This window comes from Haliotis cracherodii, unplaced genomic scaffold (genome assembly GCF_022045235.1).
Source record: "Haliotis cracherodii isolate W230 unplaced genomic scaffold, xgHalCrac1.p SCAF_16, whole genome shotgun sequence".
Taxonomy (NCBI): domain Eukaryota; kingdom Metazoa; phylum Mollusca; class Gastropoda; order Lepetellida; family Haliotidae; genus Haliotis; species Haliotis cracherodii.
Genome location: NW_027266271.1, coordinates 26637421 through 26781599, shown reverse-complemented (window position 1 = coordinate 26781599; position 144179 = coordinate 26637421). Strand labels below are relative to the sequence as shown.

Here is a 144179-nt window from a genome sequence, read left to right as displayed (position 1 = left end):
TTGTTACATTGTGAAGAAAATTTCTAACTTGTTATGTAAAATTGTTGCCCCATGTCCAGCTTTGATATGCTTGTTGCTCAGCATTAGCGCTAATTCTTTAACAATGTTGTTCAACACAAATAGCATTGAAGAATGTTCCGATATTTTTTTGTAGGTTTCTGAAGGAGGAGATGAAATGTATGAAAAAAGCGCTGTCTGGCTGTCCGGTATCAACAGGGGAGAGATATTACTCCTTTGTTGAGATGCTGATGCCGACTACATGTGACCACTTGACCCTCTATAGGATCCTGAAGGAACGACCAAAGGTGGACCTACCTACCACCTACATGAAGCCACAACCCAAAGGAACCACACCAGGCAAATAACAGTACACAAGCGTTGTGTGCACATATCTGTACATAATTATAATTGTCTCCCGCAATCGACTTTGTATATATATATATATATATATATATATATATATATATATATATATATATATATATATATATATATATATATATATATATATATAAACAACCAAACAAAATTTCCTTTCCAGTTTAAACATTTTTATTTTCACTTTTTAATGTACACATGATCCAATCCGTTATTAAAGACGATACAAAATATCATTGAGAAATAGATTAAACATTACATAGTCGATTCCTCATCCACTCATCGGAGTGCTTAGAAGGATGCACAAACGGTTACTGAGACCGATCATAACCTACCGACACCCCGTGTATCGGGTCCCAACACATGTTACACACACTGGCAACAATCAGTCTCACATTGTTACAATGGCATAGTACTACAAAACTGGCACATCTATAAGAAGGGGTGTTCCTTTTCTTGAGAGCGAGAAATACATACTTTGCAAATCTTCTTATAACATAGAGGTTGTAGCTATATACTTGTTTAAGTTTATCAAGAGTTGGACATATGTAATAATATTTAGGAAGTACATGTTCCCTCAAATTTGATCAGAATGGGCACTCGAGACAAAAGTGGAACTCAGCTTTTATAAAGGGCACAAAAGGGGCATAGGCGTTCTGGCCTTGGTTCTTTATAATGCCTACCTGCTTCTACCTATAAAGTATGACCAGAACAGATAAACATAACAAGTGTTGTTTGATAGATGGCTACATCAATGCAATTGGTCAGATGGTCATAATTAAAACTTTCTTTGACAGAGCAAAAGTATTCCAGCTGAGAATAACATTCTAGAATTTTATTCCATGTTTGTTGGCAGATATCTTTACATCTTTGCTTAAAACACAATTTATAACACATATTTCCAACACCCTACTGTAACCAAACTTTGCCAAAACCATATGTATACAGCAAAGATTTAACATTAGTAGCCCAACAGGCTATACCATTATCTGCCCTTCTATAATGAAGATATAGGAACTTTTCATGATAACATTAACCTCTTGTGACAATTACCTTAACCATAATTTTATAACTTTTATATAATGCAAAACCTATTGACGTTCTATTAACAATATCTCTTGCAATTATGTTAGGGGTGTTTCTCTTCAAGCTCAGAACAAGTTTACAGAAACGATCGTGTACATTTTCAGTATCGGGTGAAGGATGAAATCCCCAAACCTCTGCTCCATAATTTAATATTGGCAATACTTTTACATAAAAAATAAGAAAACAGAATTTTCCCAGTGTTGATTGTAGTATTCGAACTACTTTCCATGCATGGTGTACATGTTTTTTTTATCAAGATACCAAGAACTAGAGGATGATAACTGCACACCTAGATATTTATAACTAGGGACTGTGTCAATGACAGAATCTCCAATCCTAAACTTTTCATAAGATCTAAGTTTGCCTCCATTGCCTCCTGAATACAATCACTTTGCTTTTTTAATATTATTAGTCAATTACCGTATCACAATATAAAGAGTGTTGGTCAAGACGTTTTTGTAGGCCATTAGCTGTTACATCTAACAAGATTATGTCATCTGCAAACAATGAAATAAATAATTCCAATGAACTTAAAGTTACATACTCACTCATGATCTCCCTCACAATTAAAAAATTACACAGTATCATTGATGAAACATGAGAACAAAAAGGGCGACAGTTGGCATCCCTGTCTAACACCAGAGTAGCACTCGTGAACTGTGTATATCCGCCTTCTGGAGGAATACAGGACTTTACAGATCTACATATTTCAGAATTAATCTAAACATTCGCCCATTAATACCTCCTTTCCACAAATTAAAGAGTAAGCCATTCCTATACACAGTCTAACGCCCCTTTCAAAACTATAAAGGCACCATACATCCTGCCACGTTTTTAGACAGATATTTATCTGATAAAGTAATAGCAATAAAGATATTGTCGGCAGATTGGAAACCCTTTCTAAAACCCGCTTGCTCGTTAGTTATAAAATGTTTAAGAGCAGACCACTTTGTTAGTCTGTTACAAACGATTTTTGCAAACATTTTGCCTGCTACTTCTAAAAGTGTTATAGGTCTATAATTAGAGGGATCATTTGGGTTACCTTTCTTAAAGATAGGAAGTATAACGCCATAAGACCACTGATCTGGATAAGAGCCACTTGTGAATACTGCATGTAATAACATGTCCAGACTTTTTGGTGGGGCATTCTTAAAGAAATCCACAGGTATCACACTATAACCAGGAGCTTTAGCAAACTTCATATCTCAAAGGGCTCGTATTAATTCCTCTAAAGTAATTACAGGGTCTAGCTCACTTTCGGGAACAACTGTATTATCTATTAACTCATCACCAATGGAGTTACAAAAGTCATCTACAAATTTATCAATTTACAAAATCTGCACCTTCTCGGCTACTCAAAATGTTTAATCCAGTGATTAACATATATATATGTTTCAAAGGGGCACAAGTCCTTTTTGAGACTAAAGACCAAAATATCTTATTATTACTTATTCATAAAGAAGACACAAGTTTTCCTACCCAAACTGATGGATAATGCTGTGATTTAGTTACACAAATTTCTTTATAGTATTTCCATGCCGATGAATATAGCTGTCTATCCATTTTACGCACCACTTGCGTGCATCGGTATGTCATAATGAAGTGAATGGGAATACATCATTGGTCGCTTTCGGGACCTTTATGGAGTTGGAATTAAATAAGAGAGGTTAATGTTACTATTTAATCTATACAACTGGAAAAAAATTAAGCACTACGCCTTTCTTATATCCCGAACTTCAATATCTTTTGGAATTTGTTCGTAAACAATATCTTTTAGACCACAATCAGTTCATTATTTTGCTCCCTGGAAGTATTGCTATAGGGATTGATTGGTGACATGAAGTGTTTCAGTATTTTCTCACGGCAGACCCCTGAACTAAACCAATAATATTTTCTCTTGGAGACTAAACTCTGCATCCGTAACGAAATCAAGGTATAAGCACAATAATTACATGAATGTATACACGTGGCTTCAGGACCACCGAACACATATAAACCTGTGCGTATCAGTCTTCTACAGATTTCATCTTCAATCGCACATGTCTTTTCGCTCAACGGAATTTCACTTTCAACTGAATCGGCTTCTTCGGCACAAACACATCCAAGATCTTGAACTCCGTCAGCACATCCTATAAAAGAGAAATTAAAAATCATAACATTATTTACGTCAATTTAAGAAACGTTTTGAATTCTATAATGAGTAGATGATCACAGTTATTTTGCGTCGAAGTGCTTGTTTCATCCAGTTTGGTTACATCTGGGTGATGAGGATCTGCATGTCGTTGTGAAGAGTTGTGTCCCTTAGGCGTGCCAGAAACCAGTAATCGTTTCGAGGTTTGTCAGCACCATACCCGTGGGTTTAAAGTGGTAAAGATCTATGGCCGCCATCGTTTCTAGCTTTACTCCCTCATCAAGCTAAGCCCAGCTATAACCGAAAAACTGTTCAACGCAGCGTTAAACCCCCCTTTTCGTGTAAGATAAAACCTTGTATTGCAGAACAGTAAAGTTTTTTCCTATATTAACGATTCTAGTTAAAGTCCTCCAGTAACGGTTTAGTGGTTATACGATGCATGTGTTATAAGCTCATCACGTGTAATCCTACCGGGGTATCAGCCAGTCGGACAAAGTGGAGTTTCTTGAGCAGGTGCGCCAGTGCGACCTTGATCTCCACCAGGGCAAGCCTCATTCCCACACAATGACGTGGACCATGGCCGAACGGCAAATAATACATTGGGTTGATTTCCGATTTCTTCTCCCATCTGTAAATATACGTCAATCATATACTTTATGATGTTTTTGGGGTTTTTTTCCGTTTGAATTCCGATAAACAATGATACATTTCAGTGAACAATGCAAAACTCTGAATAATTGAAACATGTCATCTGGAGAGGATTATATACTGACCGGGTCAACTGGCGTTTTCGTTGGATAAATGAACAGGCAATTATCTTCGGCTTGATTACATAACTGATGTTACATCATGTACACACCTGAATGGGCAATATGACTGTTAACCCATTGATAATATCGTCATCTAGCGAGATGTGTCTTACAGTCCTAGAATCGTATTGACGGTAACTTTGATTAACTTATTGCCTCGCGATCGAAGGGAAGTTTGTTTTGACGAGTAGTGCATGTTTTGAATGCACTTTGCATTACTTTGAAAATCGTGAACAATAACCACTGCTACCATGGTCATACCAACCAACTTTTAACAAAATATAAACGAAGATATATACATGCAATATGTAGATATTATTGCTGCTTATGCGTTCCTGCAGAGCTAACAAAGGCGTAACCGGACCTTTCAGGTTTGAACTTCAAGGGTTCTGGGTAAATGTCAGGGTTCCTGTGCAGTTTGACAACGGGGATGTCGATGTAGACACCCTTTGGGAACGTCCATCCTTTGATCGTTGTTGTTTCAGACACGTATCGAGTTATACTGCAAAGAATATAAACAGTGATAGTGATAGTCCCGGAGAGCAAGGTTTGAGATGGAATACTGAGCATAGTAAAGGCAAGCATGGTTTGGGATCGAGTACTGAGCATAGTAAAGGCGAGCATGGTTTGAAATCGAGTACTGAGCATAGTACAGGCGAGCATGGTTTGAGATCGAGTACTGAGCATAGTAAAGGCTAGCATGGTTTGAGATCGAGTACTGAGCATAGTAAAAGCGAGCATGGTTTGAAATGGGGCACTGAACATAGTAAAGGCGAGCATGGTTTGAGATGGAACACTGAACATAGTAAAGGCGAGCATGGTTTGAGATGGGGCACTGAACATAATAAAGGCGAGCATGGTTTAAGATGGGGCACTGAACATAGTATAGGCGAGCATGGTTTGAGATGGAACACTGAACATAGTAAAGGCGAGCATGGTTTGAGATGGGGCACTGAACATAGTAAAGGCGAGCATGGTTTGAGATTAGGCACTGAACATAGTAAAGGCGAGCATGGTTTGAGATGGGGCACTGAACATAGTAAAGGCGAGCATGGTTTGAGATTAGGCACTGAACATAGTAAAGGCGAGCATGGTTTGGGATGGAACATTGAGCATAGTAAAGGCGAGCATGGTTTGGGATGGAACATTGAGCATAGTAAAGGCGAGCATGGTTTGAGATGGGGCACTGAACATAGTAAAGGCGAGCATGTAAAATTACTATTAACGTTTTTCACTCAGGATGGACCGAGCTTTCCCGAATGAAACTGTGTTTTACGTTGAAGCAAATTCGAACGGAAAAGCAGAGAATAACCTACTCCGGGACAATTGGGTACAACCTCAGCGTCTCTGTGACCACGAGATCCATGTACACCAATTCATGGATGCTGTCATAGTCCGGGTCTTTCTAAAAAATAAAGAGTAGGCATTGAAGTATCCATATATGCTGATGTATTGTACCATGACCTTTCTACATAACCAGAACCACGGTTGTATCAAACCATCTGTAACTAATGGCTATATTAAACTGTTACAGTTCATTTCATTCTTAATGTATCATAAGTTAATGACATTTAAGGAACGGCTGTATGAAAGTCAATCATCAATTCTAACGCCTTCACGTGCTTCTTTGCGTTCAACCATTACGTTTGTAGCCATATGACCATTGAATGATTGGTTAATAAACCCAACGTCATTAAAATATTGATACAGCTAAATCTAATGCCACAGCAGATTATAGAGGTTTGGTGCCACGTTAATGGATACATTTGATACAATCGTGTCAAGTCCTTTACCTTTCTATGTTTTCCTCTTGGAAATACTCAATATATGCAGTATGCGAAAGTCACTGATACTATGCCCAGTGACATTCGTGGGTTCGATTCCCTGATTCGCCCGGTCGAGTATAGTGGTAGGTTTTGACATATGAGATAGGTTTCTAAAACCGGCCGGATCAGCTGCAGCTAAAAATTTGAATATGGATGCCTTTAATTTTATTAAACTAAGACACCCTTCTTGTCACAAATACAAACGGAACAAGACCTTTACTAAGAACCGACCTCCACTATGGGCCGATACAAGAATTAGACTGAAGGTGCTGACTCTCAATAAAGAAATACGGTAATTTGCTTTGATGATCAGATAAGAGGATTTCCTTTCATGCGCTTCGTTATCTGTATCTATGACATATAAATAAAGCAACAAAACCCTTTCCATATCTAATGATACCAGGTGTTTGTGAAAAGGTGAGCGTATCCTGTCCCACTGGTGGCACCAGTCACAAACACATGCAAAGGCAAGTCAATTGTTCACCGGAAAAAAACACTGGAACACGTGGTACAAGTCAAAATAGGGAATTGCATCGGACATTTTTGTCACTGATGCGTCAAATTTGGAAATGTCCTCCACATGTCTACTATAAAAAAATTTGAAAGCTTTACTGAGGCCTTGAATGTTGTAACCTTGATCACACAACTCCTGAGCAAGCGTCGATGACGCTCTTTGAAATCTTGGTAGAAAGAGCATGCTCGATTATATCTCAAAAGTTGTGAAATGTAAACACCAAGGGCTGGAGCTGCAGGAATATTGCTCGACATAAAGGCAAAGTTGACCATTGGAAAGTTAAAGTCATCCCTCTTGTCATACAGTTTAGTGGAGAGTGTTTTGTCACTCTGAATCTCTATTCATATATCTTAATATGAAACAGATGAGGCGGTCTCACTGGTCTCCTTTATGTCTAGTACAGGTGGATAAATCAGTGGAAGTGAATTGGCTACTTGATTGTTATTGAACGATATCAGATCATCGATATACCTGAAGCTTAAGTTTAACTTCTTGATCAAATTACTTTTTTTTTACTTTGCCAATCCGAACAAGAATTCCAAGTCATATGCATAAAGAAACAGATCCACAAGAAGGGGAGCGTAATTGGTTTCCATGGGGATTCATATTTCTTGCCTAAATGTCTCACCCCCAAATATTAGCTAGATGTTATCAGCGAGGAAGTCCCTCATTTCACATAGTGTTTTCTCAGTAAACATCAGATGGCATTTGCTTTCATGTTTCACAAATTGTCCGAAATATCTGAATACAGATACGTAACTATATCTGTGTACACCACATTTTGTAACAAAAGTCCAATGGATCAAGTTTTCATGTGGGATAGTGGTGTACAAAGTTAAAAAATATGTTTTAACAGATATAACTGATACATGCACACCCTTCTTTCCGTAACCGTCACGGTATAATACCAAATTTACAAAACTTTAACATACCAAAACAATCTAAAAGTTAAATATGCTTCATGTTAAAAGTTACCAGATGATAACATAAAGGCAACAAATGATGACATAATACACATACATCCCCAAGGACTGAATCTATCTCTTCAGACAGCTTCTGCTGAATGTCGGGGTGAGTTGCCAGAACGTGTGCAAGGTACTGCAGGGTGTTCGCGGTAGTCCCATATCCAGCCAGAAAGAAGACGAATGCTTGGCCAACAACTTCATCTATTGACATTCCTTGAAAAGGTTAAAGAAAGAAAAGAAAAAAGTTGGGAAATATATTCTAAATACCATTCTGAACAGATACATCGTAAAGCTATTTAAAACATGCAGATTAACAATAAGCCAACGTATTTATTTCAAATACAAGGAGCACATTCAATCCATGGACCGAATCTATGTAAACAGGTATGCGTATGTCAGCGTTGTACAACAGAACCTCTTTGAAATGTAAAAATTGGTTTCGTTTTAGTTGTTTATTATCTTGGTCATATGTCATACGGTAATATCAAGCGACACATATGCCACTGGCTACCTAGAATATCGAGGCTAAACAATACATCCCAGCAAAGAAATCGGTAAATATAAGCAACAAAACATATTTCCATAATCCGTTGCAAACACATGCAAAGTAAAGTCAATTGTTCAACTGAAACATATGGAACATTCACGAGAACATATGGTACAAATCAAAATAGGGAATTGCTTCGGACACATTCTCAAATAATATGCTATTTATATTGCGCATACTTCCACACCACCCAGGGGCATGCGCAAAGCGTTATTCTTGTCAGTGATGCGTCAAAATTCGAATTGTACTGCGCATGCCTACCATGAAGTATTTAGAAATATTTACTAAGGCCTTGAATGGTGCAAGCCTGCTCAAAACAACGTTTGAGCAAGATGTCATATGACGCTTTTTGAGAAACAGTATACTCGATTGTACCTCAAATGTTAACATCAAGGCTGGAGTTGCTGGAATATTACTCAACATATAGGGAAAGTTGACTGTTGGAAGTTCATCCCTCTCGTCTTTTGTCACTCTGAATCTTTATGCATAGATATGAATATAAAATAGTTGAGACGGTTTCAGTGACCTCTTTTACTTCTAGTTCAGGTGGGTAAATCAATTGAAGGGAATAGGCTATTTGTCGGTTATTGAACGACATCAGATTATCGTTAAACTCCCTGACCACATGCCATTGTTTTGACTTGACCAATCCGAGGAGAATTTCCGATTCATATGTATAAAGAAACCGAATCAACAACAAGGGGAGCACGATTTGTGCCCGTAGGGATGCCTACGTCTTGCCTTAAATGTCTTACCCCCAAATTTCGCATTTATTGTTATCGATGGGGAGTGAGTGAGTTGGGTTTAACGCCGCTTTGAACAGTATTCGTGTCATATCACGAAAAGGCCGCAATGCAACGATATAATATGGTTACCACACAAAGTGACAAAATTCCCTATGGACGAAGGAACGACGTTTTTCTTTGAGTTGGTCATGTGGGATAGTGGTGTACAAAGTCGAAACATCAAATGTTACGACATAAGTATTTTTTGGTTCTTTATTGAGATAGCAAACATTTAAGCAAATCCTTTGAGTGTTTAAGAATCAACATGAATAAAACGAAAGTCCTTATTGATTGCATTAAGGATTATGGTTACTATTTGAGAAATAGATCAAAACGAATAGATATGTCTATACCTCCACACGTCTTTCACCTTCCACACACAGAGGTAACCTCGGCAAATCTACATCAGCTGGATTCCAGTATGGCGTATATCCTTTCTTTGGATTTAACAATTCATAAGTTGGATGAACCTGGAATCCGAACCAGCTATCAGGAAACTAACCCACTCCTGTATTGTACATAAACAATTTCTTACACAATTCAATGGACACCTGGTGCATTCATTATGCGAGATCATGGTTGTTAGTTATCTCTATTTACAACTAAATACTACACCTTAACATACTACATATATAAATTCGTCAAGGCCATGTACATACTCTTATGTGATTGGTCAGTGTTTCCTTCTTGCGTGACGTCATTCTCAGCGTTCAGCAGCAGCTGGAGGAAGTCTCCCCTACGCTGCAAGGGATGAGAAAGAAAAGTCAAGAACTGTGTTGCCGATTGTCAGTAACAGACGGAGGACGAGTGACCAATAAGTTAGGTGGACATACGGGCAATGTCAGACTACCATGGTACTGCCTCTGACAACAATTTAAGGCGAATCCGAACGTTATTTGCATACGGCAGTATCTTTATCTTCTGATAATCTACTAATATTACTGTAACCAGGGCCCCGTGCAACAAAGCGACCTTAGCGCTACGACTGCCGTGTAGCGAAGATGTTTCGTGAAAAATTGTGCACTTTGTCATAAAAGCTTGAAACTAAAATGAATGTAACGACATTCCAAATATTTTCAGATATGGGGCCACCTAAAAACATTCTATATGGCTGCCAAATGCAATATGGCCGCCACGGAGGAATGAAATTCTGGTATATCTCGTTTGAACATGACCCAATCTATTAATCTATAAAGAAAAATGAACACTTTGGAATGTATTTACCCGACACTAAATAATCATATTTTAGTTGACTATTTGTTGTGATTTAGGTAATCCTAAAGTGTGAAAAAAATAAAAAGAATATGCATTTCTTACTTTTTCGGCATATCTTTAAGACACATAGCATTAACGCCAATGTACCAATATTGTATACTCATTTGGTAAATAACAGAATATTTAAAGAACGAAATTTGTATTCATTGAAATATGCTTGTACATGGCTAATATTTTGGTTAGCTAGTGACAATTAAATGTGATCAAATTGCAAAGTGGTGCACTAATCCAATGTCTCACAACACAGTCACACATTGCTCTGCACCCCTTCTCAGACTTACAACTTACAACTTACCACCAGGCTAGATGATTATGTGTGCCTTACATCCAGTGAGCACCGGCTGAATATTATATTCACATCGGAGAATCGGAAGTTTCATGTCACCTACCTGTCGATCAGCATCCGGTTCTTCCCTCCTTTGTTTTATCATCTCCTTCACACAGTTCTCAAAAAACGTTTTGGCTGACCGCGGTATTGTTGAAAACCCTAGTTTCGTAACTAGTGGTTGCAAACAAGGGAAAAGCACTGAAATTGAGTGAATTTAAAACGTCAACGCCAGAGAATAGCCAGTCTCGATTATCCGTTAAAGGTAAAATAGCAGCGACAATTATATGAATTGATCACTATAATCATTGATGACACCAGGTGTTCGCAAAAATGTAAGCATGTCTTGTTTGGGAGTTGGAGTATAGACTCCTAAGAATAATATGTCAGTTTCATCAATGGTTTTCAGGTTTATATAAGAGGAAGGCCACACATTGCGCAGGTCGTAGACATTTATCCTTATGGTAACAGAGGATCATAATCAGGGCGAAGCCAAGATCAGAGGATACTGGTAATTAAGGGAAGCAATTCAGCACATCACCATAGAACACTGATGTTATAACAACTAAAAGACGCGTGGTTCATTTGTACAGTTAGTATACAATACCAGACAAGCTATAATGCTAGTACTTGAACATTCATTGGGATTTTCTTCTTAAATAAATTTAGCAATATACTTATTATCGAAACATTGAATATTGTGAAACTCACGTATGAGGAACAACACGGGGTTTCCGATAATATTTTTATCAAATAATTTCTTGACTTCTGTAATGAAATTGTTCTCAAAGTCATTTTGGGAGTCGGTGTCGATGCCAAAAGCAGTGTTGGCGATGGAGTCCATGGTAAAAGCACCAAAGTAACTGGAACAATAATATACACAAAGACATATGTGGTACTGAGGTGGTTGAAGTAGTAACCTTAAGACAACTGGCTGCGTGAAACCACTGGACAAGTTCACGAAAGTGGTATTATAATCATACACGTTGTACTGCAAAAGGTAGAGCCTTACACCTGTTTTGGTCCCATTACATTATGTCTCAGAAAATAAGCAAGATCCAGTGAACAATGTATGATTGCGTGTAAAACTGAGAACAAGGTTTAACCTCTGTATTATTCAGATATATGTGGATGTTTTGTTCAGTGTGTATAGGCCATCGGCCGATGTACATGTCAGTGCAAATATACATGATAAACTATCAATATGGGCGAACGGACAGCCTGACAATTGTATAATCGGAACAGTGCAAAGAACCTCAAAGTACCAAACAGTTATGGTCTCCATATCTGTCACTTCATGTTGAGCCCTTATGCTGCAGTAGTTTGCTGTGAACAAAATCAATTATGCTTCAGACTGTTGAAAAAAAATGAAATTGCCTGCCACAAAAACTACATTGTTACGAAGTGTTTTTCAAAAAAACATTCAAGTTCATATTTTTGAGTAACAAAACTATCTTCTTTTGTAGCTGTAGCTGAAAAATATCTAATCTTGAACTGAAAGGCTTGATGAAAAATCAAAATATTCCAAACAAGGCATAGTAATTATGTTATTCCGTAGATTCCACATACTGGATGCACATCAAATGTTATGATGATACACGCAGAAATGGCAGAGGAATGGGTAAAATGACATTTTCAACATGGCCGCCATAGCCACGTTTTTGATTGGATTGGTATTTTGTTAGCAACGTCTTAGAATGATCGATAGTATGTTTCAGCACCATTGAGATGTCGGTTAAGGACAGAAGGACGGACAACTGCTACGACATTTGGCCTTTGAATACCCCAGGTAGTCCAGTGTTATTGTATTTGAAGATGTCGACTTTCAGTCAGGTCAGCTAATACATGCCTGGTTTTCAGCCATTTGAACATGTCTGATATTTATCATACCAGTATTTCACATTTGACATTCACAGTGGGCCCTTGATATTATCCTACCTCCGTTTGCCGAGTGTAGCGAGATATCAGAAATGACATAATAAATGAGGTCCCATGCAGTTTTAACCGTCGTTAAACCTTAACATATGTTGAAAATTGTTCAAAATTCGCTGGGTTTTTTTTCTTCTAAATCCCATTTTTCACTGTAAACGTTAAATTGATTATGTTTTCTTCAAAATTCATTTGGTACTTTTACACTTTCTATATTAGACATAAAATATTTTTGCATATAAAAAGTTTGAAATAATAAATAGTTTTTCTTACTCAAGGTTTAGACACTTGACACTATGCAGACCATAAAGGCAATTGTAAACTACAGGGATAACCAGCCCAAAATATAGACTTTGGAGCTGCTGAAAACGACCCTTTATGATGCTGTCAGAAAGCCGAACGTCAATATTTGGCACCGTTAGTTATGTCGTTCCTCCTCCAGACAACCCGGTTTGAAAGATATACTTAATTTAAAACGAAAACACCCCGACAACCCCATCAGTATGTTCATGTTAACTGGTGGTTAGTTCGATGATGGATAACCAAAACTGGCGATTACCATATAACCTCCCTTTGTGAACGAAAGTCAGATTGTCACTTTTAAATTAGGACAAAAATAGATCTTTCTGCTTTAAACGTTCCTTAAGACGCTCGGATTAATGTCTTACTCTTCAACAACTACAATTTCTCCTTTCTCAGCAGCACCAGCAAAGTTCTCCGTTAGTTTTCCAGCACATGTGTTAAGTCCCTCACACATCTGAAACGAAATATATTTCGAACTATTAGTCCAAAGCAAAAGTACATAATATGACGCATACGACTCGAACAAACGTACACACAGTCAAATTGTGAGGATGAACTGTTAACACATGAAGACGTAGCTTCACACTTACCTGCTACAACACCACAATGGTTCAGACACAGATAGCGCAAGCTAAACGATTTCCAACTGATTTAGTTACAGATAAATCATATGAGCTAAGGCTAGTAACGAGGTTTGAATCTTCAGTCATTGAATAGAGAATAGCTGACACCCGTGATATATCTAAAATACTTTTCACATTGGCGTTAAACAAAGTAACCCAATTCTAAAATTTCTCAAAATAGCCACGAGCAGGTGTCTCAAAGAGATGGTAAAACCTGAGGTAAATTTTATGTTTCCACAAATACAGAATACTTACAAATGCTGCAATCATATGTATGTGCTTATTTACAAGGCCTCAAAAAACATAACTTTAATATGTAAGCTACATTAATTACTACATTAATTGTTTGATCAAAGAAGTTTGTAAAAGTGGGGGTTAGTAATTTAGGCGAGAAGCAGGCATACCCTTGGGCACCAGTTGTGCTCTCCTTCTTGCGGATCTGTTTCTTTGTGGATATAAACCGGATTTTCTGCTTGGATTGGCAAAGTCAAAAAAGTGTAATCTGGCTTAGACGTTTCACTTAAGCTTCAGGCGTATCTGATATCGTTCAATAACCATCAAACAGCCAATTATTTTCCACTGTACCTACCTGAACTAGAAATGAAGGAGAACAGTGAGACCGTTTCATCTGTTTTATATTTAGATCTATGCATACAGATTCAGAGGGAAAAACACTCTCCTCAAGACTGTATGACAAGAGGGATGACTTCAACTTTCAAATAGTCAATTTTCCCTATATGTTGAGCAATATTCCTACAACTCCAGCCCTTGGTGTCTACATTTCACAACTTTTGAGGTACAATCGAGCATGCTCTTCCTACCAAGATTTCATACTTCTCTTGCACAGAAGTTGTTTGATCAAGGTTACAACATCAACAGGTTTCATCTTAGACATGTGGAGGACAAATTTGACGCATCAGTAACAAAAGAATGATGTCGGACGCAATTCCCTATTTTGACTTGCAATAATGTTCCCGTATTTTTTTCAGATGTACAATTGACTTTGCTCTGCATGTGATTGTGGCGGGTGCCCCCGGTGGAGCAGAATACGATTATCATTTAGCGAACACCTGGTATCATCACTATTTGATAGTGATTCATAAACACATGTTGATGATAGTTCCAGAAGTAAGTGCTCGAACAATGATAACTGTTTCCCGCTGCGATAAATATGTCCCTGATCGTGCTCTTACTGAGGGGCTTGTTCACCCGACAAAATATGGCACCGTTGGCTGTTGTCTTATTTAAGATGGACGGTGCATTTGATCTCGCCTCAACCATGATAGAATCTTGCATATTTGTGTTGTTTTTAAAACAAAGAAGGAAACAATCAGTTAAAGGGATCAAGTGCCACTCGCCTTGCAAATACCAATTTAGAAATTAGTAATTACTGAAAGAGTTCCTTGAATATCCTAGTCAGTAAGACTTTGACACTTTTGACTGTTCGTGACCTTGTGTCATCAATTAATAGCAGAACTGTTGATTCATGTAGTGTTGTGACGTACCCGTCGGAGCTTGACACCGCTGAAGGTTGGGCTTATGATGTTTCGTAGTCTCCTCCATGTTTCCCCTCTTGAATTGAAAAGGTTGGTGGAGAAGGGGAAGTCGTCGAGTTCAAAAACCTGAAAGGACATACTAATATAAACTATATATCCTATTTATGGGGGTACATGCAGGCAAGGAAGTTGGTATGGACGATGTCAGTTGCTACAACTGACACATGAACAACTCATATGACTACTATGTTGATGTATTTCCCCCGATCCTAGAGGGGCACTGGTGGCCAGAAACCTAGAGTCGTGAGTTCGAATCCATGGTGCCCACTGAATATTTTCAAGGACTATACCATTGCTCTTTGATTTCACCAAAGTGGTACACGTCTAAGAACGGGCATCACCTTAGCCTTTCCTCCCACATCAAGCCGGCATGCCTTGATGGAACTAAAACATGACTCAAACTAGTACTTTACTATGAAAGTGTACTCCAACATATAACATATGTTACATTTCACCAATTTCCAAAAGGCATTGTTTGGTCATAACTGAAACATTGTTCAAAGAAGCGTTAAACCATTCTCACTTATTCATTCTTACCCGATGATCATTCATCAAATTAGAAAAGAAAAGAAATTTAATACGCGCATAGCACTCATTTAAACTCGAATTCAACGATGGAATATACACGTCGACAAATTGTTTACGTATTTCTTTCTTATGAGATAGATAACCAATTTTGTGTGGAAGAAAAAGAACAAGAGACCAAAATGGGTGCACAGTCAGTATCTTGTGTGGCGTCCATCGGCCCTGGCACAGGCATGGATACGGTTGGGCATAGAGCCACAGAGACGAGTGGAAAATGCCACAGAAATGTTCCTCCACACTTGCTGCAAGGCCGAGGTCATCCCACAAATGTTCAAGGGGGTTCAAACCTGGTGAATAGGCCGGCCAGTTCATCACACTGATTCCAGCTTGTTGCGTGAAGGCCTGTGTCACTCATGATGCATGAAGACGTGCATTTACATGTTGGGGTCGTTGTGCTGTGAGATTACCATGAATTACATTAATTGTCACTCCTGAAACGTGCGTTTATTGCTGCCCAAACCATGACACTGCCACCGATCTCACTGTATGACACATGCATTGGTGCAACGTTCACGACGTCGTCGATACACACGTTCTGTAACATCCACAAGTTAAATGCAATAACGTGACTCTTCAGAAAACACAATTCAACTAAAGAAGAGTTGTGTTTGTCGTCCATACTGTTGGGCAAATTAACGTCGGGCTTTACTGTGTCGGGGCTGCAACACTAGACCACGGCAAGGACGTCATCAGCGTATCCCAGCTTGTCTCAGACGTAGAATGATTGTAATTGAGTGAATTTGTTCCGATGTCTACTGACTGTGCCGTTCTGAACCGATCTCGGAGCTGTGCCAATCGAATCTGTCGGTCTTGTATGGCTGTTGTAACCATAGGTTGTCCAGGTCGAGGTCGCTCCGCAACACTTCCTGTTGCTGGTTGCGACTAAAGGGACGGTTTATGGTTGACTGGTTGACGTGGAGCCATCTGGCAACGGCTGTCTGCAAAGTTCCTGTCTCGAACAGCCAAAGAAAAAGTTCTCTTTCTTGTCAACTCAGACACTTCATTGTTCCAAATCATTGCTGTCATCTTGATGCCCATGTCATTTATGCACTCGACTTGAAATTTGCATTTTGAGGAACAGCTTGCTCTGGCAATTTTGATGAGGGATGATGTGTTCGTGATCTTGTCCGCTTCCAGAAACACCAAACGGGATTTGAACTCAGATAACGGGCCTGGCCTGATTTTGCTTTTCAGATGCTCATGGGTTCATTAACATTTGTTACATGTCGAAAAAACTATCCTGAACAAAAATTGTGTTTATAGTGTGTCAGCATATATGGAGCGATGCTATTATGTAGTTGCTAAATGTAGCTGCTAAATATACCGACAACATTATTATTTGTCACGACAAATGGTCTCTATCTAAAGAGACTTCTTCAATTTGCTTTTGAAATTTGGCACCGAATGTCAGCCACTTACCAGTCTGTCAGTGAAGTTCTTAAAGTCTTTTATCAGAACCTCCTTAATGATGTCGACGTCAAACACATTCACTATGGGTATACCTCCAAGCCACGTTCTGAAAGAATCATCAGTATCATTTCACCTGACCTACTATCTACAAATGCATTCGTTTTTCGAATAAAATCATAATATCATATGAAATAGCCATCACAATGATTAAATGCATTCGTTTTAAGCATTTTATAGGTAATACAGGTATCATGAAAGAGGTAGTATTAATTATCTTATCTTTACATTTTATGTACCATTCCTTTTCACTCAATGTCAAATCACACAGGAACTGTATATTGATATACAATATATGAGTTTCATTTATGATTAACAATTGATACAATACCCAAACACGTCTCCATACTGCTTGCCCATCTTGTTGTTAAGATCTATACCCTGAATATAAAATAACAATTGCAAAGAGCAAGAATGTATATGCATATAAAAAATAGAAAACGTTAATTTAACATTAATTGACAAATGCTGTAAAACTGATAACCAAAAGTTTGCCATCAACGCTAATTCACCACTCTACTGAATGGGTAAGTGCAGTAAATGCTTGTGAATAATGTACACACACTAAGGACCGTCTAATCGAAAAGTTCAAATATCAAAGGATATAATTTTAACAGCCTGGTTCATTCTCTGATCATAGGGAGGTTAAATCGAGATATGCTACACTGATCAAAATGCAGGTATATTATGTACACTGAAGTAAAATTCAGTATGAAGAGCCCACACATATTTTGCTTTTGGGCGATCTGGTTGCAACGCCGTTGAGTTGAGCGATAAATTTCGAAAATGTCATATGGAAATTTAAGCAGCAAAACCATTTCAATAATTGTAGGAAATCCTTACTGAACGCAGACTCCAGTGTTCCGACTATATCATGTACATACATAAGTTTTTGAATCACTATCAAACAGTAAAATGTTGCTCGACATAAAGGGAAAGTTTACAATTGGAAACTTGAGGTCATCCCTTTCGTCATACAGACTTGTGGATGGTCCTCTGTCACTCTGAATTTGTATGCAGAAACCTAAGTATGACATAGACGAGGCTGTCTCACTGGTCTCTTTTATTATTATGGTAATAATCAGTCGCAGCTTATAGGCTATTCGACCAATATTGAACGATATCAGATCATTGATACGCATGAAGCCTAAGATAAACCTCTTGGCCAGTTCCTTTTTCGGGGATTTTGCCAATCCGAGCAGAAGTTCTGATTCATATGCACAATATAACAGTAGGTGCTCATGGGGATGCATGTGTCTTACCTAATACCTAATAAATACCTTATGTGTGGATAAAGAAAGTCCTTCCTTGATTGGATTAAGGATTATGGTTAATCTTTGAGACAAGGATTTGGTGGTACATTTGCTGGACCTTGCAACGTATGTCTCTTTGTACTGATTTTATGGACCTTTGGAACCAAGTACAATAGAACACGGGTTTTGAATTGAGAGCGCTGATCATAATAAGACCCTTTGACGCTCCTCAATGAGAGGATTGCCTCTCTTTGGGTTATTAATTGGCCTTGAAGTATAAGCGGGGTGGTTGTAATTGTGTGTTTTCGTAACTCTTGATAAAATGTTGCCCATTCCTGTAGGCAGATGAATTACAGTTGTCTCAAAACAAATGTTTACATTGAAGGACCGATGAATGGACGACACGTTGATGACCTACTTAACAGCCCTACTTCTACATATAAAATGTCACACATTTCACACATTTATAACAACGAAGAGACCTGGTCTTGATATTGTCGCCAGACCCAAGAGCAATGTCTGCGTCTTATTACCTACATCTCTTATTACGTGCCGAAAATCTCCGAGGTAGACATCGGGTTCTGGGCCTGGAATACCAGCGTCTTTCATCAAGCGGAACCGCCATTTACCATATCTGGAGAAAACAAGAAGGATCAGTATCAGATGTTTGTTTTCAACTATGTTCTGAATGGAATGGGCTCTAAACATCTTTGGATAGGATGGAGTTGCTGTCATGAAACACAATAAGAACAGTTATTGAGTCAGTTTGGTGAAATGGTTTTTCTGTAATATCACTGCATGTCAGCTTGGATTGGGAGGAAGCCCCGAAGTGATGCAGGTCCTATCCATGTATCACTTGGGTGATAACCGACTAGCACGGGTATAGTGATGACAATACTAATAATTATAATCAAGGTGAATCTGGAGTTCGAGTCCAGTATCATAGGTTTAAGTTTACACACTGACAACCCCCTTTAGGACCTCTATTACACGATGAAAGGTCAGATACATGCAGACATGAGCACCATGTACATGACGTGCTTGAAAACCTGTGTTTGGATGTGTCCCGAGAGAATCGTTGCTCATCTTTATCAGAGAGCACAACAACATTTGATACTGATGATTGCAACAACTGTTTGCACGAATGCCCGCACAGCGGGAGGGAAACGGGTTTGGTATCAGCGAAAATGTGGTCAGTAGGGTATGGACTCAATATCAGGCGTTTGGATCAGCTACCCAGTGACGTGCAGGTGGTCGACAGCGTTCCACCGCACAGCGGGAAGACAGGTTTCTCCTCATTGCAGCAAGACGTCATCACTTCGTGACTGCCACCACTCTCAGAAATGACCTGTGGAACGCCGATTGCATTTATGTTTCTACTCCCACTGACCCGACATCACATGCAATCACGTTTGGATCTGGCTAAAGGTCACGACAATTGGGCATACGAGGACTGAGCTCCAGTACTTTTCCCTGATGATTCAAAATACTGCCTGGACTTCACATACCGTCGTGCCCGAGTTTGACGTAGACAAGGAGAAAGATTTCAGGATCCCAAATTAGCCGAACATGACTGCTATGGAGGGTGTTCAGTCATGATTTGTGGTGGTATCAGTAGAGCTCCATGTCCAATAGCGGGGCACGATGACAGGTTTTCGCTAAAGGGATACCATTCTGGATGTGTACGTGAGACCTATGCTGGTGAAACCGGACCGGATTTCATCCCATGGACGAAAACGCAAGATCTCCTCGTTCCACGATCGTTGATGCCTACTTAAAGCAGGAGACCATTGTCGAGACCACGTCGCCCTATACTTCCCGCAACTCGGCAATGCTCTCACTGAAGAGTGGAACAGTCATCCCTTGGCAACCATCCAAACACTTATTGAGAGCAGGAGCCGAAGGTGACAGGATGTGATCGCATCGCGTGAAGCATATATTCGCTACTGGGGTGTTTATCGGACAATCAATTTGTTTTCGTGAATTGTTGACGTTTCAGAATGGTCAGATACTTTCATGTTATCAGGTGATCTGACTAATTATTGGCCCATGTTGTTTGTTGGCATTGTGTGGCACATGTAAACATATTTTCACATAATATTGTCTTTGGCTATTTCAAGATATTAAAGTGGTGATCCTTAGCAAACTTTTAGTTGTATTGTACAATATTGTATATTACTGTTTTCTTTAATTCTTTTCATAATTAATCAGTGAGTGAATGAGTGAGGTTTTACAATATTCCATCAAAATGTGAGACAACAGCAATGGGTCTCATACACAGTATTCATCGAACCCAGGCCTTCGGCGTGACGAGCGAACACTTAACCACAAAGCTACCCCGCCGTCCCCATAATAATATAGATATCACATATGCAATCATCTTAGTTCACATAGAGTTATTTCGTGACAGTTGCAAGATTTGCAATCTAAACAACAAACAAACAGGTCAATGTACACATTTGTCTGGTACCATTTACATATGTGTAGCTACCAGTAGACTTGACACAGCATTTCAAGCCACCAATGTGTACCCGGCCTTGAATACTTGACCACTGGCCTCTACACTACAATAGAAGCGACAAAAGACGCCACTAAAACATGCTAAAGCAAATCAATTCTTCACCTGAAAAAGCCGCATGACGCCAAAGTTACACAAACCCAAAAACAATCTTGAATACACGTCAGTATAACAATTCCTCTATTGTACACTACAACCGGCCCAAAGTTGAATACATGACACTATATCTCGGCCTCGGGTGAACATTGCAACTAGCTCAGCCTTGAAGACATGGCACTACACCTCGGCATCAGTTGAACACTACAACCAGCCTAGCCTTGAATACAGGACACTATAACCCGGCCTCAGTTGTACACTACAATCAGCTCAGCCTTGAATATATGACACTATAACCCGGCCTCAGTTATACACAACAACCAGCTCAGCCTTGAATACAGGACACTATAACCCGGCCTCAGTTGTACACTACAATCAGCTCAGCCTTGAATATATGACACTATAACTCGGCCTCGTGTGTACACTACAACCAGCCCCGTCTTGAATACATGACACTATAACTTGGCCTCTAGTGTACACTTTTTAAACAGCTCAGCCTTGAATACATGACACTATAACTCATAGTGTACCTCTAGTGTACACTTTTTAACCAGCCCAGCCTTGAATACATGACACTATAACTTGGCCTCGAGTGTACACTTTTTTATTCAGCCCAGCCTTGAATACATGCTGCATTCACCAAAGCTGATGATACTAAAACTAAGAGAACAAGATTTTTATATACCGAAAAGTCTATAAACCTTCTCGCACATATTGAAATAAAGCAAAAAAAATAAACTTTTCATAATCAACAAAAAATATTTATCAAACGACTGTGCGATATCGTAATCAACAACTAAATCCATGCACAGTATTGCAGGCTACACTTGACCTTATTCTTGACGAAGACGATACCATCGATACAGCTACATGTGCATATCTTGGACGTATCAGTGTTGCATGACGAGGCGACTTACATGTAGACCAAGGCCAGGAATCCTGCGAGTAGAGTCAGGGTCAGTGATAGGTCAACACCCAGAAGCTCCATTGTGGTGAATGTGTGGTTGTCTACTGTCCTCGCGGCTGAGTAAATCCGAAGTGTGACGGACCTTCCGCTGACTGTGGCTGTGAAGCCGTCCTGGCTCTGTCGACTGACCTTTAAGGGGTCGTCTCAAAACTTTAACTATGTATGTTATGAAAACACAGTGTAAAGCCTTTGTAATGTGAGGTGAAATAGAAGAGTCCAGACTGAGAATGGCTTCACTAACAAGGTTACCTTGTATGCGGTGAGTGTGTGGTGGCTGGCAGGCTGACAACGCTGAGTAAATCTTGCGCTGTGAATCCGCCTTGGTCCCTGTCGACTGAATTTTAGGGGTCGTCTCAAAACCGTTTTTGTGCATTTTATGTAATACGTTCATCTAAAGTGACGTTTACAAAGATAACATAGCACCTTTTGACGTTTACGTGATTTTGAATGGAACTACTTTTCATGGGGAATCCCTTGTTTACCGCGAACGTGTATTGCATAAGTTTGAAAAATATTCCCGCAATTGGGTCACAACATTCCAATGAAATTGGTAACGTAAATCGCATAAAATGTGTGTGACGTTAAAATTGGCATCCCCTTAATTTAAAAAACCCATAAATTTCATATTGTGCTGGTTTACTGGAGCATGAACCCTTTGTTCACTTGCACGGTTCAAAGAGTGTTCCTGCTCCACCAAACCAACACAATTCGCAATTTATTTCTTAAACTAAATATTAAACATGTATCTTCCTGTGTCAATCATAAGCTGATTGTCATTGTAATATTACAATGAAACGCATTTAAACACGTTTCACACGTACTGTACAGGTTATTACAATCAGACCGTGGGCAAAAAAGACAGCTGAAGAACTTGGTGTTAGTGACATATCAAACAATGCCAGTATGTGAACTGAGTAAGAAATCAGCCTAAACAATGCATCAGACTTAACTCTAAGACTTGAACACATGTCCATTCATCTCCTGTACTGGATTCCACAACTCCATAAACATCCTTACTGAGTGAGCGATATTGCTGGGTCTAGCAAATGTACCAGCAAGTCCCTGTCTCACTTTCTTTATATTCACACAAAGAATTCCAGTCGAATGGAGTTAATACCGTGTGTTTTCCCTTCCTGTTTACATCTTTCATGTTTACAACACTCCTTCATGTTTGTTTTTGCATGGAAGAATTTCTGTAAATTGTTAATACATTTGTATTTCCTGTATTGATTTAAGTGCCTATAGTTTACCCTCTTTTCTATATGGCACTGTTCATCAAACCACATAGGTTGTTGTCCAAAAGTAACGCTTATTCTTGTCTTGCAGAAACATTTCAACGTAGAAAACGTTATCCGATTATCTATATTTAGCTGTCGTTATGTCACTATCAACTAATTCCCCCTACAACTATTCAGTTATGTCACTATCAGCTAATTCCTCAAACAACTATTCAGTTATGTCACTATCAGCTAATTCCTCAAACAACTATTCAGTTATGTCACTATCAACTAATTCCCCCAATAACTATTCAGTTATGTCACTATCAGCTAATTCCTCAAACAACTATTCTGTAATGTCACTATCAGCTAATTCCTCAAACAACTATTCAGTAATGTCACTATCAACTAATTCCCCCAACAACTATTCAGTTATGTCACTATCAGCTAATTCCTCAAACAACTATTCAGTTATGTCACTATCAGCTAATTCCTCAAACAACTATTCAGTTATGTCACTATCAACTAATTCCCCCAATAACTATTCAGTTATGTCACTATCAGCTAATTCCTCAAACAACTATTCAGTAATGTCACTATCAGCTAATTCCTCAAACAACTATTCTGTAATGTCACTATCAACTAATACCCCCAACAACTATTCAGTTATGTCACTATCAGCTAATTCCTCAAACAACTATTCAGTTATGTCACTATCAGCTAATTCCTCAAACAACTATTCAGTTATGTCACTATCAGCTAATTCCTCAAACAACTATTCAGTAATGTCACTATCAGCTAATTCCTCAAACAACTATTCTGTAATGTCACTATCAGCTAATTCCTCAAACAACTATTCAGTTATGTCACTATCAGCTAATTCCTCAAACACCTATTCTGTAATGTCACTATCAGCTAATTCCTCAAACAACTATTCTGTAATGTCACTATCAACTAATTCCTCAAACAACTATTCTGTAATGTCACTATCAACTAATTCCTCAAACAACTATTCTGTAATGTCACTATCAGCTAATTCCTCAAACAACTATTCAGTAATAGAACATCATAACAATTCTCGGACGTTGGTTGTTTCACTTTCAGGAAGATAAATCCTATCATGGGAGTCAGTTGTAAAACATTGGTTGATGGTGCTGATTAAAACGGCTGTGATATATCTTTAATGATACAGTTAAGAGACCAATGTCACTTGAAATGATGAAAAAGTAAACAATACTACATCCTTACACGTAACAGCGGTGTTTAACTACAGACAGTTCAGTGGTGAGGGTAGCAAGACATATATGTTGCAAGTAACAGCGGTGTTTAACTACAGACAGTTCAGTGGTGAGGGTAGCAAGACATATATGTTGCAAGTAACAGCGGTGTTTAACTACAGACAGTTCAGTGGTGAGGGTAGCAAGGCATATGTGTTGCAAGTAACAGCGGTGTTTAACTACAGACAGTTCAGTGGTGAGGGTAGCAAGACATATATGTTGCAAGTAACAGGGGTGTTTAACCACAGGCAGTTCAGTGATATGGGTAGCAAGGTACATGGGTTACAAGTAACAGCAATCTTTGACCACAGTCATTTCAGTGGTGTGGGCACGAAGACATGTGTGTTACAATTAACAGCGGTGCTTAAACGAATGACAAAATCAGGCCCGAGAGAAGGTGTATATGACAAATACTGAAAAAAATAGTCCTAAACTATTGTACATCTAGAGGAACAATAAGGGTTTCGTAATGAATGAACAGAAACCCATAAATCAGTTGAAACATTTAATCATTTGTTTTGAAATTATTTGTATGGAAAAAAAGATGATTCTTCAGCTGCAGCTGCAAAACAAATATTTTTTTTAATTACATTCATGAGCCTATATTGTTTTGGGGGGCAAAACAACACCCATCTTGAACAATGCATGTTTCGTGGCAGACAAGTTCTGTTATTGTTCAACAGATAATTATTTTTTCAAGCATTTTCTGGGACTACTTATTTCTTCCGATAATAGTTACGTTGGCACGATATGATAGTTGAATGTTCTACAGTGTTCCTTCCCTATGACGTACACTTCTGTTCGAAGAAATGTCTTCACCATCAAATAATAAAGCAAGGGTGCTTTGGTTCGTATTAATAAAGCTGACTGTAGCTGTATCATAGCGACACGAGAACCATTCGAGCTCTGTCCAAGTGCGGACGGGATATCTGTCTGAAATCACCGACTTCCTTCCAACTTATAGAACAGAGACAGTCATGTTTCAAGATATTGGACAGTGACAAATACTGGACATTCGTGAGTGCACTGACATATAATAAAGTATATGTTTTATACTGCTGCTGCAACTTATATAACCCACAATCAGACAGAGGGCAAAACAGACAGCTGAAGAACTTGGTGTTAGTGACATATCAAACAATGCCAGTATGTGAACTGAGTAAGACATCAGCTTTAACCATGCATCAGATTTGAATCTGAGACCTGAAGACATATCCGCTTACGACCTGACTTTCCAAGTGCGGACGGGATATTTGTCTAAAAACACCGACTTCCTGCCAACTGCCAACACTATCCCTGATTCTGGAACAGAGACAGTCATGTTTCAAGATATTGGACAGTGACAAATACTGGACATTCGTGAGTGCACTGATATGTAATAAAGGATATGTTATATGCTGCTGCTGACAATGTATTGTCATTCGTGACTGTTATAATTTCGGTTCAAGAATGGATTTTTTATAAAATATGAAAATAGTTAAACATTGCTACAGATTGGTTCATCTGTGCTCATTGTCTATGGGTTCATTCCTGCTTCATGTTCCAAATTCAAGGTTCAAATTCAAAGAGACCTTCAGCTCCAGATCTTTCAGCGTTGCTGTCGCTTCCTCGTGGAACTCACTCCCTATCATACTGCAATCAGCACCAACACGTCTGAGCTTAAAACACATCACTTCCAGTGCTATCCCCTTTGACTCTGCCGTTCTGGTTATAAGCGCTTTCATAGTAAACTGATATCGCCAGTCCTGCAATTTGTGTACGCTTAGAGCATACGCCTGTGTGGTGTGGAAATATAACTTGGTTGACACTCATTTCTGTACCGTCCAGCAATACAGACCTATCAACAAAATCAACATTGACATTATGTCCTTCATCATTGGCTCGTGTAAGAAAATTGTGGAATGACTTGTTTTCATCACGAGTCTTGACATGCCTCACAAGAGGATCATCAGACAAATAAATGTGTGCAAAAGTGCACCATACAAGGCAATCATGAACAGCCTCCACGTCCTCCAATTATGATTGGTAAATATAAGCAATTGAGTGAAGAGCGAGGGTGGAGGGATCTATTGTCTGACATGATAATTCGTGTTAGTTTGTCAATACCCTGAAATTCTTGTTCCATCAAAACAACAACACCAAAAGAATATGAAAGGACGGGTACAGCATAAATATTTATGGCTTTGAGTTTATCGCGACGTTCAGCTCTGAACTCCATCATTCTGGAGTTTGTCCCTAAGCGGCACCTAAGTACGTAAAGGCCTGACCTTCCACTAACTGTTTCCAATGCTACATGTGGTAACCTATGTTAGTATTGACAAAATGATTTGTATTGAAGAAGCAGTCGATTGAGTGTCCGAAGAGGGAAGAGATTCATAAGTTATCAGCCTCACATAATCCTCCCCACATTGATAAACGTCTACCAAATATGTTGGAGGGACGCTTTCCTTGTTTCCTAAGTCTCGTGTCTGTCCAAAATGTTCACCACAGCTCCTATGACGTCAACGTTCGAGTCAACATGGATTCCTGCTAGAGTTCCCTTTACGTTTGGGAACAGATGGGAATGTGATGAGCATAAAGTGGGTGCTGAAGGAGTTCAAAGCAACACTCGTAGATCGTAGCACTCAAGTGCAAGGTCCTTATGGAAGTGCACTTCTTTTAACAGCTTCCCACGTCATACAGTAATTGCACAAATAGTGCGGCATAAAATGCTCCGTTTATAAACTGGCCTTTTGGAAGATCGCCCAAGTGATGACTTTCCCTACATGTCAGAACACAGAGTCCATATCTGTTTACAGCTGATGGGACAGGCTTTGCCTTTGTGAGGTGGTTGGGATGACACAGGCTTCCACTGTTTTGACTGTTGGTTGGACCACTTGGGCTGGAAGTGGTGAAACCAGGTTTCATCCACAGTCACATATCGTTGCAAGAACCTTTCTGGGTCAGCTTCAAACAGAGCTAGAATAACACAAGACATGTTGTGTCTGGTGCGTTTTTGATCAGATGTCAGAACGTTTGGAAATGTTGATTCATTTATTTGTCTGATGATCCTCTGTGATAATGAAATGTACGTTCTACCTGGAAATGCCAACTGAACTGGCAATATGATTGCTCAGTCATTCGCCGGTTAGTCATCACTGTCTCGTGGAATCTCTGGATTATTTCTGGTATTGCTGTCGTAAATGGCCTTCCAGGACGGGGTCGTCTTCAAGGCACTTCCTTCCACGCCTAAACTCTGTTTTGAACTCATATCTTCGTGGATGGCTTTTGGTATTAAGCTGTTTTTCAGCAAGTACTTGGTCACTGCAAGTTCCCCAAGTGTGTTCGTTTTCCAAAGGTCACAAAACCCCGCTTATTTACTTACTTTTATCAACCTAACAATTTGTTCAACTGACTCACGTGTTTGTGGATATACCTATATGACATCATATACTGAACAGCATTGAAAACGCACCACCATGAAAATGGATGTATTTTATCCGGGCTTATGTCATATGAAAATATATAATTGAATGAGTAATATACGACGTTCTGGATGAAGCACGCGGCACGTGTTTGGGGGGGGGGGGGGGGGGGGGGCTGGGTCTCATGGTGTGGGGCGGCATCAATCATAACCATCGAACAGAGCTCCATGTTTGTCGTGGAAGAGTTAATGCCCTTTACTACAGGAATAACATATTGGCAAATCACGTCATCCCATTCTTTCATCAGCACCAGGATATGCACACCTTCCAGCAAGATAATGCAAGAGGCACGCGGCACGTGTTTCAAAACAGTATCTAGCCTAATGTGCCCCTGCTTCCATGGCCAGCCCTGTCACCCGATCTATCGCCAATTGAACATCTATGGGATTACCTGGGTCAACGCCTCTCACGTAGTCCGCAAGTACGGAACCTGAGAGAACTTGAAGATACACTACGTCAAGAGTGGAATGCTATCCCACAGAACACTATTCGCATACTTATTAGATCAGTGAAAAGACGTTGCATCGCCTGTGTTGCTGCCAATTGCGGACATACCAGATATTGACTTTTCATTTTAACCCTATGTGTCTTCCTCACACTGATGACGTAAATGTAATTACTGTGTTCGTATTCCTGTTTCCTTTGTCGTCTTTCTTAATAATCCCTCTATGTCTGTTCTAATTAAAATCGATCATTGCTCAAGTTGTTTTTGTAATATTTCAAGATTTATTGCTGGTGCGTTTTCAATGCTGTTCAGTATATAATGACAAACGATTTCACTATCAGGCAATGTTTTTCTATGTGAGGCTCAGAACTTATCAATCATCCCCTAAAGAAAATTAGGCCCATTGCCATCCACCTCGGAGCTTCACCGAGATACTTAATACGAAGGCAGCTAAATGGGTATACCCATGTGAAGGCACGTTTTCTTGAGTGTGTGTGTTCCCCCTTTTTCCCCTGCAATACATGCACCATCATGACCACTACTTGTGCAGAAATAATAACCTGCCAAAAATGTCCAATCATTGTGTGTTATTTATGATAGTTGAATGGTTAAAGTGATTACATAGTTTATTATGTGCTGGCAGAAATATTGTCGCATTCGTCATTGTTTGGACGGGCGTGGTGCCAACAGACCAAAGATCAGAACCTGGGCGAATGAGGCATTTGAACTCTAAAACCTATCAGAGGTAAGGAACGCAACTCTTCATAACAAATTGCAGTGGTAACCAATGTCCCAAATTGAGGTGCCAAAACGGTGTGTACACGATCGAGCCTGGACCCGTCAAACAAATGGTTAATGAGGTCTTAAACCTTGTCATCGGCATACAATGATACACGCGGCTACGGGCTTTCCTCCCACAGTCAGATGATATATGGGCCGCCTCCGTTGTGTAGTTCCCGTGGAGTGGAGTGGAGTCATGATTATAATGTACCTCATTTGAACATCCGTCTTAAACTGCGGCATGACATGACAGTGTGCTAGTGCTATGAAACCGGCATGAATATGGACTAGTACAAGCATACACACACACGCATGCGTGTCGCTACATAGAGGTGGATCCATCTTGAACGCAAAGTAAATCCCATCTCACTTCACATGAACTTGTACACAGACTTTACACTGTTTTCATAACATACATAGTTAAAGGTTTGAGACGACCCCTTAAAGGTCGGTCGACAGAGCCAGGACGGCTTCACAGCCAGCGGAAGGTCGGTCTGACTTCGGATTTACTCAGCCGTGAGGACTGTTGTCAACCTGCTAGCCACCACATATTCACCGCAATGGAGCTTCTGGGTGTTGATCTAACACTGCCCCTGACTCTACTCACAGGATTCCTGGCCTTGGTCTACATGTAAGTGAAGCCATTTCCTTCTGGACTGATCTATCGAGAACAGCACTTACAGTATGATTTGTTTACGTTGTTATTGATTGCCCTTGTATGTTGGTAGTGGTTCTTTGACATTTGAAGTAAGAAAGATGTTTAACAAACTAGTATGAAGCTGTTATTAAAGTCTGTACTCAGTAGTGTATAACATATGCGATCGGTGTGGCATAAGGATAGGGAAACAGTGTATGGACCTTTCTGTTTATAGAAATCTTGTTCGCTCTGTTTACTTTTGCGATAGTGGCTTGGTGAGTGTAGCACATAGCGGGTACATGTGCACTGGAGGCAAGGTTGTAGTAACATGTGTTCATTAGAGTGCTGTGGTACAAAGCGATCTAAGCGCTAAGGTTACCGTAACTTACCCATCTTAACACAGACAGTACGACAGTCGTACCGCTAAGGTTGTTTGTACAACGCCACCCGGGAGATAGGCCGGAGTGTCCAGGTTGGCCCGGGTACATGTGCACCGGAGGCAAGGTTAAAGTAACATGTATTCATTACAGTGCTGTGGTACAAAGCGATCTTAACACAGACAGTACGACAGTCGTACCGCTGAGGTTGTTTGCACAACGCCACCCGGGAGATAGGCCGGAGTGTCCAGGTTGGCCCGGGTACATGTGCACTGGAGGCAAGCTTAAAGTAACATGTATTCATTACAGTGCTGTGGGACAAAGCGATCTTAGCACTAAGGTTATCGTAACTCACACACCTTAACCCAGACAGTACGACAGTCACCCAGGTGATAGGCCGAAGTGTCCAGGTTGGCCCGGGTACAATGTACACTAGACGCCAGGTTATAAGTGTTTATGAGTCATGCAGTCGTATAGCGAGATAACCCTAGGAGCCCCGACACACTTTTACATGTCGTCCTCAATATACATGAGATCATATTGTAATAATACCAAGACTGTGTGCGTAACAAGCGGGGTTCACGTAGGGTGACGGGACTTTGGTTTTGTAGCTTGAATCGCAAGTTAAAACACATCTGTGACGTCATCCTATTGTTTGAACGCTCCATTATTTTTCAGGAATGGAGAGTTGTTTGTCAACTGTACATTATCTTGAACTAGCATTTGATTTATTTCCACTTGGAATAGACGGAACTATGTTTTACATTTATTGACAAGTGAATAATTTCATATTTTTTTCCGAAAACATGTGTCGCAAGCGGGATTGTAAAATAAACTATTAAATATTTTCATAATTTTGCATAATGCTCTAAAGCTAAAAAAAGTATGAAAAACGTTTGTGTTCGAGCGGGTTACATACAACAATGTTCATATTTACAGCAATTTGATAAACCTTTGACGAGAAAAAACACATAAGGTAATATATAAATCTTTGTTCGGGGCTCTTTATTTCCTATTATTCCCGTCAGCATGTATTGACAATGTCCAAGCGATTGATAAATACTAGTTTAGGAAGAGCCGTGAACCATGCATTGTAAATGTCAGCTCGCGACGGAGCTTGGCGCACGTGTAACAGCGGCAGAGAACGCATTCCTCGTGACTCACGCAGCATAAATACAGACAACAAAGAGTTCTGGTTTATTTTTCAAATATTTTCCACAACATAATATTAAAGTGTAAAAGTAGGGATGTGTTTTAAGTCGGTGAATATCCTCGTAAATCTCCATTCCTAAAGAATAATGGGCCTCAGCTCCTGCGGGGCCCCCGCTCCATTTGTTTTCAATGAGTGAGTGAGTTACTCGGACATTCCCCTCTACATCATCCAGCGTGCATGTGTGCGCGCGTGTGTGTGATATTGAAACTTTACTCTCACACTGAGTCCACTGTCAGCTACACATCTGCCAATGGTGCCGGGCAAGTGTGTATATTAACTTGTTTTTTCATAGTATTTAGATTGCAAGCCTTGCAACTGTAACTAAATAACTTTATGTGAACTAAGATTATTGCATTTGTGACATCTATATTATTATGTGGACGGCGGGGTGGCTTAGTGGTTAAAGCGTTTGCAGGGCGTGGGAAGGACACTCCGGCGCATGCCACTTTCGTAGCAGCGATGTCCTGAAAGCGGTGACGATCTTTACGGCGTTGGCACAAGCAAAACCTTTGAGGATTCGAACATGGTGGAGATCGGAAATGGGTTTAAAATACCCCGGGACACCGTGGCACACGCTAATTTCGTAGCAGCAATGTCCGCAAGCGGTGACTATCTTTTGACGGCGTTGGCACAAGCAAACCATTTGAGGATTCGAATATTGACGAGGTCGGAAATGGGTTAAGAAGACCCAAGGACGCTCCTGCACATGCCAATTTCGTAGCGGCGATGTCCTTCGGGAGGTGCCTATGTTTTGACGGCCTTGGTACAAATAAACCATTGGAGAAATCGAATATGGACCAGGTCTGAAATGGGTTAAGATCACACAAGGACGCTCCTGCATATGCTAATTTCGTAGCGGCGATGTCCTGCGAGCGATGCCTAACTTTTAACGGCGTTGGTACAAGCAAACCATTTGAGGATTCGAATATTGACGAGGTCGGAAATGGGTTAAGAAGACCCAAGGACGCTCCTGCACATGCCAATTTCGTAGCGGCGATGTCCTTCGGGAGGTGCCTATGTTTTGACGGCCTTGGTACAAATAAACCATTGGGGGAATCGAATATGGACCAGGTCTGAAATGGGTTAAGATCACACAAGGACGCTCCTGCACATGCTAATTTCGTAGCGGCGATGTCCTGCGAGCGATGCCTAACTTTTAACGGCGTTGGTACAAGCAAACCATTTGAGGTCGGAAATGGGACACGCCGGCACACGCCAATGAACATGAACAATAATAATAAACAAAGAGGGACTTTTCCTGCATAACAATGAAATCACACATGACATTTATTGGTTTAAATATGTACCTTGTAAGACTATTCAACATGTTTTAAAAAGTTTCGATTTATTAGATCTTTTAAACCTCTGATAATGCGTTCGAATCCAAAACAACAAACTCACTTAGTAAGTGTTGTAGTCGAGTTTCTCTACAGCCAGCTCCATTTTATCCGGAGTTGATTGGAAGCCTGTGATGTATTCCACATTCCAATCAGAACATTGTTGATGTCAAAAGTCTGATGCTGATCCTTCATGTTTTCTCCAGATATGGAAAATGGCGGTTCCGCTTGCTGAAAGACGCTGGTTTTCCCGGTCCGGAACCAGATATCTACCTCGGGGATCTTCGGCGCGCTATGAGAGATGTAGGCAATTAGACGCTGACACTGCTCTTCGGTCTAGCGACCATTTCAAGTCCAGGTCTAGTCGTTGTAAAAACTAATGCCATGTGTGAAAGTGAGACATTTTATGTGTGTAATTCGGACTTTTATAATAGGTCATCAACGTGTCGTCCATTTCACCGGTTTCAATATAAACATTTGTCTTGAGGCAGCTGTAGATAGCCCGTCCACATTTCATGTGGAGGGTACGAAAACACACAGCCAGACAACATACGACTTGCAAACCTTGATATCCCAAGTGAGTGTCCCTAAACAGGTTATCATCAGCACACTCAATTCCAAACTCGTGACAATGTCCGCCTAACTTGACGGTTTTACAGCCAGATCGCAAACAAGCAGAAAATCATACTCTTCATAAGGAATGTACTTCAATGTGCCTAATGCCGTTACAGACTGAATACGTATTGATCAGTGCAGCATCTCGATGTCATTTCCTACGAATGAGTAAACCATATTGTTAAACTTATATACACTGATATTTGAACATTTGCATAAGACGTTCATTAGTGTGTGTGTGTGTGTGTGTACATTGTTCACAAGCATTCACTGCACTTACCCATTCAGTAGATTGGTCCATTGACGTTGATAGCAAACTATTGTTTATTAGTGTAAAAGACCGCCTCCGTGGTCTAATGGTAGAGCGTCCGCCCGGAGAGCGGAAGGTCCGGGGTTCTATCCCCAGCCGCGTCATACCAAAAGACTTTAAAAGATGGTACATGTTGTTACCCTGTCTGGCGCTCGGCATTAAGGGCTAAAACAAGGACTGGTCGGCTCGGAGTCAGTATACTGTGTCTGAGTGGGGTATTCATGTTAAACTGCGGCCTGGTATCTCAGTGTGCTAGCACTATAAATCGGCATCAGTCCGGACTAGTACAAGCAGCCACACACACACATACACGTGCATGCACGTCGCTATATAAGTGCAATAGTCTTGGACGCGACGTTAAACCCCATTTCACCTCACCTCACCTATAAGTGTAAAAGCATTGGTCAATTGATGGAAAATTAACGTGTTTAGTTTTATTATGCATATACGAAGTTGACGGGTGACAAAGTAGACACAATTTATGGATAACAACTTCATTATGTTACTGTAATAGCGACGTTTCGGTACAGATCACCGTTGTCAAACTTTAAACGTCGCTATTACAGTAAAGTACAGTAAAGTACAGAAATGTTGTCCATACTTTGAGTCTACTGTGATGTACATTCTTGTTTATAGACGGTTCATTGCCATTGTTATATTGTCATCTAAACATATGTTTCAGGGTTTAGATCTTGAGAACAAGCTTGGCAAGAAGTATGGAGACGTATTTGGGTATTATATCATTTGTTTGACTAACACTGTATATGAACTGACTGTATATAAATTCGTCAACTAGAATCTACAGTTCCTCTTTGTTTTTTCCATTGTGTATAGAGGTGGCATTGATATTATAGTGGTGGGCAGTCAGCTGTATAGTCCATGGGACATAAAAATGTAATGGTAATCAATACTTCTTCTTTCATTCTAGTTATTGATCATTGCCACAGGTTTTAATATATAATGAGGGTTCTGTAGTCCATTCACATCATTTTCGCAGCTATTTTGACCATGACGCCAAAATGAATCTGTTTCGGTAGATAATCAAACTGGTTCTTCTCGTTATAAACTTCCTTAAAAGAGGTTTAAATTGGTAGATACTAAGTCAAATGACATGGCATTGATGATTATTTCAGAGTGTGGTTGGGAGGCTTTCCTATGGTGAATGTGTTTGACGTCGACATCATTAAGGAGGTTCTGATAAAAGACTTCAAGAACTTCACTGACAGACTGGTAAGTGGCAGACATTCGGGGCCAAATTCCAAAACAAATTGAAAAGGTCCAAGGGCAACTTTGTATACGACCAATTTAAATATAGAAGATTTTACATAACAGATAATGACTTGTTCGGCATATACAGCAACTAACTTTGGCTATTCAAGAAGAGCATCAGCTTAAAAATAAACGAGAAGAAAGGAATAATTATGCAATGTGTTAAAGACTTTACGCGGACTTCCAAATTCCTTTTTTTTCTATTTGATGGATGCTCCTCGGGTAAGGGTAAGTGAGTGAGCTGGTTTAACGCCGTTTTGAACAGTATGTCAGCCACACCAGGGCGTGTCAGATTGATGGGGAGAAAAGACCAGAGTGATGCAGACGTTTACCTCTTAGGTGAAACCCAAGAGTCTGGCGCTGACCTAGAATCATGATCAGTGTGTACCGGGAATCGAACTCACAATGATAGGTTTCTTTCCACCCGTGCCACAGGCAACAAGGTAATACTTGTTCATGTGCCAGGTTGTAGCTACCTGTAGTCTATAAATAAATTATATATTTTTTATATTTCCAGGTTTTTGAACTGAATGACTTCCCCTTCTCCACCAATCTTTTCAATTCGAGGGGGGAAACATGGAGGAGACTACGAAACATCATAAGCCCAACCTTCAGCGGTGTCAAGCTCAGACGGGTACGTCACAACGAGTCACTAGTTTATGTATCAGTTGATGACACAAGGTCAAGAACTGTCAAAAGTGTCACACTTACTGGCGAGGATATTCAACGAACGCTTTCAGTAACGACTGATTTCTGAATAGGGATGTGCAAGGCGAGTGAAACTTGATCCAGTTTTGTCACGGTTGAGGCGAGATGAAATGCGCCGTCAATCTTTAATTAGACAACAGTCAACGGTGCTATACTTTGTGACACATTTATCGCAGCGGTACACAGATCCAGTGTCCGGGCACTTACTGTTTATTTTCTTGATTTAAAAGTATTCAAGAAAAATGTTGATATCGTTTGACTGATGTTTCAAAGCATGTGTGTTTTATAGCGTCCATACACTTGTACTGCACATCATAATTTTATGTCAGTGTGTTGAACTGTGGAATTCAAGAAAACAGTTAAATAAGTACTTATATATTATTACAACAGTTGCAAGGATTCTGTATTTGTGGAAACATATGATTTACCACAGGTATTACCACCCAAGAACTGATGCTGGGTCTGGTGCTAAGCCTAAACACATAACCCGGCCCACCATCATAAGTTTCCGGCACGCCCAAACGATGCAACGCTGCACAGCAAATAGGGGTGTCTTAGACGACAAAACTACCCGTGCCCCTATCAAAACATATCTTAGACTCATTCACCATGCAATGACTTAAGTTCCAAATCCCGAACTTACCTTAGCCTAAAGGATGTTTCTGTAACTAAGTCTGTTTGGAATCCTTCAGCTTGCACTACAGCTGTGTCTGTTTCATTGTTATGTGTGAAGCTAAATTCCATAGTGCGTAAAATTCGTCTTTATAGTCTGACTGTGTAAGGCTGTATGCGTAATACGATGGACTTTTGCGTTGGGTTTACAGTTTAAATCTATTTTGTGTCAGATGTGTGAGGGACTTAACACATGTGCTGGAAAACTAACGGAGAATCTTGCTGCCGTTGCTGAGTCAGGAGAGACTGTAGTCGTGAAAAAGTAAGACATTAATCTGTACGCCGCAAGTACAGATCCTACGCAATGTTTTAATCATCCACGCAACATGATTTGAATTCATTAATAAACGACATCCCCACTTCTGTGTTTTACTACGATCTGTGAAACATATTAAAGAGTTAATGTCTCAATCACTACATTCTGCCTATTAACATTAAAAGTTTAGTTGCCTCATAAATACCATTCGATGTGTCTTTTTACGACATTGACAGAAGTTTTTACTTTGTAAACATCGCATTGGCGTAAAATTGTAAATGAATGTCTTACGCCAAACAGAAAGTGATAACGTCCACTGTATCTTATTCGGTTATAATCAACTCGTTTACACGGACAGCCGTGCACACTAACATCTTCACGAAAGAGAATTCTAAGACGACGTCTGTACTTGTTCTGTCAATCAAAATTTATCTATCGGTAAAATTGTTGCTTACAATGAGTCTGATAAAACACATCATGGTGTTATGGATTGGGAGAAGGAAAAACCGCCCCGGATGTATCAAACAAAACTTAAAAGTGACAACTGCCCCGTTATTAGTTAAAACTCTACCTTGTTAAACGAAATCCAAGAAATTGATGCTTTCCTTCCGCGCACCCTTTCGAATCCGGAAATGAATTATTCTTCCCACGTCGGTGCCATTTCATCTCACGTCACGTCACCACAAACCGTCGATTCACGTTAATATCCCACAGAGCATCCAACTCGAAGACCCCTCCACTTCATGGCTTGCCGTTGCTGTAGTCTGCTGACATTAACGGTGATAACATTACTAAGGCGGGGGGGGGGGGGGGGGGGGGGGGGGATGGGTTAGGGGCGTTATGTTGTAGGCAGTAAAATATGTGAGAGAGGATTTTGATATAAGGGACCCCTTCATTTTACAAATGCTGAATCCGCCCTTGCATTAGTTTCAATTTTTACAACGGAAGTCCCACACCAGTCAGAAAAACATGACTCCGGTTATTTCACGTGTTCCACAATGCTCAGTCCCACAATGCGCTCGTGGAATGTTTAGTGTCATGTGACTAAACTGAATCAAATCTGAAAGCAAATGTCATCTGTGTACTGAGAAACACTACGTGGAATGATCACGGCTATGTGAAGTTTTGGGGAAAGACATCCCATGGACACCAATTGTGCTCCCCTTCTTCCGGACCTGTTTCTTTAAGCATATGAATCGGAATGTCTGCTAAATGCAGATTCTATTGTAAGCCCATTCAGTTAAGAACGGTATAAGTAAGGGAATAATATCTCAGTTATGATATCTTTCATCGAACAGAAGATATTCAGAACTCAAGACAGTGATCAAGTCCGATGTATACAGGGTCAGTTTGACACAACTGCTAGTGGCTATCTGTTTTTATCAATAGTCATGTTCAAATATATACACACAAAGGTAAGCATGCAGGCATAAGCGTGACATAATGCCATGCTTCTTAATTTCGTTATTGATATATCCAATTTATTTAGGATATAATCAACGAACACAAAACGTATTTCTCGCTGTTGTTATTTCGTACAATAACAAAAGTGGAGCACCACAACTAAAGGTCTTTGTTTTTTGGCTGGTGACGCCTATAATTTACAACTAAAGTTTGAAGAATTTTCAAAATATGTTGATATTTAACGTCGATGATTTCATGCCAATTGAATTAATTCATTTTTGAAATCGCTACACTTAAATGTACTTGTAAACAAAAAACGAGAGAATTTTAATGAATGTTATTTCTACACAGGAAATGTCCTTAAAAAACGATAAAGGACAAGGGGGTACAATGGCCAGATTTGACCTGATAGAAGTGTCAAATTTAAAACACTGGCATGAAATGTATCAGAAATGTTAAGAAATGTTTGATCATTTATCAAGAAACGACCTTTGACCTTCGAGTACCCATATGGCCTCATTGTTTCATATCTCTCTGAACTACGAGGCCTTTAAAGCTGAAACTTTGTAACAATGATCCAAGCTGCGGTGTCTCAATCATAAAACGTTAACGTCAGAGAATATTAGTCTCCATTATCTGCCGAAGCACATTTCAATGAGGCAAAATAAATGAATGGATCACTGAAAATCATAACACCCGGTGTTGGTGAAAAGGTAAAGCGTGTCGTACCCCACAGGTAAAACAGGTGTTTGTTTCTTGCCTGACACGCTCGTATAATTTCCATCCGATTTTAAACATGACCTGATATATTTCCTCATAATTCAGGTGAGCTGCAGAGCCGTATTGCTCTATTTTGCTGTCTTACATTAACAATTTACTTCTGACACGATAAAATACATATGTTTATACAATTTTTGTATACATCTGTCAAGAAAACCAGCATGGGTCAAAGACTTACTCGTTTCCTGAAAACCTCTAATTTCTACTAAAACAAACTGATTTCATTAATAACTTTTATAATGGTTTTACTGTGCAATGCACCATAATACACTCTCTACCAACTTGTCCCCTTAATGCTATTAACCACATGTATAATAATGTATCTAGACTTACAATATCAAATGTAAAATATTATTATCAGTTTGTGTGACTACAGATTCAGCCATTTGTACGCGTTTAGCGTTTGCAAGCACATACGCACACGCACACGCACACGCACACACACACACACACACACACACACACACACACTCCACATACATTTGATAGTCGATAATGCTCAGCAAGTATTGTACTATTATTTGTGTTGAACAATTGAGGGAGATTTTCATTCGTCTTCCATGTCTTCCACAAATGATAGAACAACCAATTTCGCAACCCTGACTTTCGAGAACTTGTCGACTCGCCTCACGCAGCCGTTTGGCTAAGGGTCACTATTTCAACCACTTCAGTACCACGTATGTCATTGTGTACATTGCTGTTTCAGATACTTTGGTGCTTTTACCATGGACTCCATCGCCAGCACTGCTTTTGGCATCGACACCGACTCCCAAAATGGCACTGAGAGCGGTTTTCTGAAAGCAGCCAAGAACATATTTGATAATAATGTTATCGGAAACCCCATCCTGTTCATCGCATGTGAGTTTTCGAAAATAATTGCACTGAAGACATATTTTGCCTAATTGATTTAACAAGTAAGTGAGTGAGTATGGTTTTACACTGCTTTTAGCAATATTCCAGCAATATCACGGTGGGGGACACCAAAAATTGGCTTCAAACATTGTACCCATGTCGGGATTCGAACCCGGATCGTCGAAGTGACGAGTGAACGCTTCAGCAACTAGGCTACACGACAGCCCCTTCATTTAACGTTCAAGAAAATCCCAATTTAATTTTAAGTAGTAGAATTGTAGTTTGCCTGGCATTGTATACTTCTACAATGTCTACGACCATGTTCGGCTGTTATTTCCTATTTAGCTGAAACCAATGCTTTAACTGACATAGTATTCGTAGTCACACAGTTTTTCACTCAATTTCAGTGGTTTTCCCTTGTTTACAACCGGTACTTGCAAAACTAGGGTTTTCAACTTTACCGCGCTCATCCAAGGCATTTTTTGAGAACAGTGTGAAAGATATCATCAAACAAAGGAGGGAAGAACCAGAGGCTGATCGACGGGTAGGTAGACATGAACCCATCTACTTCCGGAAATCCGATGTGAATATGATACACTACTAATGCTGAGACATCCTAATCATCTATTCATGAGCAATTCTGAGAAGATACATTTCACATTCTGAAGACTTGTGGCAATTTTATCCTATTTGTCAGGAAACGAACAGTCAGCTTTAATATTTCCCAACTTTGGAACACCTGACCTATACAACGCAGAAAACTCATGTAAAATTAGCATAGTATTGTTTACATTTGTATGAACTACGGAAAAAATAAACATTTTGCTTAGCTGTAAGTAAGGGGAAACTCGTGTTCAAAACGGCGACTTGAGACGAGGGCGAAAATATAATTAAGATATTTTGGGTTTTTTACATTTGGAAATTGGGACATAAAGATACTGCCGTTATCAAATAACGCTCGGATTCGCATTTAATTGTTGTCACAGAGAGTACCATTTTCATGCGACTGTGGCTTTATGTCCATCTAACGTACTGGTCATCCTTCATACGTTACTTACAATGGCAACGCAGTTGCTGACTTTCCTTCTTCATCCCTTACAGCGGAGGGGGGACTTCCTCCAGCTGCTGCTGAACGCTGAGAATGACGCCAAGCAAGACGGAAACACTGACCAATCACATAAGAGTATGTACATGGCCTTGATCGTCACGAATCTGTATATTTTTGGCGTGTTAAGGTGTAGGGATAACTAACAACTAGGTCCAGTTATTGTTAAAAATGTTTTGTGAACAATACAGAATGGTGAATGCATTGCAAGTTAGTGATAGCTAGTTCAGATCCAAGTATGTCATGTGTATCAACTAATATTTTGAATTAGAAGGAAATAATATGAATGCTGTGAAAAGGCGAACTCTGGAATGGAATCCGGGTCATGTAGTATTTTTCAAGTGCCCTGTGTGGAAAGAGACACACCATTCCTTTTGGTCTATTTCTTACCTTTGCTTGGATGTGTTGTTTTTTACCTGATAACACCTTATGAACATGGCTCACCACTTCCAGTCGGAGTCTAAACAACAATCTGCAAGTACTTGATCGATGCACGTTCCGCAAGACTGTCCATGTTCCAAGGTTACAAACCCCTACGTATTCCACTGACGTGCCACAGGGAAACCAGTTCCTCATTTGACTCAAGCGTTTGTGGATATACCTCCATGACATCATATGATGTCACTATTACACAATTCTTTCTACGCTTGGTTCAGAACTAACAAATCAACCCTCGTATGCCTGTTTACATAGGCGGTGGTGCATTTAATGTGTACCTCATATATGAACTATTGGCATTTACTTATTGTTAATCTGCTGAATTGAAAGTGCATGTTTTAGGTTGTTTCAATATGTACTGCCGTCTGTTCAGAATTATATTTATGTCCTTACGGCTTTTATTTCTTACACCTTTTTCTAGAAATGTCAACCGATGAAGTTATTGGCCAAGCATTCGTCTTCTTTCTGGCCGGATACGAAACTACGGCGAGCACCCTCCAGTTCCTTGCATACGTCCTGGCAACTCACCCCGACATTCAGCAGAAGCTGTCTGAAGAGATAGATTCAGTCCTTGGGGATGTAAGTCTCGCTTATGTGTGTTATGTCATCATTTCTTGCCTTTATGTTATCATCAGTTAACCGTCAAGATAAAATATCCAAATGAAATTTGGAAGTAGAATGTTCAATATGGCCTGTAAGTAATGAAGGTTTGAAACTACCTGGTAGAAAGGTCATGGGCATCACAAACTGACAAGGGCTCCAAACAGATGAACTTAATAGACTGATATTACCCAGATACTTCAATGCTTACTCTATATTTTTCAGAAAGACCCGGACTATGACAGCATCCATGAATTGGTGTACATGGATCTCGTGGTCACAGAGACGCTGAGACTGTACCCAATTGTCCCGGAGTAAGTTGTTCCCTGCTTTGCCGTTCGAATTCGCTAAAACCACAGTTTCTTCCGACAAAATATGATATATCCAGAGTGAAATATAATAACTTTTAACTCGTGTCTTGTAGTAATGCTGGCGTTCTTTAAGAAAGTTTTCAGTTGTGAATCAAAAATATGTGATGTTGATCTTTTACTATGTGCAGTGCCACATCTCAAACCATCCTCGCCTTTACTATGTTCAGTGCCACATCTCAAACCATGCACGCCTTTACTATGTTCAGTGCCCCATCTCAAACCATGCACGCCTTTACTATGTTCAGTGCCCCATCCCAAACCATGCTCGCCTTTACTATGCTCAGTACTCGATCTCAAACCATGCACGCCTTTACTATGTTCAGTACTCGATCTCAAACCATGCTCGCCTTCACTATGTTCAGTGCCACATCTCAAACCATGCTCGCCTATACTATGTTCAGTGCCCCATCTCAAACCATGCTCGCCTTTACTATGTTCAGTGCCCCATCTCAAACCATGCTCGCCTTTACTATGTTCAGTGCCCCATCTCAAACCATGCTCGCCTTTACTTTGTTCAGTGCCCCATCTTAAACCATGCTCGCCTTTACTATGCTCAGTACTCGATCTCAAACCATGCACGCCTTTACTATGTTCAGTACTCGATCTCAAACCATGCTCGCCTTTACTATGTGCAGTGCTCCATCCCAAACCATGCTCGCCTTTACTATGTGCAGTGCCCCATCTCAAACCATGCTCGCCTTTACTATGTGCAGTGCCCCATCTCAAACCATGCTCGCCTTTACTATGTGCAGTGCCCCATCTCAAACCATGCTCGCCTTTACTATGTTCAGTGCCCCATCTCAAACCATGCTCGCCTTTACTATGTTCAGTGTTCCATCTCAAACCATTCTCGCCTTTACTCTGTTCAGTGCTCCATCTCAAACCATGCTCGCCTTTACTATGTGCAGTGCCCCATCTCAAACCATGCTCGCCTTTACTATGTGCAGTGCCCCATCTCAAACCATGCTCGCCTTTACTATGTGCAGTGCCCCATCTCAAACCATGCTCGCCTTTACTATGTTCAGTGCCCCATCTCAAACCATGCTCGCCTTTACTATGTTCAGTGTTCCATCTCAAACCATTCTCGCCTTTACTCTGTTCAGTGCTCCATCTCAAACCATGCTCGCCTTTACTATGTTCAGTGCCCCATCTCAAACCATGCTCGCCTTTACTATGTTCAGTGCCCCATCTCAAACCATGCTCGCCTTTACTATGTTCAGTGTTCCATCTCAAACCATTCTCGCCTTTACTCTGTTCAGTGCTCCATCTCAAACCATGCTCGCCTTTACTATGTGCAGTGCCCCATCTCAAACCATGCTCGCCTTTACTATGTGCAGTGCCCCATCTCAAACCATGCTCGCCTTTACTATGTGCAGTGCCCCATCTCAAACCATGCTCGCCTTTACTATGTTCAGTGCCCCATCTCAAACCATGCTCGCCTTTACTATGTTCAGTGTTCCATCTCAAACCATTCTCGCCTTTACTCTGTTCAGTGCTCCATCTCAAACCATGCTCGCCTTTACTATGTTCAGTGCCCCATCTCAAACCATGCTCGCCTTTACTATGTTCAGTGCCCCATCTCAAACCATGCTCGCCTTTACTATGTTCAGTGCCCCATCTCAAACCATGCTCGCCTTTACTATGTTCAGTGCCCCATCCCAAACCATGCTCGCCTTTACTATGTTCAGTGCCCCATCTCAAACCATGCTCGCCTTTACTATGTTCAGTGCCCCATCCCAAACCATGCTCGCCTTTACTATGTTCAGTGCCCCATCTCAAACCATGCATGCCTTTACTATGTTCAGTGCCCCATCTCAAACCATGCTCGCCTTTACTATGTTCAGTGTTCCATCCCAAACCATTCTCGCCTTTACTCTGTTCAGTGCTCCATCTCAAACCATGCTCGCCTTTACTATGTTCAGTGCCCCATCTCAAACCATGCTCGCCTTTACTATGTTCAGTGCCCCATCTCAAACCATGCTCGCCTTTACTATGTTCAGTGCCCCATCTCAAACCATGCTCGCCTTTACTATGTTCAGTGCCCCATCCCAAACCATGCTCGCCTTTACTATGTTCAGTGCCCCATCTCAAACCATGCTCGCCTTTACTATGTTCAGTGCCCCATCTCAAACCATGCTCGCCTTTACTATGTTCAGTGTTCCATCCCAAACCATTCTCGCCTTTACTCTGTTCAGTGCTCCATCTCAAACCATGCTCGCCTTTACTATGTTCAGTGCCCCATCTCAAACCATGCTCGCCTTTACTATGTTCAGTGCCCCATCTCAAACCATGCACGCCTTTACTATGTTCAGTGCTCCATCTCAAACCATGCTCGCCTTTACTATGTTCAGTGTTCCATCCCAAACCATTCTCGCCTTTACTCTGTTCAGTGCTCCATCTCAAACCATGCTCGCCTTTACTATGTTCAGTGCCCCATCTCAAACCATGCTCGCCTTTACTATGTTCAGTGCCCCATCTCAAACCATGCTCGCCTTTACTATGTTCAGTGCTCCATCTCAAACCATGCTCGCCTTTACTATGTTCAGTGCCCCATCTCAAACCATGCTCGCCTTTACTATGTTCAGTGCTCCATCTCACACCATTCTCCCCAGAATCACCAATTTCTGATATGTCTATTGTGTTTGCAGTGTGGATCGCTACGTGTCTGAAACAACAACGATCAAAGGATGGACGTTTCCAAAGGGTGTCTACATCAACATCCCCGTTGTCAAAATGCACAGGAACCCTGACATTTATCCAGAACCCTTGAAGTTCAAACCTGAAAGGTTTCACCTTTATTAGCTCTACAGGAAATTATAAACAGCAAATAATATCTACATCTCGCGATCTTTTACATTTTGTTAAAAGTTGGTTGGTATGACCATGATAGGTGCAGAGTTTCAAAGTAATGCCAAGTGCATTCAAAACTTGCGCTCGTCGTCAAAACAAACTTCCCTTCGAGCGCGAGGCAAAAAGGTAATCAAACCAACCGTCAACACGATTCCGGGATCCACTTCCACAAAGCGATCTTAGCGCTAAGATGATCGTAACTCCCATACTTTAACATTGGCTTACAATAGTCGCAGCGCTAAGATCGCTTTGTGCAAGTGGGCCCAGGACTGTGAGACACAACTTACTGGATCACGATTTTACCTATGGCCAACATGAAGCTTACAATCTTACGTTTTTCCCATTTAGATGTGTACATTATATAAGGGTAACGCTATTTTTCAGGGCATTATTATTTGCAGAAGCCCGAGGTCTTCCATTAACTGCCTGACGAAGGAGGGCAGTTGAATAGACCTAGGGCTTCTGCAAATGATAATGCCCTAAAAAAGAGCGTTACCGTTTTTTAGCTAAAATGGATAGAATTTGTTATCAAATAAAAAGAAACAACAATATCGGTTTTGAAACATTTACTGCAATCGACACCAATGTTACTGACCGAATTTAACAAATATGGAAACGTCATAGAACAAACCAGATGACGTCACTATAATACGTGACGTCACCCAACAACGGGCTTGATAATGGCCCGTCGTCAAGCAATATGAGTGCATTATCAAGTTACAGTGGCCCGCTCATTTCTGATAACGTGCGGGCGGTTAAATGATAATTCTATCCATTTTAGCTATAATATAAGATCAGGTATGGTCCCGTCAGTTATAACATCTCTTCCAGTTTCATCATGTTTCCCCAATTTCGTTGCATTGGTTACTGAAATGTATCATTTGTACATCTGAATCCAAACGGCACGCTGTCAAAAACAATATGTGATATGATGTATATTTACAGATGGGAGAAGAAATCGGAAATCAACCCGATGTATTATTTGCCGTTCGGTCAGGGCCCACGTCAGTGTGTGGGAATGAGGCTTGCCCTGGTGGAGGTCAAGATCGCACTGGCTCACCTGCTCAAGAAACTCCACTTTGTCCGACTGGCTGATACCCCGGTAGGATTACACGTGATGAGCCTATAACACTTGCATGGTATAAACACCAAACTGTTACTGGAGGTGTTCAACTAGAAACGTTAATATAGGAAAAACATTTTGATGTTCAGAAAACGCTCAATGCAAACTATCACTGACCACCGGTCCGGCGATCATCACGTCACAACGGACTGAGACAGATTTACATATAAAGGATTACCAGGCTCAATGCATGCAGCGTTACAATAACGCAAAATACATCTGATCATTTATTTATTTATCATTTTTTAGATGGACACATTTCATGATTCCTCTATTTCTGTCTGAAGATTAAATGCGTATGGGTGTTTTTAGATGGGCTGAAGATTGACACGTGTTGGATTTTTAAAGATTTAAAGTTTAAAAAACAATTTTATATAATTTTCCGTTTGACATCAATTTTGTAAGGATGATTTGTAGTAACTGTGAATCACTCTGTTACAGGACGTGTTGACGGATTTCAAGGCATTTGATGTTTTGGCACCAAAGAAGCCGATCGAGCTGAAAGTGAAATTCCGCTGATCGAAAAGCAATTGAAGAGCAAGATCTGTAGAAGACAGTAACACAATGCACGAATGTAAAGATGGATTTTGTGGCCGTTTTTAGTTTAGTTTAAACATATCGTATTCCCATGAAAATATATACCGATCCACGCAAATGGGATACGATGACATGCCCTTCCTGCCGTTAGTCGCGACTTTCATGTATGCTTATTTTCAATTACCACATTAAATGATTAAAGTGAAAGAATGGAGATAGAGAAATATGTACTTTTACACTACTGATTTCATTATGTATGTACATTTCTAAAGATGTTTTCGTTGACATGATGTTAAAGCTGCATTCCCTAGATAAGACCGGCCTTCCTGAAGCAACCGGTGTACATTTTACATAATTGCTGTGCTTATCCCTTTATCTTGTTCCACATGCAGTGAGGGAGGACGGAGTTGCGGTTTTTACCTAGAGAAAATATTAACTACTGTTTAGGTGTCTGCCAAGTGAAAATACTGTCACAGTTCATGTAGCTATGCTTAATAAATTCCGATAACAACCATTCCGAGGAACAAAATAGGGAACTGATTGTGGTTTAACGGTAACCTCTCTAACTACTCCATAAAGGTCCCGCAAGTGACCAATGATGTAATCCCATGTTCTTCATTATGACCACTTGACTAAACTTTATTTGTTGAGGCAATTTCAAACTTATAAATTTCAAACACATTAGTTTAACTCTGGCGAGTAGTCTTTTGACGAAAATGACGTGTATGGCTTTCCGGCTCCTTTAATGCCCGACCAATGACGTGTATGGCTTTCTGGCTTCTTTAATGCCAAACCAATGACGAGTATGGCTTTCCGGCTCCTTCAATGCCCGACCAATGACTGTATGGCTTTCTGGCTCCTTTTATGCCCGACCAATGACGTGTATGGCTTTCCGGCTTCTTCAATGCCCGACCAATGACGTATATGGCTTTCTGGCTCCTTTAACCCCCGGCCAATGACGTGTATGGCTTTCTGGCTCCTTCACTGCCCGGCCAATGACGTGTATGGCTTTCCGGCTCCTTCACTGCCCGGCCAATGACGTGTATGGCTTTCCGGCTCCTTCACTGCCCGGCCAATGACGTGAATGGCTTTCTGGCCTCTTCAATGCCCGACCAATGACGTGTATGGCTTTCTGGCTTCTTTAATGCCCGACCAATGACGTGTATGGCTTTCCGGCTCCTTCAATGCCCGACCAATGACGTGTATGGCTTTCTGGCTCCTTTAATGCCCGGCCAATGACGTGTATGGCTTTCCGGCTTCTTTAATGCCCGACCAATGACGTATATGGCTTTCTGGCTCCTTTAACCCCCGGCCAATGACGTGTATGGCTTTCCGGCTCCTTCACTGCCCGGCCAATGACGTGTATGGCTTTCCGGCTTCTTCAATGCCCGACCAATGACGTGTATGGCTTTCCGGCTTCTTCAATGCCCGACCAATGACGTGTATGGCTTTCCGGCTTCTTCAATGCCCGACCAATGACGTGTATGGCTTTCCAGCTCCTTTAATGCCCGGCTAATGACGCGTTTGGTTTTCTGGCTCCTTTCATGCTCGGCCAATGACGTGTTGACGTTAACCCTTGAAAAACAGACATAGTTATACGACGTTGACCCTGGATAAACAGACATTGACGTTGACCCTTAATGAACACATAAGGCTGTATACAGGGACTAATCTTTGACTAATCCTCGACTAATGGCGTGTTTATTTGCTTGATATATGTTCTTACAATACTGGATTTAGTAATTCGCTGTATTCTTATTCTATTATGTTATACCATTTACCTCCATTTTGCTGAATTCAGATTTTTTTATATAGGGTGTGAGACATAAAATGCAAGACATTAAACTAGACTGACACATTGCATAATATTTCATGACAAAGGACAAATTACTATTATGTAAATAGACTGAAATATACCAGTATACCTATCAAACGTCGATTAGTACACACAAACAGGCACACGCACTCACTCTCAACCTCGCACTCATGTACAAACGCAAGCACGCACGCTCTCAACCTCCAACACCTGTACACACAACCACGGACACTCACACAGTCGCAATCACACTCACCTTCGACCGCACATTCATAAATATGTCAACGATTGGTGAAAGGACTTTTCGAGCTTGCGAATTCCACGTTGAAACATTAAACAGAAATAAAATATACTGAATGTGTTCCTTCTTATATACATTGGGTGATTGAGTTTGGTTTTACGCCGCTTTTAGCAATATTCCAGCAATATCACAGCGGAATCGAACCCGGGTCTTTGGCGTGACGAGCGAACGCTTTAACCACAAGGCGCCTGTAGCCAGGAATCGCAAGGGGTCAATATTTTATGTGAAATATCTGTCAGAAACAGTACCTAACTGGGGTACCTAAAGATGAAGATGCACATAATTTATTTACATAGTTCTGTCATGTCTGTTAAATACCTCACCACACATTTCGTGAATTAATGCTCTGTTTTAGTTTTGCGATGGTACCTTGAGATGTTTACGTTTTCCCAAGGACATAGTGTTGAATCAGGTTTCGGGTTTAAGGTTTCTTTATTCATGTTCTGCCAAGCGATCAAAGCCGTTTGTGGCCCTTACAATGGATGGTGAACATGATCGACCAAAGATTCATATCAGCTGAAAATCTTATACATGTAATTTCGTGATGACGCGGCAGATCTTATTGTATTTCTTTGTAATGTCGACTGTCATTCATGTCGGGGACAGTGTCATAACTCAGTGGAGCATATCATTGAATGCGTTTAATCCATTTCATTCCTGTTTCGTTCTGTTAACAACTGTCTTTGGTTGAGGATAGAAGTGATTTGTTGTTTATATGTGTCTGCATGTTTTACAACTCGAAGTCCTGAAAACAATTGCAAAAAACAGGTTATGTAACTTGAACATTGTATAATTTAAGAAAACCTCACGGCGTGTTAATTGCAGTGTTGGGAACTTACAATGAAGACATTATTTGAGATATAAATAAGATCGTGGAAAGATTGTTTGAGGTGACAATACATAACCTTGTAGTTGTCCAATGAGTAGGCATAGACTCATGCCCTGGCAATTCACTCAATCAACGGATTGTCTGGTCGATTATTTACAGATCGCCGCCACATTGCACAATACGGGGTTAAACAACAAACAACAACCCAACAACCCATTTACTTGAGAACAATCACACTTTGTAAGCAAGTGGTTCACAAGTAAGTGAGTGAGTGAATATTATTTAATGCCGCATTATTCCAGTCTTTAAACAGTTATGTCTGGAGCATACAAACCAGCAACTTAAAGCATTAGCAAGGGTTCAACATGGAGGAAATGACGGGTAATCAGCCACTTCATATCCACCCGATCCTCATGTAAGTGGGGGTACTGGTGACCTCGGTCAACAGCAGGTCGAATGTCGTGGGACCCGTGAAGATTCCGGGGTAGAATAGGTCTTCAGCAGCCCATGCTTGCCATAAAAGGCGACTATGCTTGTCGTAAAAGGCGACTAACGGGATCGGGTGGGCAGGCTCGCTGACTTGGTTGATGCATGTCATCGATCCCAATTGCGTGGATCGATGCTCATGATATTAATCACTGGATTGTCTGGTCCAGACTCGATTATCTACAGACCGCCGTCATATAGCTGGAATATTGCTGAGTGTGGCGTTAAACATCAATCCAATCCAATCCAATCGAATGTCGTGGACTCCAACATGAACCTCATCTGTCTACGTAAACACCAGTCTACATCCTCTGAGGGAGTGAGTGAGTTTGGTTCAACACTGAATTTTTCAGTATTTCAGAACGGTAATAATATCTCACTGTGTGTTAGCTTGGTGGGGGATGAAAGTCTGCAGTTATCCAGGACGTGTGACAACAACCGACAAGAAGGGGTGTGGTGTAGGCAAACCTAGAAACAAACTGATGTCAAGTCTGGGATTCAGCCCTCCATCATTGTTACCCATCACTGTGAAGCGAAATGTGGACAGCTGGGCCACACATCAGAGCAACACGGGTCACATCTTGCCATCAACATAACAACAACACTGTTTATCATTAAGACATTTATTACAAAATGGTTTCACAATATTTCGTAATAAGGCAGTGATTCTTTATACACATTCAATAGTCTTCCACTCAAAGTGTTCATGTCAGTACTAGCACAGTGATATTATCACACTTTGTAACTTTACCTACTCTTCAGAAAATTGTAAACCACAGTATTCTGTTTTGTTGACAAACTAAGACATAGACATAAACAAAGTCAAGTTTCCTGAGACATGTTTTATGCTGCTGTTAGCAAAATTCCAGTCATTACACAGCGCACTCACAAATGCAAAAAGCACACACAAAACAGCAGTTTACTCATTGTACCCACGTGGGAACCAACCGTGAAGATGACTACTCAACCACGTAAATTGTTTCTTTCTTTCTTTGTTGCTTAACGCCACACTCAGCAATATTCCAGCTATATGGCGGCGGTCTGTAAATAATCGAGTCTGGACCTGACAATCCAGTGATTGACATCATGAGCATCGACCCATGCAATTGGGATACGATGACATACATCAACCAAGTCAGCGAGCTTGACCACCCGATCCCGTTAGTCCTCTTACGACAATCATAGACGCCTTATACGGCAAGCATGGGTTGCTGAAGACCTAGCGTACCCCGGATCTTCACGGGTCCCAACCACGTAAAAGACAAGCTGGTGAACAATATTTTCTCTCAAATAAAGGATATGTGACGGGCCGGTGGTCCATGTACTACAAGACTACCACATTCGGTCGGAGTGATGCATCTAAGGAATCGATACCAAACTGTCACATTAAAAGCTCAGACAATTCCTGAGTTGAGACCAATTAGTGGCAGAACCGTACACAACCAGTTGAGCGAGCACAACATCCGGCCCGGACATCAAGCGATACGCCAGTCTTGCTTCCACGTCCCCGACTGGCTCGCCTACCTTGGTGTAGACAGCATCTGAGGCTCAGGAGACTGGAACAGTATACTATTCCCAGATGCTGTGATGATCGTGCAAGGGTCTACAAGCGTCCACGTTTAAGCCACGCTTGCGTTACTCAACGTCGTCAGTGAGGGGGTTGAAGTGGAATGGTACGGGGTGGCATCACAACTCATCATTGTTAATGGAAATTTAAACGGCGTACGCTACCGGGACGACATCGTTCGAGATCATGTTCTACCCTTTGTGCAACGTCACGTTGCTGCAGGATAATGCCTGCTCACACGTTGCACGTGTTGTAACAGACTTTTGAGGCAGCATGACATTGCTGTGTAGATGATGATGGATGAGATGAGTGAGTGAGTGAGTATGGTTTAACGCCGCTTTTAGCAATATTCCAGCAATATCACGGCGTGGGACACCAGGTATTGGCTTCACACATTGTACCCATGTCGGGAATCGAACCCGGGTCTTCGGCGTGACGAGCGAACGCTTTAACCACTAGGCTACCCATTTGGATGAGAAGAAGCGACGCCTACAACACGACCAGAACCAGCCGGTGACGCAAGCTCCGTTGGGACAATCTTTGGTTGACATTTTTTTAACAACATCCCCCTGGCTGTTTTCAATCATCTGGTGTCTTCAATACACCACCCCTCTTTTAGGTAGTGTTTCTCTGTCTCCTGTGACCAAGTATGGCTTTGTCAATGATTTCCTAATGATAAAATATTGATCAGACGAATAACCAAATATTATGTTGTTATTTTCAATAACATAACATTTACACCACTTTATATGAAGCACAGTTACTTTTATTCCGTTAGTATACATAGACTACATACACTGAATGAACACCTGACTATGTACATCTGGATTTGGACAACATACTCTGTGTCTTCAACATGATATGTATATACAATGTCAAGTGATTAGTACAGGTATTACATACAACAAACACAAAGTGGGAAAAGAAAGTGGGAATTAAGCAATAATCTAAGACGCTATACATGTCATCCCTGAGTTTGCCATCCTCGCTTGGTCCGGGCCCACTCAGATTATCCCATAACTTAACCAGTGATGTAGTGACATTCATGTCACTGTAAGCCGTGCACCGACCCATCCCTCCGCATGCAGTGACGGCAGGTGTTTAGACAAGCCTTTCTTATGATTTATAGAAAATTGGAATACAATATGATATCGATCAACATTATTATAAGGGTCACCAGATGTGTTTAGTCTTGTGGTTGTTACGTGAACGGGTGACAGAAATGCATCCAGTTTCAATGCATGGATTCCTCTGAGGTATGGAGCCAGGGGTCTGGAGCCAGGGACGTTATCGGAGCACGACTTTCAGGTTTATTGGACACTTGTTGCTGAGGGTTCCTAAAGCGGTGAAGTTCCTCAACTCATCCTGAAAAAACAATATGGACATTTTGGTTGACTGGAAAGTAATATGTCGTTTTGTGCCTCGGCGGCAATATTTCAGCAATACCATGTCGACCACCAACTCAGCTACGGCCAATTTAACCCAACAGACCGGTGATGTTCTGCATGGTCCACGACGTGGAGCGATCAGCAAGTCAGCCTGATCAACGGTTCCTCTTTAGTCGTCTCTTACAAGCATTTGGATAAGAGGGGCCTATTCTAAACTCGTGCCCCCACAGTGTTGCTTACAGTGGAACCACATTGTACCCACCCGATCGTCTTCCGATATAAATACTGTGACAAACATACATAACTTTTCTATCATATGGATCATTACTTATTTACATTGTTTTCGTGTACCCTCAACACACTTCTTATTAAGTGAACATTACTACGGCAGAAAGGCGCTACAAGATGACAACCAAAACAAGTCAACGAACCGGTGTGTCTGGAAGTCTGGCAAACTCCACCTTCTGCAGGATGCGAGCCAGACCAATCTTCATCTCAACTTGGGCAAGCCTCATTCCGATACACATCCGGGGGCCTTGGCCGAAGGGGAGATAACCCATTTGATGTAGATCTGCATTCTCCCATCTTAAATAGAAAATGAACTTTTATACTCAGAACATTTGCATTCAATGATAACCGAATTAGCAGATGTGTTATAAAGTTTAACGTTAAACGTTTTCACTGAAGGTGTACGAATTTCGCATTCGCTTAATGCTTATGAACGTTTGTTAAGATTAAAATACTGCTTAAAGTTTTCACTGAAGACGAGCTGAGTCTTCTGAACGCCTTCAGTGAATGATGCACAGGGCCAATTGGCGCTTGTCAAGCTCACAGTTGAATCGTTTTCCCTGAATATGGCAAGTTGTTAGGCTTACCTATCTGGATTGAATTTGTTAGGCTCTGGGAATATATCCGCATTTCTCTGAAGGGACACAAGGGGGATGTTGATGAAGCTGCCCTTGGGGAATGTCCAACCTTTGATGACAGTTGTCTTGGAGACAGCACGGTTTAACCTGTTAAAGAACAGTCAGTATACAAATATATATCATATAATATCAGATATCACATATGTGACCCACCAAGAATAAAGGGACCTAATGGGTGCCAGGATACAATTGTGCTGTGACGTCATGAAGCAAGACGTTTGATGTCAACTTACTTCCGTAAAAATTGTCATGTGTACAGACTGTACAATATATCCTATTTTGGTCTCGTAATGTAATAAAACCACGTCAAAACATTTCAGCATACATGTCTACTTTCATTTAAGCAGACATATTTAAAAACGGCAGCCATTACACAGACAGTCATAAATCTGAAAATGGGCCTTTGCAGAAAATGAGCCCAAATGTTTGAAACCATGCATCTCTGTAATAAATATGAATTGAAGGTAAGGAATTAGGCAATTTTATGGTCCTAAGATGCCGAAGACGTGAAATAAATTAAAAAGTCGAAATGTGATTTTTTTCACCAATAAGGTCCCATTTTTCAAGGTTGGTCACATATATCTAACGGGGCGGTCGGGTAGCCTAGTGGTTAAAGCGTTCGCACGTCACGCTGAAGACCCGGGTTCAATTCCCGACATGGGTACAATGTGTGAAGCCCATTTCTAGTGTCCCCCGCCGTGATATTGCTGGAATATTGCTAAAAGTGGCGAAAAACCAAACTCACTCACTCACATATATCTAACATCCCGATTCGCATTAGAATAGGCTCTTGAAGAGAATGGAACACTTGGATAATAACAACTGAATGATCGAGAAAATCAGGGGTAATTCGCGTTTAACATCATTAGGGTCCGGTTATTTATTATAGGGTGTCTGTGGGCCAGAGGGAATCAGTGGAATGTCACCAAAACGAATGTCAGTCTCTAGGGGAGGGCTATAAAAAATAATACATACATTAGGGGAGGTTCATGATATAATGGACATTTTTATAATAAAACATAAAGTGCTTTTGCATTTGGTCTTTTCAGGGAGAGTGGTGAAAGAAATTACAAGGACATAGAGGGTGTCATCTGAAAATATCACAATTATAACTGGATGGTCATTAAATTCTGTACATTTGTGCATAAAAAAAACCTCTGAGCCTCTGAGCTGAAGGTTTCCGGTACTCACCCGGGTACAACTGGGTACAGCCTAAGGGTCTCTGAAATCACGTGGTCCATATACGTCAACTGGCCAATGTTGTCGTAGTCTGCCGGCTCCTGTGAATGATGTCAAAGTTGCATTGACTTACATATAGAGTGAGAGCAAGAGAGTATGGTTGAGAAAGAAAGAGAGAGAGAGAGAGAGAGAGAGAGACAGAGAGAGACAGAAAGCAAGAGAGAGAAAGATAAAGAAAGAGAGAAAGAAAGCGAGGGAGAGAGAATGGGATTGCTGAGAGACACCTTTAAAGTAGAAATTAGTCTATCATCGGTTGTAAATTACATTTGAGAAGGTCGCCATTTAGCAACGCGAAGTTCGAGAGGACAAAGTTACCTTTCCTAATACAGTGTCCACCTCCTTCGTCAACCTTTCTTGAACTTCCGGGTTAGTTGCCAGTGAATATGCAGCGAAGTTCAAGGTGCTGGCCGTAGTTTCGTATCCGGCGATAAAGAACAAGAACGCCTGCCCCAGCACCTCGTCGGTCGTCATTGCTGGTCATCATAAAATGAATATTCCGCCATAAATAGCATGATAAGAGTAAGTGAGTGGTTGGGCAGTTATGTTGTAATATTAATCTTACTTATATTCTCAAAGGCAAAGTATGTTTTGTTTGTTTGTTTGTATGTTTGTTGTTTAACGCCGCACTCAGCAATATTCCAGCTATATAACGGCGGTCTGTAGATAATCGAGTCTGGACCAGACAATCCAGAGATTGATATCATGAGCATAGATCCACGCAATTGGGATCGATGACATGCATCAACCAAGTCAGCGAGCCTGACCACCCGATCCCGTTAGTCGCCTTTTACGGCAAGCATGGGTTGCCGAAGACCTATTCTACCCCGGAATCTTCACACAGGAAGTAACTTAATGCTCAAGGTGTATACAATAGAACGTAACTAAAAACATGTTTCCGTTGAACGTCCATTATCCAATGTTTGTCACCCAATTCTGGAATGATACAAATGCTGGATCCAATCTCATCTGCTTCTTTTTAAACCCGCATCGAATGACATGACGCTAAACCAGCCTCCCTTTAAATTACCCCCCTGAGAAAGAATCACTTCCAATAGAAAGTTACAAAATGAGTCCAGGTATTTATCTCAATAGAATGGAGATGTGATACATTAACAGTGTGTATGAGGGGTGTCTTTCAAAGAAAATAGTTGTGTTTATCCTCCATTGAACTTTTCAACACCCTAGGGTTAGAACGATTAATAAGATTCACATATTAGATATTATGAGTGGTAGTAAAATGATCATGACTGACATGAATTTCGGATATGCCGAACTGGTCTTCAAGGCCCATTTTAAGCTTGGTCAGTCAATTCAAACCTCGATACCGATAACATATCCGATACACATTGATATTATTTACACACTCATACGCTCATGGCAGTGAGAAGTATTGTTTGTTTGTTGTTTAATGTCGGATTCAGCAATATTCCAGCTATATGACGGCGTTCTGTATATAATCGAGTCTTGACCAGACAATCAAGTGATTGACAACATGACCACGCAATTGGATCAGCGAGCCTGACTACCCGATCACGTTAGTCGCCTCTTACAAGTATAGTCGCTCTTTACGGCAAGCATGGGTTGCTGAGCACCAATTCTACCCCGGATCCTCACGGGTCTAGTGAGAGGTAATTAGTAGAACAATATATCGTAGCAATAGACAATGCCATTTGTAAAAGTCGTGGGCGATAGTGTGTCACATGATCCTCAGACATTGTGGCCTTGCGACCTTCAAGTACATACCTTTGTTGCCATGTTGGGAACCTGAAGGTTGTGATTGGCTCTTGTCATCCTCGCTATCTTGATTGCTCAAGTTATCCTCAGCATCCAGCATCAACTGAAGAAAGTCTATTCTTCTCTGGAAAGAATGACCAGTTAGGAAATGATAACAAGTGAGAAAGTGAATGTTTAAAGCCGCAAACACCAATATATCCAAGCCATTCGCGTGACCTGTAATTAATCGAGTCTGGACATGTCAGCCAAGTCACTTTGCCTTGCCAAAGTTTCAACATAATATTTCAAGAATGATGAGTGGGGGAATGTTATTGGTTTACGCCGCAGTCTACAATATTATACCCGAATTGAAATCTTCATACACTATCACAAGTTCATTTTTTCTCAAACGCAGGAATATTTTATGGTGTGTCGTTTTAATAACATATTTTCTGATTATACGCCCTGTTTTAACTGACATACTATAGAAACCAAACGGGGGACTCGCTAGTAACTAGTATCCCAATGCGTAGATCGGTGCTCCTGATATCAATCACTGGATTGTCTGGCTATTTACAGACCGCCGTCATATAGCTGAAATACTGCTGAGTGTGGCGTTAAACAACAAATAAACAAACAAACACATGCTAGATAGGAGCATTTAAGTCGGGGGCGTTAACTATTGCTGTTGAAAAGTCCTGTAGCCCATTGAGACTCTTATTAAGAAACGTCAAGAAAGGCACAAACAAGGAAACAGTGTTACCTTTTGTTCTTCCTTTGGTTCGCTTTTTCTCATTGTTATCATTTCTTTAAGAGAGGACACAAAAAATTTCCTGGTTGACTTGGGAAACGAGCTGAAACCTAGAGCCTTGGCGACCCTTTGTAGACTTGGGAAAAGAACTGTAAAAGACGGTGTCAGGGTATCAACAGGGAACATAGAAACTTCTACAAATTGCAGCAAACATGGGTCCTTCAGACTGGTGACTGCTGGTGCAAAAAGAATTGAGTTCTATCTGCTCAGAGATAGACAGTGATTGTGACAAGATCAAATTCGTGGCGGCTTAGTTTGGGCACGTGAGTCATTGAGAAATATCGTGATTGAATGATTGATTGCTACTCAGAGAGGTCAATAGTGCAATTTTTACATGGAAATTTGTGATGTGTTCTCTTAAAGCCGTGGCAACCACCCAGGATGGATGTGAATAGGCATGGAGATCTCGAGGATGGATATTGGAAGCATGACACCTGGGGACCTAGATGGGATACAGCAACACAGAGGACGGACATGGGAGCGCATGGTGACCCCTCAGGATGGACATTAGCGGACATGGTGAACCCCTAGAATGGACATAAGCGGGCATGTGAACATCGGAAGGCATGGTGACCCACGGGATGGACATTGGAAGGCATGGTGACCCCCGGGATGGACATCGGAAGGCATGGTGACCCCCGGGATGGACATCGGAAGGCATGGTGACCCCCGGGATGGACATTGGAAGGCATGGTGACCCCCGGGATGGACATTGGAAGGCATGGTGACCCCCGAGGTGGACATCGTAAGGCATGGTGACCCCCGGGGTGGACATCGGAAGGCATGGTGACCCCCGGGGTGGACATCGGAAGGCATGGTGACCCCCAATGGACATTGGAAGGCATGGTGACCCCCGGGATGGACATTGGAAGGCATGGTGACCCCCGGGGTGGACATCGGAAGGCATGGTGACCCCCGGGGTGGACATCGGAAGGCATGGTGACCCCCGGGATGGACCTCGGAAGGCATGGTGACCCCCGGGGTGGACATCGGAAGGAATGGTGACCCCGGGATGGACATTGAAAGGCGTGGTAACCCCCGGGATGATACATACTTATGAGAGACATGACCGGACTCTGGAGCACGTTGTTGTCAAAGACCTTCTTGGCCTGGGTGATGAAGACGTTGTGGAAGTTGTTTTGGGAGTCGATGTCAATGCCGAAAGCTGTGCTGGCAATCACATCCATAGTGAAGGCACCAAAATAACTGCATCACATGAAGAATAACATATCTATAATACACATTCTGGTCGGAATAGTTCCGTCGCAACAGTTCATTATATTATCGTTGCGATGTCATTCTGTGTATTTTGAACAATGCGAAAGGTAGGCGTTTGAAAGGTTCGTGGATCAAACATGGATGTAATGCTATTGCGAGTAGTACAGTTATATCATGGAGTTAAGTGTCTGCGGGTATCTTAATGGGGACATGAAACACAAAATCAAAGCAACTCCGCCCAGAAGCATCACCACTCAAAAACTCCATGCTCAAATGTGTGGGTCGGCCCTGCGTGTTGCACGTGAGATGTGTTCCCCGAGCCTTTCGCACGTGCCCCTTGCTCTTTGAAGACTCGGGTTATGAAATGCATACGCCGGGACAAGTATACAATTCATACAGGACCAACTTAAGCTCATTTATCAATCACCTAAGTATTACTTGCTCATGTCGATGGGTTTATTATGAGCTAACACATCCTGATCAAGATAAGAGTAAGTTCTTTTCTAACTGTTCGTTTCTACCAAATCAGACGTACGTACGATGCATAGAACAACATAAAACGTCCTGCATGAAACACATATTTCACCGTTCATAAACGGATAAACACCCCGCATCCCCTCAACCGTTACTCTCTGCATCCCCTGTACCGTTACTCCCTGCATCTCCTATAGCGTTACTCACCGTACCCATATACCTCAGCACACCACAATCACTATACCATTGTTCGTCCATCCCCTATACCGTTACTCACCGCATCCCACATACCGTTACTCATTGCACACCCAATGCCGTTAATCATCGCATCCTCTATACCGTTACTCCCCGCATTCCCCATACCGTTACTCACCGTATCCCCAAAACCGTTACTCAAACTATCAGACCTGGTTTTAAATTCGATCATTCACCGGTTGGTGCGACATAGCATGCCATATTGCGACGTAAACGACGTTCAATCACACTTGAACAAAGGTATGTTCATACTCTTTCGTGGTGATGATTTCTTCGTTCTCAGCAGCGTGTGCGAGATTCTTTGTTAGTGTCACGGCGCACTCGTCGATCTTGGCACACATCTAGAACACCAAAACACTATCATTTAAAAAATATATGGTCATCTTAGAGTTAAAATCATTAAAATCCTTAGATGTGACGATCTGACACCCTGCATAAAGAAGTTGCAAAGAACAGCTTTAATCGTCATTTTTTACTATGATAAAGAGAATCTCAACAAAGTGTCTTTTGATATCAAATATATCAACACTCGTTGAGAAAAGTGGAAAAACTCCGAGGGAGATTTTATTTATCATCAAACATCATTCTTCCAACTTTTACAGTTTGTAGACAGTAATAAGCAGTGTCTTCGGTGTAAAAGAACTCCTAACCGCTTCAGTAGCAGTGCTATAGGTGATGTCATTTGATTGTGATGTCATGGACACCAATGACGTCACAATGGGCTTCAAAGCATTGTGATGCAATTTCATTGCAGCGATATCTACAATATAGATATCGCTTGATCTCACCCAAGCGATATCTCCTGTGGGAGCCAGTTTGGGATGATAAATGATTATCGTACGTGTAAGTATGGGGAATAGTTTCCCAATTTCTTAAATTTAGTTTTGTCTTCGATATCGACTCATTGAACAGCTCTCTGAGATCTACCAAAAACAGCCCGACTGGCCCTGAAGCATTCGTGACCAACTCGTGTTATTCCGGGACAAGCAGGTTACGGAAAGGGGCGAGTGGTGACGAATGGCCCTTAAGCTTCGACCAGCAATCTGTTTCTGAAATATTGCTACAAAGGGCAAAACACATCGCACTCCCTCACTCATGGGGTTGACTATTATACTAACACTTCTGAGCTTGTTTCCGCTGAATGTCGGACTGATGATATTCCTTAGCCTCTTCCATGTTGCTCCTGTCTCAAAGAAGATGCCAGTGCTCAGAGGGAAGTCATTGAGGTCAAAAATCTGAAAGTGGACAATGGATATAAACAACGATATGCAATGTAAGGGCTTAGGCCAACACAAGCGTGTGACCGTGAAACCCCGACCGACCCTCAAATAGAATACCGAACAATAACTCTTTCACTATAGCTTTTATTACAAACCTTACCGGTAGAAGGGCACACCAGCTCGTAATACATTGTTTACTAGACATGCTGGACGCCCCGAAAAGTAATTGTTGTGAAATAACATAAACATGTTTGGCTTCTCCTTTTAGAGGAAGAAAATAACATTGTTTTAACGAAGTGACCGATACAATATCCGCTCTTTAAAAAATCCCAGACCCATGAAGATCCGGGGTAAAATGGGTCTTCAGCAACCCATGCTTGCCGTAAAAGGCGACAATGCTTGTCGTAAGAGGTGACTAACGGGATTGGGTGGTCAGGCTTGCTGACTTGGTTGATGCATGTCATCGTATCCCAATTGCATGGATCGATGCTCATGATGTCAATCACTGGATTGTCTAGTCCAGATTCGATTATTTACAAACCACCTTCATACAGCTGGAATATTGCTGAGTGCGGCGTTAAACAACAAACAAACAAACAAACAAACAAAAATCCCAGCCACATTGTTGCATACTTACTAATCTTTCTGAAAAATTATTGAAGTCTTTTATAAATATTTCTTTGATGATTTCAGGGTCGTGCACGTTGATAAGGGGAAAACCGCCTAAGTAGACACTGGAACAGAAAGGGCACGAATAAAAACATCCTTTATTACCAGGTTTCAACTTAAGAGTGACGTCTTTAGAAATACATGTAATACAGTGATATTACGGCGGTGGACTCGAGTCGCGTGGGGAATCGAACATGCCCTTCAGCTGGACGACGAACTCTTTAACCATAAAGCTACCACATCAACGAATCATCATGTCAACTTAGAAAATGGCATCTGAGCCCCACCCACCCATGAAGATCTGGGTTACAAATAGTCTCCATAGTAACCCCTTGGTTGATGCATGTCATCGTATCCCAATTGCGTAGATCCTTACTCATGATGTCAATCACTGGATTATCAGGCCTAGACTCGATTATTTACTCTAGAAGGAATATTGCCGAGTGTTGTGTTTAACAACAACCATTGCTAACCAGGATTCTCCACGGGGGTTATGTAGTGAGGAGGTGTGGTTTTAGAAATATTCCCGACATGTCACCATGATTAGGCTACACACATCGTACACGTTGGAACTTGAACGTGCATGGGGCGCCACTTTATTACATATTCCCTTTTTTATAATATCCTTAATGCTTTAATTCTTGATATCGCAAAGACGATTTTTTTTATATCGATAAATGAATTGAGAATGAAAATATAATAATACCATCATATCTAAAAATGTTTTAGTGATATGAAAATGGAACTTGTGATATCCCATTTTTATGATGTGATATCACCATTTCGATCTTTTATTTCATCGGGTTTTTTTATTAAATATCTAGAAAACGAATATTGTGCCACGGCACTGTAGCGCCCCTAGGTGTGTAGTCAAAAGCAAATGTAAACTTAGACAGCATCTTAATAAATTGTTATTGCAACAGTTTCTGCGTAAATTCTAAATACAATTAAAAATATGTGGAAAATTAGTTTCTTGTTTCCAATTTGTTAGTACTTGAAACAATACTACATTTCCACATATTTCTAAATCTACAAATGTTACAATATTTTTGCAATGTACAACAATTACATTTAGGAGCAAAACACATGCCAAAATTCACCTCCCTCAGTCTTGCAACTTCAGTCGTGATCTTTAGGGACCGAAACAACATTTTTTACAGAATTTAAAAGTTTGAATACATTATATTTTGAGCAGAAATATAGGCCATATTGAAAATCTGATATCAAACTTTTAAACAAATTTAGGTGTCATCACTGGTGGAAATACTTCATTGTCATTTGGTTTCTGAGGAGATTGTGTTTACAGTGCAAGGACGTGCATTTTGAGAATTTAAGAGCATTGTCAAAGTGGAAAGGTCAAATCAAATAATAAAAAAAAAAATATCACAAAAAAAGCATATATAACAAATTTCATGTAATTGTGAAATAAAATTACTGAATGATGGCCATAAAAAGGTTTTTCATTGTTGCTGACGTGGCGACGATATTGAGAATCGTATTCGAATCTCTTGAACAAATTCAGATGTCATCATTGTGCGGAAGAAGCATGTGACGTTTAGCTTCAATGGTCATGTGGTTTCTAAAACGCCGATGTCACAATATCACAAGAAGGAACAGTAATCATGACAAGCGAAATAGTATGATATGTGGCTTTTATAAATTGCTCTTGTCACTGTCCGCGATGTCGTAAATATTATTGAACCTCACCTGTACACGTCGCCGAATTCCTGTCCCCATTTATTGTCGAGGTCAACGCCCTAAAAATATATATCAATAAGAAATATCAGAATGTTGTCACAAATAAATGATGAGTCCTATTCTACAAATTTTAATCTTTACTTGACGTGTACATTACACAGTAACAGGTATGTTACCATTTTCACAACTTGACGAAGATTTCCTAAATATATGTCTGGAGTTGGGCCGGGGATCCCATAGTCACTGAGGAAACGGTTCCGTTTCTTGCCGTACCTGTAAAAGTAGAGAGAGATGAGTGTTTGTAAAAAGTATAGGGCAATACATGGCTCTGTTCTGATTTTCCTCTTTCTAATGCTGATTTCATATGTGAAATATATTGACTTGTCTCTTTTATATAATCTAGACTGATTTTAATAAAGTCAACTGCATATATTCCCCAGTCATGGTGTAGGGCTAACACGCGTGTCATGCATTTGACACAATGACGGAGGTACAGATACGCCGTATTTCCTCTAAACAACGCCGGTTCCCAAGCGGCGACATAAGCGCCAGGTATGTCAGATTTAAATTACTTCTAAATTCTGTATCAAGAACGTAAAATCAATTTATTAGTGACTGCAGCGTAGGCAACACCGTAGCTAAAATATCAAGCACTGGGTCACTATTTCAAGTCGGGTCACTATTTCAAGTCGGGCCTCCATTTCCCCGACAGGTTTGGACGCTTGTTCAAAGATTAAACTACGAAGCGCTTGTTAAAGGAAATACGGTAATAAATCGATCGGCCCCCTGCATTCATTCAAGATGTCGGTTAGCATTCGTGATCCTTATCCAAAGTAAATAAGACAGTTGGTGTCAAACTGACACATGTGTACTCACAAGTAGATCAGCAGCAAACAGCCTCCGACGAGCATCCATGTGAGCGGGATATCTATCAAACCAAGCAACTCCATTGTTGATGGTTGCCAGAGCGAATATTTACTACCTGTAGTACAGTTCCTGTTGTCAGCGTCACCGTCGCTGTGTTTGTGGCCAGTGTTGCCGATTTCAACAACCCTAACAGCACAAGGTCCACGTAGAAAGAGGCGAAATGTGTACAGTCAATGGTCCAACCCGCCAGTTTCAAACAGGCTGAATGACAACTGCCTTTCGTTCGTCATTTCTTTAAAAAGCCTTGTTTTGACCTATATATAGAAATGTTATAGGTCAAGGGGCACACAAGGGGTAGTGCGAAATTTTTTGGAAGCATCTATTGCTTAATTGGGTTCATTTTACTGCCGTCTGTTATATATATGTTTTATATTTTGCGAAAAACTCTACAGACGCGACACCCCAATTGATATGTATAAATTCATTTCTGTTGAAATTGAAACATATTTAAATGTATATATATATATATGTTCCTCAGAATTCAGACTCTTATCAATTTCTAAGATTCTTAATTCGCGATTCTTATGATGTTTTCCCAATATTCTATTCATATATCATGGTTAATGAAAATATTTTGTTGTTGAAGCATTTCATAAACAGTTAGATCCAACGTTTTTTGTTTGTTTTTAAAAAAAACAGATTTCCTGGTTTAGATTAATAGCGAGTTAAAATTCCATGCATCGTCATCACCATCATGCTTGTTGTTTAACACCGCATTCAGCAATATTCCAGCTATACAATGGCGGTCTGTAAATAATCCAGACTGGACCAGACAATCTATTGGTTGAGTGAGTGAGTGAATATTCTTTTACGCCTCTTTTAGCAATATTCCAGCAATATCACGGCAGGGGACACCAGAAATGGGCTTCACACATTGTACCCATGTCGGGAATCGAACCCGGGTCTTCGGCGTGACGAGCGCACGCTTTAACCACTAGGCTACCCGACCGCCCCTATAGTGGTTGACATCATGAGCATCGATCTAGGCAATTAGGATACGATGTCATGCATCAACCAAGTCAGCGAGTCTGACCACCCGATCCCGTTAGTCGCACGTGTATAAACATACTATGTTTTCAATGTAGAGATAAGTACCCTGTAGATTTAACTGCGCTAAAATGGAATTCTAACCAAACGGACAGCGTGATGTTAGAAATGTTAAATATTGGTTTTGTTTGTTTGGTGTTAAACGCTGCACTCAGTATTTCAGCTTTGTGATGGTGGTCTGTAAATAATCAATTGGAAAACAGAAGTTATGTGATTTGAACATTTAATAATTTAAGTGCATGGCTCATATCCTTACAGCATGTAACTGCCAACAAGTGCATGGTTGTATGGGTGTTGGGAACTTACGATAACGACATTATTTGAGATTTCAAAGATATTTGATATTCAGGTGGGCTGGGATTATATCCAAAAAAACAAATTGTCCCCAAAATATTTCACACTGTTAAAAAAAAATATGCCTGCCACAAAAATTACATTGCTGCAAGCCGATTTTCCAACAAAAAAAAAGAATTCAGGCTCATAGTTTTAAGAGAGAATATCTAGTTTTGTAGCTGTAGCTGGAAAAATATCAAATCTCCAAACAAAATCTCAGAGTGAGTGAGTGAGGGAGGAACAGTTTAACGACATATTTCAGAGTGACAGTAACACGGTCATATCATTGCCTGTCAGCATGGTGTGGGAGGAAAGTCTGCAGTTATCCAGGACGTGTGACAACAACCGACAAGCATGACAAGAAGGGGTGTGGTGTAGGCAAACCTAGAAACAAACTGATGTCAAGTCTGGGATTCAGCCCTCCACCATTGTTACCCATCACTGTGAAGCGAAATGTGGACAGCTGGGCCACACATTCAAGGAACACGAGTCACATCTTGCCATCAACATAACAACAACACTGTTTATCATTAAGACATTTATTACAAAATGATTTCACAATATTTCATAAGGCAGTGTATCTTTCCTACACATTCAATAGTCTTCCACTCCATGTGTTCAGGTCAGCATTATCACACCATGTGACTTTAACTAACCTTCAGATAATTGTGAACCACAGTATTTTCTGTGTAGTTGACACGCTAAAACACAAACACACACAAAGTCAAGTTTCCTGATTGAGACATGTTTGAGACATGTTTTATGCTGCTCTCAGCAATATTCCAGCAAAAACACCTTAATAGCTTTAAGGAGGAATAATTTCTACAGGGTTGAATAATAGGTTGTAAGCCTCACATAGAAGGAATTGTGTAACAGTGAAATCTGTTGTGGTCACTTACATGATGTCATTGATGTGTTGCCATAGAAACTTGAATCAATTGAGCAAATTGTTTAACTGTGGGTAGTCAGAAAATAAGCAGGGGTATGTGGCCTTTGGAAAATGGACAAAAAAAAAACAAAAAAAAATTCATTTAACATCTTGGGTGAGTGAGTGAGTATGGTTTGACGCAGCTTTTAGCAATGTTCCAGCAATATGACAGCAGAGAAACCAGAAATGGGCTTCACACATTGCCCCCATGTGGGGAATTGACCCCGTGTTTTCGAGGTGATGAGCAAATGCTTAACCACTAACCCCACCACCCATTAACACCTTAAACTGGTACCCCATATAATACTTCTATCAGAGGACCCAGTCTCTGCCTGAATGAAGATTGAACATGTTAGTCATTAGAATTCCTTACACAATCGTACTGATGTTGACAAAGTCTCCTTCACACATGAGGTTGAGTGGTGTAACCACTTAACTGTACAGAGAACACGCCATGATTCACTCAGCACTTCATTCCATTAGGTTAGCTACAGATTCTAAATCTTCAGGAAATAAGCTAACTTTGAAGGCAGTTCAGAACGTATCATTACCATAAAATGACATTGATACAACAAATTAACAAACATTCCCCTTAAGATGCATGTCATTGTTCACTACATTCATGTCCTAGGCAGGCTGAAGGTGGCTTTCAATCATGATCATACAAAACTCTTTTGTCATGAAGGGTATGGAAGTCTTTCATACACCATATACAATAATGTCAACAAATAACAGATAACAAATGCATCAACAAAGGCAGAGAATGTCAGCTTTTCCTCATCTTCCATCATTCTAATACACATGTGCACCGGTAGTTCCTCCATCAATGCATCAGGGTATGTCCCACCAAAGACACATCATCAGCACGTACATGTTTTCTACCATACTAGGCAAATCACATCTCATGAACATGTTTCAGAGTTCATTCCTACTGAATCTGTCCATCATGAGTGAGAACAGAACTAAATTGCAGTGTACAGCAAACCCTAGCTACCTACAAGGGCAGCAGTCCACCTCAGATTGTCGCAACAGTCCATATTCTGGTCCTTGAGAAATCCCATGAACTTTATCATGCAACAGAAGACATGACTCCCACTCTTTGTCAGTAACCACTTGGTAATCAGAAGAGATAGACTTCGTATTCTTACATAGATGTGACCATGACATAAGGAACTGTGGGTACTAATGCCTGTCTAGGTCACTTTGACGATGAGTTAGAATGAATGTCAAATGATCACCGGACAATGACCTATTTGTATTACATCAAGGTAATCAAATGTGTGATGAATTACTTAGCAAAAATGAATGAGAAGGGTTTAAGATTGCAGGTCTAGTTCTAGTAGACCAAGGAACACAATCAGGGTAAATCTGGGATTCGGACCAAGACTGATCAGAAATCGGACAAGGAACTCAATTCACAGGGAGGCCACGGGGCAGTCACTGAGACAACATCAGCATAGCTGTCTCAGTCTTCTCATCACCTTCCTCCACAGAACAGATTGTTGCCAGGACTCCATGACTGCTGTCAATCTCAATGCTCCTCAACAGCATGTGGAAATGTTTTAGTGATATTTGTATTCTGATGCTTCTTATAATCAGACTGTTCCACTAATAATGTGATGGTGACTTTAAGGTAAGGAAGAGCTGCACATTTTGTATGAATATGGTGGATGATTATGAAAAAGACAAAGATGAAGCTAATGTTCAAGATGGTCATGATGTTGGTGGTGTGATCTTCTGAGCTTCAGCTCGTATGACGTTTATCAGGTCTTGGTTCATCAGAAATGTAAAACGCAAACATGAGATCTGAAAGAAAGATAAGGAAAATGTTAATGGTCAAATACAATATAAACATCACCATTATCAAATTTATTGAGGAAGCTAGGTTCGAGCCAACTGATAGTCCTGGCAAGTTTGATTAAAATCTACAAATTCATATTTTATTTCACCATGACGTAGTAATCCTGCATATTTGAAGTGCTTTCCATAAAAAAACCTGCTTATCCGATTTTCAAAGTTATTATTTATTTCAGTCAGTACTAGCTAGTAGGGGTGTCACAATAAATCGATATATTGCTATAGGTAAGTACTTACAGTCAATAAATCCATTGTTTAATCAGTTTCCGATCAATAGTATCGATTTCAGTTAGGAATAGCGATAGTTTCGATTGTATTTACCATATCATGTGATTGAGTCACCAAAACACGTTGCAAACGCATCTGAGTGAGGATTAACTGCCCTTGATGCTTAGCAACCGGTCTTTCTTAAAGTAAAATGGCGGAGGGTGACAGTCAAGTGGAGTTTGTGACAAACTTGGGTGGAAAATAGAGGGTTTGGAAGTCTTATGGTTATCACATTCAAAGGAAACTTCAGTTCCAAGGTTTAATTCAACTCTAAAATCCATCAAAAATGATACACTGCAAACTATCGATATTTATCGCAATAGATGTTTGCAATATCAATAGTTATCGCAATAGTTTCTTTCAATGTGAATAGTGATTTCCAGACCAATAGTCACCCCTACTAGCTAGTTCCTACACAATTGTATATTTCTAATTATTTCTAATCTAGCACAATGTCCACAATGTTTTGTTTTGATTCAAATATTGTGCAAATCAATATCTCTAAATTGTGCTAATGACAAAACAATTGCAGTCATGACACTCAGTTTTCTTAGTCTCAGTGAAACCCTGTGATGCCTTTAATCGAACAGTCTGCATCCTTTTTTTTCCAGGTACATTCCCGAGACCCCCCAGTTCTGTCTTCTTGCTCTGTCAACCAAGGGGAGATAACTTTCTAATTTCTTTGGAAGTTCTTTCTCATCACGTCCTCACAACTCCTATATGATGGTCTTCACAACCAGCGGTCCTCTTAAAATGGGGGCAGACTGTCTGTAAAGTTTTTGTCTCACATCAAAAATATACTTACTGGGTTAATACAGAATTTCAGTCACAAAATTCAAGACCTTTCCAAGGTTCCTTCCCCCTTATTCAAGGCCATGGATTTGACCAAGCACACCATCCCACCATTTATACAAAACACATAATTATACTTTGGGCCTTTTCGCCTATAATAGAAGCAGTTCATCGGCGGAAGGGACATAGCTCCATTGTCAGTTTTTAATAGACTTCAACAGTTTTTTTCAAAGAAAGAGATTTTTAATATTTCTAGGTAATATTTTTGGGGGTAGGTTAGGAAAGTTCAAGGCTTTTTCAAACCTTGAGTAAAGAAACATATTTACCTCTAACACAGAATTATTAAACAGCTTCTGTTTGTTCCCAGCTAACACCGGTTTGCCATCAATGTAGATTGGCCTTTTTCCTTCATTAGCAATGAAGAAATCCCCATTGTTCCGTAGCTTAATGACTCCCTGTCGCCGAGATATTTTAGCTGCAGGGCCTTCTAATGACAAGTCCACATCAATCTGGTTGTCTTTTGTAGCTCGGCCCAGTGTGATCTGCAAGAAGGTAATGATGGAGGATTCACAAGCCACAACCCTCCCTCGACAACAAGTCATATTCTCCAGCTAATGTCGGAGCTAGATTACAAGCATCAAATGCTCAAAAACACCTGCAAACCCACGTAATATTTGAAATTGTAAAACTGTTATACACAAATGTTATCAGTAACTCAACATATCCGTTATTTCTGTTCACAAATTGAAAATGTTGCAGGAATGATATTGTATGGTATATAGAATATCACTGTCATGTCTATTGATCAAATGACATTAAATATATCCACACTCGACGACAAAGTCTAAAATTGCTTGGCAAGGCTTGTATCGACTTGTGTATATATTTGATGTCAAAAGACATTCAGATGAGATTCTATTAAAAGTAAAAACACAGGTATGAATTCAAAGAATGCCAACTTCTAAGTTCACCACATAGAATTGTGCATACAATAGGTCAAAAGCATGAGAATAGCTTGAGAGAGTGATTGAGTATGGTTTTACACTGCTTTAAACAATATTCCAGCAATATTGTGGCTGGGGACACCAGAAATGGGCTTCACACATTGTGCCCATGTGGGGATTTGAATCCAGATCTTCAGCGTGACGAGCGAACATTTTAACAACTAGGCTCCCCCGCCCGCGCCTGGGAATTTCTTGAGCAAGGACTTTGGTAAATTGTGCAGCGATACTCACCTCTCTCGATCTCATGAGATAGCGCACCAGTCTCCCCTTCAGCACTGCCAGTGTCTGGTTATCAAAGTCCTGGGGGTTGATGCCTGAAACAGTGGAGGACATGGGGCACTGCTGATATGGTAACCCACTACTGCAATAGCAAGGACAGAAGTCCACAAGTCAGAACACCGAGTCATGATTTGACATGATTGCTCGTTTGTTTGTGTGTTGTTGAAAGCAACACTCAGCAATATTCCAGCTATGTGATGGCAGTCTGAAAATAATCGATTCTGGACCAAACAATCCAGTGATTGACATCATGAGCATCGATCCACGCAATTGGGATACAATGACATGCATCAAACAAGTCAGCGAGCCTCACCACCCAATCCTGTTAGTCGCCTCTCACGACAAGTAGTCGCCTTTTATGGCAGGCATGGGTTGCTGAAGACCTATTCTACCCCGATTTGACATGTGATATGGGAAAAGTATTGAAATTATCTCAGCATGTATGTCTACAATAATAAAAATCACTGTCATTGTGCAAGTAAGTCAAAACTGTTTGTTATTAATTGTGCAAATTCAAGCGGGTAAATGATGAAAAGTGGAAAAAAGCGATAAACAGGATTAGCCTATGCAAAATGCAAAATTATGTGTTAACCACAAAATACATGCATGCAATAGGTCAAACTGCAAGACAATAGATTACAATTGGCAACAAATTCAGATATATTATCTTTTAGAAGATAAAAATAATCTGAAAAACAATGAAGTAAACCAAGGAATAACCACGATATCAAAGTTCTTGCCATAGAAAGACAAATGTGTATTTCTCACCTGTGATGCTGTCAACTTGCACCTGCCATTTTGGCAGTTCCTGTTCAAGGTGACGAATTTCACGTTTATTTCTTTTGTCAGCTATGGCAAGTTCTGGGGGTAAATATCCGATTTCCTTATTATATGCCATGTATACATATTCATACACTGTACAATAAACTTGGCAATTCAAACAAGAGTCATCAGGAGATGAAATATCCCCCTGGTCTGGTGCAATTAAGAAATGGAGTTTGGCTACTTGTACCCCACTTATGCCCCATCTTCAGTTCAGTGAAGGAAAAATAATGCTGTTCAGTAGTTTTCAAAATCTCAAATCATCAAAAGGCACCAGATCACTGCTAGACTGATCTGTATAGCAAGTTTCATCTAGAAATATTCAACGGTTTTGAAGTTCTGCTCCAATAACGAGCACAACCCTCATTTTCAGTAAAGTCCAACTTGTCGTCATGAAAACGTTAAAAAAATATAACATCAAAAATCCCAAACCAGGAGGATTATAAATGAAATGAGTTCATGTATTATATCCAATCATGTCTCATAATCTACACATTTAAACAATCCCATTAAAAGATCATGTCACAGACAGGCAGATCATTTATTTCCTTAAGTTACCAAGTAATGTTTTTACTTTAAAAGAGACTTAAGACACATACCATGCTCGAGTATTTCATCTCTACCATCCCTGAAATGACAATAGGATTAATATGTAACAGCATAGACCACCATGGACATGCAGACGAAGAAGGTAAAGGGAGGCAACTGAAACCTCAGTATCCTTGACATATTTCACTACACCTACACAAGTGACACAAGGAATTCTCCAGACATGGCACTTGCTGACAGTTCAGGGTGATTAATAAAAGTCACAATTTCCACAAAACAATACTATTTATTGAACTGAATAGTTCATACAGCTTAACCTTGTCTGAGAGTGCAAACTTTCCAACGGTAAACTGAGCCCTGATATGAGAAACAAAAGGTTTTCCGCAATAGATTTTGCACGAGTCAAAGGTCACAAACTGATTTAGAGAACTCTAGATGACATGACATCTTACTGAACAGTGGCACAGCAACTACGCATCACAAAAAGCAAGTGCTTTTGAATCTTTACAAACATAAAATGAAACGAAGTTTTAATAAATGTACTGAATTGTGTTCTTCTTTCAGTTGAGACCGCCTCTGTGGTCTAGTGGATAGAGTGTCTGTGCAGAGAGCAGGTGAGTGGTTCAATACCAAAACACTTTAAATAAACATAAATACTTCTCTCAGACACAGCATACTGACTTCGTACCAACCCGTCATTGTTTTGGCCGGGCGCCATGCAGGGTAACAACAAGTACCATGTTTTAACGTCTCTTGATATGAGTGAGTGAGTGAGTGTTATGGTTTTATGCCTCTTTTAGCAATATGCCAGCAATATCATGACGGGGGTCACCAGAAATGGGCTTTACACATTGTACGCATGTCGGGAATCGAACCCGGGTCTTCTGCGTGACGAGCAAACGCTTTAACCACTAGGCTACCCGACCACCCCTCTCTTGATATGACGTGATCAGGGATCAAAGCCCCAACCTTCCGATCTCCGGGCAGCCATTCTTTCCACTAGACCACGGAGGAGGTCTGGTCACCATGGGACAAATACATGTTACTGTACATGCATAATAATCGTGACACATAGCAAATATGCTACATGATAAAAACAATAATCACTTAAGTTAATGAGCATCACCAGGGGCCTATACTGAAATCCATTAGAAACGCATCACCCTATTATCAATGATCATGGAATACACAAAACGAATTGACACATCATTCAACTGCACACCAAAATCACACCTTAATTTTGAACAGCACATAATTGTTGAATTTACATGAGGCCACGTTTTTATCAACTGTTGAAAGAGAAAGAGCTGTTGGGTTTCTCGAGGCTGGTTTGTCTACATTTCAAGTAGCCAGAAGGTTTAACTGTCGCTATTCAACAGCCATCCGGTTATCACCGCACCTACGACAAACTGGCACAACATGTGATCAATCACACACCCAGGGCAACCACTCATTTAAGGAACAGGTTGAAGCCAGCGTCAAGAACAGCCACTACCAACCATGGACGACAGGAATCGTCAGTCCCCAGACGGTACAACGGCTAATACGTTAGCTAGGACTGTGTGTGCAAAGTCCCCATACTGGTCCACTACTGTTTGGTTTGTTTGTTTGTTGTTTAACATCGCACTCAGCAAAATTCCAGCTATATGATGGCAGTCTGTAAATAATCGAGTCTGGACCAGACAATCCAGTGATTGACAACATGAGCATCGATCCACACAATTGGGATCGATGACATGCATCAACCAAGTCAGTGAGCCTGACCACCTGATCCCGTTAGTCGCCTCTTGCGACAAGCATAGTCGCCTCTTGCGACAAGCATAGTCGCCTCTTACGACAAGCATGGGTTGCTGAAGACCTATTCTACCCCAGATCTTCACGGGCCAGTCCACTACTGACTCACAGACACCATCTTCCCGAGGCAAGAGAGTTAACTGACTTTAAAAGTCCAGTTTCTACCCTTGCCGAACTAGGCTGGAATTCCTGGGCTCGATTGTAGCGCCACCAGTGGCTATTACAAGTTATGACCTTTCTATGCCTCTTCTGTTGACCAATCAGGTTCAACTTCTCGTATCACTTGCATTTGCTTCAAACAAAAGGGAGGCGCCCAGTCAAGACGATCTGATCGATAATTAAGATCTATATTGTGATAAAACGAGTCTTACATCGCGAAGTCCATCAAATAACGTGAGCACCTTGATTAAAAAGATGAAAAGATATAGAAAATATCTGTTGACAACTAGTTAGCGGTGCACATGCTTTGCAAATCCTGCAGTCAACCGAAATCTGCATGACACTTTATGAACCGGATTTCGATTTCGGTGCGCGATTTTGATTGGACTATGCATAGACGCGTTAGTCCAGCCAAAATGTAACTCCATAATACCAGCCTAGTTCGGCAAGGGTGGAAACTGGACTTTTATTAACTCACTTGCCTCGGGAAGATGCACAGACACTGACAACAACGTATACTGTGGTGCAGGACATATCGGTGTTGGATCCTTGGACGGTGGGAAGGTGTTCTCTACACGGATGAGTTCACATTTCTCAGTCATGCGGAGGAAGGACCAAACAATCCGGAACTTATCCGGACTAACAGGCTCGAAATGAATCCAAGCAATTGAAAAATGCCTCTGTGTATGTACTTTCCCAGCAGTCACCATGGAGCAGGCGGGGTTTCCAGATTAAGGGGGTAGAGATTAACAAGGTTTCACTTTATATAGATAAGGTAAAAACAAACTCACCTCAAGTCATCATCATTGAGCATGTCCTCTGCATCAGACAGGTTGAGGACATGGTCGCCTCTCGGCATGGGTTGAACTGTGAACATACACCGTTGGACCACATTGTTGTGTGTGCATGAACGCAGTGCCAGACAATAACATGTTGTAGTTCATGTAATCAGGGTATGATTTTATTCTGTTTTACCACCTGCACCAGGTGCAACCAAGTAAATTAATCAGGAAGCACCACCAAATAATTGGCTGCACCAGTTTATCATAAATTGAAACACTGTATTTTCAGTTATTTTGAATATTAGATCAAGAGAAAATATATTTGAGAATGGGCTCAAGTATTTTATTTTGGGTAAATCTGTAAATATTGCTTTTTACATCATGATATCCAGTAAACATCTTTAAAAAGAAGTTTCAAAGTGTCTGTTTGATGAGACTGTAACTTCATGAGTAACTGTTCTAGTGGTAATTGTGAAGAATTATTTCTGCAAGTACACTGCGTTTAGACCTCCTGTGTATTTCACTAATTTCATGAACTTTTTTTCTGGCTGTTTCCAGGTCCTGGACAAGAGAGGTACAATAAGCAAACTATTCACTCAACAATACTACCACTGCTTAAAGAGGAATAAATAGGTGAACAAATCATCCCTAAAATGGTATGATGAAATTATTGTTTGAATGTAATGTGAGTACATTCAAGGACAAGTGATAAAGCTCTCACCTGATTGGTCAGGAAGGAGGTGGTACTGTTTCATGAGCAACCAATGGCTGTGCAGGGATTTTGCTGTTCTTGCGGGATGAAAGATGTCTGGGGTTTTGTCAAGCAGGTCCTCGAACACATCCACCGTCGGCTGGGGCTGAGTGTTCTTCAAAAAGGCAAGAGAGGAGTCAAAATCACATGCAAGTATAGTTTCAGTTGGTTGGTAGCAGTTTCAATCCTGAAATTGAGACCTTAATATCTGGTTTGCTTGACAACGGCATACTTTTAGGACTATACTGAAACATCACCTTCACTGTTAATAAAGAAGTTGTTAGACATAAATTATGTCTTCTTCGTTATCCGTGAATTTCTAAGTAATGCCTATAAAAAACTTGGTTGGGGCAGGTGGCCCAGTCGTCTAAGGTGCCGCTATTCACTGTGCAGAGTTGCATCCCTTGGGCACGCAAGAAACCTAGCATTGTGGGTTCGAATCCCGGTTTGCCCTGATTATGTTTCTATGTTTGTCAGCACCATACCCATGGGTTTCACCAAAGTGGTAAACGTCTGAGACCTGCATCACTTTTGGCTTTCCTCCCACACAAAGTTGACACGCAGTGATATAACTGGAATACTGTTAAAAGCGGCATTAAACACAACTCACTCACTCACTCACTCCCCAGGTCGAGGTATTGTTATTGTAATGATAGTTCGGGAACATAATAACGAATGAGCTCCAAGTTAGCAGCAACGGGACAAAATATGTTGGGTTTTTATTTCTGTGAGTGAGTTTAACATGCATAAAACCACAGTAGCATTTGATAAAGGCTTCAGTGCCCACTGGTTTTTCAAATTAGAGCTCAATTTTTTTAAGTTCCCCCACCCTCCGTATGAAGGATGAAACTAACCGATGATATTTTTCCCAGCAGTTTCTCCTCGTCGGTGCTGTAGAGGGCTTGAGCTTGAACTGCCCCGGCCACGTCTGGGTGTAACGTCTTCATGGCTTGAATGGCAAGTCTGTACAACATCAATGTGATTCATGAACATTTACATTGTCACTGTCCAACTTAGACTTTTCCCCCAAACCTGTTTACAGATCTGCAGACCAACTGAACTTGAACGTTAGAAACAAGAAAAAGACCTGATTTCTGCTGGATACATACATATCTGTTCACCGCCATACCAGCTTAACCATGCTGGACACATGGCCAAATATTCAAATTGTGTTTTGAATAACCAAAATAACTGACATATCCAATGTGAGTCAGGTAAACTGGTCTAATGCCACTTGCATCAGTATTTGCCATACCAAGCAAGTGAATGGTGATGAGATATGAGTGAGTGAGTATGGTTTTACGCCGCTTTTAGCAATATTCCAGCGATATCACGGCGGGGGACACCAGAAATGGGCTTCACACATTGTACCCATGTCGGGAATCGAACCCGGGTCTTCTGCATGACGAGCGAACGCTTTAACCACTATGCTACCCTACCGCCCTGATGAGATATGAATGATCATAATCTGAATGATTATTTAGGAGAGAAACATACTGTGTTTTCAGTGTAGAGCTAGGTTTCCTGTAGATTTAACCATACTAAATGGAATTTGGAACCGAATGCGCAACAGGTAAAATCTACAGGTAACCTAGTTCTACATTGAAACACAGTATGTTTATTTCCATTCTACCATGACTAAATAAAACACGAACTCTTTGGTGTTTGTAAATTTATTAAGTGAAGCGGTGTGGGTTGAGTCAAGTGTTTTGAGGAATGTCGACTAAAATTTCCGGAATCACTGACAACAGCCTTTAAACAAAATATGGCGATCTGTATGCTCAAGCAGTTTGTTTACACCGTACTTTTTCACAAAAACTTTTGCCGGGCACTGAAAGCATGTAGCACGGTAACTTTGTAAGCTAACATGAGGTGGGCACCTCTAAAGTAAACAAAGCAAGTCTTGCAAAGATTTTGTTCCACACTGGACGTCAATATTATGACGTTATATCGCTCATTGTGACACTAAAGATATACATCACAGTCGCATATAGAAAAGTACTGAACAGCAAGCTCTCTGTCGTCCTCAAACCTTAAAAAACATTCTCTTTGCAGATTTCTATCTATCTGCATGAAATGTATTGCTACACATCCTTTGAATATTGTAGTAACCGCAACTTTGCACTTTGTAGCTTATTATAGTACCAGATACATTAGATTACTTAAACATGCCTACCGACAATGACTGTAAAAGAAGTACTATTCTAAAAATATTAGCTTCCGGGGTGAATATGGTGATGTGGCCATCAAATCGGCTGTTTCAATTAGACGGGCTTCATTGTGATTTGATACCTCTGATTGACCAATCAAAATCATTTATTTTCCAAATTCAAAGTAGAATATGAAATAAATCTTTTTTCAAACTGAATGATCAGCAAATCCTGTCAACAAAGGGAAGTAGCTCTGAGCTGTTCTTTGTGTTGGTAGGTTTTGAGTGAAAAAAAAACCCTTCCCATTACTGTTTGAAGTGCAAGATTGTTATAATTTTGCAGTAATATGAACACAGAGATAATATACAATGCAACAGACTAATTATTACCTTAAGATTTTTGTAGTCAGGTGACTGCAATTCTATAAAAATAACCCTTTGCATAAAGCTATGTGGATACCTTCAGAGACATGATACAAGATGGCATCAGGTGCACTCAGTGAATAATGAATGGGTTCTTTAACCAATCAGATGTCAGCTTCATACATGATTTATCTTCATTTTTTACCACCTTGATTAAAAAATTGTTATCTTAGAAAAGGAAACTGCCACAGAAAAACTATATGCCCTTCAAAGTACATCATTTGGGTGCAGGTGCCATAGATGTAAAAACATATCCTCAAGAACATAACAGCACAGCTTTATTTCTTTGCATTCAGATCTCCCCCTTTTGTGTTATTTCAAGATACAGAAATCAGATATGCCTGTCCGAATGCTTCACTCATTGCACTTACTTTGAAATGACTGGGTCATACAGCAAGGCGTACCACCTCTCCTGGATTTCCTTCAGAGTAAATCTACAGGAGAACTTCACTCCCTGGTAAACACCAGTCAGGTCATTGGTCTGAAACGAAATAGGTCTTGTAACACTAAGTTGAATAAATAGTGGCAGCGACTATATGGTTACATTGATATCTCAAGAACATTGATAAAATATTTTGCGAACCCATGACAAACATTTCAGTCATCATCAAGATCATGGTTCAGTTTTTGAGAACAACATTTATCCATTACAGCATCTTTTTAAGTGGCACTCAGCAGCTTTTGTATTGGCAAAAAACAGTACTGAATAGCAACTGCTATTATTTTTCAAATGTCATGTTTCAATCGGTACTGTAAATCTTGCAATCAATGCAACAGTGAAATTAATGTGAATGGTCTTTCGTCGCATCAAATCAACTGCACATTTATGTCTCAAAATTGACTGTTCACAAGTATTTTGGAAAATAAAGATTTTTCAAGTATGATGAGCAGTAGAAAACCACATCATTCGAGTATTCTGCACAGTAGAAAACTACATCAAATCTCTTCGGGTGAACGATGATTTACCATATAAATAGCATTTCCTTGTTATGCTAGACACAGTTATCAAGATCACTGTATATCACATCAAATTGGTTAGTTCTGCTGTACATACCTGCTGAACTGCAGTTATTAAGGCTAGGTCATCCTGAGCCTTCCATCGCCCGAGGTCTTTGGTCGAAGCTGGAGCTTGTGTCTGTAATAAAGAGAGTAATACTGCTTGTCACAAATTCTTACGCACATAGGATAATACCAATCTCTGCATCCAAAATGACTGGTTTGAGTGTCCGTGTTCTGTGAGGGTTAAACAAGCATAGTTCATGATTTTCACCCTTTCTCAATGAACTAGGATCAGGAGAAATACCAGTGTTCCAAATTGAACACGGAAGTCAAGGGGTCCTTGTCAAAGCCCAAATATTAAAAGAAAAGGATTTCGGGGTTCCCAGATTCAAGTAACCATGGTAACATAGGAGAAAGCCTCACGTACCCCTGGATCCCTTCCCTCAAAACACTGAGTTTGAATGAAAAACAAAATAAGCAGCCCTCAAAAATACTCAAATCAAATTGTTTATCTCAATTGCAATATTCTGCTTTAGATTTTGTAGATTACTATACCCAGTCACATGTACAAAGCCAGTAAACGTGGTAGTGGGACAGCAACGTGACATTCAGATAATTGTAAATTTTACATTAAATTGTATATTTATATACTTATCATGCTTATCCTATCTCACACTATGCATTTCTTCTTTTGATCCTTATATAAAAACGTGCTTGAACAAAGTCTCCCAACATCACCATGTTTACCAACAAAACAAATGGGCCACGAATTATGATCCCATGCATTGCGACCAACACAATACAATCACATCTTTGCCTCTGTCACATCATTCTCTTTCTCATTGAAAGAAGAAGGAAGATATGCATAGTGTGAATAATTGTTTATTCCTGATACAGGATATCTACCATCCCCAAACACACTCATGTGATAACCTCTATGTACACTGTAAACTCAAACACATACAATATACCTTCCTTACCTTTTGTTTTTTGTTTCGTTTAGAGGAGGATGACTTGGTTGGCTGAAACAGATTATTCATTATCATCATTCATAATTCATGTAGCTGGTGACATTTGCATGCACATTGGTCAAATTCAGATTCATTTCATGAGGAATGCACCTTGTCATACTGAACATGCAAGGCAGCGATCCAGTACTTGATCAGGGGTTAATATACTGGGATCTCTTCTACCTCTCTACTAGCATCGTGAGCAATAATCCAGTTTAGCTATATGACGGTGGTCTGCAAATAATCGAGCCTGGACCAGTCAATCCAGAGATTGACATCATGAGCATCAATCCACACAATTGGGTACGATGACACACGTAAACCAAGTCAGCAAGCCTGACCACCCGACTAACTTTAGTCACCTCTTAAAAAAAGTATAGTCGCCTTTTACGGCAAGCATGGGTTGTAGAAGACCTCTTCCAACCAGGTGTACTGTCTTACAGTGAGAATTAGGGCTGCCAATATATTCATATCTATACAAGGTTTTCAGTGTTAGAGTGAATGTTGCTTCACTCAACAGTCTGCAATATTCCAATTCACAGAATATAGCAGCAATGTGTAACATAATTAAAGTCTGGACAAGTGACTGAAAGCATGATGAAATGATTCACACCAAGTTATGATGAAGGCATAAGGACATGCAATCAGCAAAGTCCATCTGACCATCTGATCACCATATCCATCAGTCATAAGGCATGAGTTAACAAGGACCAGTTCTACCCTATAATCCCCACTGTTACAGATCTTAAAAGTCATGACAATTCCATGACTAATCAACACTGAAGTGAATAATGGCATTGCATTCATAATCATGACATAAAAATTTAACCTGATTATATACCATAGTTTTTGTTCCAACAGGTCTCTTTGGTGGCTCCTTTTTCTTCTCCGGTTGTGGTGGAGCTGGTGCTTTCTCTTCCGGCACAACTGGTTCCTGCTTCTCTGGCTGTGGTGGGGTTATCTTGATTCGCCCGCGATCTGATTTGACCAGACTACTCTCAACAACCTCATCATCAAACTTTTTCCTCTTGATTGATCTGGTCGAGCTCCTCCGAATTGGTATCAAATTCCTCGGGTCAAGGATAGGCATCCTTCTCCCAGACTTCACTGCTGGGCTTGGTGTGTTGGTTACTGATGACAGTGGAGTTTGGGTTGGTGTTTGGGCAGGTGATGGTGTAGCAGAGGGCTGGGGGGTCACTGGGGTTGATGAACCTAAAAAAAATGAGGAACTTTAACAACAAAATACATGACAAACTTCAGACCAAACAAGCCTGCACAACAATGAAGGCTGTAACAATTCATCAAAGTATCAGTGCATTTTGATACCCTCAGTCTGTGCCATGAATAATATGGATATCAATCCCTGCTGTATTCCGTGATCAGAATATTTAGCAGAAATGCTCACTTGGTGCAGACATGTACCTATAATACAGAAAATCGCATTTTCGGCTTAAATCGTCAAATTCACAGAATTTTAACATGTGAGTCGAAAGCTGGTATTAAATGTGAAAACGGATATTTATTTCATTTTGGAGTTGTATTAATGCTTACTGAAAATGCATGTCTGTATGTTTACACCAGTGATCTCCAGATTCACTTCAATAAGCTTTTCTACCTAACAATGTCTGCTACAAGTTAAACAGGTGCAAAACTATGAAATTCACGAAAACTAAACTTAAAAGTTAACAGAATTGTGTGCAGAATTGGGGCCCATGAAAATTTGATAGCAGAATTGGTATGAAAATGACAGAATTTTTCAATTTTTTGTGGCCGCGGAATAGATAAGGGACTGGAATATTGCATGGTGATGAAATAAATGTATGTACAGCCAGCAATGAGTTTGTCATTTGTGGTGATGACTTGGTCTTGCGGTGTTCAAGCCTATTCAGCTTGTAAAATATACTTCTAGTGACACATGAAACTCAGAGGGATACCCTAACATCAGCTCCCGTCAAAATGATTTGGAGACTGTATTTACTATTTATTGGAAATTACCTCCAATCTTAATCCATGAATCGGAATTTAAAAAATAACTGACACTACACCCGCAGCCAAAACACCAGTAAGTAAAACCAGACTGAAACCCGTCATATATGGTCCTCACATTAGCGTAATAACGGTAAATAATACATGTTCCGCAGCGATCTTGAGAGAACTTAAAAATAAGTTTCAATGATATATGAATATATAATATTACCAGATTGTGGCAACGATGCAGGTTCTTCCATTGTATCAATTCTCTGCCTGGTAAAAAGTGGAAACAAAGCTAAGTTAGCAGACAGGCCCGCGTATATATCAACAAAAGGTGCAACCGAAGCGATACTTAGGCCTAAAAATATGCACACTTAATATGCGCATCATATCATGTATATATAACGATGGCCATATTCATCGTTGTGAAAAATAACGAGAAAATAGGCTGTAATTTTAAAACAAGTGCGTAATCTTTCTTAACCGGAAGTAGCCATTTTGCAGTTTCTTGTAAAACTAGGATTGGTCGAATACAAAAGTAGTTTCTGTATAAACACGAACTCAGCAACTACCCATTAGCCATACTAACGACCAAAACACGACAAAGAGTATTTACATCTAGCCGCATCTTGGCATAAGTATAATTATGAAGATATGAAGAAACGTTTATGGATAATCACTTCTTTATTGTTTGTAACGACATTTCTGGCAACTCCTTGCCACTTCATCAGATGAATGAGGTTCACCATAAAATCTTCATCATATTCGATGTTCTTCCAACTACTAAATGCCCATGAAAGACTTGAAAATAATTTTGATGTTGAAAAATGTTTTGAACAGTCCAAAAATCGAAACATGTCTCTTCATGATGATTCGGACTACACTTACCTTCAGCAGATGAAACCTTAGACCACCAGATACCATATGGTCTGCTGAGACTGACGTGCATATTCGAGCCTTGTTACCCCCACTGCTGAAGTAATTTGGGGATGAAAGCTATTGGCAACATGTTTGCAAAACTCTGTATATAAACGTACTTACGACCGTGACATTTTGAAACCATTTTGTACTGTCTATTATTTCAATATCATAAAAAGATGTATTGGTTGTAAAAGGAATATTTATCCAGGACTGTGGCAGTGTGAACTTGCAGTGTAAGACATTGACAAGGTAACATAACGTTTTCTTGTTCCATCAGAGTGACTTCCTGAGTTTTATGTCAACAACACGTTTTGGCTTGGTAACGCTTGAAATGACCGACACTGTGATTGTTGCGACAATCCAGTTTATTAACCACATAAACTTTTGCCTGATGTAGTGAAATGTTTTTGTCCTCCATAGAGGAGGTTGACTGCTTCTCAGGAACACTGACAAGTGGCAGCTAGGTTTGAACGAACATCACCGCGACTCCTTTATTGCCTCGGGCACATCACCATGATTCCTTTATTACCTGGGGCACATCATCACGACTCCTTTATTGCCTCGGGCACATCACCACGACTCCTTTATTACCTCGGGCACATCATCACGACTCCTTTATTACCCCAGGCACATCATCACGACCCCTTTATTACCTCGGGCACATCACCACGACTCCTTTATTACCTCGGGCACATCATCACGACTCCTTTATTACCCAGGGCACATCACCACGACTCCTTTATTACCCCGGGCACATCACCATGACTCCTTTATTACCCCGGGCACATCACCACGACTCCTTTATTACCTCGGACACACCACCACGACTCCTTTATTATCCCGGGAACATCACCATGACTCCTTTATAACCTGGGACACATCACTGCGACTCCTTTATTACCTCGGGCACATCACCACAACTCCTTATTACCTGGGGCACATCATCACGACTCCTTTATTACCTCGGGCACATCACCGCGACTCCTTTATTACCTCGGGCACATCACCACAACTCCTTTATTACCTCGGGCACAACATCACGACTCCTTTATTACCCCGGGCACATCACCATGACTCCTTTATTACCCCAGGCACATCATCACGACTCCTTTATTACCCCAGGCACATCATCAAGACTCCTTTATTACCCAGGCACATCCCCACGACTCCTTTATTACCCAGGGCACATCACCACGACTCCTTTATTACCCCAGGCACATCACCGCGACTCCTTTATTACCCCGGGCACATCACTGCGACTCCTTTATTACCTCGGACACACCACCACGACTCCTTTATTATCCCGGGCACATCACCATGACTCCTTTATAACCTGGGGCACATCACCGCGACTCCTTTATTACCTCGGGCACATCACCACAACTCCTTATTACCTGGGGCACATCACCACGACTCCTTTATTACCTCGGGCACATCACCACAACTCCTTATTACCTCGGGCACATCACCGCGACTCCTTTATTATCCCGGGCACATCACCGCGACTCCTTTATTACCCCGGGCACATCACCGCGACTCCTTTATTACCTCGGACACATCACCGCGACTCCTTTATTGCCTCGGGCACATCACCGCGACTCCTTTATTGCCTCGGGCACATCACCGCGACCCCTTCATTGCCTCGGGCACATCACCACGACTCCTTTATTACCCCGGGCACATCACCGCGACTCCTTTATTGCCTAGGGCACATTACCACGACTCCTTTATTGCCTCGGGCACATCACCACGACTCCTTTATTACCCCGAGCACATCACCAAGACCCCTTCATTGCCTCGGACACATCACCGCGACCCCTTCATTGCCTCGGACACATCACCGCGACTCCTTTATTACCTCGGGCACATCACCACAACTCCTTATTACCTCGGGCACATCACCGCGACCCCTTCAATGCCTCGGGCACATCACTGCGACTCCTTTATTGCCCCGGGCACATTACCACGACTCCTTTATTGTCCCGGGCACATCACCGCGACCCCTTCAATGCCTCGGGCACATCACTGCGACTCCTTTATTGCCTCGGGCACATCACCACGACTCCTTTATTGCCCCGGGCACATCACTGCGACCCCTTCAATGCCTCGGGCACATCATCAAGACTCCTTTATTGCCCCGGGCACATCACCACGACTCCTTTATTGCCCCGGGCACTTCACCACGACTCCTTTATTGCCTCGGGCACATCACCGCGACTCCTTTATTACCCCGGGCACATCACCACGACCCCTTTATTACCTCGGGCACATCACCACGACTCTTTTATTGCCCCGGGCACATCACCACGACTCTTTTATTACCCCGGGCACATCCCCACGACTCCTTTATTACCCTGGGTACATCACCACGACTCCTTTATTGCCTCGGGCACATCACCACGACTCCTTTATTACCTCGGGCACATCACCACGACTCCTTTATTACCTCGGGCACATCACCGCGACTCCTTTATTACCTCGGGCACATCACCGCGACTCCTTTATTACCTAGGGCACATCACCGCGACTCCTTTATTGCCTCGGGCACATCACCACGACTCCTTTATTAGGTCGGGCACATCACAACGACTCCTTTATGGCCTCGGGTACATCACCGCGACTAACACGAAGTGTGAGTGAGTGAGTGAGTAATGTTTTACGCTGCTTTTAGCAATATTCCAGCAATATCACGGCGGGGGACACCAGAGACGGGCTTCACACATTTTACCTATGTCGGGCATCGAACGTCGGGTCTTCGGCGTGACGAGCGAACGCTTTAACCACTAGGCTTCCCGACACAGGCATTTGTATGGACAGTTCTCGTTCTTTGACATGTTCCGGTGATGTATAAGATTTGTCCAGAAAGACACTGTTTCCCTTATTCAAAAGACTACATCGGGACAAGAATCCATCAACAAGCTTGGTTGGTTCATCTCACTCAACTGACGGACGAAAGAGGACACTACCCACTTGATGCCTCATAAAACCTTCTACAATTCGATACCAAATCGGTTTGACTGGGTTGAAAACTATGAATCGGGGTCCAGTTTTGCAAGAACAATCCACAGATCTTGATCAGGGATCCTCGTACTTTGAACAATCATATCCATCCGGACCCCGAGGACTTCTTTGTTGTTATCCACCACCTGCAAATGACTTAAAGTCGCAGTTGCAATGTATCCCTGGTCATTTGTTTCCAAAAGAAAGGGGTCTGTGTCATAATCATCCAATTTATTTTTATATGTATTAAACCCTTGGGTATCGCAAGTGAAAAAATCCCATTCATCTCACGGGCGTCAACAGGAATCCATTTTGACAGCCTGGTTCGTAAACAACATGGATTTCAATGAGCAGATTTCGGCCGACTGCAGGATTTGCAAAACATGTGTACGGTCACCTGGGCTTCGACAGATATTTTGCAAATCTTTAAATCTTTTCAATTAAGGTGCTCAAGTGATCTTTTGCACTTCGCGGGGTAAGATCCGTTTTATTACCATAGAGATCTTGATTATCGATCAGATCCTCTTGACTGGGCTCCGCCATTTGCTTTGAAGCAAATGCTAGTGATGTGAGAGATGAAATCTGATTGGTCAATTGGAGGACATAGAAGGGACATAACTCGATCGAGACACGAAAATCCAGGCTAGTTCGGCAAGGGTGGAAACTGAACTTTTATAGTCAATTAACGCCCTTGCCTCAGGAAGATGCCTGTGCCCTTCTCATTTCAATCAATCATCGCCTGTAGTTCAGTGTGGGACAGGACGGATGTTCTCAGCAGTGAAGCTTAAGACTCATCCGCCTACTTTCTGAACTAATTAATCAACAGGGCCATGCGGCATTACTCAATATAAGGTGTAACAAATACATTCACTACCTAAAAAGTTGGAAACTCCGACTTGGAAAGAGAAGCACTATTTCGGTTAAGGAGAAGAACTCGAGACACCCGTCCTTTGAGATTTTGACAAAACACACTTTAAAATAGTTGAAGCATAAACCAGAACAAACTCTCCATAGTATTAATACTACATGTGTGTCGCCTCCATGTGATGCACGTGGACTGTGTTTTCTGATCCGTCGCGAATTTGTCTTTACAATCTGTGATGGAAGGTTCTTCACAATTCAGTAGGGCCCTACACGAGTATTTCATCAATCGCTGGCCAATTTACGAACATGTTGATGGTGACTTTGTGAATAGAGGGACCTGAACAAGGAAATATCCGCTTCTCTTTGTCTTTTTCTAATAACCTTACATGAATATCGTAACAAAACGAAACACAACACGTTACATATTTGTTTAGCCTTTAAGGATCATAAAAATATAAAATGTATTTAATAGTTAATTTCACGCGATTTTATGTGGTCTTATACCATGTCACGTCCTCATATACGATGCGGGGTTCGGACCCCGCTGGCGACACCTGCATGCCTTACAAAATATGAAATCATTGATTTGAGCGTCAAAACAACAATAGTACTATCAACTTCATGTATATGTTAACTAAAAAATTGTGTTGAAGATAATGTAGGCATGATTAATTGACAATCACCTGTCATTTTCTGAAAAAAATAATTGATCGTTTAAACAATAGCTTGATCTAATTGTGATAAAGTAACTTTCCCCTTTTATCGTTTCGATTCACTGTTATATATTTCCAGTAAGACGCAGAGAGTACAGGCAATCCCACATGTCTGCATGGTGTGTCATAGGGAGTCTATAAGGACAGGCTTTACTCACATCCGTCACATCGCAGGAACACAGCAACAAGCAAGAGTCCACGAAACAGCACTACAGTTTACGGATCCCATCTTACAGTAATGTGGGGACGACTGGTGACATTGCTATGCCTAGTGGCAGGTACGTAACTTGACAACATCAGGTAAGTAAAATGAAAGAAAAGAGGAACCCCGCGTATCGGAACCCCCACATTCCGGACGGTTACTGTTGGGGAGATTAAATTGCATACACGGAAATTTAAAATTCAAGATTTGATTGGGAAGTGTACCGATGGGTGTCGTCAACTGTCACTCTATACCGTACTACATACTAGCAGCTGACATCTCACATCTGACATTCAGAATACATCTCACATCGTTTGAGCGTAGCTTGTTAACACTGTACCCTGTCTGTGTGGTTAATAGATACAAAAACATGTTTTAAAACACAATATAAACTTCTTTACATATTCACAGTATGTATTACTTTTGTTGTTCTTGCAGGTACATATATATGTTCTCTGTCTCATAGAATTAAATCTACTGACGAAGGAGTAAGTATATACTCCGAAACGTTGTGTTCCTCATAATAAAGAAGTTGACATCCATAAATTCTCTTCCATCTGTGTGTCACTTCTGAATGCCTTTCAAAGAAACAAAAGTAACTGGCCTCATATAAATAACGTCTATCAATTCATCTCATTAACTTACAATGTGTGCAGGGGCGGTCGGGTAGCCTAGTGGTTAAAGCGTTCGCTCGTCACGCCGAAGACCCGGGTTCGATTCCCGGCCTGGGAACAATGTTTGAAGCCCATTTCTGCTGTCCCCCGCCCTGATATTGCTGGAATATTGCTAAAAGCGGCGTAAAACCATACTCACTCACTCACTATAATGTGTACATGTGTGCTGTGGGAGAACGCAACGTAATAAATACAGGACTGTCCCGCCATGTAACCCTTACTTGACATGCATTCATTCTATACCAACGTAATATGTTCATGTCAACGCGATGGGTTGTATAAGAATTTGGTGCGCACGTTGTGCGTTTCAGGGTATCCCGCATGTATCCTGTAAACATCCGGTTAGACGTCCACTCCTTTTGCCTCGTCACATAACGTGAGACTACAGGCACAACAACAGTGATAGAGGACACATAGCTTGCATACACCTGACACAGATAATTTATCAAGGCAACAATGCAGTTTATCGGGCGTAGCTTCTCGCGCTACCAACAGCGCAATTACCACGCTATAGCGCTACCACTGTCTCGCTATACCGCGTTACCGTGGCTCACGCTCGAATCCACTCACCCTTTTCCATCTTAGGAATTGACACGCCTTGGCGACCCAAGACCAATTTTTCGATATTAGGGAGTTGACATGCCTTGTTGATCTAACACCCTTATTCGATCTTAGGGTGCTGACACACCTTTTCGACCTTAGGAAGTGACAAGCCTTAGCGATCCAAGACCCCTTTTCGATCTTAGGGAGTTGACATGCCTTGTCGATCTAACACACCTTTTCCATCTTAGGAAATGGCACGACCTGGCGATCCGAAACCCCTTTTCGATCGACCTTGGTGAGCTACACCCCTTTTCGACCTTAGGAACTGACACGCCTTGGCGATCCAATACCCCTTTTCGATCGATATGAGGGAACTGACACACCTTTCGACCCAACACCCTTTTTCGATCTTATGGAACTGACACGCCTTTCCGATAAAGTTGGGTAGCCTAGTGGTTAAAGCGTTCACTCGTAACGCCGAAGGCCTGGGTTCCATTCCCCACATGAGTACAATGTGTGCAGCGCATTTCTCTTGGAGCAATGGGGCCCCGACGTGCTATTGCTGAAATATTGCTAAACGCGGCGAAAACCCTGCCCCACTCACTCATTCATCTTCAACGGGATATGGAGATCTCACTGAAGTCTTTTAAGTTCGACTTCCAGATATGCCCTGTTTATGATTTTTGGAGTGCCATAACCACACCCATGCTCACGAGTTTTACCAAAGCGAGAAACGTCGAGTGTTCCTCTCACAATATACAGACAGGCCGTGGTATAACTGAAAAACTGTTCAAAGCTACGCTCTCTAGTTGGGTTATAGAAAGATGTGCCACGTGCATGAGTGTCAGGTGTATCGTGACAACTCGCGGGTTGAGAAAAATAACTGTTGGCTGATAAAAAAAATGTTGTTTCATCCCTTTCCTATTGTTACAGAGGGGTCATGGTGGCCCCGTGTATAAGTGCGTCAATTATGCGTACCAGAAACTTACCATCGCGGGTTCGAATCCCAGTTCCCACTTATTATGTTTCTAGGTTTGTCAGCACCGTACTGTGGGTTTCACAAAGTGATAAATGTCTGACCTCCGCCTTTGCTTCCACATCAAGCTGTCACACCGTGATGTAAGTAAATTGCTGTAAAAAATGCGTAAAACCTATCTCACTCACTCACTCTTACTCTTCCAGGTATCCATTCCGACAGAAAAGACATTCCTAACTTCTCAGCTCTCGTGGTCTGCTCCGACACAGCATCAGTCACCTCGACGTCTCAGAAATGCCTTGATTTCTTCAACATCCCGCTGACCCTCCCCGACCCAGAGTTGCTGGCCAACACGTCCACCTCTTCAATTGCAATACAATCCATTGTCGCGCAGTTGGACAGTAACACCACAAGAAAGCTTTGCCAGTAGGTAGCTCACGAGGTCCGTTTTATAGCTAGGCTCCATGAATGTTATCGAGGTCAAGTTTAACAATGTGAGATATATTCGAATCTCAACAGTTTGTTTCGTGTCGCCCGTGGAATGAAAGAAGAGCACAAACAGACGGTTGCTGAAGGATGTGTCAGAATAGGATGTGAAGAATAATTATTTCGTGTTTTTAATGTTTGGGTTTGTAAAACTCGAGGCAATAGGGGAGATGGGAGATATTTAAAAAGTGTCAATGCGGAGATTTGAGAACATTGGGAGTCCGAGAGGTTGGAGGACTTAGTTTAGAAATATGCAATTATAACATTATAACAGCAGCTCCAGCCTTTGGTGTATATATTTCACAAAGTATTAGGTTAAACCGAGTGTGCTCCTTCTACGCAGATTTCAAGGGGCATCATACGACTTTCTCAAAGGGGTTTGGCCAGGATTACACAATTCAAGGCCTAAGTCCTCAAACTTTCACAAAGTTCTACGGTGGACATTTACAAATTTGAGGCATAACGTTATGTCCGATCATCTGTTTTAGACCCGAGAACAGGGAGAACTATGTGAGCGCCTCGCTATGTACTGGCTTCATTATGAAGGAGTGCACGAAGTCCTACCCTGTGCTCCAGGCTGCGATACCTTCAGAGGACAAGATCAGGCAACAGCTCGAGTTGCAGTGCAGTGACGTAGAAGGTACACCTTTGTTAGAGGAAGCCATCGAGCAATACCCGATGACTGGAAAACCAAACTGAACACGTGACGATTATCCGTCACTTTGAAATTCCCTTTCTGCACCCAGAACCATCGCTTTAACTACTAGTTAAGATACATGTTTAAGAAAAAAAACGGTTGCGGAAAAGATAATACAGATGCGTAAGATAAATTTGGGAAAAAACGGCGTTTGGGATGAGACCTCAATGGCTACCTGGAAAAGGGGATTTTGTTTCATGATCTATAAGTTTAGAATTAGTATATATTAATGTTGGAAATATATTGACGTTTGGGCAATGATTAACTGCTTAATATACATCATCATATTTAACAGACAAACAAATTGGTGTTTGATCGCTGGCACTGCCAGTTGGCCCAAGCCGTGATCGTCTGTTTACATGGACCTTGTTTTATATGGGAATGTATGGAGGTCTCAAGTACACGCGAAGAAATGTTCAATCGACATTAACCTCACCGTTATGTCATATTGGTGTATTTCAGGTTTGATACGAGACTGTATGATATCTAAGATGACGGAAATACAAGATTGCATGAACTTCACCAGAAGGCCCTCTGTGCCAACTGGTAACAACACCACTGACGTTGAATGGGCCACTCGGAGTACATGCGCGTAAGTGGCCATAGCTCTACTGCTGCTGCTACTACTACTACTACTACTACTACTACTACCACCACCACTACTACTACTACCACTACTACTACTACTACTACTACTACTACCATTACTACTACCACTACTACCACTACCACTACTGCCACTACTTCTACCACTACGACTACTTCCACAACTACTACCACTGCTACTACTACCACTACTACTACCACCAATACAACTACTACGACCACAACCACTACTAATAACACTACTACGACCACAGCCACTACTAACACTACTACTACCACAACTACTAGCACTACTACTACCGCTACTACTACTACTACCACTACCACTACTACCACTACTACCACAACTATTACCACTGCTACTACTACTACTACTACCACTACTACGATCACAACAACTACTACTACTACTACTACCACCACCACTACCACCTCTATCATCACTACTACTACTACTACCACTACTACTACCACCACCACCACCTCTAGTAGTACTACTACTACTATCACTATTACTACTACTACTATTACTACTACTACTACTACTACTACTACTACTACTATTACTACTACTACTACTACTACTACTCAGTGTTCGAAATAGACATCGGCCCGTAGGCCCGAGGACGAAAAATGTGTTCTCGGGCTGATAGTTTTAAATTTCAGCAGGCCCTTACGGCCTGCCTTTGATTTAAGTAATTATTTATTAAGCAATTTTTAAGTAATGTGATAAACATAACTTTCATATTGATAAACAGTAGAACCATTCAAATGGTGAATGACATGTAGTCGCAAATATGTTTTACAAGCTGATAATTTCCTGAAAAATGTAGGCTACCACTGCTACTACTACCACTACCACTACTAACACTACTACTACTAACACTACTACTACTACCACTACTACCACCACTACTACTACTGCCACTACTACTGCTACTACTACTAATACTACCACCACCACTACTACCAATACCAACACTACTACCACTACTACTACTACTACTACTACTACTACTACTACTACTACTGCCACTGCCACTGCCACAACTACTGTATTAACTTCTGCTGCTAATACCATTACTTCTATAAAAACCTGAACGTCTGTTGCTGTTACAATGTTAGATCATATAAATGCCGGACATTGAAGTGGAAGTATGAGGAGTCAGATTTAACGCCAACAATGTATCTATCATGGTGTGTCACCTTATTATTGCTGGATAAACCTACAGTGAGCTAGATAGTGAACTTTGACCCCTTGGTGAAATGGGGTGATGACAGTCTAAGACTCTGATCTGTTTGTCAATGCAGGATCCACGTGCTGGCTCGTCTGTGTGGCAAGAAGCACCTGAAGTCGTGTGGCGATGCAGCTGTACAGCAATATGAACTGTCAATCCCTGACCCAGAAATTTGTAGAAATGTTACTGGTAAGAATTAGTGCATGGCTATGGTATTTCGACGCCTTTTTGTAGTCACATCGGAAATAAACAATCATTTGAAATAAACTTACAATATATACTGCCACATAACGCTATACATGTATGATAGTGTTGGGGTAACTCATGAATGAATAATGATTGTGTCTTGGACTAAATACTTGTCACATCCACGAATACTGCGCATTTTTATGGAAATACGACTCAGGCACGTTTATACATGACTGAAATTTCAATCTCATTAAAATCAGATCTTAGTTCTCGCTACCGCTAAACAAAGATCTGAGGACATCCCATTACGGGTCACGTCAGACCGACCTTGCGCGAACTTTGACCGACCAATGGAATGACCAATCAGAAGGCAGCTTTCTCGTGCTTTTTTATGGCACTAATTTCAAATTGGCGACTACGCTTTGAAATATATTTTGACAAATTCTCGATTACAAATTGAAACCTGAACAAAAAAAGGCTAACAGATGGTCTAGAGTGTAAGGATTCAGTCGTTGAAGTTTTCGAGATTGCATGATTAGAAATCACATTCCGACTGTCACTTTCATAATCTGGTAAGCGACGCACTGATTGGTCGGATGAAAGGTCGTTCTGACGTGACCCCTAATGGGATGTCTTCAGATCTTTGTTTAGCTGTAACGAGAACTAAGGTCTGATTTAAATGAGATTGCTACATGTGCATTCGTCTTTCGGGTTTTCCAATCTTCATATGTTTGTGAGGAGATCGGGCAGCCTAGTGGTTCAAGCGTTCGCTCGTCACGCCGAAGACCCGGGTTCGATTCCCGACATGGGTACAATATGTGAAACCCATTTCTGGTGTCCCCCGCCGTGATATTGCTGGAATATTGCTAAATGCGACGTAAAACCATACTCACTCACTCATATGTTCGTACACACGTTCCTCCAGCACCCGTGTATACATGCGGTCGAAATGCGGCGTAATAGTGCCGCGTGTGTACATCCAGTCAAACAATGGAAGAAGCCGTCAGTAACTCATGGACGTCAAAAGAGCGCAACTGCCTGAACCATTCGTGACCAACTCGTGTTATCCCGGGACAAGCCGAATAGCGACCCGTGCCCCTCTCATCATTCGTGACCAACTCGTGTTATTCCGGGACAAGCCGACTCGTGCCCCTCTCATTGCCATTTTTGTGACTTGGTTCCGTCTTAGCATACGGGCATACCTAAAACAATTGTCAACTCGTTGCGTAGTGGTTCACATATATTTCCCCACATAGTATATATATTTCAGATGCAATTTAAAGGACGTGCGGAATTATACAGTATGATTGAACACATTTAACTGTGTCTTGGGTATATTTTTAGATGCAAGACATATGTAAAATCAAAAATTATTTCTGAGGGATTATTTGACAAAGAACTCGAAATCATAAACGCGCATTCTGATTGGTTTGTCGTATTTTCGCACATAACATTCATCGAGAGGGGGACGAGTCTTCTTGCAGGTTACGGAAAGGGGCGACTGGTGACGAATGTGCCTGAACGTTATGTAATGAGTACGACAGCAATACTGAAGCACATGTTGCACGTGAAATATTGCCACGTGCGGAGTGTAAGCTGAGAGCTCATTGGTCCGTACTCTCACCAGTGTCCCTCTTGCAGGAACCAGGCCGTGACATGATTCATTTGTTAAACGGAGCGACTACACCACAAAGCGGCCGTATGTATTCACGAGTGATGGATAGGTAGTGTATACAAAACCCTTGAAGTATTGACGATGGTGGTCTCCCCGTGTGATGTTTTGTCTCCGCTGCAGGTATTTATGAATGCTATCTTCGCCAGATGGGAGTCTTGGAATAGACAGGAACCTGCCAGTAGACTGTTCCAGCAAGTGGGGAGTGAGAAGGGGCTACCTTAACTGTCTTGGAGACGCTGGCATCACGCTGACCATTCCAGATTTCGACACTAGCGAGCAGTACAGCGAGTACATTCTTAGAACAATCACCCTCGATCACAGTCAACAAATGTGCAGGTACTGATCACTTATTCAAACATAATAATCCTTAGCCGCAAACAGGTATATACGTTCCATAAAGATTTTGTATTTCATCAGGGCAAAATCCGAGGAACCATTTTCATTGGAACCTATAATGACATTATATATCTGGACCTGATCTGGAACAGCACATGCTATTTGTGAGTTAAAGTGTCACGCATCACACCGAACACCCGGGTTCGATTCCCCACATTTGTACAATGCGTAGAGCCCATTTCCGGTGTCCATCGCCATGATGTCGCATGAATATTGCTAAATGTGGTGTAAAATCAAACTCACTTACTATCTGTAATATGTTTGTGGTCATGAATAAGTGTTACACGTTCATGGTTAAGATGGTGAGTGTGTGAGTGAGTAAGTATGGCTTTGCGCTTCTTTTAGCAATTTTCCAGCAATATCACGACGAGGGGAATGACAAATTTAAATGACCAGGGTCAACTCAAGGTCAAAACGAGAAATAGAAGTGTTTGTGTTCATGGCCATGCAAGGGGTTCTAGTATTAGGGTTAGACCGAACATTGATACAGAGAATACCTACAGTGCTGAAATGCAAATATCGTAAAGTCATTACTCATGGGTGATATTGGCAGTTACATGCAGGTATAATGATTGATGTCTGAGATATTTGTAATTTTATCTGAGCTAGGTAAGGGTGATGGAACAGCTCAGTGATTAAAGCATTCGTTCGTCCCGTCGAGTACCTGGGTTAAATATTTAAAACCAAATCCTAAGGTATTCCACCATGATACTTAGGGAAGGCATTCCTTTTGGAAAGGCCAACAATAGCGGAAGCGGTAAAGCAAAATTTTACCACGTGTGAGTTACTACAGGGACCCTGATGGGTTTTGTTAACTTGAATTTCGTTATAAATCGAGGATATGCATTTTGATTAATATCAAAGAGTTAGGTTTATTATCAACATGGTTAAGGATTTCTTTGGGTAATTTTTATATGTTTCTTTACATACAGTGAATTATCCACGCATCAGGACGCCGTCAACTGTACGCTGTCTGTACAGAGTGAATGCAGCGTAGACAGCCTGAAGCCCACTGTACCCGACATACAGACAGTGCAGGCTGGCTTGGAAAATCTCTGCAAAACAATATCAGGTAAGTTGGTCTGATACGTTATAAAAATATACAATCATAATTGTACAAGCGTGACCAATAGTTGTTCGGATTAGCATAAAAACATGGAAAACGTCATGATCGCAAAACAAAAAGAGCACGATCCAAACATTCACGATGTAACGATAATTGTATTTTATTAATCATAATAAAATCAGCATGTTGATGTACTATGTCAGACGTCTATTACAGTAAGTGTGTTTGGTTTTAGAGTTTGAAGCAGGCTGTGTTGTAGCAGCAACGAAATCAGCCTGTAATGCCGGCAGGAAACGTCGCTCAGTGTCTCACCGGAGTATTCTCAAGCATTTGTGTCAGTGAGTACACAGCATGATGCATCCTTCATGAAATCTCTTCAGTACAATTGTTGTTTTATTTGCTACATGTTCCCGGGTTCGCCGGCAGTTATATTAGTTAAACTTTACTAACATGGCTAAATGAGTCTGAATGAAATCATCATTGAGATATTCCGTTAATCAAAACAAACAGATTTGTTTAAATAGATTTCCTAGGTCTGTTTATATCCGTTTATTAATGTATCCTTAACTGTCTATTCCGTTGTATTACATCTCGAGTACCAAAGTGAATTGTTACCAACCAACTCACGCACTCCAATCCGTGTAGTACATGAACGATTATAAATAAACGCTGCCTTGAAGGATATGTTCTTAAATGGGCGCAGTCAGCTGGACTGAAAATATTTGATTTATTCTTCCCTTTCTGAACTATTATCTGGTTAGTATACTGATACCGAACTTTGGTCAGTTGAATTTTCGGGAAGTGAATAAAGTTTAAACACTAGGTATGGCTGAAAGACACACATAAGTTATTTAAGAAGTATGCATAATACATTCATTATGTATGTTAAGGTGTATAGGTCATCATAATTTTTGTAGCGACACAGAACTATTCTACTTCTCCGATTCATAAAATATCAATGAGAAAGCAGGTCTAAATAGTTTATTCAGCAAAAATACTTACTCATTCTAGAGACACGGCTGACCGTAACACGTGTCTGGTGCAATCCGTGGACATCTGCAAGACGTCAACCAAATCCTCCTACAGCAATGTCCTCACCTCACAGCGGCCCAAGATGTGTCTAGCAGGTCAGAGCACCACCGTTGGCAACAACTCGGCATACCAACCTGTCATGTCTCTTTTCGCCATGGCCATGTTATTACTGCTGGTGCACTAATCATTATGTTATGTATTAGGGGTATGTCATTGGTTCGGTACCATGTTTGCATTTGTTTTCATTTCGTCGAGGACAGTGCGCAATGATAATGTCTCATGACTTATTGCGTGTCTGAACACACGATCGTGTTTCAGCTGACATGCTTGACATCATACCTGCTAGGGGCGGTCGGGTAGTCTAGTGGTTAAAGCGTTCGCTCGTCACGCCGAAGACCCGGGTTCGATTCCCGACATGGGTACAATGTGCGGAGCCCATATCTGGTGTTCCCCGCCGTGATATTGCTGGAATATTGCTAAAAGCGGCGTAAAACCATACTCACTCACTCACTCACTCATACCTGCTAATATGTCCTTTGTTGTCTCGTTGATATACATTTTCTAAATATTGTGTGTACATATTATGCATAATATATACTACCCCAGAGAAGTTAAAGAACACCCGATTCTTTATTTGCTTGAAGAAGATTTCCCCAAACGTGTAAGAATATATGTATAGACCAGCGACGTCCTCAAGGCTACTGTGTATTCCAGCGCTCGAGGTGTTACAAAGAAGAGCCAACAAGGCTATTTAACTGTAATAATCATTTTGTACTTACGAATATTGAAAAAAGCCCTGAGTAAACGATTATCAATATTGTCACTGTCAAATCAATAATTGTCACAAGTGCGCTTGCCTCTTGTAAAACTTACTTATTTCTTTCAAATGTACATGGGCCTATGGTCTCCAATGCAGAAATATAAATATAACTAATAAGTGAATGGATTTCTTGCCTTTATGTTGTTACTCTTGACATCTAAATTAAATTTATTGATTTTGTTTAATATTGTTGGTTTAATAAAAAAGTTGACATCTTGCCTTTGTGCTGTTGTCATTGACATGTGATTCAATGAGCATGATTTCACTGTTGTTCCAAGTTCGTCTTGTTTGTTTATTGTTTTACGCCGCAGTCAGCAATATAACAGTTACAACTGGGATGTCTGTATTTACTCAAGCCTAGGCCAGACACAATAGTGGACCATGATGAATAATCATCGGGTTACGGTGACATACGATCATCGAAGTCACAGAGGATGTCCTCTCGATGCCTATTGAAGGTCCCTCTGACGACCAGGATATGACACTTGGGACCTAGTCTGACCTTGATACACGTTCTTCGCCTTTGTGAGTTCACCATTACCTATCCACTGGATTATAAGCCGTGTGTGAGCCTCCCACTTGGGCAATTGAGATATTTGTATCCCCTGTGTTGCCAAGTACCCGAGACGACATTGTAAGTCAAACCGTATTCTCCGGGGGGCAAGTCATGTTGAACACAATTTGAAAGGATATTGAGATGCGAAGCGTTTGTTCGAGTTGTTCACCACTGAGCACTTTGAGCAATATTACCGCGGTGGACACCAGATTATACACGTTGTATCCATGTGGGGAATCGAACCTGGGCCTTCGGCTTGACGAGCGAACGTTTTAACCACTTGGCTACCCTACCGCCCCTCACATGTTAAAGACCTCGTACCTAGTAATGTTGGACCAAAGAACAAGTATTATTTTCGATATTCTCATAATATTTAATTTCCGTTTAGAAGATAAGGACTTTCACATGATAATGAAAATATTTTTCTCCTTTCACAAAAAGAATGTGGAGAAGTTATTTCATTATTTGATAGAAACAAACTCCATGTCACATCTAAAGATTTCATCATTGTGATCATTCGTATGGAATATCAATTTGCGTATATGATGTATCATATATTGTAGATATAATGAATAAGCATAATGCTCGCCAAAGGCTCGAATAATATCCTTTTTATTCCTGATATATGATTTTTGCGATAAGGCATCACACTCGGCTAATAATCTGCCTTGTTCTCCCTTGTACCACCAGTGCTTGTGCCATCATCACTTGAAGAGAGAGAATGAAAAAGTCTCAATTATTCGCCAAAGAAGATTCTTTTGGAAGTAAAAGGTTGGTTGGTTGGTTGGTTGTTTAACGCCACACTCAGCAATATTCCAGCTATATGACGGCGGTCTGTAAATAATCGAGTCTGGACCAGACAATCCAGTGCTTGATATCATGAGCATCGATCCACGCAATTGGGATCGATAACATGCATCAACCAAGTCAGCGAGCCTGACCACCCGATCCCGTTAGTCGCCTTTTACGACAAGCATAGTCACCTTTTACGGCAAGCATGGGTTGCTGAAGACCTATTCTACCCCGGAAGGAAGTAAAAGGCAAACTAGCGGTGAAAATTACTTGAATGGAGCAGTGAAAGTCAGTGATGACACCAGGTCATCGCCAAAAGGGTATTAAGCACCCGCAAAAATATAAATAAAAAGTAAGTGTCTGTTTGTTGTCTGAAGCGGCACAGCCGCGCTCCTGCCAAGCGACGGTGGCCTGTAAACCAACCAGACAATCAAGTGATGGATCAGAAAATCCAGTGACACAATAGCTCCGTAACTCCATTTGTTTCCATGATGAAACAATTTGCGTCATTATTCACACACTTTTGCTGTAATGTATGAAACACTATGATGTGAGCATTTGCATGTCGTAATATTTTAACATGACGTAAATGGCTACAAGTGACTTCCGTGTGGATTCCGTGTCAGAACAGCCCCCTGGCACATCATATGATAATAGTAAGAACTATAATTTGGGTGGTCAGTCTCTCTGATTGGTTTGTTTGTTTGTTGTTTAACGCCGCACTCAGCAATATTCCAGCTATATGACGGCGGTCTGTAAATAATCGAGTCTGGACCAGACAACCCAATGATTAATATCATGAGCATCGATCCACGCAATTGGGATCGATGACATGCATCAACCAAGTCAGCGAACCTGACCACCCGATCCCGTTAGTCGCCTTTTACGACAAGCATAGTCACCTTTTACGGCAAGTATGGGTTGCTGAAGACCTATTCTATCCCGGATCTTCACGGTTCGTCAGTCTCTCTGACTTGGCCCAAACTCGCGTCTCATCGTGCCCCGACGATGCTATCATCCCCTGACGATGCTATCATCCCCTGGTGTGTCTGGTTCATACTGTTTCAGCTGTCTGTGATGTGGTGTAAAACAACACACAAATCAATGGCTATGAATCACAGAAAGATATACATTGTTCCCAGAACGTAGATTAAACGTGACATTAAGAAAAGTTTATATTAAGTCAATATCGACATACTATAGCTTGATGTTTTATTCTTGAATTGTAGATCAAACGTGACATTTCCTCGTATCATAACCAGTGAGTGAGTGAGTTGGGTTTAACGCCGCTTTTAACAGTATTACAGTTATATCGCGGCGTGTCAGCTTAATGTGGGAGGAAAGCCCGAAGTGATGCAGGTCTCAAACGTTTACCACTTCGGTGAAACCCACGAGCACGGGTATGGTGTTGACAAACCTAGAAACATAATCGGGGCTAACCTGGATTCGAACCCACAATCATAGGTTCCTGGCGTGCCCAAGGGACGCAACTCTGCACAGCGAATCACGGCGCCTTAGACGACTGGGCCACACGTGCCCATAACCAAATCACATGAAATATAAAACTCCAGTGAAACCGCCTTATCTGTTTAATATTTAGACCTGTGTGTAACATGCAATATTGGCTGTCTTCGCTGAGGCATTTGACTTTCGTGACATCACTTAACATTTCTAACAAGACGAAAGAGCACAATAAGTCCTGTTCCTCCTGTGTGTATCTGATATGTGCTGAATACATGTGCAGAATAGTATAAAGTTGTGTCATCAGAAGGCAAACGGTTTTCATTAGAAGACAAATATATCTACTATTATGGTGTATGGAGAATGTGGACAGTAAACAGTGTATTTTGGTAGTAATATAAGAGCTATCAAGTATTGGTGGAAGGTTTAGAAAATAATAAAAGGTAAAATGTGATGGTTGTGTACGAAAAAAACAAAGTAATATACTTGGGCATTTGAAATCAAGCAACGTTTTGTTTGTATCTGGAACAATCAACGTGTCTTCAACAATAAAGCCTTCTTTGTCCTGTTTCACAAACTAACAAAGTTATCCATGTCTAAAGTGATTTTCGTCTTTTTCGCAATAACGTAAGTGTTATCTTTAATTTAAACCCACTATCCACGTAGAAACATTCTTGTCAAATGAGTAACTTGAATAAAACATAAGATGAATTCCACTTTCCTCTATAAACTATTCTGCTTTAACAAATAAATATTCACAAGAAGGAAGAATTGTACAGACAATAATCTTTCACAAGCACCAATATATTATAATGTATACTATGACTTTGGTATTCTGGATAAACCATGGTTCATGTTACATTCTTGGTCTGTCTGTCCTGCACAATGATGAATTCATCCTTAACTCTCCGTTGTCTTCTTTAGAATCTTGGGGATATTTTCAGCACAATATCCTCAGCTGGTGTCAGGATGACGCTTTGCTTGAATGTCAATTCATCCTGTGAACAAAGCACATGGTATACAGTAGATGTGCACCAATTCACGTGTAGCTGACCTGGAGGTGTTTGCACAAACTTGCATAAAATGGAGCAGCCCGTTACTTCCTCAAAACCCCAAATCATTCGATATCACCATTGACTTACAGTCCCAATACATTGATGAGGATGATGAAAACGACTTCCAAATCTTCAAAAAAGATTCGATATCTTTACTCTCAAACAAAAATAACACCTTGTAAAACTGAATTCTTTCCGTCTGAAACAAACAATTGCAAAGTACGCACTTTACAGATCCAAGAACCAGTGTAAAATATGATTTTTCAAATATGTGTGAAGATATCTTCAAGAGCATGAAAACTCACTTTTTTGTTCAGCTCTTTTGACAAGCACAGGATTTGCCTTATTTCTACTAAAGAAAAGCAGGTGTGGATGAGGGACAGACTCCATCATGTACTGGAAAAGTACTTTTGCCCAGACTATGTATAAAAGTCATCTATGGACATAATTTATATGCTGAACAACGTGTTGTTAAAAGCCTATTTTTTTCGGCTTCATCTTCGTGACAATGACCAAACAAATATCAAAATAACGAATACCTGAGTCCCCTCCTCCTTTCCCCCCAAGTATATACATGGTAGGACCCTAACAAGATGAATGTACCTTTGTGTTAGGCATACGTTCAAACTTCACTCTCCTGAGGACGTGCACCAGGGCAATTTTAGTCTCGACTAAGGCCAACCGCATCCCTATGCAGATTCGGGGGCCATAACCAAACGCAAGGAAGGAGAGTGGGTTTGACTTTTCATCATGTCTGAAAACAATATATTTTGATACTGCGATTTCCATACCTGCAGCTTATTAATCAACCATACATTACGCCACTCTAGAACGTTTCCATATTTTTAAGGGCTAGGCATCTGTACAAATGAAATGTTGTACACAATTCATTATCATTCGAAGAGTAAATCACCCTTTAGCCTGACATTACACATGAATAGACGTTCAAACTCATGTCTCAGAAGTGAACACCCATCTCGTTCAAGGCTTTTTAACGCAATCATATTGATTTGGATCCAAATGAAAAACGTGTGCAGGCGACTTCAAGCAATCGGTGTAAACGAGAAAAGTTGATGGTACTGAAATCACCACCATACAACTGTATTTGACCAAACATGGCACAGCAGTACCTTTCTGGTTTAAAGGAATTCGGATCCTTGAAGAGCTGAGGGTCTCTTTGTAGAGCCAACACTGGGATAATGACAGTTTGGCCTTGATGGATTGTCAAACCCTTGATTTGGATGGTCTCAGACGCTCTGCGATGAATCCTGAAATTTGTAATCAAGGGTTAACAGGAGTGAGTATGGTCTGTCAGATGTATGTACGTACGTACGTACGTGTGTGTGGGTGGGGTAGTGGTGGGGGGTCGTTTTTATCGGATGGATACAAGATGGAAATAAATTGATCAGTATTTAAGTGCATGATAACAGGTTACATGATAGACGTCAGCTCCATTACTATAGTTTATAACGTTGCTTATTATAATTAGGAATTGAGACCACAGGTTTAATTCCTTCTTATCTCCTCTACAACATGCGCAGTACCATCAAGTAGTGTCGCAACTCTGACTTTGTTGTCTGTTCAATCTTCTATTTTCAGATATTGGTTAAGGTATAGTAAATAACAAAAAACTCTTAGAACTTATTTCTTTCGGGCCCAAGACTGTCACAGTTTACAAACTGGTGAAGTACAACGTTGTTCTATTCTTCTTCACATATCATACATTTACCATTTGTGTGGTCTGTCTGAAGCTAGTATTTCATGTATCATGAAAACGTTTAAGAACTTGGCGAGTAGACATTTTTTCTTTCCATTTCTGTCTTAAAAGTTGAGCTACCATATTACGAGGGCTGGTCAAGTTTCTGTTATGGGCTAGTGAACTAGTCAATATAGTACATTGTTAGAGTAGTTCGTCGCAAGTGTATTTTGTCTGTTGAGGCTGCTTGTATATCAGTGACAGATAGGTGAACGTGATTGGGATCCACATGGATACAGGAATGGAAAAGAACGAGTACCGAGCAGTCATGACGTTTTCGACTTTAGAGAAAGGAACTCCCAAACAAAATTCATGACCGCATGTCACACGTGTATGGGGATAAGTGTCATAGCTATTCCACTGTTAAACATTGGGCAGCTATGTTGAAGGCTGGGAGAACAAGCCCAGATCTGGACTTCCCCCAGCGTCTATCAAATGAAGATTCAATCAAGGAGATAGAAAAACTTATACTGTTAGACAGACGTATTACCGTTGCTAAACTTTAGGAAGACACAGGTCTAAGCCATGGGTCCACTGAAGCTGTTATTCATGAACATTTACAGATGAATAAGATATCCGATCGTGTGTGCAAAAAGTTCTAAAATCTGATCTTAAGGTAAAAAGACCTAACATGGCCAGAGAAACTTTAGAGCTAATTTAGGTAGAGTTCGTAAAAAGATTAGTAACAGGTGATGAAACATGGGTCTACCACTGTGATCCCAAGTCAAAACGTCAATGGAATGGCACCATACCACTTCTCTGGCACCAAAGAAGTTCAAGTCTTCAAAATCAGTGAAGAAGGTTATAGCCACTGTATTCTTGGTTGCAAAAATTGTGTTCCTTGTTGCTTACTTAGAAAGTAAGTGAATAGAGTGATGTATCAGATGCCAGGCACGACCATGTTTTCAGTATTCTAAGAATTTTAGTAGAAGTCCATCATGCCAGTTGCTGCCAAACGTTTTCTCATTGTCTGGGAATACAGCACATGCTCTCATTTCCCACTCTACATAGAATGGGATCACCCCCTTCAGAATGTGAGTAGCAGTCGTAGCTCCATGTTTGTTTCTAAATCAACCTTTTTACTTCTGAAACAGAGACTGGAATAGCCAGTATTGGATCTGAATTTGGTAGAGGAATCTTGGATATCCTCATCACACGTTCTGTCGTTTGTCTTGCAAAATAACTGTCAAATTCAGGTTTATCAAACGGGTCAAATACATCACGATAATATTCTCCCCAAATATTACATACATCAGAAGACGACACTGCTGTTATTCTTATAAGCAATGTTTATAGCGGATTTCTTTCTCCAAGTTTTATAGGGGCGTTCGGGTAGCCTAGTGGTTAAATCGTTCGCTCGTCAAGCCGAAGACCCGAGTTCGATTTCCGACATAGGAACAGTGCTTGAAGCCCATTTCTGGTGTCCCCCGCCGTGATATTGCTCGAATTTGCTAAAAGCGGCGTAAAACCATCTCACTCACTCACTCACATTTTTTTAAGAAATGAGTGATGTAAACCTCACATGCTTCATATATACATATGCTACAATGCTTGTGCCACCTAAACGTAATGTTTAAAGGATCAATGTAACGTGAATGGAATGTTACATTTCGTTCAGACGAAACTTGTGTGAACTCTATTTGGAGAGGAAGAGGAGGGATAGCAAATATACATCTTGTCGCTTAAATGCAAATGGTATTATTTTGATTAAGCTATTCATGAAAGGTTACCATATTCAGTTCAATTCAGTGGCTGAAATCCTCCGTTAATGAATCGAATTTCATATGTATTGTTCCTGAATTTGAATATACACATCACCAGTTATTCTAACAATCTGATAAACATTAAACATTTGGGAACTTACACAAAAACTGGTGGACATATTCTGAGCGTCTCGGTGATGATGTTGTCCAGATACTTCAGTTTCCCTATGTTGTCGAAGTTGGGTTCCTCCTGGGGACAAACAAAACAATAAAAATACGAAACCCATGTATTCGCACAGATGAAGTGTAAGTCATGAATACAGATGGGTTTTTTTTATCTACAACCGACAACTGTGAGAGTAAGTTTTCGTTAACGCTTCTGAACAGTTTGTCAGTTATATCAGCGTGTCAGCTTAATGTGTGTGGAAGTGATGCACAGTGTAGCGTTTGACGCTTACCACTTTGGTGCAACACACGATCATGTGTCGCTGACAAACCAAGCAACATAATCACAGTGAATATTAATCTTCAATTCGAACCCAAGATCAAAGGGTTTCTCTGACGCCTTTAGATACGCAATTCTGTTTTTTTTTAAAGACGTCTGGCCCATGAGAGAATGTAAAGAAAGGCCTACTGTCTGTCAGTCGTTAACTGTTAGACTTCGGGATCCCCTCTGAAGCTCAATTCCAATGAAGCTGAAGCATTGCATCATCTATCAAAGGTTTCATGCTTGTCCATTACTCAGCTGTATCTGCATGAATCGTTATGAAATTTGATGTGGAGACAGTATGTGTTGTGTGGAAAAGATACACTCTCCTTTTTTATCTAGCCACTTTTAATTTCACGTAACACCATTATTCTTTCGCTGCATTTTCCTTTTCCTCGGAAAGAACTAAGCATGTGAAGCTAAAACTTTATTGGATGTCTCAGTTCAGTGCTAACAGAATTCAAATCCCATTTTAACATGTTAGCCACAGCAGACATACTGAAAATGCAGCTCTTCCAATCCCGATTCCCCAAGCTAAGGATGTTTGTATGAATGAAACTGACATCTCCAAGTATTTCTTTCATTTCAGTGTATGCCTCCTCTTGTACATCCGGGTTTGTGGCCAGGTGGTGCGAGGCAAAGTTCAGAGTAGAAGCAGTTGTTTCGTATCCAGCATTGAAGAACAGTGTTCCTTGGCCAACTATTTCATCTGTAGACAGACCTGTAAATGAATCAAAATGACCTTCTGTTAGTCCTTGGTGTAAACTGAGTGAGTAAGTTTAGCGAACACTGTTTTGGATAGTACATGTACTTAACTGTTATATCATAGGTTCTTTCACACCTAAGGACACAACTTTGCACAGAGAATGGCAGCACCTTAGGCACTGGGCCCCACGTTGGTACAAAAAGCATACAGTTTGTCACTTTTGAAACAATGTTGTCAGTGCATAGCTACATACCTCCAACTGAATGTTTTCCATTCGCCACGTGACCATTCTCTCCCTCTGCCTCCCCTATCTCAGCGTCCATCAGGAGTTGTAGGAAGTCAGTTCTCTGCTGTCATGGCAACGAACAATAAGCTATAACGAACTGCACATTAGCTACAATCCAGAAAGGTATTTCATACCAGCAGTGTGCAAATGCAATTAGCAATGTGGTTGCGCTCTAATGGTTCAACTATCATCCCTTCCATGATACTAGAAGCGCCTAACCTACCAGTCATGACACTCAGCCACTTATCATGTTTAGTGAAGTTGTTTCATGCAGCTGTATTTTCTATTCAGTCCTGGACAAGTGCGTTTTACTTTATTCCCGGGTCGAATACAGGTAGTGCAGGCTCGCTGTAGATAAGGGTGCTTCTGCATGATTATTGAGGCAACTTGAGACCAACAATGTCAAACAAAAAACATAGACTTAAGAAAATCCGGAGTTCAAAGCTGAACGTTCACAATGAAGTCAAAGCCACAAGTACTTAAGATGAACCAACCCTTTCGCATTCTTTTTGGTGTTGTTGATTGGACGAAACAAGAAATTCAGGGTATTGACACCCTCACGCGAAGAATCATGTCAGACATTAGATCCCATCACCCTCGCTCTTCCCTCAATCGCTTATATACTCAACAACAAAAGTTCCTGTGACACCAATATTTTAGTGTTCAAACAAACAGTATTTTTCAAACAAGTAAAGTTTGGTTTTCAATATTGTAGTACATGTACGGAATCAAGTCACAAAAATGCAACTGCTACAGAAAACACATGCATTCCATGCAAAAGTTGACTTTTATGCAAGCCCCATGCATTTCACTACCCAAGAATGGGTATAAAAACATGTGCGTTAACGGGATCCCATATGCATTGTTTAGCATCGTGCTGACAACAACCACTCAGAAAAACAACAAAAATACGCAATTATTCAACATTGCGTCTGCGAGCCATTGGTATGCTTGAAGCAGGATCGAGGATGGCTTTGCAAGACAATTTAACGTCCACAGAAACACCATTAGGTGTTCATGGCAACGATGGCAACAGACGAATGCAGTCCGAGACCATCCTTGGAGTGGAAGGCCACGCGTAACCACTAATTGACAAGACAACTGGATTCGAACAACACATCTACGAAATCGATTCCAGCCAGCAACAGTGACTGCAAGAAGCATCCCTGGCCTTCGACGAATATCTTCATAAACCGTACATCGTCGCCTCAGATGTGCAGGGATTGTCGCCAGAAGACCGTCAAGCACGTCTACAGTGGTGCAGACAGCGTCTACGCTGGACGCCCATGCAGTGGGGACAAGTTCTATTCACTGACGAGTCTCCTTTCACCTTAGCCACAGCGATGGACGGATTCGAGTGTACCGACGTCAAGGTGAACGTTATGTCAATCATTGTGTCATGGAAGAAGATCGGTTTGGGGGCGGCAGCGTTATAGTATGGGATGGGATTACAGCAAGACAGGACCCATTTGACAGTGGTAGAGGAAAATCTCAATGGACAGCGCTACCGCGACGAGATCTTCCGTCTTTGCTTCGTCATGGCCCAGGCATCACCTTTCAACATGACAACGCCCGGCCTCATATTGCTCGAATTGTTCACGAATCTCTTCAACAAAACAACGTGAATGTCATCCCCTGGCCGGCTCGCTCCCCTGATCTCTCACCAAACGAGCACATATGGGATGAGATGAATCGGCGCCTTCGACATCAACTACGTGTTCAACAGACACTCCAGGAACTTCGAAACATGCTCCAGCAGATATGGACAGATATCCCACAGGACTTTATGCGACGCCTGGTCCATTCCATGAGACTAAGATGTGTTGCTTGCATCGCAACCAGATGTGGACACTCACGCTATTGATTTGTAAATTGACATTTTGGCATGGTCATGTTTTTTATGAAATCACGCTGAAGTCAGTATGGCAAATTAAACCATTTGAACACTTACAGGAGTCTTGTATCTGTTCCAAACCGAAATTGTTTCAGATTTGGTAAAAAAAATAACTTTGCATTACCGTATTCAACGTAAAAAACGCCCAGGGCGTTCTCAAAATAAGAAAAAGGGGGCTCTTATTAGAATATAATTTTGGTGAAAGAGTTGAAAGATCGTAAATTTCGTATTTTATGCTTACAGCCTGATATGATACGAAAGAAAAGTCTGTGCGTATTATACATGCCAGATTTATTTTTCCAGCATTTATTTGCCCGTAATTAAGGGTACACATAACACACGAGTGCGTATCATACATGAATAAATAAGTCTTGTGTACATTGATCAAACGGAAGGGTGCCAATTGGGATTGTTCACTAGCCAATATATTAGCAAATATCGCCATGGGCGCTTATTAGAGCGGGGTGCTTATTACGTCGAATACGGTAAATCTTATTCGATATCACAGGAACTTTTGTTATTCAGTATATTTACCAATTTTAATTGGAGGGCGTGGTTTTATTAACGTTGAGGCTCTTCGTGATGGAATTGTATTGTGCACCTTTGCATGCATTTATTTGTCTGATGCTGATGAACAAGCATTCCATAGTTTTCTTTAACGAGCCAAAGATGTGGGACCTAATCTCAATGTCGAACGTCAACCAAGCAAAGTGCCATATCAAATCGGCCCAGACTCGAGTTTATGTGCAGTGGGTTGAGAAGTTCACTAACCCTGCAGAGTCCTTTGCTTGGATGAAGTCGGCTGGCCTGAAAAGTGAAACAGAAGGCTTTCTGTTTGCTGCATCGAACCTGTCACTTTTCACTCGAAACCGTCAATATGTGATTTTTTATCAAAATGTAAATATGAAAAGTAGAATATGCAATGAATGTAATGAGACTGTCCAACACATTGTCATCGGATGCCCAGTTTTGGCATTAACACAGTATCTTAAGATGATGGAGTTGCTCAATCCCATTTATTACCGTTGTCGCCATGCTTATGGGTTTCACACAGAGGTCCATCCGTGGTACGACCCAAAATATGTAGAGGTTGTCATGGAAAATGAAAAATGAAAAATTCTGTGGAATAGGTCCGTCTACAGCCTTAGACCTTTCCAGGCAAGCAAACCTGATTTGTCCTTTTTGAGAAATCCAATGAAATTATTAATATCATTGAATTTTCTGCCCATTTGACACAAATATGATTGACAAGATTCAAGAAAAACATGGCAAATATCCAGACCTTCCTTTCGAAATGTCACGTTTAAATCCCAAGTACCAAGTTGTCCGACTCCCCATTGTTCTCGGTGCCTTAGCTTTGGCACCTCCCAATCTGTTGTCTGACATTCGGAGAATACCTGCGTTTGATGTCAGGAATACAGCCCTTCTGACATTCTGTGTAATGCAGAAGGATGCAGTGTTGAGGAGTCTTCACATTCTCCAAAATAATCTAGGTGGGTTCGACTAGGCAGCGCTTCCTGGGAGAAGTCCCATTCGCTGCAGAGGGGGGCATGGGCCCTGATCTGATGGTGAGCCTAACCACCTTGACTGTGCCAGGATTTATTTATTTTAAATCTGTAAATAATAGTAATATCTAAAGGCATGCATGGGGGTCCAGGAGTAAAACAACTATTGACATCTAAAGTGAATGCATTTTTTGTTATTGATGTTCGGGTACTTTGGAGTGTTGTTGAGTTCTGTCACTGGTTTACTATGATTACTGGTAAGCGGAAATAATTGTAAACGAAGAAGGCATCTTTCATGAGAGAGTTCAGACCATTATGAGTAATGAACTGTATGAGTAATGAACAAGTCTGTATCACAGACACTTCACATGATGACAGATGAGATGACAGATACAGGCAACATACTTGCACACATCAGAAGTAATGTCATGAAAAACATCGAATTTGTAACTTACCTCTCGCTTTTCTTTTGAGTCATTCTGTCGCTGCTTGATCATTTCCATGATGGCCTCATCAAAGAAGCTGGTGATACTTTGAGAAAAAAGTCCAAGGCCAAGTTTCGTCAGCAACGCTGCAAGTGCTGGTAGCATATCTGTGTACATCGCGGAGAGCCAAGTTATGCATCAATAGTAACTATGTATATATGTATGCATGTGCGTGCGTGCGTGTGTGTGTGTGTGTGTGTGTGTGTGTCATCAGGTACCCTAATGAGTGAGTGAGTGAGTATGTTTTACGCCGCTTTTAGCAATGTTCCAGCGATATCATGGCGGGGGACACCAGAAATGGGCTTCACACATTGTACCCATGTCGGGAATCGAACCCGGGTCTTCGGCGTGATGAGCGAACGCTTTAACCACTAGGTTTTCCGAACGCCCCGGTACCCTTATGAGAAAATGTTTGTGTTACAATGCTGTGAGCAGTAGTAACTTTTAGAAATCGAATGATTCTTACTTAAGTCTGGGTAACACTTCTGCCAACATTTCAAAATGTTTAGCCATTATAAGTTGTTCCAAATACAAGAGTCACGGTGGGTCTTCATAAAAGACCAAAAACAAGATTATGTGGGTTGGCTGAAATGTTCTGACCCTAACTAGGATGGACTGCGTTGATGAAGATGGTTGCTAAATGTTTTTTAAACATAATTCCCTATGAGGTCAACACACTTCTTCCCACGATGCTGGAGTACCTGGATCCCACCTTTATGCAATGTTTCCTCCTGTTGGTGTAAAAAGGGTTTCTCAGCAGAAACGTCATTATCGTTGCAGACCAGACAGGCAGGTCTTTCTTCAAACTTGGGAAGAGGAGTAAATTTGACTGTGCCAAAATATAGTAATAACGGACTGTTTTCGGCAGAGATTTGTTATGAATATGGAAAGGCATTGTCGCGCTTGAGTCGTCTCTGATAGTGGCGAACCTAAGGCACATCCACGATTAGCTGTGCCTATTCCAAACGACGAATATTCTCACGAGAGATGATTAACCTTGTGTGTTTCGGGACAGGAGTCAGAAGCCTTGGGACCCAGCATGCATAAAATTCCGTCATTTCAACTTCATTCCTCCGAATGTTCTTAAGTCATTCATAAGCGGTGCCTATTCGTGTGGTGTTTTGTCACTCACCCATAATCATAGCATGTATTTTATCAACACTTCAACTTGGTGGTGGCAGTTGATGGCCTTTCGTGATCTTGGATCATCTTCGAGGGTCTCTGTTCCCCTCTACCACCTATACCTATCTCTCATCTGGCAAAGGATCATTCCCCCAAACCTAAACGATTCAAATTAAAACGTTTTTTATTCCCTCGAACTTAATTTCCAATTTACAACATCTTTCTCGAAATAGTGTAAACGTTCTCGCGTCCACCACTACTATTGAGATAAATGTGAAAAAGATACTACTGGGGTACGACTGCCGAATATCTATGGGAGTTACGATCACCATAGCTCCAAGATCCAACAGCAAGTAATAATATAGTTTGGTCAACATTACTATCTGGTGTTAGTACATAAGATCTACCTTTTCAATGTCGCTTTGACCTCGGATTAACGCCGCCTTGAACAATATTTCAGTTTTGTCACTATGTCAGATTCATATGGGAGGACAATCTGAGTGATACAGGTTTTAGATACAGGTTTTAGATTGGTGAAAACGACGAGCTGTGATCAGGTGCTTACAAATCTAGAAATATAATCATGGCAAATATAGGATTCAAACCCACGATCATAGGTCTCTGGCACGGCTTAGAGCTGCAACTCACAGTGAAATACAGCGCCTGAGCAAACTGGACCACCCGTACCCACCCTGTTCTGAAGTGTAGGATGGAGACAGTTGATATTATACTCACTGTTGAGTAATATCATTGGTTCGATAAACTTGGGGGGCTGAAACATTTGTTTAGCATGATCCACAAAAGGGTTGTTGAAGTCATTTTGAGAATCGACCTTTATACCGAAGGCAGTTCGGGATATGACGTCCATAGTAAAAGCTCCAAAGTACCTGAATAAGATGACAACAAACTATTTTCAAAACACAAGCCTGGCTGTGCGGTCTACAAAGTTGCCACATGCAAGTAGGAATCATTTACTTCAGTGAGTTTGGTTTAACGCCTTTGAACATTATTTCAGTTATATCAGGCTAGATGTGGCGGAAAAAACCCAAAGTGACGCAGTTTTTTTTATGAAATAGTCTCACTGTGTTTTCAGTGTATAGCTGTCTTACCTGTAGATTTGAACCTACATATTTACATAGGAGCAATGCCTGTTAAAAGTATGGTACACATACGTTTGGCTCAGTGGTATATTCATGTGAGTTATTCCAATGTAAAAAGGAACTCAGTATGTCGGCAATCGAGGAAGCCATTTGAGAAAACAACACTGAAACACTGTCACAAGAAGGAAACTTCTGTGCAAAATAAAATGATACGTTTGGAGATCGCATGAGATTGAATTTGATGGAGTGTTGATCATCAGCTTAAATGAGAAGAAATCATGCATACATTATGAATAGTTATTTCATTAAAGGTAACCGCTAGAGCTCATTCCAAACGATGCCTTATGCCAAAACGAAGCTTACATCATTGTACTTTACGCTCCGAAAAGACTAGGGGATATTCAAAAATAACAAGCGATGGCAATAGATTGACATGATAAAGGAAGGATTAGCCTAATCATGACAATCGACAGAACATGTTGGCGGTGGAAGACGATAGGGATATGAAATAAAATAATGTATTCAGTATTGGGTGATGCTCCACGATTGGTCAAACTTTCGTTCAAACGGGATGGCATGGTCCGAACCAATGTCCAAATGATAATTTGATTAATTCTTTCCCACTCTCTTGTCCCATATGTGCTCTTTGGGGTTTAAACCAGAACTCATGGCTGGCCATTGCATTCTGGTGATGTTTTGCTGTTGGAGGATAGTCAGTGACGATACGTGCATGGTGGCCACGAGCGTTATCATATTGAAAGACGAAACGTGAACCAGCATGGTGTCAGTATATTTTCCCTGTAATACTGACCAGTGACCCTTTTCATGTACAAAATACAGTGGCCCCCGCCCCATATCATTGCAGACCCAGCACCAAAAATGTCATGTTGCCTCACGTTGACGTTGGCAAGGGCGCTTCCAGATACGTACAGAAAGTCCTGTGTGAATCTGGACACATTACACAAGACCATCGGAGATTCCTCACGCTTTACGTTCTATACTCCATCAGCGTCTGGATACAATGTGTCGATTTGTTAACCGTGTTGCAACATGTGGTCACCGATCATGCAGAGGATCCGAGGGCCGAGAATATCATAAGCATGTTCGTTCAAATAGTGATGATACAAAAAGGGGAGCGTCAGCAAATGGCACCGGTCACAAACACATGCAACGGGAAGTCAATTGTTGACCCGATAAAACAAGGGGAAGGTATTTTCCAAGTCAGTTTTGGGGAAACTGCATCTGTCATCAGTTTGGTAACTGATGCGTTAAATTTGGAAATGTCTTCCACGAGCGTCGAGTGTATTTCGATCACATGATCATTTAGGTAACAGCCTTTTGTGTCGCTCAATGGCTTCCTCTAAACTGACATTATCACGACAGTAACATGATTGGGTAACCTGTAAGTATGCTACTTACTCTTTCATATTTACCCCATCCTGCTTCCCGATGACTTTGGAGAAGTTCCTTGTGAGCGTTCCTGCACAGTCGTTGATTGCATTACACATCTGTAACGGAAAGAGTGTTTAAGACACACAGACAGTTTATTCAGTAATTTAGGCACCAATGCCCGTAGTACAATGCAGACATTAACATTTGTCGCGTGATGCACATTTTAAATCAAGTTACACATTCCTCATTGTAAAGACATGTTTTAAGAATACAGAAACAACATGGATCATATCAGGATTTTCAGAGCTTGGCAGATTTATCATTAACTGACGGTCTTTAGAAATACCTTGCAATATGGGAAGAAATTTATATCTTAAATGTGAATACGTTTCACATATAAGTAAGACATGGTATTCATCCTGTACTTCTGCGGATGAACAGTTTGTACAGTTAGAGTTCACAATATCACCGTTTTTGGACCTGCGACATACATTTACATTAAAATTGTGCAATGGAATTCTAAGTTTACAATAAGCTCTGATTAAACTAAACTCAAATATCTTTTATTTTGTAACAATGATTTTACTTTGCTGTAATTACTAAGATAAAGTGATTCAGAAATACTTTGGTACAACTGTTGACAAAATATATTCTTTAGTCTTTGCTTAAATGAATATGAAAATAACTGTGGATCGCCCACATCTTAGGAAATCCATACATTTGAAAAGCCACTAACAAATCATAGATTTCTCAAACCTGAAACCCAATTATTTTTACCATTATCATCAAGTACTTTTAACATTTTGTAACACTGATATGGGTATCTATCAGACATCATTCTAAGTAATTTAATCCAATACTTAATTACCCTTAATTGGCTGGCTACAAAAATTGTATTGCCTTGTTTGAGGCAAACTTACCAACACCTAGAAAACATTGAAATATGAAGTGTGAACTTTTTCAATTACAGCGTAATACTTACCACCCCATATTTCAGAACCATACAAAAGTATAGGCATAATTCTGCCTTCAAATAATGGTACTTGATGTGAAAAAAGACACACAACTATTTTTCCTGAATAAATCATAAAGAGGCATAATGGCTTTAGACGCCTGAACAGCTAATTGCTTACACGCCATAGACCATGACAATCTAGAGGAGAATATAAGACCTAAATATTTATAAGTGACTACACTAGAGTCAGACGAACCAAGAAACCACTTTTCATGTTTTGCAACAATACCACCTTTTCTAAAAATACAGCATTGGTTTTATTCAGATTTACCTCAAGACTCCACTTTGAACAGTAACTCTGTAACACATTTACCGTATTCGACGTAATAAGCGCCCCGCTATAATAAGCGTCCACGGCGATATTTGCTAATATATTGGCAAGTGAACATTCCCAATTAGCACCCTTTCCGATTGATCAATGTACACAAGACTTATATATTCGTGTATAATACGCACATGTGTTATATGCACCCTTAATTATGGGCAATTAAATTCTGGAAAAATATATCTGTCGTATATAAACAGTTCAGACAGTCAGCATAAACCACGAAATTTATCTTTCAACTCTGTTTTTTCCAACAAAATAATATTCTAATTAGAGCCCCCTATTTCTAATTTTGAGAGCGCCCTGTGCGCTTATTACGTCGAATACGGTAACTGTTTTTGCAAGTCATTTACAGAAAAGGAAAAAAATGACAACATCATCAGCAAAGAGAAGGAGCACAATGTCCATTATTTCTTGTGTTACAAATATCCCATGTTGGCAACTATTTTGCAGATCTATAGCAAGTTCATTTATAAAAAAATATAAACAACGGACTTAAAACACAACCTTGTCGTACACCGCAGGATGTTATAAAGCAGTCCGTACGTTCATTATTGACCTTTATACGTACGTTGACTGATGCATACGTATTTTTTAAAAGTGCAGACATTTTACCAAGATATTCTTTAGTTATTAGTAAATACATGATTTTTTTCCTATTTACAAAAGCTTTTTTAAAAAATCAATAAATACACAATGAAAGATACCTCTGGTTTTGCACAAATATTTAGAACAAAGATCTTGTAAAATCTCTGCTAAAAGCACTGTCAAATGTAAGATTATGATTATATCATGAGTAAGAGGTTATGAAACACTATCACATAGTGATGGTTCCATGTGTTCTCGAAAAGGTGAGCGTATCCTTCCCCACCGGTGGCACTCGTCACAAACAGTCGCCGCTTTGAACAGTATTTCAGTTATCATAAGGCGTGTCAGATCCATGTGGAAGAAAGCAAAAACAATTAGTCTCAGAACAAATGAAACCCATAGGACACCAAATGGAAACTTCGTTTACGTCAGGTTAACATAAGGTATCTGTTGGTTTCTATATGAAAGGAAACCTACAATTTAGATTTACTACTGGTGATCCGATGGTTTCCGTTACAAACGTAGAAGCTTTCAGATTAGTGTGTGATTGGTTTACATTTGGTTTCCTATTGGTATACATTTGTAAGAAAATCTACAACTGTTAAGTTCCTTACTAGTTTAAGACAGGTTTCCGGTCACTTTCAATCAAACAATTACATCCTTTCTGATTAGTGTGCTCTTTGTTTGCATTAGGTGTCAAGGTGTCATTAGGTGTCATTAATGCAGAGATTTCTAATGGATTTCGAAAGTGTTTGGTCGCTTTATTTCCCTACAAAATAAATCAATTTTTGCAGATCTCTACACACAAAAATTAAACTGACAGACTGATCATGCTCATAATAATAATGGACCCGTGAAGATCCGGGATAGAATAGGTCTTCAGGAACCCATACTTACCCGAGAGAGCGACTATGCTTGTCGTAAAAGGCGACTATAACGGGATCGGGTGGTCAGGCTTGGTTGATGCATGTCATCGTATCCCAGGTATGTAGATCGATGCTCTTGATGTCAATCACTGGATTGTCTGACCATTCTCGATTATTTACAGACCACCGTCATATAGCTTGAATGTTGCTGAGTGTGGCGTTCAATAACAAACAAACATAATACTAATATTCACAATGGTGTGGTCAATACTGGTTTGTCTAGAGCACCATTAATAGGATGAATGGATGCACATATAATATTGCTAACTGCCATGTGAACATTTACTCACTATGTTCAGCTTCAGCTTAAACAATTGTGGCTTAAACAGGCGTGGCATTTCGTAATGTTAAATAATTACGTAATTTTTGTTGTTTTTCTGAGTGGTTGTTGTCAGCACGATGCTAAACAGTGGATATGGAATCCTCGTTAACGCACATGTTTTTATACTCATTCTTGGGTAGTGAAATGCATGGGGATTGCATAAAAGTCAACTTTTGCATGGAATGCATGCTTTTCTGTAGCAGTTGCGTTTTTGTGACTTGATTCCATATATGTACTACAATATTGAAACCCAAACTTTACTTGTTTGAAAAATACACTAAAATAGTGGTGTCACAGGAACTTTTGTTGTTGAGTATATTTGGCTATATGACAAAAAGCAATCTACACAGCGTCGTTATTCAAAAACACGTACAGTACCTAGCGTGTATATAGTACAAGCAACTTTTAGTAAATACAGAATCTAACCTGAGCGTATACGTATCAACTACATCAATATTGGTTTATGAAAGTTTTAATTTCACAGGCTTGCAAGTGAACCTTAAATTGGAGGATTAAACTCTTGACGTTTATCTTCCCTACAAGAAATAAACTATGCATCAAGGAAGTGTTCCCTGCGACAATTGCAGGCAAACATCCAGTTTAGACATCCTTTCAGAGGGCGAGTTATTTTCTGTATTTTTGGTGCCTGGCATTGCACACTGTCTCTGCGTCCGCCCGGAGAGCGGAAGGTCCGGGGTTCGATCCCCGACCGCGTCATACCAAAAGACGTTAAAAGATGGTTGTTGTTACCCTGTCTGGCGCTCGGCATCAAGGGGCTAAAACAAGGACTGGTCTGCTCGGAGTCGGTATACTGTGTCTGAGTGGGGTATTCATGTTAAACTGTGGCATGGTATCTCAGTGAGCTAGCACTCTAAATCGGCATCAGTCCAGACTAGTACAAGCAGTCACACAAACACACACACAGACACACACACACACACACACACACGTGCATGCACGTCGCTATATAAGTGCAATAATCTTGGACGCGACGTTAAACCCCATTTCATCTCACCTCACCTCACACTGCCTCTGGATTGTAATAACTGCAGCAACAACATTTGAAATGTGCTGGCATATATATTTCTGCATATTCAACCTTACTGTGTATATTTTAAATATTTTTTATGATCAATAAGCGTTGAGAAACAATTACTCCCCAACAGCAGTAAGTGACCTGTTATTTAAAGATGCATTGGACATAATGTAAGTTATATCACCCTCAATATGGGATGAAGCTTTGGTGAAGCTTGTGGTCATAGGTGCGGACAGTCCAACGAATATTCAATGGGTGGATTTGGGAATCGAACTGAGCGTGGAACTCTTCACACCAATTGCAGTCTCTGCCACTGTCCAAGCCACTGGGCCACCTATGTCCCTCTTCAGACATTGAAAGTCACTCACCCGTCTTAGTTTGCCGCTACTAAAGGTGGGGGTGATTATACGTCTCACTCTCTTCCAGGGAGCACCTTCCAAGAAAAACACCCCCAAGTTGAGCGGATAGGGAACAAGTGGCATTTTCTGAAAGAAGCGAAACTTAACATATAGTATTCGTGTCGTAAGTGTTACCCTTGTTGACTACGATGGATGCAATAGCTCAAAAATATGTTGCATAAAATAAAGCGCCAAAACCCTTTCCATATGCAATAGAAATCTCTGTCTAAAGCAGAGCCGATTGTACGATTCCGACTATATAATGAGCATGTGTTTATGACTCACTGTCAAATAGTAATGATACCAGGTGTTCGCGAAAAGGTCAGTGTATCCTGCCCCGCCGGTGACACCCGTCAAAAACTGACTGGTCATGTCACACACTGGTCATGTCACACACTGGCCATGTCACACACTGGTCATGTCACACACTGGCCATGTCACACACTGGTCATGTCACACACTGGTCATGTCACACACTGGCCATGTCACACACTGGTCATGTCACACACTGGTCATGTCACACACTGGCCATGTCACACACTGGTCATGTCACACACTGGCCATGTCACACACTGGTCATGTCACACACTGGTCATGTCACACACTGGCCATGTCACACACTGGTCATGTCACACACTGGCCATGTCACACACTGGTCATGTCACACACTGGTCATGTCACAAACTGGCCATGTCACACACTGGCCATGTGCTGCACGTTTTACCCTACGTAAACCAAACTAACACAGAGCTTAGAATTGAAAACAAATTCACACTTGTAAGTTCTTAATGCTATATCTGTAAAGGTTAAGATGTGAAGCTTCCTGTGTTTTACCTTCCGGTTTTCGAAAACGCTGAAACTCTTGACAAAGACCTCCTTCAGAATGTCCAGATCGGATATAACAAAGCATGGCGCTGCCCCCTGGAAGACTCTGTACGACAGAACAATCTCAAGTCACTACAGCAGTATACAGTGGCATACCATTTCTTACTCTATTGCTTTTCTACTTTCTGCTTAATCCATTAAAGCACAAGTATTGCTAATATGTCTGACTTTTCCTTCTCAATCGTTAAACATGTAGTCATAAATGCATAATTAACAGGATAACAGAAGTTTATTGTGTTTTAGGGCCAGCAGGCTTACAGTACAGTTTTCAAATTTTCTGTGAATGTATATTTATGCCTGAGCGCTATTGTATTTTAATACTCTATACAGATATTTGAATAAACGGAGTGAAACATTGGTGTTTGTTAATATAATGAGAGAATTTTGTCGACATGGAAATATATAATAATGTTCTGAACCGCAAAAGAAACGTCACCCTAAGAAACATTGCATGAAAAGTTGTCATTTAAATATCTGGGTAATGTTTGTCAAGGTTTCTCAAATTTATCATTACCTTGTCCGGTAAAATGAAATTTGATGATAAAAAAACAAAGTAGATGACAATAAAACCGATCGTCCAAACCCATCACGGTAACGGCCATGGTAACCTGATGCAAGTGAGTTCCGTGCAAATTGAATTGCACATGCGTTCCCCCATTTCTTGTCCTATGAAAATCCAACCAGATCGGATAACATTCATTCGTTATTGAATTGCTACCACATGCCAAGATTGATAGAAATCAGCGACGCCAAGCGATTGCAACGATTGCAAGCTGGATAAACCGCCCGGCAAGTAGCCAATGCATTTCAAGTCCACGTAAGGACCATATACAGAGGAGAGAGAGAGGAGTCTGGCGACGCCGTGGGGTACGTTTTTCGGATGCTTGTGTTGTTGAAAGAGACTCATTGAGTGGTCCGAGCATCATGGTGTGGGGTGGGATTGGTCTTGCACAGAGGGTCGGCCCTGTGGTCTTCCAGAACATCAGTCCAGGGAGAGGCAATGGTGTCACAGCAGCTCGGTACATTGATCAAGTTTTGAGACCACACGCCATACCTCATTTGGCACGTCTCCGCAACCACGAGTTTCAGCATTATAACGCCCGTGCCCACACTGCCAGAGCAACAAGAGACTTCCTCCAGCAGAATGGCATCAGAACCATGCAGTGGCCTGCCCTCAGTCCCGATTTAAATCCCATTGAGCACCTGTGGGACGAGATTAAAAGACGGCTGAATGACGTCCGACCAAGGCCGACAACTGCATCTGATCTGCTTCAGGTGTTCCTCAGAGTGTGGGCTCAACTGCCCATGGCCTTCATCAACCGCCTCATCCATTCTATGTATCGACGTTGCACGGCGGTCATCAATGCACATGGCGGACACTCGAGATACTGACTTGTCATGCCAATGACTAGTGTTGTGTTTCACTTTAAGAACATTTGACACTTTGATTTCAACCTTGATGATCAGTGTTGCCAAGTTTCATCTGTTTAATATGTCTCAAAGTATGTTTACAGTGTTTGGACAAAGAAGGTTTCTCATATACTAGTATCTATCCATGGTGACGTTACTTTTGCGGTTCAGTATACATAAGTAATACTGTTCTCGAAGGGAGCATAAAAGTATAATACATGGTATTCGTCTTCGTCTCCTTCTCCACATCATGGACATAATAGGTCTAAGGGCTTATAATTTTGGACATATTTATATTTGCTAATTTTAAAGTTAGTTTGAACAAAATGTAACCTTGGTTAAACCCCCTCTTGTCTGTACAGATCTAATGCATTATGATATCTTTTCAGTATTTAACAAGGTTTTGAATGTAAAATATGTAAATAAAAGTGTGGTATTGTCAAGATCATAATGCCATTGTTGCGGTATATATCTAACAAACTTTGTTTTAATGCTGACATAAATAATTTTCTATTTCCAATCAAACCAAAACCATGGGAAAACAAAAATATGCTCACTGCAGATGTCCCGTTTACGTAACCCATGTCATCATGTTCTTTCATAGGAAAGCGACAATGTTTTACATTCTATTACAATTCATATTTAATATTTTGAAACAATAATTAATAGCTCTCAATTGTTGATGAATAAACAAAATGGCATCCTCATTCTCCCAATGTTGTTAGTGCAATAACCTACTCACAATATATATTTACAGAATTTAGTGTGAACAATTTCATTATCCTTTCATTCTTTGATGCCAATTACTTCTGAGTCGTACATTAAATTAGGCTGACATTTTCTATTGAAAATAATAAAACTAGCGTTAAATCCAAATCTTCATAAATACGAATCAAATGTTTTAACTGACACTAAAATTGTTCTGCCAAAGTGTTACATGCAACAAAAGCATATTTCTACATGGAAATATAATGCCTAAGTATTTATACTAGGAGACAACCTATTTGGTTTACCTGTTAGGACCCGCGATTTCATTTTTTGGTTAATTTACCTCCTCTTTCAAAAACAATTATTTTTGTCTTTTCTAAATTTACGGTTAAACCACACTCTTCGCAATATACCAGTAATAACAAATTATATAGTTTTCTTTGAAGATTAACAAATGTTTCACCAAACATTATAACGTCATCAGCAAAAACTACCAGACAGATTTCGTCACTAAAAAATGTTAAGTTATGGTGTAACGATTATGGCACCATTTCTTTATGTCGATCAGCATTCTAACCTCCCATTTACTTCCCTCGTTGGTTGAATGTGTGAAGCCCATTTGGGGCAGGAATATTGCTCAAGCGGAGTAAACCAATCACTCCCATTTGCACACTCTGGGTTAATGGTTAACCGAACTGAATATTCTCACAGCGATCAGTCCTCCTTACATGCGGACGGTGGGGTAGCCTAGTGGTAAAAGCATTCTCTTGTTACGCCGAGGACCCGGTTTCGATTCCCCACATGGGTACAATGTGTAAAGCCCATTTCTGGTGTCCCCCGCCGTGATATTGCTGGGATATTTCTAAAAAGCGGCGTAAAACGATACTCACTCACTCCTTACATGCATGATGTCGATGGTAGGGACAATCTTCAAAGCGGAAAATGCCTGCACAGATATGTCGAGGTCAAAATCAAGTCTGGATTACTAGAACCCCTCGGTTGTCTACAATACCTATCGAGGTATGAGCACCAGGTGTCCATGATCAGCCTCTCCTGTATACATAACATCACATGTACCTACCCAAATACATTTCCAAATTGTTGTTTCCAGGTTGTCAGAGCATGGAAGAACCTCTGTGAGAATGAAAACATAACAACTTGATTCAGTATTTCATTGATGTATCCCAGCATCTCCAGCCTTTGGTGTCTACTTTTCATAACTGTTTAGGTACATTTGACGCATATGACTGATGTTGAATGGTTGTTTGATCAGGGTCATATAATTTAAGGCCTTAGTAAAGTTTTCAAAAGGCTAAGTGGTAGACATGTGGAGGTCATTTCCACATTTGACGCATCAGTGACCAAAATGATGGCCGATACAATTCCCTATCTTGACAAATGGACAAGAGGGATGAGTAACATCAGGGGCATCTGTTAAAATGAGAACAATGTCGTATACAGATTCTTCCAAAAGACATGGCGTTTCTGAATTTATGAAAATATGGAAGGGTTGCTATTCAGGTGGAAAAGTGCGCCAATATCTATAAGTGAACCTACAATTCCAGTGATGTTCCCGATGAGAGGGTAGGGCGGTGGTCCAGGGATGCCCTGCGTCTTGAAGTATGTGTGGTTTCTTGTTCCGTATCTGCAAAACAAACACATGGGTCGTGCAGCTGGTAAATATAAATACAATGTTTTAACATGCTCTTACTGCTCTGAACATCTTCTGGGGCGGTCGGGTAGCCTAGTGGTTAAAGCGTTCGCTCGTCACGCAGAAGACCCGGGTTCGAATCCCGACATGGGTACAATGTGTGAAGCTCATTTCTGGTGTCCCTCACCGTGATATTGCTGGAATATTGCTAAAAGCGTCTTAAAACCAAACTCACTCACTCACTCACTGAACATCTTCAAGACGCCGAGTCGGAATCTTGGAACCGTATTTCAGTTATTTCACAGCCTGTCAGTTTGTTATTGGAGGAAAAAGTGAGTGAGTATGGTTTTTCAACGCTTTTAGCAATATTCCGGCGTTACCACGGCGGAGGACACCAGAAATGGGCTTCACACATTGTACCCATGTGGATGGAGGACATAATGACAAATGGGTGGGGTGGGGTGAGATGGGGTGGGGTGGGGTGGGGGGTGGGGATGAGGGTAATACGTCAGCTTGCTTCCGCCACTAAAGGAGTGGAAACCTTTTTCCCTCCTAATCATACTGGCAGATGGGACAGGGGCGTAGTTGTATCTTGACATTTATGATATTACCTGGGTGTCCTTTCCTATAGTTTATGTATAACTATACAACATGGGCGTAACATTAAGCCTGAAACCAAGAAGGGCATTGATGTAGCAGGTGAGGCGCACTTGACATTGGTTATTACATCCTTGTCAACAGAACCAAAGTATTAAAGTTGTGAGCTGTGCTGCGTTACTGGTTTGTAAGAACGCCGGTATTTACCTGACACCTGACACGAGCCGACTGTCGAACTATTTTCTTGCCTGTCGTTCATAAGGGTGAGGTGAAAAGGGGTTTAACGTCGCGTCCAAGATTATTGCACCTATATAGCGACGTGCATGTACGTGTGTGTGTGGCTGCTTGTACTCGTCCGGAGTGATGCCGATTTATAGTGCTAGCTCACTGAGATACCATGCTGCAGTTTAACATGAATACCCCACTCAGACACAGTGCACTGACTCCGAGCCGACCAGTCCTTGTTTTAGCCCTGTTAATGCCGAGCGCCAGACAGGGTAACAACAAGTACCATCTTTTGATATGACGCGGCCGGGGATCGAACCCCGGACCTTCCGCTCTCCGGGCGGACGCTCTACCACTCGACCACGTAGGCGGTCCGTTCACAGGCGTTAATGATGATCAGCTGCGTACACTAGACACAATAAGTGTTGGGAACCAGATAGAAAACGATGATAGGCACACCGTCATGTCATGCTAACCTGCCCCGTAAGTACAGAAAACGGCCCTAAAGGAAGTTAAATGGATCGGTGATCAGGCTCGGAAACTGTGTGTGCCATTGCATCCTGAAAGCGTTTGTCGTTGCCTATAATGTCACCACTGGTTTGGCTTGTCTAGGATTCGATTAGTTACGGATAGTCGTAACATAGCTTGGATATTCCTGACCGCGGTGTAAACAACAAACTAACATCAAATTAACCAAGTAAATACGCACGACCCAGTGAACATCAAGGTGACAATAGCATTGCTCACCTGTATCCCTGAATCAATTAAAAACGTTATGTTTTAAACATACTCCCTTAATTTGATTTCAAGCTTACATTTGATAAGCTAATTACTAAGAGTAATTGGAAAGTTAATTTATGAATACTAGATAATTCCAAATGACAACAAAACGACAATAACGACCAAGAAATGAGTCTTATGAAATGTTTCTGAGTTGGTTATGGACTAACCCCCTCGGTTACCATGTCAGCGTCATCTGTCACACTGGTAACTTGTTGATGAGGGTTGGATTTAATTGACAATGAAGTGAATGTGAACATTCCGATCTCTCTCTTGAAGTCGCCCGAGATAACTGTACAATGAGTTATGAGTATCATGTCAATTGTTATGCACGAACGGGATGTGACTATACCAACTGCTGCAGCCTGAAAGTGAACACAGTATTCGTTTCACCTTGTGAGATGAAAAAGGTTTCATTGGGTTTTTACACGAAATGAATGTTCATGGTGTCGTTATGTCCACTGAGGTAAAATGGGGTTTAACGTCCAAGATTAGTGTTAGTGTGTGTTAGTGTGTTAGTGTGTGTGTGTGTGTGTGTTAGTGTGTTAGTGTGTGTTAGTGTGTTAGTGTGTGTGTGTGTGTGTGTGTGTGTGTGTGTGTGTGTGTGTGTGTGTGTGTGTGTGTGTGTGTGTGTGTGTGTGTGTGTGTGTTTGCGTGTGTGTGCTAGTCCGGACTAATGTCGTTTTATGGTGCTTACCGGTGATGCCGAGATGCCGCAGTTTAACATGAAAATCGCACGCAGCCACAGTATACTCTCCGAGCCGACCAGTCCTGGTTTTAGCCCCTTAATGCCGAGCGCCAGACAGGGTAACAGCAAGTAACATCTTTTAACGTCTTTTGGTATGACGCGGTCGGGGATCGAACCCCGACCTTCCGCTCTCTTCCACTATACCACACTATACCACAGTTGCCGCCTAAGGATCTTGAAAGAATACATGGGTACAATGGGGAATTCCAATATTGACCAGTAGTGCGTAAAACGGCCACGATTTTTCAAACATTCACTCACACAACGAGGCATACTTGCGTGTGAGTCTTCCAGTGACGATTGGAGGGAGTCTGTCCAACTCCTCTTGCAGAGCCAGCCAAGTTTAGCCAACGTTATCGACGGCCCTGACGCTTACGTCTCTCAACCAATGAGGTCAATGAGGGAAAGGACTGGGCTCATTGCTGGCCATGGCATTCTAGGGATGTTGTTTTGCCGGAAGTGAACATTGACGACTCGTACTCGGTTAGCACGGGCGTTTATTTCATAGACAATATTTCGACCAACACGCCTTGGACACGGGACAAAGGTACAACTGTATACGGGCGATAATTGGTTGGGTCACAATGATCCTTACCAGACTAGCATATATCGAGGAAGTGGGAAAAGTCAAAATATTCTCATATTATATTTAAAATGTCTAAAACCCGAAAACATGATTCTGGTAAGTGCTTATGTAACTGGTAAGGAATTGAATCTGACCAAGGGGCAGTGTCGTGGAAATTTATTTAATGACACTATTACTTCTTCCAAAGAAAATGGCCTCCAAAACTTTCTATATATATTTTCTTTTCTTCTTCGTTTTTTTATGTTGAAATGGTGGAATATATTTGTCTGAGGATGACTATTATGCCATTGTTGCAGACACTTTTATTTGATATCTCCCTCTCAGGTGTTCCCATGTTTGAGATGGTTAACAGTTTTCTTGTAATCTCTCACTTTTATCTTTTGAATCATATTTATCTTTTGTATCATATTTAACGCCGCTTTTAACAGTATTCCAGTTATATCACGGCGTGTCAGCTTAATGTGGGAGAAAAGCCCGAAGTGATGCAGGTCTCAGACGTTTACCACTTCGGTGAAACCCACGAGCAGGGGTATGGTGCTGACTAACCTAGACACATAATCGGGGCGAACCGGGATTCGAACCCCAAATTATAGGTTTCTGGCGAGGCCAAGGGACGCAACTTTGCACAGCGAATTGCGGCGCCTTGGACGACCGGGCCACCCGTTCCCCCACTATAACTTGTAACTCAAACGGGTGCGAGTGTTTAAATTTAGAAACATATTTCCTCCAGCACTCTCTTTCCCCTTGTTTTATAGTACACAGTGCCTTGGCTCTAAATATCCTAATATATTACACATTTGCATGAGTGGGATGATGTTTCCAGGTTCTTTCGGCCTTTTTTCGTGGATTTCCTGGCTTTTTAGCATCCATTGTTAAAGAAAGGTCTGTGTGAACATGGAACCGTCGAGGTTTTAGGTATTGTGGTTTTGTCGATGTCAGTCAGAAGGCCTGTAATCGTTCAGATTGGATCCATATCAGTTTGGAAGTATTCTAAGTCTCTGCACGGAATATCAAATCTATCCCAATCAGCTTTATTGAAAATCCAACGGGAAGTGGTGGTGTCAGGGATGGGAAGTCGGAAAGTGATCATTTTCACACCGGCCATCATGGACGGGCCAAGGAAATACATCGGAAAGGTTAGGATCTGCCATAGATATGTCTGCTAGTGATTATATACCAGAGGTTTGGTGTAGATATGTCTCAGGGCCACCCTTATAAACACACAGATTACATTTTGTTGAAGCTCTTTAACTTTTCTCCCTTATCATTTATCTTAACCAAGGTTTCTAGATGTATCAATTGGGGTTCAGAAGATTACGGGATGTAAATCGAAGAACGAGTTCATGCTGTTTACAGTGTAAACCCAACAGCCACTGCCTGCAAATTGGTAGTCAGTGTAGGACTGTGAATTATTCCTTGTCTGATAAGAATGGAAGATCCACCTGATACCCTTCATGATCCCCTCAATATTTATTGTACATAAAATAACGTCTAAAATCAATATTGTAAGTTTCGGGTGAGAATGTTTCTTGAAGACAGACCGGTATGGGGTCGTATTGCTGTGACACCGAAGTATCAAAACCTTACACCGAGGACCTCGTCAGTGCCATTGTATGATATTATGATTCATGGAGGGTGAACAGGTAATCTACCTCTTCCCCCTTTCTTTTTACAATAGTGGCCATGAGGCCACTTGTACTGGCTCAGGGGTCATACTCATGTCATTACCATACTCGATTCTAAACTTGGACAGGATCATGTAGTTCTTTTGCACATCTGTCAGTTTCTGATTTCTCTTGAACCCTTTGTTTTAGTATGGGCGTACTACATCTGGTCGTGCTACTTCTGGTGGTGTTGTTGCTTCTATTTGTTTCTGGTTGCTGTTGTACTTAGACGTTGGTAGGCATGTTTATTGTAAACAGAGGATGCACTGTGATACGCAGATACGGCGGTACTTTTTCACCCATGTACAATCAGTTTGACACAAAACAGAACTCGTGGTGGGTTTGAGAACTCTTGCATAAGTTCGTTTATTTAGTCCTGTAGAATATTTTGCTCTGACTTGATCGTTGCACAGCCGACTCATGTGCCATGTGTGAGTCAGTGCAGTTAGAACATTGTATGTCAGCATCACAAGCAGAACACTCATGGTCTCCACATCGGGAACAGACAACATGACTTTTGACATTTGAAGCAGCGGATTGTGTATGGTATCAACAAATCAATCCTCATTGCAACGCAACTCATCTGTAAACGAGCTGGACGCTTTGGTTTGTCAAACGTCAATAGGTAAGTGTTTGAAGGCATCTTTCATTAACGTGAAACGTTTAGCTTCGAGAACACTTCAGTCTCTGAGCCTGGAAACAATTTCATCAACATTCACTTTACGATTACGGTCACGGATGATTACTTTGCTGAAGTTGAGTGATTTATAAGCATAATATTGTTCTTGATGCATTCGGTTCAGTTGATTCAAGAAGGATATCAGCTTCTTTACGAGTTTTGCATTCCACCAAAGAGGGCCAAACTTGAGCTTTTCATATCAGAGACATCCCCTGCCTCACCCTGTATTGCTTTTTTCTGGTAGCAATAGTAGCAAGGAGGGCGAATACGTTGTTAATCTACGTTCTTCAGTGGCCTCAAGCACAGTGAACTTGAGCCAAGTGTCTTTCTCTGAATAACACACGCGACCAACTATGTCATCATTTGAGGAGTGGTCGCTCCTTACGACCTAGTATGCTGGGGACGCATTCTGTCCCGGGTCCCCACAGGGCATTGGTTATATATAATCGCTATTATTTCGTCGCTATTTATTTTCTGAATTGACTTTTCGTGAAACCCATCGCTATAGGAAATTATTTGTTGTTTAATAGAAAACCAAGACAAAATCGGCCTCGAGCAAAGTAAATGTTCCTTGGGATCTGTTTTCTTATCATTGAAATGGTAAGGTAAACCGCGATTTGTATGCGCACAAGGGCTTCATGTATTCTCTTTACGTGCATGTCAACATATGTACGACCAGATGCACAATAGTCACTACACAAAGTGTATACTTACATATATAAGAACAGAGCTGCTGCTACAGCAAGAGGGACATACAAAGGGACGTCTAATATCCCCAGCATGTCCATGTTGGTGTGCAAAATGAACAGTCACCTTGCTCCTTATAACACACACCAAACTAGAACCATACAGGTCCGTCGTCTAGCGTCCATCCAAGGCAACTGATAAAATGGTCCTCTGCCTTCGGTGAAGCAAACCAAATGTGTCCCAGTTAGGTGGGTATTTATCAACTGCTTCGGGTTCATGCAGGGTTCAGAAACTTGGCTGATTTTTAATTTATACCTTTTTTTACCTCTCTCTGAATTAAATGAAATTATTTTATTTTTGTGTGTCAATAACTGTATGTCTACGTGTCTGTATTTTATTAAAACACAAATGAAAAGAAGAGCCACTGAACAGCTAAAAGTTGGATATTAACGTAATATATTAGAAGCAGGAGTTGCAGTAGTGTGTGAGTCATGCGTTGGCTTTAACGCTGCTTTGAACAGAATTTCTGTCATATCACGATGTGTCATCTTAATGTGGGAGAAAAGCCCGAAGAGGTGCAGACGCAGATGTTATCACGTGGTGAAACCGACGAAAACGGGTATGCTGTTGACAAACCTAGAAACAGAGTCTGGGCGAACCTGGATTCGAACATACGACCATGTCTTTGTGGCGTGCCAAAAGAACACAACAGTTGTTGTAGCACAAATTTATAACATCTGAAACATGGACGGGATGTGCAGTTGCAGTTTTTTTCTTAAACCCAGCCTTCATTTGAACCAATTTATTTTTACACAGAATTGCCAAGCAACCGATTACTTTTTACAAACTGTGGCAGGAATGAGTGATGAGTGATCACATATATCAACAGTTCTTTCAATTTTCAAGTACAAATAAAAAAGTCGGTATTCTTTCTTTTGCCCTTCATTTTATATCACCTTATAACAACATTCGTTGTGTTCATTCAACCTAATTACAAATTTCCTCTTATAGAATTACGGTATTAAAAACATTTCACTTCTTCCTCGGTCCAGATATATTGTTTATAGTTTTATTCACATTAATATCCAAATTACATGCTCAATCTACGAAGATTTCAAAGAGTATCATACGACTCTTGCTCAAAAGTTGTTTGATCGAGATTACAACATTCAATGCTTCAGTAAATCATTCAAAAAGTTATATGGAAGACATGTGGAGGACATTCCACATTTGACGCATCGGTGACAATGGTGTCCGATGCAATTCCCAATTCTGACTTTTTCAGGTGATCAATTGACATGCCTTTCCATGTGTTTGACGGATGCCAACGGTGGGGAAGGATATGCTCTGGAGTCACCTTTTACTCAAACACCTGGTATCATCGCTGTTTGGTCCTAATTCATAGACACGTGCTCGTGGTGTTTTGACGGTATTGATTAAACTCCATGATAACTGTGACGCCTGTTTACAACAATATTGGGATGTCATTACGAATATCAGATATTTCATTTTCTAATATATTTTCGACACCATGTCTATGTTAATATGCTTAAACTGCTGTTACTTTAGTGATTAACGGGTGCCGGATAAACAGCTTGTGTGTAATCAATCCTGGTGCCGAACTGAAAATGTTATATTGTGTTATAAATGTTACTATTTCTCCGCCTGCCAATCATCCAGGCTATAATCGTACAAACATAGAGTGCAAAATGTAAGTGCTCAATAATCTTTCGTGCACTATGTTCTAATTTTAACACAACATTTCAATCATCTGAGGTCTAACTTCAGACGCACAGTTTCCCGTTAATTTATGCTATACGAGTACATTGGTTCCTAGTAGAACATTGTGTGCTGGGGCAGAACACAACACCAACAGGATATTACTTCCTTGCGTAGAAAATTGATTTCCGAACAGACTAGTCTTTGTTTATCCCTTTAATGCCGATGCCAGGCAGGGTGACAACAAGTACCATATTATAACGTCTTTTGGTATGAGGTGGGAAGGGGATCGAAACACCAAGCTTCCGCAAGACAACGGAGGCGGTATCGTTCTAACAAGCACAAACTGCTTTACAGAAGAATATGGTGTCTTACATGGTGAACCGTCTTTTCAGAGAATATCGTATATTTGAAGTATTTTACACATTTCCACACTGATGGTATTATTTTTTTCGGATATTGTATACATAAAAGAGACAAAACCATTTCCATAATCATGAGTCCATTGTAGGTTCCGACTGCATCATAAGCATGCGTTTATGAATCAACATCAAATAGTGATGATACCAGGTGTTTTCGAAAAGGTGAGCGTATCCTGCCCAAGATTGCACCGTCACAAATATGAAACATCAACGCCAGAGAGTTACCAGTGTTGATTATCCAAATTCCATTGGGTGTAAAGGGTAAAATAGCAGTGAATATTATGTGAATGGATCACTGAAAATCAGTGATGACACCAGGCGTTCGCGAAAAGGGTATGTCCTTCCCTTCCAGGACTACCCGCCACTCATACAATTTTGCATGGAACAGTAATTGTTTGTTGCCTGACGCCGCACAGCTGTACAGCTATCGGTCTGTTAACGAACTGGACAATCACGTGATGGACACGATAGCGCAAGTTGTATGACTCCCTTTGATATCTTCGTAGAAAGAGTATGCTCGATTGTACCAAAAGGTGTTCGATACCAAAGGCTGGCGCTTCTGGAATATTGCAAGTTGACTACTGGAAAGCCATCCCTCTTACCATAGAGTCTTGTGGAGAGGTTTATATCACTCTGAATATGAAACAAATGAGGCGGACTCAGTTCTTTATCTGAAGCCTCTTGGCTTAAATCCCCTTGTGTTCATTTTGCCAATCCGAGCTGGAATTCCGATTCAAATACATAGCATTAAAGACCAGATCAACAGGACGGGGAGCGCAAATGTTACCAGTGAGGATGCCTACGTATTCTAAATATTGTTTAATGAAATAGCTGCTTACTCGAGGAGATTAAAAACGTGTCTGGCAAAATTCAGTCTCAATTCATTCGGACATATTTGATCGGTATTTGTTGTTACTTAAACCAGATAAAACAGTCTTCTTGGTTTTTGCTTGGGGCCGTAACCGTCGAGAAGACAGCCGCGGGAGCATGACAACAGGTCTTACTTTCCCTCACCTCTCTCTCCTCGGGTACAACTTCCCCTCACCTCTCTCTCCTCGGGTACAACTTTCCCTCACCTCTCTCTCCTCGGGTCCAACTTCCCCTCACCTCTCTTTCCTCGAGTACAACTTCTCCTCACCTCTCTTTCCTCGAGTACAACTTTCCCTCACCTCTCTCTCCTCGGGTACAACTTCCCCTCACCTCTCTCTCCTCGGGTACAACTTTCCCTCACCTCTCTCTCCTCGGGTCCAACTTCCCCTCACCTCTCTTTCCTCGAGTACAACTTCTCCTCACCTCTCTTTCCTCGAGTACAACTTTCCCTCACCTCTCTCTCCTCGGGTACAACTTTCCCTCACCTCTCTCTCCTCGGGTACAACTTCCCCTCACCTCTCTTTCCTCGAGTACAACTTCCCCTCACCTCTCTCTCCTCGAGTACAACTTCCCCTCACCTCTCTCTCCTCGGGTACAACTTCCCCTCACCTCTCTCTCCTCGGGTACAACTTCCCCTCACCTCTCCTTCCTCGAGTACAACTTCCCCTCACCTCTCTTTCCTCGGGTACAACTTCCTCTCACCTCTCTCTCCTCGAGTACAACTTCCCCTCACCTCTCTCTCCTCGAGTACAACTTCCCCTCACCTCTCTCTCCTCGGGTACAACTTTTCCTCACCTCACTTTCCCCGGGTACAACTTTCCCTCACCTCTCTCTCCTCGGGTACAACTTCCCCTCACCTCTCTCTCCTCGAGTACAACTTCCCCTCACCTCTCTCTCCTCGGGTACAACTTTTCCTCACCTCTCTTTCCTCGGGTACAACTTTCCCTCACCTCTCTCTCCTCGGGTACAACGTTCCCTCACCTCTCTTTCCTCGAGTACAACTTCCAATCGTTTCACATTCTCACTTTCCCTCGGATATCTTTACTCGGGTCTTATCTTCCCTCGACTCTCTCCCTTTGTGTCCTACCTTCCCTCAAAGCTATTCTCTCGCGTTTTACTTTTCCTCACCTCTTTTCACTCGGGTTTTACTTACCCTCGACTCTCTTCCCTCTTGTTCTACTTTCTTTTATTTCACTCGCCTCGGGTTGACATTCCCTCGCTTCTCTATTCTCTGGTCTCTCCTGCGCTTCACATTCCGCGATCTTACTTTCCATCACGTCTCTTCCCTCGGGTCTTCCTTCCTTTCGACTATCTTCTCTCGGGTCCTACTTCCCCCGACGCTCTTCCCTCTGATCTTACTTTTCCTCGCCTCTCTTCCTTCAGGTCTTTCTTCCATTCGACTCCTTTTCTACGTGTCCTGCTTTCTCTCGTCTCTCTTCTCTCGAGTTTTATGTTCCCTCGCCCCCCTTCCCTCGGCTTTTTCTTTCACTCTCCTTCATTGCCTCCGGTTTTACTTTCTCTCTTCTATATTGCCTCACGTTTACTTTCCCTTTCCTCACTTCACTCGGGTCTTACTTTCTCTCTCCTATATTGCGGGGCGGTCGGGTAGCCTAGTGGTTAAAGCGTTCGCTCGTCATGCCGATGACCCGGGTTCGATTCCCGACATAGGTACAATGTGTGAAGCCCATTTCTGGTGTCCCCCGCCGTGATATTGCTGGAATATTGCTAAAAGCGGCGTAAAACCATACTCACTCACTCACTCTCCTATATTGCCTCACGTTTTACTTTCCCTCGCCTCGCTTCACTCGGGTCTTACTTTCTCTCTTCTATATTGCCTCACGTTTTACTTTCCATCGCCTCACTTCACTCGGGTCTTACTTTCTCTCTCCTATATTGCCTAACGTTTTACTTTCCATCGCCTCACTTCACTCGGGTCTTACTTTCTCTCTTCTATATTGCCTCACGTTTTACTTTTCCTCGCCTTACTTCACTCGGTCGGGTCTTACTTTCTCTCTTCTATATTGCCTCACGTTTTACTTTCCCTCGCCTCACTTCACTCGGGTCTTACTTTCTCTCTTCTATATTGCCTCACGTTTTACTTTTCCTCGCCTCACTTCACTCGGTCGGGTCTTACTTTCTCTCTCCTATATTGCCTTACGTTTTACTTTCCCTCGCCTCACTTCACTCGGGTCTTACTTTCTCTCTCCTAGATTGCCTTACGTTTTACTTTTCCTCGCCTCACTTCACTCGGTCGGGTCTTACTTTCTCTCTCCTATATTGCCTTACGTTTTACTTTCCATCGCCTCACTTCACTCGGGTCTTACTTTCTCTCTCCTAGATTGCCTTACGTTTTACTTTCCCTCGCCTCACTTCACTCGGGTCTTACTTTCTCTCTCCTATATTGCCTTACGTTTTACTTTCCCTCGCCTCACTTCACTCGGGTCTTACTTTCTCTCTCCTATATTGCCTAACGTTTTACTTTCCATCGCCTCACTTCACTCGGGTCTGACTTTCTATCTCCTATATTGCCTCACGTTTTACTTTCCCTCGCCTCACTTCACTCGGGTCTTACTTTCTCTCTTCTATATTGCCTCACGTTTTACTTTCCCTCGCCTCACTTCACTCGGGTCTTACTTTCTCTCTCCTATATTGCCTTACGTTTTACTTTCCCTCGCCTCACTTCACTCGGGTCTTACTTTTTCTCTCCTATATTGCCTAACGTTTTACTTTCCATCGCCTCACTTCACTCGGGTCTGACTTTCTATCTCCTATATTGCCTCACGTTTTACTTTCCCTCGCCTCACTTCACTCGGGTCTTACTTTCTCTCTTCTATATTGCCTCACGTTTTACTTTTCCTCGCCTCACTTCACTCGGGTCTTACCTTCTCTCTCCTATATTGCCTTACGTTTTACTTTCCCTCGCCTCACTTCACTCAAATTTTACAATCCCAGGCATGGTCGTGTTTCATCCTATAATAAAGTTCGACAACCTACGAACGACAATAATGTTCAGCATAATGTATGTCTGTCTTTAATGAAATGTTCGACATTGTGGTACAGCTCAATATATAACGGTATCTAATACAAAATCTGATTGGCGGTTGATATTATATTACATTTCAAATTTCATACAGTGTTTACATGTCACCAGGTGGCATATAAATCACAGATGTTCACAATGGCGCATTGGGAAGGTTTAAATAAACCAGACAGTGTAGCATGAATGCAGTTGCTATTCGACTGACAAGGTATTGAATTTTATGTACCGTATTTCGTCCTATACTGACACTTTCAGAATACTTTTAGGGCGATAGGTGACCAAGTGGCCTAGGGCGTCGCAAGTCTCTGTCCACATTTGCGTTCTTAGGGCATGCCAGAATTCTATGATCTTGGGTTCGAATCCCGCTACGTCTTGACTATGTTTCTAGGTTTATCAGCACTCACTATGCACGTGAGTTTCACGAAACTGGTAAACTTCTAAGACCCGTATTTGGGCTCTCCTCACACATCAAGCTGACACGACGTGAAATAAGTAAACTGGTTTTGTTCGAAGCGGCGTTAACCCCTACACAATCGTTCACTCATAATTCTTTACAAACTAGTAAAACTAAAGCCCACCCCTGCTTTTTTTGTAACGAAAAGGGTTATCATGAGTGTAATCTGACGGCGAAATGGTTGAACATGCTGATATACATAAGAATTGTGGAAAGCATTTGAATCGGTCTGCTCGCAAAGACTGTCCTTTCCCTGGTTCGAATGCATCCCGTCACTCATATTCCTCGTGATAAGGGCTATCAAATTGCCTTGAGTGGTCAGCCTTGGTGACTTGGTAGTTTGAGTGTCATCCTGAACGACGTCATTAAATTACTCAACACATAAACTAGGGGTGCGTTGCAAAGCGCCTATCGCTTGCAAGCGATGTTCAGCGATTCGCCGTGCAACAGTGCGCTAACTTTCAGCCGCTTGCAAGTGAAACAATCGCTGGCTGAGGTCGCTTCGTTCTCAAACCAAAATGGCGGCTTACTTTGACAGCGGAACAAGAAATTCTTGACTGGATCAACGAGGAAATGAGCAAAGGCAGCCAAAGACCCATCATCCTCATTCTGCTCCATATCTTCAAAGTAGTCATAAATTCCATCAGCTCGTCATCGAGCCTCTTCTATTACGTTCTTCATTACGTCAAGGCAACCAAGCGGTAGTTGCGCCGCCATTTTGGAAGAGTGCGCAAGCGCTTCAAACTGTTCGTGGCTTGCAACGCGCCCACAATCTTAAGGATACAGTCTGAAACGTGCATTGGTCTGATTTTAAATATAGCAGACTTCTCTAACGAATATGGCTAGGTTTAGTTGTTTGTATTCACAATATCCATTTTGGTAAATTTATAGGCAGCATTAATAGAGCTGTAAGTAGTATGCATGAAATTATCACGGAATTCAGTCACTTTTTATGCCTCTCTATCATGTCTTTTCACAAGGCTCAAGCAACATCACGGCGGGGGTCACCGGAAATGGGCTTCAAACATTGTACCCATGTCGGGAATCGAACTCGGGTCTTTGGCGTGACGAGCGAACGTTTTAACCACTAGGCTACCCGACCGCCCCCAAGAATGTCGGAGCACTCTTAATGCTACCAATCCATGTTATTACATAATACCATACATATACTGCTCACAAGAAGTTAAGGGCCACATATCAAGATTCTTACATATCATTATATTTACTATTACTACCACGCCATGGCAGCAACATAACCGATGGTCATGCCATGACAGATTATCTACAGCAGTATGAAAGAATCGTGTGTTCCTTTACTTCTTTTGAGCAGTATCTATGTTATAAATGTAGATTGAATTACGATCTATTCTTTTTAGCTTCAGTTTGCCGACGTGGCAGTGCCTGTGGAACTTTTGTTAATTACTGGTATTACATGTATGATGCATCTATGAAACACTGTCCGAGTATGTGTTGACGACGGTGGCAAGTGGCATGTCCTATAGCATGAAACACTAGCGGGGACTCACGTTGAAATACACTCGCCATAACGACAACATGGGACTCACGTTGTAATACATTCAGTATAACGACAACATGGGACTCACGTTGTAATACATTGGCCATAACGACAACATAGGACTCACCTTGTAAATACTTTCGGTATACGGCAACAAGGGAATCATGTGGTAAATACATTTGGTATAACGAAAACAAAGGGAATCATGTAGTAGTGAGTGAGTATGGTTTTACGCCGCTTTTAGCAATATTCCAGCAATATCACGGCGGGAATCATGTAGTAAATGTACACGCGGCTCAATTACAACATGTCAGTTGACATATAATCCGTAGCAGGTTGGTAGGTTATTTGTTACCTTATTTTCAGTCTTTTTCTGGGAAAATGGTGAACAATGTTCGTTTACTGATCTCACGTGGAGTCGTCAGCTGATTTAGTGCATCGTTAGAACAACGTCACGTTACATCGTGTGTTACGTCATCAATCTGTTCATATGACGACAATGTGTTCATATGATGTCTCGTTGCTGTGGACCTCGCAAACCATGATAGCAGTTCGAACAAACTAGCCAGTTGTCTTAAAGCAAAGTTATAATTAAGGAGTGAAGTTGTATTTGTTGACGTTCATCAGTTGACGGAGACAGTGCCTCACGCGAAGCTCTTTATGGTAAACTTGCTCAAGTGAGCATCAGCTGATGTTTGTTTGTTTGTTTGTTGTTTGACGCCGCACTCGGCAATATTCCAGCTATTTGACGGCGATCTGTAAATAATCGAGTCTGCACCAGAAAATCCAGTAACTGACATCACCAGCATAGATCTACGCAACTGGGATACGATAATATGCATCAACCAAATCAGCGATACTGAGCACGACTTATTCAGAAAGCAACCCGGATCTTCACGGGTATCATCAGCTGATGAACGTCAGCAAATAAAACTTCAATCCTTATACTGACATATACAAAAATCCTAACAAAATAATCCATTTAAACACCAAACCTTAATTATTTAAAGCGATCAATATTAACGCGGGGAGTTGCTTTTGTCGCGACGTCATCCGTCCCAAACATTCCATTGGGAGTTACGTCCCTTAACCGTCTTGGTGCCACGGGACGATGTATGTTCCCTCACTATTCACAACCACATAGTGCCACCGGACCATATATGGTGGAAATGTCCCTTTACAACAGTGAATTAAGATGTCAAACACTGAATACGCAAAATCAAATATGTAACCATCATCACCCCAATCACCCCAGGTTCAACATCGTGTAACTCATATTTTATACAATGCTACGGATTAGCAAAATGGTTACCGCGCTTTTTTCGTGTTAAATCGTCAAAAGAATGGGGATTTTGATTATACACCCATGTCACATATACGTAAATATTATTAGATAAAATCCTTATTCTAAAGAAATATTCTGACCAGAGTGATCAGAACGACATACTTTTGAAAATTGTAAATTTAATCACGAAAGTACATTTCTGTTCACTCCTTCACGAACAAATTGTTTGATAGCCATAATGGGCGCCATATCGTGAAAACGTGTGCATTTTGTGATAAAAGCATTAAACTTGGCACATTTGTAGGTAATGACATTCCAAATATTTTCAGATATGGGGGCCACCCCCCAAAAGACAATATGGCCGCAAAATCCAAGATGGCCGCCGTGAAGGGATGAAATTCTAGTATATTTCGTTTGAGCATGACCAACAGCCTTAATATATTATGTAAAATGAACATTTTGGAATGTATTTACCCAACACTACATCTTTAAAGTAAATAACTATATTGTAGTAGACTATTTAGTTTGATTTAGGTAATCTAAAGTGTGAAAAGATGACAAGAATATGCATTTCTTTCTTTTTCGCAATATCTTTAAGACGCATCATATAAGCCAATTAACTATACCAATATCCTATACCCATATGATACGTAACAGAATATTTTATGAACAAAATTTGTTTCTATTGATTTATGCTTGTCCATGGCTAAGGTTGTGGATGGCTAGTGACACAGGAGGAAAATCATTTAACGGCACTTTAACCTCCTGGACAGAAACTTCGATACTCTTTGTTGATAAAAGCATCTCACCAAATTTAAAAACAAGCAATAAATTATTCACATTCATATTTTAAAAGTTATTATACTGGCCAATTTCTTTCAAGTACTTGAAAATTTGATGCCCGCTTAAACGGGAAAAGAGATCTTTCTGATTTACTGTTTGATAATGTGGATCCCTAGCAATTACGTCCACACAGTCATGCAATATATGCTTGGCGGTGAAGCTTTCATCACAACGGATACACTTATGAGATTCGTCCTCATCTGTTTTAAGCGGTTATATTCGTGGGTAAACCGACTGTGGACAATACGACATCGTCGCAAAACGACCTTATCATGTCTTAACTGATAACACAAGTTGGTATGACTGATTATTGGTTTAGATTCATGAAGTTTATTGATTCCTACCTAGGTGTCCCACCTTTTTCCATTAACATAGGTCAAAGCTGTCAGGATAGCTTTGGCCTCAGCGGTTAAGAATGAACTATCACTGGGATTCTGTAGGAGGAAACACTTTTGGATCCAACAATGGAAAATTAAGAATATGCACACTTTCGACAATGGCATCAGGGTAAAAATAAAATAAGTTGGCAACAATTTTTATACTCATTAAAAGACAATATAAACACCTCTTATATCGTAGAATTTTGCAACGTAGTCTGAATAAAAGCGACAAAACCCTTTCCATATTCATTTGAAATGTCTGCAAAAAACAGGCTCGTTTATACGATCACGACTATATCATGAGCATGTGTTTATGAATCACCATCAAATAAGGATGATACCAGGTGCTCGCGAAAAGATGGGCATATCCTGCCCCTCCGATGGCACCCGTCACAAGTACATGCAAAGACAAGTCAGTTGTTCACCTGAAAAAGAACGGGAATTGCATCAGACATATTTTTTGTCACTGATGCGTCAAATTTGGAAATGTCCTCCACATGTCTTCCATATTCCTTTTTGAAAGCTTTACTGAGGCCTTGGATGTTGTAACCTTGATCAAACAGGTTCTGAGCAAGTGTCGTGTGACGCTCTTTGAAATCGTGGTTGAAAAAGCATGCTCGATTGTACCTCAAAAGTTGTAAAATGTAGACACCAATGGCTGGAGCTGCAGGAATAGTGCAGGGAAAGGGAAAGTTGACTATTGGAAAGTTGTCATACAGTCTTGTGGAGAGTGTTTTGTCACTCTTAATCTTTATGAACAGATGTAAATATGAATCAGATGAAGCGCTGTTCTCCTTTATTTCTAGTTCAGGTGGGTAACTCTGTGGAAGGGAAATGGTTATTGAACATATATGATAATCGATATATTGAAGCTCAAGTTAAACTTCTTGGCCAAATTACCTTGTTTTGACTTTGCCCATCCGTGCAGGAATTCCGATTCCTGTGCATAAAGAAACACATCAGCAACAAGGGCATCGCAATTGGTGCCCATGGGGATGCCTACTTCTTGCCTAAATATCTTACCCCCAAACTTTACATATATATTATCAATGAGGAAGTCCAGTATTTCACATATTGTTTTCTCAGTAAACTTCAGATTGCATTTACTTTAATATTCTACAAATTGACCAGGACCTCTGATATGATATGTCTATCTATATAAATAGATATGTAACTTTATTACCGACATGGTGAAGATACAGGTGGTCAGATACTACATCTGTACGCCACACGTGCGTCGTACACGGTTGACCCAGCTGTATTCGTTTTGATTGGATATCCGTGACCACTGTGACACCGCAACTACTTTGTGCATTTATTAAAACATCACGAGATTTCATTCACTTTCACAACTATAATGCAGAACTGAATTAATCTCATGAATGCGAAATTTACACATATATGTATATATCTTCGAATATTAAATGGAAAACGAAATGACACCTTTGAAAATCAAATCCGAACATGACTTGTTCGCGATCACCTGGTGTCATCAAATATATTCTGTGACCCATTCATATCATTTCCATCGCTATTATGTCTATTTTCTCCAGTGAAAACTGCTTCGGCTGATAAGCGAGACTAGTTATTCTCTGGCGTTGACTTTTTCTATTATGTATACCCACAATTACGGAGTACAGATACTTTACCTTACAAGTACATGTAGCAACATATTTTGTAAGATATGACTGCCATTATAGTTAATATTGTAGCGCTTCTCTGCAGTACAGCAAGGCCTCTATATTGATCGAGTTGGGACAATACATTCCACTGGTGGTAGAAATAAAGGACAAGAGATCCACACTGTCTGCGTTCCATGAAACACGTGTCCTAGGGTTAAACATTGTAACCACCAAATTCCATTTTTGACGCTTCTTAAACCATATATTCTGGGTACGTATTCAGCACTGGACGCATACCGTTGTCAATCTAAATGTTGCCATATATATGTGTCTTATAGCCATCCACGTGTCTGTCACAATATACAATACACAAAATCCCCTCCCCGTAATACTCGTGAGTATGACATATGCCGCACGAATTAAGGGCGTATTTGAACGCCGAATAGATCAGGCTGTGTTACAACAAAGTCGAGTCAGTGGCTGTAAATGAAGTAATGACAGGTTGCCTCCCTTTGCTCAGGTAGCGTGGCGAAAGCTGTCAATAGTATCCTCAATTCCAGGAAGCGCTATGCGTTTCATAGAAAGTTGTGTGGGGTGCTAGCTGTTACACCGTCCCACGCGACAGGATGTCTCTTCGTGGTAAGATCTCTTTCTCTATGAGCATATGTATCTGTACGTTAATGACCTGCGTTATAGAAGGAACACATGAACTGTTCAATGTGACAACGAGAATCAGGGTATGTTTCGTGTTCATCCAGGCCATCGCGACCTTATATGCTTGTAATGACACTGCGTTTGTTGCCACCAGAAGTGGTAAAAACACCATAGGAAACTCAATTGTGTACTCAATCCGCAAACAGTTAATGTGATCAAAATCACCTGCACGAGCTCTGTTGTTTATTTTAACAAACTGCTCCTCTGCCACTGAGTCAACTAAATATGGCAACCTATGAAAAGTAGTAATGCGAAAGTAAGACGCAATGTAATTTCCAGTGGGCTAATGAGTAAGAGCAAATTCGTATCAAAACTGTGATGTAGCTTATTCCCCGAAACTGCTATCCCTTCTCATGGGGAAGTTTGATTTATTAAGGACCATATCACCCCTTCTTTTTGTCTATCATTTACGCTAACAGTCTAGCTCTATCAACTGAGACCCGTGAAGATTCCGGGGTAGAATAGGTCTTCAGCAACCTATACTTGCCGTAAAAGGCGACTATGCTTGTCGTAAAAGGCGACTAACGGGATCGGGTGGTCAGGCTCGCTGACTTAGTTGAAACATGTCATCGATCCCAATTGCGTGGATCGATGCTCATGATGTCAATCACTGGATTGTCTGGTCCAGACTCGATTATTTTACAGACCGCCGTCAAATAGTTGGAATATTGCTGAGTGCGACATTAAACAACAAACAAACAAACAAACTCTTTCCGGTGACATGTATAGAGACGATGTTAATCAGTCTATTGATAACAGAAGTTGCCCTTAAGTCACAAAACATGAAACAGTATCAGAAAATGTAAATGATATACTGAATACAGCAACATAAAGGAAATTTGTTTTGTGGTTTATTTATTGTTAACTTCATGATGGGATGACATGTTTAATAATATAGTGAATGCTATCTTAAAATGGCAATATTAACTACATTTGCATTTTAATTCTGAATCACTTTGAATCACGTCTGATTCAGTCAAAAGGACATCTTAAATGTCTATTTGTTGTACATTACAAAGGCATCATGACATTCCTGTAAATAGTGATTTGTGTAATAAAAATAGTCAATATTCTACTCAAAATAAGAAGAGCCAAAGGAAAACTATTATTTAATTTATAGCGTTTAAATAAGTTATGTCACTTTTTAAAGGTTGGTATAGAGGATATAGAACTCCTAGGATGTTTGTGTTATGTTATTTGAGAGAGATATAGGTTAGACGTGCAGTGAGCATGTTCATTCATTACAGATGGTATGTTTGTTCAGATATGCAGGAGGCAGATATTTATGAGTATGCACTTTTGACCCAGTAAGGTACAATATGATATTTCCTGTAAGGTACAATATGATATTTCCTGTAAGGTACAATATGATATTTCCTGTAACGTACAATATGATATTTCCAAGATATAAACGTAGGAGGGTATATAAAGTAATCATATACCCATCAATGACGTGAGGCATTTTGCATGTGTAATAGAGCCAACATAGATACGGTCATATGACAGGGGGTGTTATAACTAGACCCGTATTACACCCCCTGCCGGGCTGATATGTCCTGTCAATGCATTCTGAATGTGCGATGTCAACCCGGGGAGTAAGAAATTTGAGTCCCCCCTCCCTATGGTGTAAATAGATACATCTTACAGCTTGATGTTAG

At 41.0% G+C, this 144179-nt stretch overlaps 8 protein-coding genes across 8 annotated transcripts in view; 4 read left to right on the top strand and 4 right to left on the bottom strand.

The window, feature by feature from the left end:
• LOC139464027 (uncharacterized) overlaps nt 1-455 on the top strand; it is a 7427-nt gene extending 6972 nt beyond the window's left edge. The window contains exon 5 of the mRNA XM_071245540.1: nt 155-455. Within this exon, the coding sequence (XP_071101641.1) occupies nt 155-365 (211 nt within the window). The 3' untranslated portion in view covers nt 366-455. The remainder of the gene's footprint in view (nt 1-154) is intronic.
• An 86-nt stretch (nt 456-541) lies between these two features.
• Nucleotides 542-21992, bottom strand: LOC139464026 (cytochrome P450 3A24-like). The gene is made up of 14 exons (XM_071245539.1): nt 21889-21992; nt 18895-18991; nt 17436-17485; nt 17057-17153; nt 15002-15118; nt 13239-13327; nt 11353-11504; nt 10706-10842; nt 9701-9782; nt 7765-7922; nt 5721-5809; nt 4769-4906; nt 4067-4223; nt 542-3593 (listed from the first exon to the last, which is right to left on the bottom strand). Exons 1-14 carry the CDS (start codon nt 21957-21959, stop codon nt 3516-3518), a joined length of 1512 nt encoding a protein of 503 aa, XP_071101640.1. The 5' UTR covers nt 21960-21992; the 3' UTR covers nt 542-3515.
• Nucleotides 21993-29462: 7470 nt separating this feature from the next.
• Nucleotides 29463-47124, top strand: LOC139464022 (cytochrome P450 3A24-like). The gene is made up of 14 exons (XM_071245534.1): nt 29463-29752; nt 32892-32988; nt 34293-34342; nt 34744-34840; nt 35397-35513; nt 36433-36521; nt 39406-39557; nt 39959-40095; nt 40653-40734; nt 41516-41673; nt 41920-42008; nt 44714-44851; nt 45861-46017; nt 46480-47124. The coding sequence occupies exons 1-14, from the start codon at nt 29682-29684 to the stop codon at nt 46555-46557; spliced, it is 1512 nt and encodes a 503-aa protein (XP_071101635.1). The 5' UTR covers nt 29463-29681; the 3' UTR covers nt 46558-47124.
• Nucleotides 47125-52269: 5145 nt separating this feature from the next.
• Nucleotides 52270-64346, bottom strand: LOC139464021 (cytochrome P450 3A24-like). The gene is made up of 14 exons (XM_071245533.1): nt 64062-64346; nt 63362-63458; nt 63195-63244; nt 61456-61552; nt 60717-60833; nt 59851-59939; nt 58706-58857; nt 57604-57740; nt 56871-56985; nt 55443-55600; nt 55080-55168; nt 53838-53975; nt 53394-53547; nt 52270-52939 (listed from the first exon to the last, which is right to left on the bottom strand). Exons 1-14 carry the CDS (start codon nt 64133-64135, stop codon nt 52862-52864), a joined length of 1545 nt encoding a protein of 514 aa, XP_071101634.1. The 5' UTR covers nt 64136-64346; the 3' UTR covers nt 52270-52861.
• A 1720-nt stretch (nt 64347-66066) lies between these two features.
• LOC139464023 (microspherule protein 1-like) lies at nt 66067-82523 on the bottom strand. Its single transcript, XM_071245536.1, has 13 exons — nt 82255-82523; nt 80899-81269; nt 80028-80069; nt 79103-79183; nt 78420-78529; nt 76331-76439; nt 75447-75591; nt 74735-74810; nt 72041-72069; nt 71388-71480; nt 70572-70654; nt 69663-69878; nt 66067-68226 (listed from the first exon to the last, which is right to left on the bottom strand). The coding sequence occupies exons 1-13, from the start codon at nt 82283-82285 to the stop codon at nt 68134-68136; spliced, it is 1479 nt and encodes a 492-aa protein (XP_071101637.1). The 5' UTR covers nt 82286-82523; the 3' UTR covers nt 66067-68133.
• Nucleotides 82524-87674: 5151 nt separating this feature from the next.
• Nucleotides 87675-98325, top strand: LOC139464024 (uncharacterized). Its single transcript, XM_071245537.1, has 9 exons — nt 87675-87804; nt 90128-90347; nt 90896-91047; nt 91567-91696; nt 93022-93137; nt 94959-95148; nt 96141-96280; nt 96510-96612; nt 97286-98325. The coding sequence occupies exons 1-9, from the start codon at nt 87765-87767 to the stop codon at nt 97488-97490; spliced, it is 1296 nt and encodes a 431-aa protein (XP_071101638.1). The 5' UTR covers nt 87675-87764; the 3' UTR covers nt 97491-98325.
• A 3530-nt stretch (nt 98326-101855) lies between these two features.
• Nucleotides 101856-129757, bottom strand: LOC139464025 (cytochrome P450 3A5-like). Its single transcript, XM_071245538.1, has 14 exons — nt 129684-129757; nt 123597-123684; nt 123121-123173; nt 119871-119967; nt 119007-119123; nt 114454-114542; nt 112670-112821; nt 110783-110919; nt 106896-106992; nt 106500-106657; nt 105611-105699; nt 103121-103258; nt 102594-102744; nt 101856-101933 (listed from the first exon to the last, which is right to left on the bottom strand). The coding sequence occupies exons 1-14, from the start codon at nt 129755-129757 to the stop codon at nt 101856-101858; spliced, it is 1518 nt and encodes a 505-aa protein (XP_071101639.1).
• A 12618-nt stretch (nt 129758-142375) lies between these two features.
• Nucleotides 142376-144179, top strand: part of LOC139464020 (uncharacterized) — a 19917-nt gene continuing 18113 nt past the window's right edge. Inside the window, exon 1 of the mRNA XM_071245532.1 lies at nt 142376-142446. Coding sequence (XP_071101633.1) covers nt 142434-142446 — 13 coding nt within the window. The 5' untranslated portion in view covers nt 142376-142433. The remainder of the gene's footprint in view (nt 142447-144179) is intronic.

Coding starts and splice junctions, on each gene's coding strand:
- LOC139464026 (XM_071245539.1), bottom strand. CDS start 21,959: ATGGAGCTTCTGGGTGTTGACCTATCACTGACCCTGACTCTACTCGCA. Junction 17,486..18,894: donor TTCGGCACGTAATAAGAGAT/GTAGGTAATAAG, acceptor TTTTATATTCAG/GGTATAGATCTTAACAACAA. Junction 11,505..13,238: donor GAAATTGTAGTTGTTGAAGA/GTAAGACATTAA, acceptor TTATTGTTCCAG/TTACTTTGGTGCTTTTACCA.
- LOC139464022 (XM_071245534.1), top strand. CDS start 29,682: ATGGAGCTTCTGGGTGTTGATCTAACACTGCCCCTGACTCTACTCACA. Junction 44,852..45,860: donor TTGAAGTTCAAACCTGAAAG/GTTTCACCTTTA, acceptor GTATATTTACAG/ATGGGAGAAGAAATCGGAAA. Junction 46,018..46,479: donor TCCGACTGGCTGATACCCCG/GTAGGATTACAC, acceptor ACTCTGTTACAG/GACGTGTTGACGGATTTCAA.
- LOC139464021 (XM_071245533.1), bottom strand. CDS start 64,135: ATGGAGTTGCTTGGTTTGATAGATATCCCGCTCACATGGATGCTCGTC. Junction 61,553..63,194: donor GAATTCGGCGACGTGTACAG/GTGAGGTTCAAT, acceptor TTTCTGTTCCAG/TGTCTACTTAGGCGGTTTTC. Junction 52,940..53,393: donor CCAGACTTCCAGACACACCG/GTTCGTTGACTT, acceptor TTGTTTTTTCAG/GATGAGTTGAGGAACTTCAC.
- LOC139464023 (XM_071245536.1), bottom strand. CDS start 82,285: ATGGAAGAACCTGCATCGTTGCCACAATCTG. Junction 75,592..76,330: donor TGCTGGGAAAAATATCATCG/GTTAGTTTCATC, acceptor GCCTTTTTGAAG/AACACTCAGCCCCAGCCGAC. Junction 72,070..74,734: donor CTCAATGATGATGACTTGAG/GTGAGTTTGTTT, acceptor TTGTCATTTCAG/GGATGGTAGAGATGAAATAC.
- LOC139464024 (XM_071245537.1), top strand. CDS start 87,765: ATGTGGGGACGACTGGTGACATTGCTATGCCTAGTGGCAG. Junction 90,348..90,895: donor ACCACAAGAAAGCTTTGCCA/GTAGGTAGCTCA, acceptor CATCTGTTTTAG/ACCCGAGAACAGGGAGAACT. Junction 96,613..97,285: donor ATTCTCAAGCATTTGTGTCA/GTGAGTACACAG, acceptor TACTCATTCTAG/AGACACGGCTGACCGTAACA.
- LOC139464025 (XM_071245538.1), bottom strand. CDS start 129,757: ATGGACATGCTGGGGATATTAGACGTCCCTTTGTATGTCCCTCTTGCT. Junction 123,174..123,596: donor TCGGGAACATCACTGGAATT/GTAGGTTCACTT, acceptor TCATTCTCACAG/AGGTTCTTCCATGCTCTGAC. Junction 102,745..103,120: donor AATTCCTTTAAACCAGAAAG/GTACTGCTGTGC, acceptor TATTGTTTTCAG/ACATGATGAAAAGTCAAACC.